We start from the raw sequence: 102757 nt of genomic DNA on the forward strand, positions 1-102757 counted from the left end.
GTATATTTGTGCGACCCGCCGTGGTTGCTCAGTGGCTATGGTGTTGGGCTGCTGAGCACGAGGTCGCGGGATCGAATCCCGGCCACGGCGGCCGCATTTCGATGGGGGCGAAATGCGAAAACACCCGTGTGCTTAGATTTAGGTGCACGTTAAAGAACCCCAGGTGGTCAAAATTTCCGGAGTCCCCCACTACGGCGTGCCTCATAATCAGAAAGTGGTTTTGGCACGTAAAACCCCAAATATTATTATTATTATATTTGTGCAACTCCTGCTAGGGCCCGCTCTGAAGACCTGCAGTATTTCATAAATAAATAAGCTTGCGCATACGTCCCTCGTACCACCGGCAGGAAGCTCTTTGGCGTGATTAGCGCGTGCTTGCCGTACTACAGCACGTCTGAAAGCAGTGGAGTACAAGAGCGTGCGATCACGTGCGGATCTCATGCGTGCACGCTAGTTTTTTTTTTTCGCCATTGACACAAGAATGAATCGGGCGAATGTGAAGCAAAACTCTCCTCTCTTTCGCGTCTTCTCTCTGCAGACATTTCTCCGCACGATTCGTCCCTCAACAAATGTCCATCATCGCCTTCGTCATCGTGACGTTACTGCTTCTACGCAGCTTATGCAAATTGCAGCGTGCATTCGCTTGAAGTGCTGTTTGCATTTCGCCATACAATGTGAACAGGTGCAGTGTGTAACCATAAACATGGCACGGCATTAACGTTGTCAGCTGTGCGGTGCACCAACAAACACATCATGCGATCACATGTTGCATGTAATGGTAAGGGCAACTGTCCCGACTGCATATATTTTATATCATTTCATTAGCAGCCTCAAGAAAATTTCAAGCAACTAACCATCACGCTCCCCTTCGCACGTTCACCTTCACACTCAGCCCAAATGACGTCACCTACAACAAGGCGCGTAGGCCGCGCTTGGCCCGAGACAACATGGGGGCGGAAGTGGTGACGCCTGCAGTGTTCATATGATAGCTTTCGGGATATTACGAAACAAAGATCTGGTAGTGTAACGCGAACTGTAACCCCTGAACTAAGAACACGGGACAGAAAGAGACAGACAAGGCGATCGTTCAGCTATGAACTGACTCTTTTTCCTCCGCATGCGGCTGCATTTATCGTCAGAGCACGCGCAGAAAACCACAAACATATACACTGCATATGTGTCTGCGATACCACAATATGCAATCACAAGTCCCCTGCTGGACAGGTGTGCTCTTTCGCTAGTGCTCAGAGCTATAGAAGTGGTGCTTTTCTTGAAATTCCGACCAGATGAAAATGTGGTAGGCATGCACGGTCTCTGCATTGACACACTAAGTATACACAGTGTACTGTTTCTTTAGTGACAGACCATCCTTTAGTTCTTTTTCTGTACAATTACGGCCGCATGAAACAGCGATGCAATACACGAGAGTTTGTTAGCATTGCTCGTTTTTTCTTCTCCTTCAGTTTGCAGATTCCCCATTCCTTGTCAGTATTCACGTGTCTGGACATGGTCGATGCCTTGTGTGCAGCAAAAAACAGACTTCGAGCTCTATGTGCATGTAATCATTTTAAGACTGACTCACGCCGTGAATACATAGTATGACGGCAGGAGGCTCTCAGACGTCACCGCTGTATCACGTAGTCTTGCTGCGGTTCTTGTATTTCGACTATTGAAGCATCGTCTCGCATATGACACTTAACATTTTCTGGGCATATCCCGACCTGTGGTACCCACCTTTGAAGCTTGCCTCCAAAGACTGTAAAACATGCCATTGTGGCGCGATCATCGTACGGTCAACGATAGAAGAGCAGAACCGAGACATTGCTTCACGGTTTTCGAATGGCTGGATGCATACGAAAGCACATCTATCTTGCAAGGAGTTTCATATATGTGTTAAACGTCCCCGTGTTGAAATGAAACAATCAAATCATGAATTTTTCCTTTTGAAACGTGAAGGATGGAGCAGCCACTAAACGCTACTTTGGGAAGCAACATTAGGATGGAACTGTCCCTATATTGGCCACAAGAAAAGGGACAGAAAAAAATCTACGAACATATACGATTATTGGGCACTTATGAGGAAGATAGCACATTCAGCTTTCTGTGGCAGGCGGAAGAGGTCAATACAGATTTATGATAATTTATTTCACAAGCGCGGAAGTGTGTCATCGATTCCTAGAAATAGTTATTTAGAGGTCTAGGAAGCAATGATCCTTCTGTACTTCGTGTATTACAGACGTAGTGTATTTTTATTTAACATGGACAGGTTAATATTAATGGAAGCATTGTCTTTATTACCTGTAGAGTGTAATTGTGAGAGGTCATAGCTCCTGAGGTTCATAATCTTCATTACTAGGTATGATAGGATGTCTCGCGCATGAGAATATTAAGGAATACTTTTATCATTCGAACTGCTTTCTTCAGAAAACTAATAATATATTATTTTGTTCTAAAGGATGTCCGTTCAGGTAAAACGTATTGATTGTTATGCAATAAAACAATAATTTTGCACAGCTTTCCGTGTTCTTGATCCACGTGTTTGTCCCACGCCCCAGGTTGGGTACTATATGTATAAATGCCTAACAGTTTTCCATAATTCACTTTCCATAGCTTATATGATCCGAGGTAATGTGAGGCAATTTGATAGTCTTTCTTTCAGGTTTGAAGTGGAGTGCCTTTGGCTTTTGCGAGTCGATAGGTAAGAAATGTTGTTTCTCCAAAGAATAAAATTGAGCTAATACGCTAACGCCTAGCAAAAGTAGCAAGTAGTAGTAACAAAAGTAGCAAGTAACTAACTAGAAAAACGAGGTTGAAGTATTTAGTATGTACAATCTACAATGGCATTATATTATACAGAAAGAAAATGTTATGTTAGACCATTCTACTGGAGTAGTTATCTCATGTGACGTCATAGTGAACACATTTCTTAATCTTTCGCAATAATTTGGCTCAATTAAGAACAAAAAGAAGTTCTGCGTTTTCAGAAATCTTTTGTATGTAGATCGTTATCGGTCCAGCCACAACATTTTTTGGTTATTATTGCCCATTACTATAGCTAATGCTAAAAGAATGTAAACAAAATTCACTTCAATAGAAATTTCTATATTACAAGCTCAAAGGTTTGTGTGTATAATGAGCAATCTCACATATATTTATGTGGGGGGCCTTAATGCCTAACTGAGGTCTGAAGGTCGTCAAACTGACTTGTTGCTGAATTCGGGAGTAATATTTTGGAAAGTACTTAATTTCAAAGTCGAACGTGTTTTCTGCCATAAATTATAGCAACGGGGCAAAATATTAAAAATGCATTTCTAGCCTAAACGTTAACGATATTCTTGCAAAGGATTTTTGTAAACAGAACATGTTGTCGCATTTTAACTGGCCCAAAAGTAAGACGGAAAATAAATATATGTGCTCTCCTCTGACGTCGCATGAACAAACGACACCAGTAGAATATTCTAAAATAAGATTTGTGATTGTGAATAGTTTCAAAGTTGATTAAAGAATACTTTGCCTCCAACCAATCTTGCTTCCTTATGGAAACATCATAGTACACTTCGTCGCCAAAAAAAAATATTTACGAGGAAAATACTTTGCTGAAAGCTCATTCCAGAAATCACCTACGAACCAAAATTTGCCCAGGAGAATCGCCGATGGTCACTTTCGGATCTGGGGACGTTTCGTGCGCAATGGCCTCCCCCCTGCCCGCCCCAATCAAACTTGTGTACCCTGAGGTAGACAAACTTTATTACTTCTCAAGTCAAAAGTGAATCCACCTATGAATACATACGGTTCGCTATGTTACATAAAAATTTATTAGGCTGCTTGTTAACAATGCCAGTCACACTGTAAGGATGTTATTTAATAACAAGGATTTTGTGACTCAAATAATCAAATAGTCCTAAAAGACGACATATATCGGGTGTGCCACTTCCCGATTATAAATGTTGCTCAAGATTATTTTTCTGAAGCTACTAAGTCTCTTTCAAAAGAGCAATGCTTGCGATAACTGTGTTGGAATTTTCCAAACATCGTCTGATTCAAGGAAGAAATGAAGCAGCCTTGTGTGTAATGGCTTTTTGCGAAAGATGGAACTACACACGTGACAGCAGCAGTTTCGGCTCACTATTTCTGTAGATAAATGTTTTTGATTGCCTTGCAGGCGAGTGAATTTCCACTTCCTTCTTCTCGGTTTCGGTGATCTATTTCTACCGTGGCTGCTGCTGCAAGTAATATATTCTGAACTGTACAAAGTCTGTCACCACGCCTACGCTCGCTGAACTGACAAAAATTGTTGCCCAGTTGAAGCATGGTTCGAAAGAGCAGAACCGAGACTTTGCTTCACGGTTTTCGAATAGCTGGATGCATACGAAAGCACATCTATCTTGCAAGGAGGTTCATATCTGTGTTAAACGTCCCCGTGTTGAAATCAAACAATCAAATCATGAATTTTTCCTTTTGAAACGAGAAGGATGGAGCAGCCACCAAACGCTACTTTGGCAAGCAACCTTACGATGGAACTGTCCCTATATTGGCCACAAGAAAAGGGACAGAAAAAAATCTACGAACATATACGATCATTGGGCACTTCATCAACAAGCGCTGGTCAAAAAGCAGGTTAGAAGAGCTTGCCCTCAGGCTTGTTCAAAAGTCAGCTCATGAGGCGCTGGCACTGAAGGCTGACATTGCTGACCTCGCGACAGGAGTCGATGCATTGAATGCCATTGTTGAAGTCCGAGCAGAAAATGAAAGTCTGACGTCTGGCATCATCATCATCATCAGCAGCAGCAGCAGCCTGGTTACGCCCACTGCAGGGCAAAGGCCTCTCCCATACTTCTCCAACTACCCCGGTCATGTACTAATTGTGGCCATCTCGTCCCTGCAAACTTCTTAATCCGCCTAACATTCTGCCGCCCCTGCTACACTTCCCTTCCCTTGGAATCTAGTCCGTAACCCTTAATGACAATGGGTTATCTTCCCTCCTCATTACATGTCCTGCCCATGCCCGTTTCTTTTTCTTCATTTCAACTAAGATGTCATTAACTCGCGTTTCTTATCCCTTAACGTTACACCCATCATTCTTTCGATAGCTCGTTGCGTCGTCTTCCATTTAAGTAGAACCCTTTCGTAAGCCTCCAGGTTTCTGCCCCGTAGAAGGTGAGTACTGATGAGTCTCACCGGTGTCTTACCAGGTGAGTACTGGTAAGACACTGCTATTATACACTTTTCTCTTGAGGCATAATGGCAACCTGCTCTTCATGATCTTAGAATGCCTGCCAAACGGACCCAGCCCATTCTTATTCTTCTGATTATTTCCGTCTCATGATCTGGATCCGCGGTCACTTCCTGCACTAAGTAGACGTATTCCCTTCCCACTTGCAGTGCCTCGCTATCTATCGTAAACGGCTGTTCTCTTCCGCGACTGTTAAACATTACTTTAGTTTTCTGCAGATTAATATTTAGACACACTCTTCTGCTTTGCCTCTCCAGGTCAGTGAGCATGCATTGCATTTGGTCCCCTGAGTTACTAAGCAAGGCAATATCATCAGCGAATCGCCAGTAACTAAGGTATTCTCCATTACCTCTTATCCCCAATTCTTCCCAATCCACGTCTCTGAATACCTCCTGTAAACACGCTGTGAATAGCATTGGAGAGATCGTGTCTCCCTGCCTGACGCCTTTCTTTATTGGGATTTTGTTGCTTTCTTTATGGAGGACTACGGTGGCTGTGGAGCCGCTATAGAGATCCTTCAGTATTTTTACATACTGCTCGTCTACACCCTGATTCCGCAATGCCTCCATGACTACTGAGGTTTTGATTGAATCAAACGTTTTCTCGTAATTAATGAAAGGTATATATAAGGGTTGCTTATAATCCGCACATTTCTCTATCACCTGATTGATAGTGTGAAAATGGTCTATTGTTGAGTAGCCTTTACGGAATCCTGCCTGATTCTTTGCTTGACAGAAGTCTAAGGTGTTCCTGATTCTATTTGCGATTACCTTAGTAAATACTTTGTAGGCAACGGACAGCGAGGTGATCGGTCTATAATTTTTCAAATCTTTGGCGCCCACTTTCTTATGTATTAGGATTATGTTAGCGTTCTCCCAAGATTCCGGTACGCTCGAAGTTATAACGCATTGCGTATACAGGGTGGTCAGTTTTTCTAGAACAATCTGCCCACCATCCTTCAACAATTCTCCTGTTACCTGATTCTCCCAAGCTGCCTTTCCCCTTTGCATAGCTCCCAAGGCTTTCTTTACTTCTTCCGGCTGGAAGAAGTCTGGCAACAAGACGCTTAGAAAACAAAATGAGTCCCTGACAAAGCGCCTTTCCGCAATGGTCCAATACTGCCGGTTAAATAATTTAGTTTTGAAAGAGATACCGTGCTCCTAAGGTAAAGTTTGCTCTTCCATCATGAAAACCTCAGGTACTAAAGTAGCATGTCATGTTACCCATGCTGATTTGGATATCGTTCACTCAGTCCTAACTACAGCAGGAGAGCAGAAACACATCATTTCTGTTTGCTGGTCGAGTCAAAAAAGCAGGAATCCCTTAGTAAAGCCCCTGAGGCCAAAGTGAGCCCAACGGATATCGACTTCGCACGGCCACGTACCTATTCAATCAATTCAATCTACTATTCAATCATGTTGCGTCCACGCAACACTCAGAGGCTCACTAAGTTCGCCAACATTAGAGCTCGCAGCATTCTTCAAAAGATAACCGGCCTAGAATCATTTTTACTCAGCACTGAACCTGACTTTGTTGCGCTCATCGAAACATGGCTGTCAAGTGACGTCAGGGACTTCAAGATAACGCCGCCAAATTACTCAATTTTACGTAAAGATAGAACTACGCGTCGGGGAGGCGTAGCCATTCTAAGAAGAAATGATATTGGTTTGACGACACTTAATGATGTGAGCCGTTTTACGGCGCAAGGGCCAGGTATGGCCAAAGAGCGCCATGGCAAATTTAATGTTAACGGTGCATTGTGAATGGTGTAGACAATGAATTCGTTATGGTATATGTGACATGGCTGTAAAAAGGCCTAAAATCTGTCGCTGTGGATGGCGTTAAATATATTATTGCTAAAATAATGACACTAAGCAGTGCTGTGGGCTATAGCAATGGGGCTTCGTTAAAAGCATGATGCAATAAAACATAACGTTGACACTTTAGCTTCAAGAAATTCTTTGAGTACAGGGGCTGTTATACGTGCGCTAAAATTCCCTGGCCAAATGATTTTAGAGTGTCTGTTTCAGCTAAAAATTCTGAGACTATATTCGAATTAAAAAGCGGTTCACTGCTAAGAAAAAATTGCGGGTGAAGAGGTATATTTTCGCGACATGCAGAAATGAAATATTTTTTCCTCTGTGGTTCTATTGCAGGGCGTTGAATAAGAACGTGCAGCACTATGAGATTTTGGCCGCACTTACTACAAGTCGGACGATACCCCCCAATAAAGAAGTAAGAGTGAGTGCCGTAAGTGTGTCCCATTCTTAATCGGCAAAGGAGCACTTCGTTATATAGTGATTTTCTCTCCGATACCCAATATCCTAATTTGGGTTTTATCAAGTGCATTTTATTTGATATCTGAGCATTGCACTGTTGCTTCCAGTGGACTTTCAGCTTGTGACGCAAGTACGCTTTAAGATCTGTAGCTGGGATGGATACGTTTATGTCCGTGTCACTAAAAGCTACCGAAGTAGCTTTCTCGTCAGCAGCTTCGTTGCCTTTTATGCCACAGTGGCCACGTACCCAGCATAGGATGATCGTTTGTTTAGCACTATAAGCTGAGCATAGCAACGTTTACGATTGATTAAAGACAGTGTTTTTATGTTTACGTATATTCATTAGGGCTAGGACTAGACTCAATGAGTCTGTGAACACAATATCCCTAGTCAGATTCGTTTGCTTCATGTGCTTTACTGCAGAGTGTATTGCATATGCTTCCGCTCTAAAAATACATGTATGTGGGTTCAATGTACCGGATATTAAAGATGCTGGTCCTAGTGCTGCGTAAGCAACACCAGAAGGAGACTTAGAGGCATCTGTGTAAAATTCAGCACAATGGTACTTCTGAAGCTCAAGAAAATGTGAACATATCTGTACCTCAGGCGCTCGTTTTGATATTTCTGCAAACGAGACGTCACATTCGATAGTCTTCCACTCCCAAGGCGGTGGAAGCCGCGTAGTTGCCATTATGACATTCTCTAAGATCGACGCGCCCGTTTCTTCGGACAATGCTTCCAACCAAAGGGACGGAGGAGGTCTAGTGCCTGGGCGGTTACGGAAAAGCCTAGCCGTAGACAGGTCGTTAATAACTGAGTGGCATGGATGATGGAAATCTGATTTCATTTTGAGTGCACAAGAGAGACTTAAATATGTTCTTTGAAGATGTAGAGACCATGCTTTAGATTCAGCATACGGGCTTTCTACGGGGCCAGTCCTGAACGCACCAGTAGCAAGACGGATACCCAGGTGGTGGACGAAATCTGGCACCTTCAAAGCACTAGGCGTGGCAGAGTTACACACAATGGCTCCGTAGTTAAGGCGTGACCGTATAAGGCTATTGTACAAGCTCAAGAGGCATCTTCTGCCACTTCCCCAAGATGTGGGGGACAAGAGCTTCAGTAAATTCATTGTCCTCGAGCACTTCAGTTTCAAATATTTAAAGTGTGGGATAAAAGTTAGTTTGGAGTCTAAAATGAGGCCTAGAAATTTATGTTCATGACTCACAAATAGCCGCTCTCAATTAAGGTCAATAACGGGCTCCGGTATTGCGCCTCTCTTATTGGAGAAGAGAATGCATGTACTTTTTTGAGGGTTTAGTTTCAAGCCATTCTCTTCTGCCCACTTAGACAACTTATTCAGGCCAAGCTGCACTTGTCGCTCGCAGATACTAAGATTACATGAATTGTAACCCATTTCAATATCATCCACGTATACGGAATAAAACATTGTACGTGGTATAATAGTATGGGGCGAATTCATTTTTACAAGGAATAAAGTACAGCTCAGCACTACACCTTGTGGCACACCTGTTTTCTGAGTAAATAGACGAGACAGGACGCTACCAACCCGAACATGAAATGTGCGGTTGCACACATAACTTTGAATCATGTTCAGCAAGTTGCCTCGGACGCCCATTCCAGCTTGATCACGAAGGATTCCGAAACGCCAAGTAGTATCATATGCTTTCTCCATGTCTAAAAATACTGATAAGAACAACTGTTTGTGCCCAAAGGCATCCCGGATATTTGTCTCGATACAGGCAAGTTGATGTGTTGTGGATCTATGTTCGCTGAAGCCGCACTGCAAGGGATCTAATATCTTGCTACTTTCAAGAAAATGCACCAGGCGACGGTTAGTAATTTTCTCAAAAACTTACATAGGCAGCCTGTTAGGATTATAGGCCTATAGCTACTGGCCAAAGACGGTTCCTCGCCCTCTTTCAGAATAGGGATTACGACTGCCTGCCTCCAGGCTGACAGGATGTAGCTGGCAGAGAATATGACGTTAAACAGAAAGAAGAATGTTTTGTGTGCTTCGGGATGTAGGTGTTGAATCATCTCGTAAAGTATTCGATTGGTTCCAGGAGCTGATTTATTACAACTATGTAGTGCAGCCTGACATTCCGCCATATTAAATGAACGGTTGTAGGATTCATTGCTTTTTCCTTTTCGGTCCAGAGGCAGTCGCTCAGCTTGTTGCTGTTATCTAAGGAATGCATCGGAGTAATGCAATGAGCTAGAAATGTTTTCAAAATGTGCCCCTAGAGAGTCAGCTTGGTCCTGAAGAGTATTTCCTTGCGTGTTTACTAATGGTAGAGGATGAGTTTGTCGACCTTTGATTTTATTCACTCTGTTCCAGGCTTTTCGTCCACCAGTATAGGAGTTAATGCTAGAAATATATCTTTGCCAGCTTTCCCTTTAGGCACGGCGCCGCGTTCTTCTACCCTCAGACTTTACTTTCTTTAAAATGATCAAATTCTCCGTAGTTGGAGAGTATCGAAGGTTGCTCCAAGCATTATTTTGATTTCTACGCGCTTTCTTGCAGTCATCGTTCCACCATGGAACACGTCGCTTAAAGGACGATCCATTTGTTACGGGGATACATATTGACGCCGTATCAACCATGAACGCCGTGAAATATGCCACTGCATCTTGGATAGAAAGATTACAGATATCATCATCATCAACATCAGCCTGGTTACGCCCACTGCAGGGCAAAGGCCTCTCCCATACTTCTCCAACAACCCCGGTCATGTACTAATTGTGGCCATGCCGTCCCTGCAAACGTCTTAATATCATCCGCCCACCTAACTTTCTGCCGCCCCCTGCTACGCTTCCCTTCCCTTGGGATCCAGTCCGTAACCCTTAATGACCATCGGTTATCTTCCCTCCTCATTACATGTCCTGCCCATGCCCATTTGTTTTTCTTGATTTGACTTGATCTTGAATGATCAAGTCAAATGTGAATGATCACATTTGGCTTGATCATTCCAAGTCAAATGTGTCAGCTCCCTGTATCGTGTCCAGTCGGCAACATCGACTTTCCACCGGGAGACATGTGGAGAGCACTCATCACCTTTTGTTAGTTTTATGACAATGGGGAAGTGATCGCTCCCGTAGGGATTCTTAATCACGTTCCACTCCAGATGCGGCAAGAGTAAACTCGATGAGATGCTTAAATCGATAGATAAAAATGTTTTGTTGGCGACACTAAAATGTAGGTTCCTTCGCATTTATCAAGAAAGCATCTGTAGTGAAGAGGAAGTTTTCAACTAAGTGTCCTCTGGCATCCCAGCGACGGCTTCCTCAAAGGGTGTTGTGTGCATTAAAATCTCCAACGACAATGTAGGTTTCGGGCAGTTCATAGATAAAGGTGTGCTATTCTGTTTTTGAAATTTGGCAGTTCGGGGGGATATATACAGAGGTAGTTGTGATCAGCTTATTAAACAGTACCGCACGTACTGCAACTGCCTCTAGGAGTGTATTAAGCTGTAGTTGCCGGCAAGCAACACCCTTATCTACAATTATTGCCACACCGCCAGATGAGGCGAGGGCGTGTTGCGTTTCGCCTGCGACACGTGGTTTTGCCGGCGCGACTGCGGCGGGGCGGCAGACATTTTGGCCCGATCGTCGTCGCCGCAACACTCATCGCCAGGTGTTTCCAGGCGCGACTGCGGCGATGCGACCGCCTAGGGATCATCCTCGCATTCCAGTCATTGTGCCCGAAACAGGCGATGCCAAAGCAGGGATCTCATTCCAGTCATTGTGCCCGAAACAGGCGATGCCAAAGCAGGGATCTCGTTCCAGTCATTGTGCCCGAAACAGGCGATGCCAAAGCAGGGACCATCCTCTCATTACAGTCCTTGTGTCCGACCGGCAGCGCCACGACAGGGTGCTACGAGATCGTGCTCGACATGGTGCTACGGCATCGCTACGACAGTGTGCGTCACCATTAGCCCATTGTACATTCACGTGCTCGTCTTTTGAGGGGTTCCTTCTTGCCCTCAACTGCGAGAGTATAAAAACAGCTGCCCCCGGACGCCAAAAGGGAGGGCTCCGATTTCTTCTGTTGAGTGAAGTGCTCTCCCGTCTCTCTACTTCGGTCAAACCTGACCGCCAACTCTTTGCGATGTTAAAATAAACAAGTTGTTTTGTTGTTACCAGTCGACTCATGCTTTGCCGGGACCTTCGAATGCTTCCAGTTGTACCCCAGGCCGCCAGGCCAACGCTACCCTTGGGGCTTGCGACCCAGGTACCACCACGGGCGTCAGCGCCGAGTTCCCAACAGATCGTACCAGCGGTGCGATCCAAACATCTGGTTGGCAGCGGTGAGATCGCCTCCGACGTCAAACAACTGTCTGCCAGCGGTGAGATCGCGACAACGGAGGCCAGCAGCGAAGAGATGCAGTTGACTGTATGCTGAGCAGCTCAACGACGATCCGGGAGCAGTGCAACGAGCCCTGTGTGACGACTGGTTGCCTGCAGCGGAACGACTGCGCGGAATTCCTGCCTGCGAGGTTTGGTGAGTGCGGGACTTTCTTCTTCTGAGCTTTGCCAGGCTTTTTGTTAGTGTCAGAAACAGAGCTGGTAATTGTGGTTGTCGTTGCTGCCGGGTTAGTTGCGGCAAGACAATAATAGGCAGTAGAGAAAGCAGCATTCAGAGCAGCCATGGATTTGAAGTCGTTGCGCAAACCGAAATTGTTGGAGCTTGCAAGAGAGTTGGGTCTGGATGTCTCAGACAAACTAAGAAAACCGGAACTGATAAAGGCTATTCTTGAGTTAGAGGCTGAGGATGACGAGCTGTCGGAATGCCTTGAGACCATTGAAGAGAGAGAGACTGCAAAAAGACAGGAGCGCGAACTTAAAGAGCAAAAAGAAAAAGAAGAGCGCGAACTTAAAGAACAGAAAGAAAAAGAAGAGCGTGAACGTAAAGAACAGAAAGAAAAAGAAGAGCGTGAACGTAAAGAACAGAAAGAGCGAGAGCAACAAGAGCGTGACCGTCAACACGCTTTGGAAATGAAGCGTCTTGAGGTAGAGATGGAACGCGCTCGTAATGGAAGTCAGGCACACGGTGCAGGAGAACGCGTATTGTTCAAAATGACTGACCTGATGCGGCCGTTTAAGCTTGGAGAGGACATTGGTTTGTTCCTGGTTAACTTTGAGCGAACGTGCGAGAAGCAGGGGTTCTCTCGGGAAACGTGGCCACAGCGCTTGCTCACTTTGTTACCCGGCGAGGCGGCCGACGTAGTCGCTCGCTTGGATAGAGAGGAAGCAGAGGATTTCGACAAAGTAAAATCGAGTCTGCTAAAAAAGTACCGGCTGTCTGCGGAGGCGTTCCGTCGGAAGTTTCGGGAAAATGAGAAAGGCAGAAGTGAGTCATATACAGAGTTTGCGTATAGGCTTATGTCGAACATGCAGGAGTGGCTCAAAGAAGAGAAAGCGTTTGGTGACCACGATAAAGTTCTGCAGTGTTTCGGGCTAGAACAGTTTTATAGTCGGTTACCGGAGAACGTGCGATACTGGGTCTTGGATAGGCCAGACGTGAGTACGGTGGCTAGAGCCGCTGAGCTAGCCGAGGAGTTTGTGACGCGTCGAGCTCGCGGAGCTAAGGACGGTCAAAAGGGTGAATTTGGCTCGAAGTTTGAGAGGCCGAAGTTCACGCCCATGAGATTAAAGGGGGACACGCGTAGCGCGGATGCGAGTGAAAGCAGTCCGACCAGACGTAAAGAGACGGCGGCAGCCAAACGCAGAAAGCGGTTCGAGATGACGCGAGCGGGCGTTTGTTATACGTGCCAGAAGCCGGGTCACTTTTCGGCGCAGTGTCCGGAAACAACACCAAAAGTTGTGTTTTTTTCAATAGGCAGCACTGACGAGAACATGAAGCTTCTCGAGCCTTACATGCGAGACCTCCTCGTGAACGAGAAAGAGTGCCGAGTACTTCGCGATTCCGCAGCTACGATGGATGTAGTTCACCCATCTTACGTAGAACCCCATATGTTCACGGGCGAGTGCGCGTGGATCAAGCAAGCCGTGGAAGCTCATAGCGTGTGTCTGCCGGTAGCAAAGGTGCTTATTGAAGGACCTTTCGGAACGCTTGAGACAGAGGCGGCAGTGTCATCTATGCTGCCACCCCAGTACCCGTACCTATTTTCAAACAGGTCCGATCACCTCCTGCGCGAGAAGGGGCTTTTGTTTGGTGAAGCTAGTGTTCAGGCCTTAACCAGATCGAAGGTTCGGGAGCTCGCTGCAAAGGCGGTAGTTGCGGGGCCGACGTTATCAAACAACGAAAAAGGGTCAGAGGCGCAGCAAGCTGATATTCCGAGCACGCCCGAACTGAATAAACTTGAGTCTGTAACGTTAAAGGCGCCAGATACTGGAGAGGAAACGCCCGACGCGGGAAAGTTAGAAGAGCTATCTACTGATTTGCTCATCGCGCCTACGTCAGACGGACTTGATAGGTTGCTAAAAGTCAGCCGGACGGCTTTGATAGCCGAGCAAAAAAAGGATGGCAGCCTGGAAAACGTGCGCTGCAATGTCAAAGAAGGTATCGCCAGGAAAACTGCGCGTTTTGTGGAAAGAGGTGGAGTCCTGTACCGGAAGTATCTAGACCGAAGAGGAGTGGAGTTCGATCAGCTGGTCGTGCCTCAATGCTATCGTCAGGATCTGTTGCGCTTGTCACACGGGGGTTCGTGGTCCGGACACCTAGGAGTTAAGAAAACTAAGGACCGTCTCTTGCAAGAGTACTATTGGCCAGGGTGTTTTCGGGACGCAGACCATTTCGTGAGGACATGTGACACTTGTCAGCGGGTGGGCAAACCAGGGGACAAATCAAGGGCGCCGTTGAAATTGGTACCTATCATAACGGAGCCTTTTAGACGGCTCGTTATTGATACTGTGGGACCTCTGCCGGTAACAGCCACGGGGTACAGACACATTTTGACTGTGATCTGCCCAGCGACAAAGTTCCCTGAAGCAGTGCCGCTTAAAGAACTCAGCTCAGTTGAGATAGTCAATGCACTACTGTCCATATTTGCGCGAGTTGGTTTTCCTGCAGAAATTCAATCAGATCAGGGCACAGTGTTTACTAGCGCTTTGACGACAACTTTTCTCGAAAGGTGTGGGGTAAAGCTGTTACACAGCTCAGTGTACCACCCACAGTCGAATTCCGTTGAGAAGCTCCACTCCGTCATGAAGCGCGTGTTGAGAGCGTTGTGTTTTGAACATCGAACTGACTGGGAGCTGTGTCTGCCTGGGGTGATGTTTGCGTTAAGAACCGCGCCGCATGCGGCTACGGGGTTTTCGCCAGCTGAACTGGTGTACGGTCGCTCGCTTCGATCTCCGCTTCGCATGCTTCGAGAATCATGGGAAGGTAGGGGCGACGACCCAGTCGTGGTGGAGTACGTGCTTAAGCTCCTCGAACGCTTAAGAAGGGCACAGGAGTTGTCAGGTGAAGCAATGACAAAGGCCCAGCAGAGGGCCAAGGTTTATTATGATCGGACAGCCAGGGCCCGTCGTTTTGAGGTTGGCGATGAGGTCATGATATTGCGCACATCGCTAAACAACAAACTAGACGTGCAGTGGGAGGGCCCAGCACGAATTGTTCAGAAACTGTCGGACGTTAACTACGTGGTAAGTCTGCCAGGAAAGCGGAAAGCACAGCAAGTTTACCACTGTAATCTGCTCAAACCTTATAGACAAAGGGAAGCAGTGGTGTGCATGATGGTAAACGTTCCTGAAGAGCTTCCAGTCGAGCTTCCGGGACTAGGCTCAGTGACGAACAGGGAAGACACCGGTCAAGTCATTAGTGACCTTATCAGTAAAGCACCGCTGTCGCCCGAGCAGAAAACCGAACTACACCAGCTATTACAAGAGTTTCAAGGTCTGTTCTCTGAGAGGCCTGGTAGGACTTCTGTACTTACTCATGATATAGAACTTACCTCCACAGAGCCAGTACGATCCAAGGCGTATCGGGTGTCACCCCGCCAGAGCGATATTATGGAGGCTGAGGTAAAGAAGGTGAGAGTGATTATACCTCTCCTTTGATTTTAGTTGAGGTACCGGGCAAGGAACCTCGTCCTTGCGTCGACTACCGCAGGCTTAATTCCATCACTAAGGATCAAATTTATCCGATCCCTAACATCGAGGAGCGCCTTGAGAAAGTTAGTAGCGCTCAGTTTATTTCCACCCTAGATCTTGTCAGGGGTTATTGGCAGGTTCCACTTACAGAAGAGGCTAGTAGGTATGCGGCGTTCATTTCACCAATGGGAACATTCCGTCCTAAAGTGTTGAGTTTTGGTTTGAAGAACGCGCCATACTGTTTTTCAAGTCTCATGGATAAAGTGTTGCGGGGACAGCAAGAATTCGCTTTACCGTATCTAGACGACGTAGCGATATTCTCCGCATCCTGGTCTGAGCATATGACACACTTGCGGGCAGTGCTAACCCGCCTGCGCGAAGCGGGCTTGACAGTCAAGGCTCCTAAGTGCCAGTTAGCACAGGCCGAGGTTGTCTACCTCGGTCACGTGATTGGTCAGGGTCGTCGCCGCCCCTCTGAAATAAAAGTGGCCGCTGTGCGACACTTTCCGCAACCGCGCACCAAGACCGATATTCGGTCGTTCTTGGGTGTCGCCGGCTACTATCAGAGGTACATCCCTAGGTACTCTGATATCGCGGCTCCCCTGACGGATGCTCTAAGAAAGACAGAGCCTCAAACAGTCGTCTGGGACGAGACCAAGGAAAGAGCTTTTAGCGCCCTAAAGAGTGCCCTAACAAGCCAGCCTGTGCTACGATCGCCAGACTATACAAAAGGGTTCATTGTTCAGTGCGATGCTAGTGAGCGAGGCATGGGCGTTGTACTGTGCCAACGGGAAAATGGAGAAGTAGAACACCCCGTCCTGTATGCTAGTCGTAAGCTGACCAGTCGTGAGCAGGCGTATAGCGCCACCGAGAAAGAGTGTGCATGTCTCGTGTGGGCCGTTCAGAAATTGTCATGCTATCTAGCCGGCTCGAGGTTTATCATTGAGACGGATCACTGCCCTCTCCAATGGCTGCAGACCATCTCTCCCAAAAATGGCCGCCTCCTGCGCTGGAGCCTCGCTTTACAACAATATTCCTTTGAGGTGCGTTACAAAAAGGGGAGTCTCAACGGTAACGCCGATGGCTTAAGTCGAAGCCCCTAACGTAGGAATCAGCCTCAAAATTGTTTGTTACTGATGTTTTTCTTCCTGAGGCAGGATTTTTTTTTTAACATATTGCTTTTGTTTAGTGTTTCAAAGTGATGATATGCTTTCTAGTGCAATTTTTCAATTTGTGGACGCGTTCTGAGTGATGCTAGACTACTGTAAGGAACTAGGCAGTGGTATAAAAAGGGGAAAGAGCCTGGCAGGGCTTAGTGAGGGTTGTGCCGTGCTTGCTGACTGAGCGGTTGAGTTTCAGCGTAGTTCTAACGCTTGCCGGGAACGAGAACAAAAATGTGAACTCTCCCGAAGTCACTTTGCAGTGTCCCGTGCGAACCTGAACAAGAGAACGAGGCCTTCTCTGTGCGCTGCGCTCAAGAAACGTCGAGGGACGCCCGACTTCGGTTATGAGCATCATCGAGCGACATCCCTCCGGACAGCGGATGCAGTCCCCTGTCCATCGGGATCTCCTTCCCCCGGCGGGGCGGTCTGTTGCGTTTCGCCTGCGACACGTGGTTTTGCCGGCGCGACTGCGGCGGGGCGGCAGACATTTTGGCCCGATCGTCGTCGCCGCAACACTCATCGCCAGGTGTTTCCAGGCGCGACTGCGGCGATGCGACCGCCTAGGGATCATCCTCGCATTCCAGTCATTGTGCCCGAAACAGGCGATGCCAAAGCAGGGATCTCATTCCAGTCATTGTGCCCGAAACAGGCGATGCCAAAGCAGGGATCTCGTTCCAGTCATTGTGCCCGAAACAGGCGATGCCAAAGCAGGGACCATCCTCTCATTACAGTCCTTGTGTCCGACCGGCAGCGCCACGACAGGGTGCTACGAGATCGTGCTCGACATGGTGCTACGGCATCGCTACGACAGTGTGCGTCACCATTAGCCCATTGTACATTCACGTGCTCGTCTTTTGAGGGGTTCCTTCTTGCCCTCAACTGCGAGAGTATAAAAACAGCTGCCCCCGGACGCCAAAAAGGAGGGCTCCGATTTCTTCTGTTGAGTGAAGTGCTCTCCCGTCTCTCTACTTCGGTCAAACCTGACCGCCAACTCTTTGCGATGTTAAAATAAACAAGTTGTTTTGTTGTTACCAGTCGACTCATGCTTTGCCGGGACCTTCGAATGCTTCCAGTTGTACCCCAGGCCGCCAGGCCAACGCTACCCTTGGGGCTTGCGACCCAGGTACAACCACGGGCGTCAGCGCCGAGTTCCCAACAGATCGTACCAGCGGTCCGATCCCAAACAGGCGTCGTTGCAGTCTTTTCGATAAACGGCATACCGCCGGAGAAAGTTCGTGCGTGAAGGATTATTAAGATGTGTTTCTTGGACACACATCACCTTTGGACTGTACTTATGTAAGAGTTCCTAATGTAGTCTAGGTTGTGGAGTAAACCCGTGACATTCAATTGTATTATCTGTGTATCCATAATATATGTGTTTTGTGCTGTGTGTCTAAGAAATGTAGATTATATCAGCTCACGAGACCTTTGCAGGCCCCATGATACGAGCTCTATCTTTCCTTCCGGCGCGCTCGAGGGAGCTGCGCCGTTCCTTGGGCTTTTGAGACGCCAGATTCGTGCTCGTATCCATCACCTCGTCTGAGGCGGTGGGTACTTCCCGCGGAGCGGGGATTTTCGCGGGAGTGGTGGGCCGATCTGCACGCGCAGCGGCCCTGGGTTCAACAGGCCCGAGGGTCTGCTGTTCCTCCTTTTCGGGGGCTGGAAGAGCGCTGGCTGTTCTGGCCGGGGGTCTGATGGCGAGACCGCCGTGAGACTCCGTGTAACTTGGGCGGCCGCCGAATGATGTAGCGCTGCCCCCCGGCGCACCACATCGGTGTAGGACGTACTAGATTGGTTCATCGAGAAGCGCTTCCGCGCCTCTTGGAAGGAAAGGTTCAGTTTGACTTTGATTTCGATGATTTCTTTTTCTTTTTTCCAGGATAAGCAAGAACGGGAGTACGCGGGTGATCGCCTTCACAGTTAGCTCAGTGAATGGTGGAAGTGCAAGTGTCGGACGAGTGCTCGTTTGATGCACATTTTGCACAAGTAGTGCGCCCTCGGCAGCTTTGCGAACCGTGTCCAAACCGCCGACACTTGGAGCATCGGCATGGGTTAGGAATGCATGGCCTTACACGGAGTTTGCAGTATCCTGTTTCTATTTAGTCTGGTAAGTTGCTAGTTCCAAAAGTGATGATTATGTGCGTACTTGGTAATTCTTTGTCATCTCGCCTTATTTTTATCCATTGTACCTTGACGATGTTCTGTTCTTGCCATTCTTCTAGTAATTCACTTTCGCTAAGTTTCAGAAGGTCATCTTCCGAAATGACACCGCGCACTGTGTTCATCTACACGTGTGGGCCCACAGAAACGGGAATGTCCCCAAACGCTACAAGTTTTGAGAGTTTGTCGTACTGTGACTTGTCGCGAACTTCGAGCAGAAGATCGCCACTTCGCATCTTCGTTATTTTAGAACCGGAGCCTATTGCTTCAGTTGGAGATTTGGCTGCAAGAAATGATGATATCATTCGAACTGTCTTCGTTTCGTGCTGGCTGTGGACAACGTGGTATTTGGGGAGATATACTTTCGGTTGCATAAAGAAGTTGAATTGTTCGTCGGTGCGCCCCCTCTTGAGGGAGCGATCAGGAAATGGGGGAAAAGTTTTTGCCATAAAATTTTGAAAATTCGGCGGCGATGGTGGCCACTCACCGAGCCCAACAAGGGGACGCCACAAGATCGGAAGCCTGCAGACGCCAGCCATGCATCGCCACTATAACCTAATATAAAATACCCAAGTTTGGATAATTACACCAGGTTAACCTTTGCCGCCCAGAATACGGAAGTGAGGAGAAGTGAAGACAGGAAAGATGAGAAAGGCGAGAGAGAAAGACGAAGATTGAAGAGAAGGACAGGAAAAGGCGACTGCCGATTTCCTCCGGGTGGGTCAGTCTGGAGGTGCCCTCTGTGTGAAGAAGAGGCCGAAGAGGAGTGTTGCCTCCGGCGGGGGGCCTCGAAGGTCCAAACACCCAGCATCGGCTCAATCCCCAGGATCCTCCTTTCCCCAGACACGGTTAAGCCGCGCACGGCTACACGCGGCAGGGTCCAACCCTCGTGTGCTCGGGTACGTGGTGTCGCAACACACCAAACGCCTGCTGACGCAGACGCCCCTGCGGGGGGTTTGACGGCACTTCCTGACGTTGAAGGGGTGGATGTCTTTTTTTTAATGCATTTCACTTCCTGTCCAGTTGTTGTTGGCTGCGTCTATCAGAATCTTTCGTGAAACATCGCTTTGCATTGCCTGTATACTTACCTGCACTTTGATGTTGTTACAAGTAGGATTATACTGGTTGCGATTCTTGCCTCCCTGTTATCGACTTGCTCACAATGCATCAGTCACTATGTTCCGATAAAATTTTTGATACTATGCTAACATTTAACCTCTCTCAATTTATTAAGCAAGCCCACCCGTGTACAGGACTGCTCCTCAAATATACATGGCCTGGTGTCTATTAGCGGCGGTTTTCCCCTTCATAAAGCCGGCGTTGAGTTAATAGGCGGTATATCGGACCACAAGATAGTATTGTGTTCAATTCCAGTGCGTGACCGTATGAAGCCCTCCAAATGAGTTTTAATTTTCCTCGGCTTCAAGAATGCTGAAGACATTAGCATAGTCGACCAACTATAGCACAAATTTAATTCGTTTGAGCAGCTCGCTTACCATCCAGATGCTGATATCGAATCATTGCGGCAAAAATCTAAAGATGTTGTAGTACATTCCAGTTCTTCTATATACCAACCAAAACAAAGAAAACAAATAATACATTCCATGAATAAGTCGCGACACTATTCATGCAAAACGCAAAATACAGCGCCTCAGAAAATCTGAACGAACACCCAGCCTTATAAGCAAAAGTAACCTTGCGGATGTTATCAGTTCAATAAGGTCTAAAATAACCGCTGCCAAAAGTCACTACATTTCTTTAAAATTACCTCATTTTTTAAGTGATGCACCACAAAAATTTTGGAAATACTTAAATCCTAAAAATCGCAAAGAGAGTACAATGTTCCCCAAAGAAAGCAGAGACAGAGCTCACTTTCCCTACTGACAACGACATCCCACCGCATGTTGACATTCGTATTACCAACTACATACAACCTCTTCACATAGACGAAGCAGGTATATTAATCTTTTGCTAATAATAAACACGAAAAAACGACCAGGGCCTGATAAAATACCGAATGAGTTTCTCACCCGCTACGCTGAAAGGGTAGCCAAATATCGGCACATAATGTTCATTATATGTGCACATAATGTTCAATAATGTTCAACTTCATGTACCTTGCCCTGTAAGTTGGCAACTGCACAAGTGATACCAATTCACAAGTCGAGCATTGAAGCTGATGTCGCCAACTGTCGCCCATTATCATAATGACCACAATATCCAAATTGCTCGAGCACCTTATTCTTAAACATATCACCACTTACCTTGAAAAAGAACGCCTTTTGTCACTGTCTCAACACGAGTTTCATGAAAGTATTTGCACAGTTACACAATTAATTGAATTAATACACAATATATCTTTGGCCATCGACGAACAAAAGCTGATCGACCTTATCTCACTTGACTTCTGAAAAAGCATTTGACCGGGTATCCACAGCAAGAACTAATAAAAAAAAATTTACAGATGGCATTAGGCAAAGCACCAATTGCAGACTGGATTAGCGCGTACTTACCAACCGAGCACAGTTTCTAAACACGAGTCACTGGAAATACGAAGCAACAGAAGTTACATAAGGACTACCGCAGGGCAGTGTCCTGGCTCCTATCTTATTCCGAACTTTTATTAACGATCAACCCTCATCCATCAGAACTTAAACTTTTCGCTAATGGCTGCATCATTTATAAAGAAATTCTGCTTCCGATCATACTGTCCTCAACAATGCCTTAATAGCAGTATCCCAATGGTGAGCGATACGGCAGATGATTTTAAATTATGATAATCAGCTTTGCTAAGAATGACACGTAAACAAATTATATCAGATTTTTCCTACGCCATTAGTGACTCGCAAGTAACTACTGTCAAGCAACAAAAGTACCTTGAATTAATGATTTCAAGTGACTTTAGATGGGAGGCACACGTAAACTATGTTACATCGTCCGCCTTAAAGAGATTATTATTCCTTAAAAGACGCCTCCGATCTGCACCACCTAAAACAATACACTTAGCCAACAGTACCTCTATCCGACCTATACAAGAATATGCAAATGTAGTTTGGTTCCCGGCCACAATCAGTTTATTTACCATGTTTATTTGCAACGGCAATCTGTTAGGTTTGTCTACAACAATAATAGTCTATTCGATTTACCCGCAAAATTAAATGAAAAAAATTATGGGGTTTTACGTGTCAAAACGACTTTCTGATTATGAGTCACGCCGTAGTGGAGAACTCCGGAAATTTCAACCACCTGGGGTTTAACGAGCGCCTAAATCTAAGTACACGGGTGTTTTCGCATTTGGCCCCCCATCGATATGCGGCCGGCGTGGCCGCGATTCGATCCCACGACCTCGCGCTCAGCAGCCCAACACCATAGCCACTGACCAACCACGGCGGGTGAAATTAATTGAAAGATCTGACTCTTAACATTAACTTATCGCGTTAAATTCGCAGTCCAAAAATATGCTGTTCCAACTCCTACGCAAAAAAATCTTGCCTGCACTATACATTGATAAAGTGATGACATGGTTTGCTTTCAGCAGAACGCTAAGCTCTCCTAAGCTAAAAGGATGATGATGATGATGTTTGCGGTTTAATGGCGCAAGGACCAGGTATGGCCAAACAGCGCCATGCTAGTTGTAATGAATATGTCGTGGTCTGACGGGCTTTGTGAATTTAATGTGACGTGGCTGTAAAGGGGCCTAAAAGAGTTTGTTTAAATTGCATAAAAATTACACGTAATAAAATTATGGCAATAATTAATGACATGTACTATGATCACTAAAATGCTTTAAAAAAGAATGGTGTATTATATGAAATATGCGAGGTGCTAAAATTTTCTAAGAGCACTACTGCCTCGCGAGAGCCCTTGAAACGCAAGGGCCGAGAGGCATGCGCTATACGAAATAGCTTTCACAGCGGCATACTCTGGAGAGAGGAGACGCTATGAACGTATAGGGTTAATCACATGTAACACAACATCTTTCAGGAAGTCTAGGACTGCGTTAGTGTCAAAGAGCGGTTCTGGGGCGAGTAACGTTACAGGATGAAGGGGAATGTGCTGCCGGTATGCTAACGGAAAATGTTTCTTTCTGTCAGATTCGGCTTTCCGACACTCCAGGAGGACATGGAGGACGGTCAGCCTCTCCCCGCATCTAACACAGGTTAGGGGCTCATTTCCAGAGAGTAAAAAATTGTGGGTGTCAAATGTGTGTCCTATTCTTAGACGGCAGAATAGGACATCTGTTCGGCGTGATTTTGTTGCAGAAGGCCAGAACCCTAATTGTGGCTTTATTACGTGCAGTTTATTATTTCCTTCCATGTCCCACGAGCGTTGCCACTAGTTTCGCAGTTTTCTGCGCAAGAAGGGCCTCATATCTGTGGCAGTGGCTGCTGCGGTAGGATTTACACAATACGATGCAATTGATGTGGCCATCTGGTCCGCCAGAACATTGCCTTCGATGCCCCTATGACCCGGCACCCAGCATATGATCACATGTTGGTTAGATATATATGCTTTACATAGTGCGGAGTCATCATCATCATCACCATCAGCCTAGTTACGCCCACTGCAGGGCAAAGGCCTGTCCCATACTTCTCCAACTACCCCGGTCATGTACTAATTGTGGCCATGTTGTCCCTGCAAACGTCTTAATGTCATCCGCCCACCTAACTTTCTGCCGCCCCCTGCTACGCATCCCTTCCCTTGGAATCCAGTCCGTAACCCTTAGTGACCATCGGTTATCTTCCCTCCTCATTACATGTCCGGCCCATGCCCATTTCTTTTTCTTGATTTCAACTAAGATGTCGTTTACCCGCGTTTGTTGCCTCACCCAATCTGCTCTTTTCTTATCCCTTAACGTCACACCCATCATTCTTCTTTCCATAGCTCGTTGCGTCGTCCTCAATTTCAGCAAAACCCTTTTCGTAAGCCTCCAGGTTTCTGCCCCATATGTGAGTACTGGTAACACACAGCTGTTATACACTTTCCTTCTGAGGGATAGTGGCAACCTGCTGTTCATGATTTGAGAATGCCTGCCAAACGCACCCCAGCCCATTCTTATTCTTCTGGTTATTTCAGTCTCATGATCCGGATCCGTGGTCACTACCTGCCCTAAGTAGATGTATTCCCTTACCAGTTCCAGTGCTTCGCTACCTATCGTAAACTGCTGTTCTCTTCCGAGACTGTTAAACAATACTTTGGTTTTCTGCAGATTCATTTTCAGATCCACCCTTGTGCTTTGCCTCTCCAGGTCAGTGAGCATGCATTGCAATTGGTCTCCTGAGTTACTAAGCAAGGCAATATCATCAGCGAATCGCAAGTTGCTAAGGTATTCTCCATCAACTTTTATCCCCAATTCTTCCCACTCCAGGCCTCTGAGTACCTCCTGTAAACATGCTGTGAATAGCATTGGAGATATCGTATCTCCCTGTCTGACGCCTTTCTTTATAGGGATTTTGTTGCTTTCTTTGTGGAGGACTACGGTGGCTGTGGAGCCGCTATAGATATCTTCCAGTATCTTTACATATGGCTCATCTACACCCTGATTCCGTAATGCCTCCATGACTGCTGAGGTTTCGACTGAATCAAACGCTTTCTCGTAATCAATGAAAGCTATATATAAGGGTTGGTTATATTCGGCACACTTCTCTATCACTTGATTGATAGTGTGAATATGGTCTATTGTTGAGTAGCCTTTACGGAATCCTGCCTGGTCCTTTGGTTGACAGAAGTCTAAGGTGTTCCTGATTCTATTTGCGATTACCTTAGTAAATACTTTGTAGGCAACGGACAGTAAGCTGATCGGTCTATAATTTTTCAAGTCTTTGGCGTCCCCTTTCTTATGGATTAGGATTATGTTAGCGTTCTTCCAAGATTCCGGTAGGCTCGAGGTTATGACCCATTGCGTATACAGGGTGGCCAGTTTCTCTAGAACAATCTGACCACCATCCTTCAACAAATCTGCTGTTACCTGATCCTCCCCAGCTGCCTTCCCCCTTTGCATAGCTCCTAAGGCTTTCTTTACTTCTTCTGGCGTTACCTGTGGGATTTCGAATTCCTCTAGGCTATTTTCTCTTCCATTATCTTCGTGGGTGCCACTTGTACTGTATAAATCTCTATTGAACTCTTCAGCCACTTGAACTCCATATCCATATTAGTAATGATATCGCCGGCTTTGTCTCTTAACGCATATATCTGATTCTTACCTATTTCTAGTTTCTTCTTCACTCCTTTAGGCTTCCTCCGTTCCTGAGAGCATGCTCCATTTTCTTCATATTATACTTCCTTATGTCAGCTACCTTACCCTTGTTGATTAACTTGGAAAGTTCTGCCAGTTCTATTCTAGCTGTAGGGTTAGAGGATTTCATACATTGGCGTTTCTTGATCAGATCTTTCGTCTCCTGCGATATCTTACTGGTTTCCCGTCTAACGGCGTTACCACCGACTTCTATTGCGCACTCCTTAATGATGCCCATGAGATAGTCGTTCATTGCTTCAACACTAAGGTCCTCTTCCTGAGTTAAAGCCGAATACCTGTTCTGTAGCTTGATCCGGAATTCCTCTAGTTTCCCTCTTACCGCCAACTCATTGATTGGCTTCTTGTGTACCAGTTTCTTCCGTTCCCTCCTCAAGTCTAGGCTAATTCGAGTTCTTACCATCCTATGGTCACTGCAGCGTACCTTGCCGAGCACGTCTACATCTTGTATGATGCCAGGGTTCGCGCAGAGTATGAAGTCGATTTCATTTCTAGTCTCACCATTCGGGCTCCTCCACGTCCACTTTCGGCTAACCCACTTGCGGAAAAAGGTGTTCATTATCTGCATATTATTCTGTTCTGCAAACTCTACTAATAATTCTCCTCTGCTATTCCTAGAGCCTATGCCATATTCCCGCACTGACTTGTCTCCAGCCTGCTTCTTGCCTACCTTGGCATTGAAGTCGCCCATCAGTATAGTGTATTTTGTTTTGACTTTACCCATCGCCGATTCCACGTCTTCATAAAAGCTTTCGACTTCCTGGTCATCATGACTGCATGTAGGGGCATAGACTTGTACCACCTTCAATTTGTACCTCTTATTTAGTTTCACAACAAGACCTGCCACCCTCTCGTTAATGCTATAGAATTCCTGTATGTTACCAGCTATTTCCTTATTAATCAGGAATCCGACTCCTAGTTCTCGTCTCTCCGCTAAGCCCCGGTAACACAGTACATGCCCGCTTTTTAGCACTGTATATGCTTCTTTTGTCCTCCTAACCTCACTGAGCCCTATTATATCCCATTTAGTACGCTCTAATTCCTCCAATAACACTGCTAGAGGAGGTGTTATTGGAGGAATTAGAGGGTACTAAATGGGATATAACAGGGCTCAGTGAGGTTACAGTTCATTAAATACTGGATTTTTGTGATTACAGAAAGACATCAAGGCCTTCACAACACTGAGGGAGTACGTATATATAACTGATTTCTGGAGTTGTGATTTATTTATAGGCTTTACGGCCGACAGCAGTGCGTAGGCCTCAGCCGTAAGGATACTAGTTTCCGGATGCAGTACGTCGGATTCCGAGAAGGATGGGCCGACGGCTGCATAGGACACCCCCTCGCGTGACTTTGATGCGTCTGTGTAGAACTCCGTGCAGGAGTGTTTGTATTGGAGTTCCCGGAAATGCATTTGTATTTCAATCTCTGGAGCGTGTTTTGTAACTTGCATGAAAGATATATCGCATTGTATCATCTGCCACTCCCAAGGAGGTAGCAGCTTAGCTGGAGGCATTAGGCGATGTTTGAGGATTGGGACATCCATTTTAACACTAAGCTCCCTCACACGCAGCGAGAAAGGTTGTCTTACGGAGGGGCGATTCCGAAAGAGTGTAGAATATGTCATATCGTTAACGGTATTGAAACACGGATGTTGAGGATTAGAGTGTACTTTCAGAAAATATGTTTGGCTGATGTATGTTCTCTGCAGATGAAGTGACCACTCATTTGATTCTACGTATAAGCTTTCAATGGGTCTTGTTCTGAAAGCGCCCGTGGCTAAGCGGATTCCTAGATGGTGGACCGGATCTAGCATCTTTAGCGCGCTCGGGGCAGCAGAATGATAGATCACGGCACCATAATCTAATCGTGATCGAATCAGGCTCTTATAGAGATTCATTAAGCACGTCCTGTCACTACCCCACGTAGTCTGCGATAGAAGTTTCGTTAGGTTCATTGTTTTCAGACATTTTTTCTTTAAGATGTTTAATGTGTGGGATGAAAGTGAGTCTATTGTCAAGTATAACACCTAGAAATTTGTGTTCTTTGTTTACAGGTATCTGTTGTGCACACAGTTCTAAGCAAGGATCCGGAACCAGGCCTCTCTTTCTTGTAAACAGAACACAAGAACTCTTGTGAGGATTGATTTTAAACCCATTTTTCTCTGCCCACTGTGACACCTTGCTCAAAGCATGCTGTACTTGTCTCTCGCAGACCGTGAGGTTGCAGGATTTCAGACCTATTTGTATATCGTCTACGTAGACGGAATAGAAAATAGCTAGTGGTAGAGATGCACGAAGCGTGTTCATCTTTACGACAAAGAGCATGCAGCTGAGTACGCCACCCTGGGGTACCCCAGTTTCCTGTATAAATGCACGCGACAGTGCAGGACCTATTTTCACTCGAAATGTACGGTTCTCTAGGTATTTAACATATTGCCGCGGTTACCTAGCGCGGAAAGATCGCGCAGGATTCCGTACCGCCAGGTTCTGTCGTACGCTTTTTCCATATCCAGAAATACAGATAAGAAAGACTGCTTGTGCACGAAGGCATCGCGAATGTTCCCTTCGATGCGCACAAGATGGTCGGTTGTACATCCCCCTTCCCGAAAACCACATTGAAATGGGTCAAGCATATTACTGGACTCTAGGAGATGTACGAGACGGCAATTGATAATTTTTTTAAATACCTTACAAAGGCAGCTTGTCAAAGCTATGGGGCGGTAACTTGCCACAGAGGAAGGATCTTTGCCTTGTTTAAGACCGGGATCACAATGGCTTTATTCGATGCAGTAGGCAGGTATCCCGCAGCCCAAATGGTGTTGAAAATTGTGACTTTTGTAACTTGTGTCTCTTTATGTAAGTTTTTGATCATTTCATACTTGATTCTGTCAGATCCCGGTGCAGAGCTCTTGCATGCGCTCAAGGCAGTTCTCAACTCGGCAATAATAAAAGGACAGTTGTATGGTTCATTCTGTTGACATTTTCTTATGAGTGGCTTACATTCTTCTATTTGTTTATATTTCAGAAAGGATTGCGAGTAATGGTTGGCACTTGACACGCTCTCAAAGTGCTCCCTAAATGAGTCCGCCTGATCTTGTAGGGTATCGCCTTGTGTGTTTACCAAAGGGAGTGAATATGCTTGTCGCCCCCTTACATTATTGACCCTGTTCCTGGCTTTGGCCTCATCAGTAAACCAGTTGATACGCGATAGAAACTTCTGCCAACTTTCTCGTCTGGCCTGTCGGCGGGTTCGCCTGCCTTGGGATTTTACTTTTTTAAAGTTGCTAAGATTCTCCGCAGTGGGAGAAGCGCGTAGCAACCCCCACGCCCTGTTCTGTTTTTTACGAGCGTTCCTACAATCTTCGTTCCACCAGGGACACGCCGTTTGCAGGCCAAGTCTTTTACTTCTGATATGCATTCAGATGCGACATCTATTATGAAGGCTGTAAAGAACTCGACTGCAGCATCAATTCCTAACGAAGACAGGTCAGCCCATGAGATACTAGTAAGAGATCGAAATTTCTCCCAATCAGCTGTCTCAATCTTCCACCTAGGAGCGTGGGGTGGATATTCGTTTTCTTTAGGTGATCTTAGCAGTATAGGGAAGTGGTCGCCGCCGTAAGGGTTGTCGGTAACTTCCCATTCAAGTTCAGGCAGTACAGACGGGGAGACTATGCTAAGGTCTATGGAAGAATAGGTTCTGTTTCCAAGAGAGTAATATGTGTGTTCCTTTTTATTCAACAGACATGCACCAGAAGAAAAAAGGAACTGTTCGACAAGACGTCCTCGCGCATGTATACGAGGGTCGCCCCACAGGTAGTTATGTGCATTGAAATCGCCATGAACAACATAGGGTTCGGGCAATTCATCCATAAAAGACTGAAATTCATGTTTGCTTAGTTTATAATGTGGGGGTATATAAAGTGAGCAAACAGTGATAAGTTTGTTTAGCAGAATAACTCGAACCGCCACTGCCTCAAGGGCCGTTCGTAGCTGTAAACGTTGACAGGCTATGCTTTTTTGAATTACAATTGCAACACCGCCCGATGATGCGAGAGCATCATCGCGATCTTTTCGAAACGTAACATACGTTCGGAGAAAGTTTGTGTGTTTGGATTTTAAGTGTTTCCTGTAAACACAGCACTTTTGCATTATGTTTTTGGATAAGCTCTTGTACGTCATCAAGGTTCCTAAGAAGACCTCTGACGTTCCATTGAATAATTTGTGTATCCATATTGAATGTAAATAAGTGCTGTGTGTATGGAAACGGAGGTGATGCCTTAGGTTACAGAGCTCTTTCGAGGCCCTGTAAAGGGGGTTCTGCCCTTTCTGGAGCGTTCGAGGGAGCCTCGCCGCTCCTTAGGCGTTTGGTGCACCTTGAGGACAGGTGTAGTGTCATTGCCTCTTGTGAGGCGCCGGACACGTGCTCTTGCGAGCGAGAAGTTACAAGAGAGAGTCCCGCCTTGGAGGGCAAGACCCCTGCGCCCACCAGCCCGGAGGTCGATGGGGCTCCCTGAGGGATTTGGCTGCGGCGGCTGTTGCCAGCGCTGAAAGGGGCCGGGGAGGTTGGGGCAGCCTCAGCTGCGCCCACCTTCGGGGTCGGTGGCCCCGTCTGCTGGGTTGACGGAGCAGCGCTAGCTGCAACCGCCGCGGGGGCAGATGGCGTAACTGCCGACTCACTGCCTGTGGGTCGGACAGCCGCCGGAGGCCGTTGTGACACAGCCCCCTGACGCGCCACTTCGGCAAAGCTGGCCTTAGGAAGGTATGCAACCCGCCTGCGTGCCTCTTTGAATGATATGTTTTCTTTTACTTTGATAGTGACTATTTCTTTTTGTTTCTTCCAAGACGGGCACGACCGCGAGTATGCGGCATGCTCGCCATCACAGTTCACGCAGTGTGGAGCGTTCTCACAAGCTTCAGAGGTGTGTTCTTGAGCACTGCACTTTGCACAAGTTTGGCGGCCTCGGCAGCTCTGCGAGCTGTGACCGAAGCGCTGGCATTTGAAACATCGGAGTGGGTTTGGCACGTACGGCCTAACACGAAGCTTGGTGTACCCGGCCTCGATTGATTCGGGCAAGATACTTGATCCAAAAGTAATTATTAGGTGTTTCGTCTGAACCTCTTTACCATCCCGCCTAATCTTAATTATTCTGACATTGATCACATTTTGTTCGCTGAAGCCCTCCAGGAGTTCCGCTTCAATCAGCTCAAGCAAATCATCATCTGACACAACACCACGGGTGGTGTTCATTGTACGGTGCGGGGTTAGTGTTATGGGGGTCTCCCTAAATGACACTAGTTGCGGTAGTTTCTCATATTGTTTTACATCGCGGAGCTCCAAGAGGAGGTCGCCGCTTGCCATCCTCGACACCTTGTAACCTGGACCAAAAATATCAGTCAGGGACTTTGAAACAAGGAATGGTGAAATGTTTCGGACTAGCTTGTTTAGCTTTTCAGAATGAATAACGTGAAAGCGGGGAAAATTCTGGGTTTGGCGTCCGAAAAACTTGAAGACATCTTCGGTGCGCCCTCGTTTCTGAGGGCGATCAGCAAGGGAGGGGAAAGAAGTTTCCATGAAAAAATGTATGCATTCGGCAACAGCGCCGACCGCCCACCACGGAGCCCAACAAGGGGACGCGGCAGAGCTTGCATACAAGTCTGCACGACGCCAGTCGAACGCCGTCACTATAACCGAATATGGTATACCCAAGGTTGGATAGCCACACAGGGTTAATTAACTCTTGCTGCCAGGAGAAAGGAAGTAAAAAGAAGAGAGAAGGAGACAGGAAAGGTCGAAAAGTGTGAGATAAAGACGAAGATTCGAGGGATTTAAAAGGAAAACATCGCAATACTTAGCGGTTACAGCTTGTGCAAGATCGTTGAACTACTTCACCAAAACTGTCAATGCAGTGTTCACTAAGGACCTCCCTGCGCAGCGCCAAGTACGAAGAGCTCAGCAATACCATGATGAGCTTCGTATTTCTCTCTTTTGTGCCCCACATTATAGGTTGACCTGGCAAAGTTCAAAGCTGTCACGGCTATGACTGCTATGAAAAGATGCAGAGCATGCCCATTGTCCATGTCGTTAAAAGTGCTGGCGACATGCGCATCCTGCTAGGATCACTGGAGTTGCCAAAAACGTGGTGCTTGGGAATTATCGTTTGTTATACCCCTTCTCCAGGTCTGTTTAGTGTTCATGAAAGAGCAGTCATTCCGCAGACCAGCTGCAGGTAAAGTACGTGAGCACACTCATTCACCCGAAACTTCTGATGCCACTGCAGTTTATTATAGGTAGGACTTGGCAAAGAAATGATGAAATTCTTTCGTGTAATTAAATCTAATGATAATCATCAATCTTTTCTAAGGCTCGGAGAACTCCTTGTACAGTTGTAGAGCATGTTGAGTTTCCTAATGTCCGTGTCTGTGAGAAAGTTTTCTTGGATGGCCTTGCCCAGGGTCTCCGGTTGGACTTCCGGCGCCTTGGGCAGCAGCGTGGACCCTGACCCAGGTTTATTAAACGCGTCATGCGGATAGTGCATGACGGACTGGTAGTCGTACGGCTCGCCGAGCGTGTCCGCCTCCGTCTCCTTTTTCCGCCAAAAGCTTTCGTTGGAAGCTGCAGGAGTTTCAAACACGGAAAGCATTTAGAACGCCAGCAAAGTGACATAGTATGTAACGCCTAGAAGTTGAGCAAGTTGGTGGGAATTCACGCTACTGAAAGAAGGTGTGCAAAGATGGACACAAGGAATGAAATGGACAACATAAGCAAATCGCTGAGCGTAAAGAAGAGAGTTGCGGGTATACCTTACACATTAACTCTGTGTCACGTGGACTGAAGAAAGTAGGGAGGCAATACGTGGTCAACGTAGTGCTTATAGCTGGCGATGAGCTCGGACAAATATGTAGCACCGTGAACAGAAAAATCAATTAAGCTGCACGAAAACACCTGACAGGTGTTCGCAGAATGCCCTATCGTTGTAATTTTATAATGTTCCATTTAGCAGCGCTTGCTTCTATGTTTGGCAGACAGTACCAATAATATATTATTGCACCAACAAGACATTAATTAAAATTAAATCCTAGGTTTTTATGCGCCAAAACCATGATCCGATTATGAGGCACGCCATTTTCGACCACCTGAGTTTCCTTAATGTGCACCCAATGCAGGGTACATGGGACTTTTTGCATTTCGCCTCCATCGAAATGCGGCCGCCGCGACGGGGATTTGCTCCACGACTTCGCGCTTAGCAGCGTAACGACAAAGCCTATACACAATCATGGCGGCTCTGAGAGTAACTGAGAATACGTTGGTTCATCGCGAGAACATCGCCTTATCTTTCGTTACACTGTCGCGATTCCAACTGTGCTCTTAAATTTGCAGAAAGTACACAGTTATGTTCAGAGATAAGAACAAATATCACTTTGTGGTTGAGACATGGCATATCATTAGACAGTTTTAGTTGGGCGTTCACAACAGCTCAATGTACAGAGGAAACCCGCATAAGCGACAGTACGCATGCGCAGTGCGCAGGAGCATGCACGGTCGCTTGCATGCGCCTGCGGCTTTTCAAAAGCTGCAGAGCATGCGCAGCGGGCAGTGCTGCATTTGCGGGATATTCTCGCGTGGGCACGAGAGCGCATTTTCGGATATTTCTCCGACCGATGATATGACTCCGGCTTGCGGTTTGACTTCGTGGCAGCTGATATTGGTTACACAGTATCAGAAGCTGGCATATCGAGGTGTTGAGCAGCATACTACCGCCTACTGCGTGCAAGTCAGCAACTTCTGCGTTCGGCACACTATTGCCGTATTGTGCACGCGCTTGCCTACGTACGCACGACCTCAGGCGCTGTCTGGGTGATTCCGGATGCCCAACTAAAACAGCCTATTAATTGACAGTTTTAGATTAGCGTTTGCAACCACACGTAATCGCATTACTTATGTAAAGAAATAGCATTGCAATCACTGCGCATGCTGTGAACGTTATCAGATTTCTGTGGTTTACGAGCGCTATGATAACATACGTTATTTGTCCAGTTTAACGTTCGTGATGTTTACGGACACTTATAAATAGCGCTGTCGAACATGGCCGCACCCACGGCTGCCGCTTCAGCGTGAATTCTCAGAATGGCTACGCTCTCACTTGCCTTGGCCGCCAGTTATTGAAAGAAGTTTTCGATTTCTCTAAGCTCCCCTCAAACCTTGATGAGCGCATAGCGCGTCCAATTTCTGAGATCATTATGCGATTCCGGCGTTCGTAGGCCTGATGAGACGCGTCCGCATAGCAACATTATCGTTGCTGATGGATTGTCTTGGTTTGGATACGTTTTCCACGAGGCAACATGCGGCACCCTGTTTTATAACGTCTTCTTAACGTTTGCGTACCCGCGCAGTAGACTAAAAGTCTTAAAAGGACGCGCACCGTAATGTCCCGCAAAGGTGCTTACATTTACATTACAAACGCTATTCTGAAACTGGCTAATAGAGGTATCGCGTACGTACTCGTTCCTGCATTATCTTTCCACAAGCCCACTTGTAGATACGTTGGCTCCTGCTTTTACCTTGTTCTCGTTTTGCTCATCACATTAAGGAATTGTTGTGGCTAAACAGTTATCTTCAAAGTTGACCTTAAATAACTTTAAATTGTTATCTTTTATAACAGTTATGTTTAAATAGTCATCTTTAATAAAAGGAACAAGTAAAAGTGCACCAAAAGCAGGACTCAATGTACAAATAATATTTTTGTATTAACAATACTTTTGGTTTTTTTCCCTCAAGTAATCTGGGAATGGAACGCACTTGACCAATTTCACTAGAGCAGCCAACACTACAAACGTTTGTAGAGGAAACTGAGAAATGTACACTGTCTGTGCTCCCGCCAAAGTGACAAAATTTTCTGTGCCGTCAATTTTACTGTTTTTTTATTCTATTTTTAATTTTCTTTTAGATAGCGAGTACAATGCTTGTGCCTGCGTATTACCTGTACTGAACACCCACTCCTGCAATAATCCCGTTGATGGGATTGACAGTATCCTAAAATAAAATAAATAAAACGTCGCAGGGGCCACTCAACAGCATTAAAGCTTGGGGAGTTAAGAGTTGTTTTGATTGGTTGGAGAAGGATGTTAGACAAGTCTATTGGCTTCGATGGATATTTCTTTGAAATGAACTAGGTGCTCTGTTCTTAAATAAAAATAATGATTTCTTTATGGTGACAGTCTGTTTTTTTTATCCCTGCGAGTCTCGACTTTCACACAACGACAAAGAACTAAGTAGGAGCACTGTCAAGCTCCATGTAATACGCTTCGCAGCGTAGCGTGGGCTGCATTCTACGCTCCGCTGCTGGTATATGAGCGCTGTGCATACGTGCACCAGTGCTCCTGCCGAGCCGCTCCGTGCAAATTTGTTAGGACACACCGCCTGAACGGAGTGCACCGTAAACGATCAGCTAATAAAAATGTGTAACGAAGGTGCCGCATAAGCTCGCGGTCTTTAGCGGCGCACATTGTCCAAGTTTCCAATTCCTCAAGCTGTTCAACTTGCTTTCACGGCATTTGGAGCAACGGCATCGGCAGATCAATGAGAGAACTCAGCCCACTCACCCTCAATGATGTTGTCCCACACTATGCTGACGTAGCCGTCCCTGTCGGGCCGGCTGTGCTCGTGGAAGAAGCCGAGCGCGTGCAAGAACTCGTGCGCCACGAGACCCGTTTCCATGCATAAGCTCGGGTCTAGCGCCACAGTCTGTTCGCCACACTGCATGCCCACGTTCGAAGCGCAGCGTCCCCTGCGCCGGAGAAAAGCGTCATGGACAGACCACACGAGCACGTTATTTCACGGCTCAGAAGCAGCGCCTTGCAGACCACCTTCGCGTTTCATGCGGGCAGATAAGGGGCCCCGAAGGGCGCCTTCTCGATAGCAGAAAATTAAATTGTGCGGTTTGACATCCAGAGGCTGTACAGTTGGCTATGAGGAACTCTGCAGCGGAGCCCCCTTGAACAACTCGACCGCCTGCGGTTATTGAACTTGAGCATCCAAAGCATGTGTCGGCATACGAGTGACTTTGCATTTCGCACAAATCGGAATGCGGCCGTCGCGGTGGGGATAGCACCCACGTCGTCGCGCTCAGCAGCAGAACGCCCCTGCTACTTCACCACCCTTACGATTGGTAGCAGACGGCCTAGCAACTTTCAGCCGTGGCGTACTGCAGGAATAAATGCAACATTACAGACATAATAAATTGCCCAAACTCTCGTAGGTAGTTAACAGACAGCGATTGTTACCATGCGCATTTTTTTCTGAACTTAGCGATAAGTATGCCTTAGAGTTTAATTATTATGGACTGAATATTGCGTGGGAAACTAAGTTTGCTGTTAATGTAAGAGCAATTATAAAAATTTGGAGGACGCTTAAGCTTTGCCTTTAAGAGTCGAATGCGATGGCATTTAAAGATCTCTGACTGCTCCTCACGGTTCCCGGCAACTGCAGCTTATGTAACTGTTTACCAGGAAACGCTGGCGGCCAACGCTATTCACGAAGGCCAGTAGGTGAGCTTCCTGGTAGAAACGCGCCCTCTTGCGTGGGCCGGGAATGCGCGGAGGTGAGCGCCATCTGGATGGCGTTGTTGCAAGGAACGGAGCACAGCGTGCCGCTTTATGAATCGTAGAAATGTTTGAAAAAGGGTGTGTGTTTGAGTTTCCCCGTAACGGAATTATGATTTATGGTATATTAAAATTACATTCTGACACTATCATGCCTGTGGGTAGTTTAGGTTGTACTTAAAGATTTTTCTGATGCCCGTACTTTGAGGAATTCACTTCGTTCAGTAACGCCTCTGGCCCACGCGGAGGGCCTGCGTGGCTGCGGTTCGGAATGATTTTTCGCTAAACGACGTCCGATGCAAGACGCTGCCCCCGGATTTTATGCGACAACAGGCCCTTAACGCTATCGTGTTGGAAGTGTTTCAGCTTGTCCGTAAACGTGCTAACCCCCACAGTATACTGGATCACTGGAGATGTCAACTGCATCATCAACGCTGGTAGCGACATTGCGTGAAAGTTTGTCCATCTGCGATGCGTTAGACATGATTTCGTGTTGCATCGGTCTTCTTGTTGAATAAGAATGAATAAAGTACTGCAAGTTAACGTTGCATCATTGCCGAAACCATTCACCAACAGCTAAGCATAATAAACTTGTTTACTGCAATAATAGCACGTGTCCCCTCTGCTAAAAATCTTCGCCACCAGGCAGCGCCATTAATTGGGCCGCTCGCGTATACACGTTCTCTTCGTTAACCCGGTATTTCGTAAAGGGCAATGCGCCTACGGACAAGTTAGAACTTCCTATTTGCTCTAACGAAATGTTCAGAGTCAAGCACGCAACACAACTAAACCAGAATGAACTAGGAAAAGTCGGATATGCTTTCTCAAGGTAGCCATTCCGAATCTTTGAAACATCGGTTGGACGGCATTTAGCATGGAATTTTGTCAGATAACGATAATTAGTATAAAAATATGCGCATTTCTTTTATTCGACGTTGTGTGGCCGCTACTTCTGTCCGCAATACTACGGGATACAGACGTGTATGTGTTTGACAGGAAAGCCTTGATGACCAGAGCTGTCGCTTGAAGAAGTATATACAGCCTAAAAGGCGCGCAGTCTTAAAAAGTGTGCTCTCAAACTGTAGTGTCATCGTAGTTATCTGGCCACACTGAATCTTCGCGGAGGCTCAGAGCGTGTTCTCCAGCTTTGCAACTGCTTGAATGGTGATACGGCACACATACTGCGGGAAATAAATGATGCACCGCGCCATCCAACAGACAGGTCAGTGAGTGATGTCTCTTATCAGCAAGGAAGTTTCACTATATCTCCGTTCGGTATAGGTGTCGCATGTCATGCAAGCGAAATATATCGATCCACAACACCTAGCGGCCTTGCTGAAAATTTAACAAATCGTCCCGCAATGTAATATTACGAGATTCAAGTTGCAATAGCCGAAGTCATTGGGCCGAATTACTGCCTAATTACTGCATTATCATTTTCTTTACAACGTCCGCATGTTACGGTTAAACGTGATGACAACACTTCCGTCTTTCTGACTCTTGGAGCGATCCGGGAACATCAGCTGAGATGCGAGGTGCTCCCGTAACAAATATTCTATGGGCCACTCTTGACAGATTCGCACAAAATTCTTTACCTCACGTGCGGCAATGGAACGGTATACGTCAGTAAGCTAAGTGAGCTACGTATAGATAGCTCTTCCCGCTAAACTGCTCGCTCGCTCGTGCTCAAATTTCTGACAGAGCTGATCTGCCGGCTTGGTATTACGTTTGGACACAATGTCAGACGGCACCACCATAGACAGAACTATTTTTATGCCCCACAGGACCGAAGACAACGCGTTTAATTCAGGGCAACGCAGGCAAGTACTGCGACCGAACCTTTCTTCAGATGAACTATTCCATTTGTCAATGTGTGCCCTTTATGCGGGCTTGTTCTGGCAGGATTATCAGTATACGTGCCCTTTTTCGTCTATTCGCACTGCTAAGGACAGACCGTCGTCAAGCGACAGAGGGAGGAAGGATAACCAAAGGTAGTTCCGGTTGGCTACCCTGCATGGAGGGAAAGGGTAGGGGAATAAAAAGAGAAAGAGAGTGGAAGGGGAGACAGAGAGAAAGAGGGACGAGCACAAACTAATCATGCATACTATAGGGCGGGGGGCGGCGTTCTTAAAGTCTATCGTGAAGGCCCGTAGACTGCAAGAATCTTAGTAGCGTTAACAAGGCCTTCTGCACAGAGTTTCTGTGGCAGCACTGGCCTAGAGCTTTCCGTTCTGATAGTGGACTATTGGTCCGGCACTGTGCACGTCACTTGTCTTTCTATTATAGCGTGGGCAGACACAGATAATATGTGCAAGCGTTTCATCACAGCTGTTTGTGTGGCACGTGGGGTCAAAACATGTGCAAGGACATGCGTAGTGCTTGGTCATCCGTGAAATCTGTGTTTCGTGTAACCTGAACAAAACACGTCGTACTTATAGAGAAAACACGTTGCTATATTGATGATGATGATGATGATGATGATGTGTTGTGTTTTATGGCGCAAGGGCCAGGTATGGCCAAAGAGCGCCAAGCCAATGGTAATGAAATCAAAGTGAAGCGTTAAATTACAAGCAATGAATGTTACAGGGCTGTAGAGGGGCCTAAAAGACGGTCATTGCAAAATGCGTAAAAGCTACATGTAATAAAACTATTACTATGATTATGAAGCGTGACAAGGAGGCGAAAGGAGTATTGTAAAAGAATTACATCGTGATAAAATTGGTCATCTCGACAAAAAATTTGAAAAAGCACTGCTGCCCTAACAGACTCCTCGAAGCAGAAGGACCTGAAGGTGTGAGCTATTCAGAACTACTATCACAGCAGCATCCTCTAGAGAGGATGCGCTGCGATAGTATTGTGCTATTAACATGTAAAACCACATCACTCAAGTAACCTAGGACAGCTTTGGTGGTAAAAAGGGGTTCCTTACCAAAAAACGTACCGGGATGGAGAGGGAGACAATACCGGTATGCTAGAGGAAAATGTTTCCTTCTTTCTCTTTCACCTTCCCGACACTCCACGAGGACGTGGAGGACAGTGAGCCTTTCACCACGTCTAGTACAGGTAGGAGGTTCGTTGCCAGTAAGCAGAAAATTGTGAATACCATATGTGTGTCCTTTTCTGAGTCTACAGAATACGACATCGGTCCGTCTTGTTTTTATAACAGGGGGCCAGAAACCTGTCCTTGGCTTAATCAAATGGAGCTTATTATTTGTTTCATTGTCCCACATGCATTGCCAGTAACTTCTCAGTTTCGTTCGCAAAAAAGACTTGAGGTCTGTGGCAGGAATAGCAGTTGTGGTATTACCAGCTTGAGGTGTAACAGATGTGGCCATTTGGTCGGCCAGCACATTACCTTCAATGCATCTATGACCAGGTATCCAGCATATTGTCACATGTCTACGAGACGAATAGATATTGCACAAGAGATAGTAAAACGTGGCTAGATTGTTTCCACAGATGGTGCCGTCTCCATAGAAAAGTTTCTGTTGTATGAGATGCCACCTTACCCATGACGTCGATATAGTAAGTATATAAAGTAAAAAACAAATGTTACTGTGATGGCATTGTTAAGTTTAACTATGGGGTTTCACGTGCCAAAACCACGATCTGATTATGAGGCACGCCATAGTGGGGGACTCCGGAAATTTGGGCCACCTGGTCTTCTTTAACGTACACCTCAATCTAAGTACACTGGTGTTTTCGTATTTCGCCTGCATCGAAATGCGGCCCCCGTGGCCGAGGTTCGATGCCACGACCTCGTGCCCAGCAGCCCAACACCATAGCCACTAAGCAACTGCGGCGGGTGCCACGGCGAGTCCCAACCCTGTACCTGCTAAAAAGTATTTTAAGAAGGTGCTCGAATTTTGCTTCAGGCTACTAGCTTACGGTAGTACAAGTATTTTGTACATACCGTATTTACTTGCATAATGAGCGTGTACCTGAATTTTGTCATCAAAATTCGATTGTTTTCTTTCCCGTGTAATGATCGCACTCCGAACTTGCCGCAGCGATATGTTGCGTGCCAAGTCTAGCTAATGATCGTGATTACCACCTGTCGAATGCTGTCGAATGCTACGTGAACGACTCCTCAAGACATACCGAGCGGTCTGCACGCACCAAACATTATTAAGCAGATACCCCATTTCATTCAGTTCATCACTTTTCCACTTTCATCTCCTTTCTTTATCTTATCTCCTTTATCTTTATCTCCTTAAAAACAAATTAAATCTCCTTAAATTTCCTTAAAAGAAATTGGCACACTTGCCTGCGAACTGCAATGCCTGTCACTGTGCACCTCTTTATTTAAGGAGATAAAAATTCTGGGGAGAAGCCAGGGCCAGACTGCACGCGTACTGATGGATGCTTATCGCATAAAAAGAAAGGCCAAGACTGCGTTAGTCACAATTCCATTAGATTGTTTCAATCGGAACTAGATCTTTTTGATAATTGGTTGCCCCGCTAGGCTGATGAATGTTCTTTTTTCCTGCGTTCTGTGCATGTTCTATTTGTCTATATATGCCCACGGGCTGCCGTAAATAAACCAGATGAAGTTACCGCCCGTGTTGTTTATGTGTTCTCTTCCGCCTGCCCCCGTCTTTATTTGCGGTCAATATGATATGCACAAAGAATGTTATACATAACACCTGGGTACCCTTCTTTCGGAAGCTTTTCTTCCACATTTACAAGCACGTTTTTCTGCTTTTTTCGCTGGCACATGTGCAACGTCCACATCAAAAGAACGAAGTATACGGGCCAAGGCCTCGCTAGTACTGGGGGCGTAGGTCATCGCAGCACGTTTGCTCAATCGCAAATGTGCTGCGATACCTTATGCCAGTTTAAAGGTAGTCTGTGTCATATAGTGCAAATCTACTCATCGAGCTAGATTACTTGATTACTCGAACCTATGTTGCATATGTCCAGAAAGGCAGACCTCCCTTTCTTTCTGAAAATGGCGATTTAGGTGCGAGCCACATCATCTGGTCCTAGTGCAACGTTTTTCAGCACTACTCTGAATTCTAGGACTCTTGTTGCCGGAAGTTTCAGGTCTGGTTAGCTTGCAGGTAACCACGGTTGATGCTGGTAATGTGCTCTGTCTTACGGAGTAGGTAAGGAGGGTCTCCTTGCAGTTCTTTTGACATCAAGATTGATATGTCATAAGGATGCAATCACCTCCTTCAAAAGGTCGCGGAAGCATGATCAGCCACCTCGGCGGGTGTTGGCATTGTTGCCCTATTTCTATACTAGACATATAGTACACCATGATCTCAGCTATTTAAAAATGAAAGGGTTGGCTTATACGCCAGGACCTAAGAGTATAATATACTACACGCACCTCCTGTATGCTATAGAGATGAAGTTCTCCTCGTCGCTGTGGGGCTGAAACCGGATGCACGTTCTTGTTTGGATGAGCTGCATGGCGTCCGCAATAACCGCCTTGGCCGCATCATCTGAAAAGAAAAGGAACATTGAAAAATAATGAAAGATTGCTCATTGTTGGCGCCTTGTTGGTGCCTTTTGTTATGGGAAGACTGGGGTACCGGATGTTGACGGGGCGTTCCGACAAGCAAACTATCAGCCGCTGCATTTTTCATGCACACGCCTTTCTCTCTCTCTTTCCATTTCATGATTTCTAGAAGGCGTACCCCTAAAGACAAGCTTAGGAAACACAACCTAGCATATCATTTTATTATTGTAGTCACATATCGGCGGTATTTTCACGTTATAGTGACTGTGAAGAACGACGCAGTGTCAAAACTGTGAGTTACAAATGTAACCCTTTATTGGGCAAACTTGTGCCCAGCAAAACAAGACTCAAGCACAACGATAGCAACGAGCAAAGTCACCCAACGTCGAAAATCTGATCTGCGGGTCAAATCTAGCGCTTATACATGTCTCGTCGAAGATTCCAGCGTAATCGCTGATGCACGAGCGACTTGCAGAAAGTACTACACAATTCGTGTCACGCATGCAATCAGATTATAGAAGCTTCGGTGTCGATAGACAATGGATAGAACTACCGACAAGATTCGAGAAACTTAGGATACATGCCGGCGTGTCCTGGACCGAGCAATTAGGTTTAATATTTGTTAGCCGATGAAAAGCGGTCACTGGAGAAAGATAAGCAACTACACTTATGCGCCGTGCCAATATTAATGTGGGATAATGTGCTATCGATGACTGCGACGATGGAAATGGCGGAGAAATTAAGCTATGGATGCATAAAAGTGGCAAGTCTCGTGCAGAGAGCGTAATGAGATGACAGTAATGAAGCAGAGCACAAATATCCGGAAATAAAAATAAGGAAACTGGAACTAATGTAAAAGGAGCAACACAGAGGGGACAACAAAACAAATGAAGAGAAGAAAATTGGATGAGTAGTATCTCGATAAGGGAAGGATGGTGGTGACTAGAAGACCGAGCAGGAAAGAAGCCACCCGCTTTCAGTTACTACGTTACTCCCCGAAGGCTCATGATGCTTCTACGACCGTTTGAAGGAGGCTATTCTCTCCTTATGACATTTAAATTTTGATGTCAAAAGAGCTGCAAGAAGAATCTCTTTATCTATTCCCTCAGACAGAGCACATTACCAGAATCGACCGCAGTTAGCTGCGCGCTAACCAGAACTGAAACTTCAGACAAGAGTCCTATAATTCACAGTAGTGCAGAAACATTGCACTAGGTTCAGATGAAGTGACCTCCGCCTTAATCGCCAATTTCAGAAAGAAAGGGAGGTCGGCCTTGCTGTACATATGCAACATAAGTTCGAGTAATCAAATAATCTAACTCGGTCAGTAGATTTGCACAATATACCACAGATTATCTTAAAACTTTCTGTCAATAATAATATAAAAAAAACGAAAAAGACACCTGAACATCTGCACTGTTTTGAGAAGTGTCTCACCGTTATTCTGTGGAACAGAGGTTTGATGTCGATACGGCGAAGCCATTCATTCTTGCATGAAATTGGCCCACGTGCAAAATTCAACAGAGGAGCAGATCTTGCATGACAAGTACATACATTAATGAATGATCCATCGGCTTCAACTGGAACTGGCATATAAAAATAGCTTTCTCTACAGGACATGTTGGTCCACTTCTGAATTATGCTGCGGCCATGAACTTGAGAACGTTTACCACACTGTTCTCAAGTTTGCGGAAAAGCCAGGAAAACTGTACGAGTGTGCCTCTACTACGCACAAAATACTTGTACCACGATAAGCTAGTAGCCTGAAGCGAAATGTAAACACCTTCTTAAAGTACTTTTTAGCAGATACAAGGTTGGGACCTGCCGCGGCACCCGCCGCGGTTGCTTAGTGGCTATGGTGTTGGGCGGCTAAACGCGAGGTCGCGAGATTGAATCCCGGGATCGAAACCCGACCATGGTTGCTGCATTTCAATGGGGACGAAATGCGAAAACACCCGTGGTACTTAGATTTAGTTTCACGTTAAATATCACCAAGTGGTCCAAATTATACTGGCGTTGCCTACTACGGCGTGCCTCAAAATCAAATCGTGGTCCTGGCACGTAAAACCGCACAATTTTATTTATGCGCCATGGTGGTGTAGTGGCTTTGGCGTTACGTTGGTAAGCTCGAGGGTGCGGAATCGAATTCCGGCCAAGGCATCAGCAGTTCCATGGGGGAGAAATGTAAAAACGCCCATATACCGTGTATTGGGTGCACTATAAAGAACCCCAGGCGGTCAATGTTAAGCCCGACCCACCCACTATGTCGTGCCTCCTAATCTAATCTTGGTTTTGGCATGTAAAATCCCATAATTGAATAATTTAATTTAACAACACAGGGTTTGGCCAGTGTTTCTGATGAATGGGGAGGTAGAGTGATAAATGAAGTTATGCTTGCTACATGTACTATGAATAGACTGCGTTTTTGAAGAGACTGCTGTGTTTGGAACTGCCATCCATGTTAGTGCACGGAAGACTTCTGCACCAACGGTTAAAGACTGCCAAGTGCATTCCGCATTTCGGCAGTGGTAGGGATGTAAGTGAAATGTAGATTAAGCTCTCCGTCGGCGCCACGCTTTTGATATTGAATAGTAGCTTTATTATCACTTTTCATTTGAAGCGCATTTTAAATGGTAAGTTATTTGTTCATTTTTCTTGCAGAATAGATATAGAGTAGCTGAAGTACTTTCTACCTGTATTTCTTCACAACAAGCGATCCATCACAAAACAGAAGCAGCATCATTGCATTACTTTTAGAGGAGAGATATATTTACGCTGTAACGTGGCCGGCCCTACTTGCGGAAACACCTCAAGCTGCTTACCCACTCACAATGATGGCTGAAACTACTCAGCTATGGTACTATCCTCTCGAGCAATCTTTTTCTGTCTAGAAGTCAAATCAACGAAGCCCAATTCCACGCATAGAAGCACTACTCAAATTAATTCCGTACTTTAAGTCGCCTTTCGTAATGTGAAGATAAGGAAACGTAACTTTAACAAGAATTACACAGTGCACTACTTCAAAAGATAACTATATTCGCGTAGGAGCATTGATACATTTAATTTTAGTTTATTTCCTTTTTGACAGATGTTATATGGCAACCCGTTTAGCACATCTGTTTATTGCCACGTGGGTTTATTTCGGCTTCACCGTTCACACGTGTTGGCACTTGTCTGTCTACGCGCAGACACGCGCGCAGCGTCTTGGACGCGTCTCGAATATGCCGCGACACAAGGTATAAATACGGGACCACCACTTGCGCGAGACGCAACCTACGCCCGGCGTTCTTCGGACGTGCCTTGCATGGGCTCCGCGATTTCTTCTCCTGGCTTTGGCATCTCGACCGGGATATCCTCCAGTTTCTGCTACCGAGCGCGCGAAGGTGTAAGGACCTTCCTGACACCTCATTTGCCCGGACCCGGTGACCACCGTTTCACCAGAGCATCATCTTTGACCAACCACGGGGCCAACGAGCTAACCCCAACGCTCGGCGCAACGCCACCTCGCCCGCAGCGCGCAGCTGCTTCTAGCGTCGCACCGGCGTCCGCTGCGCCGGCACTCGCTCCCGTTGCCTCGAAGCCGCCGATATGAAAAGTATAGTCGACGGTACACTCATCTCCCAACAAGAATTTGATGACGACCCTCGCTGGACCCGAATGCTACAAGCCCACCGAGTGGCCCATCCAAAGGAAGCCGTTTCAGCCACGAACGCCCACCTCAAGAACGCCATGGCAATCCCACCATCAATGAAGACTCACCGCCTACGCCGCCACGTCCCGCTGCCTCGACTCCCAGCGGAAGACTACAAGATCGTCTTCCGCCCTGGAGGTGGCCTCGACCTCCGTACAACCACCAATGGGGCCCTCCTTGCCTCACTCTGTTCTAGCGCCAGTGTAGAGTATGCCGCCGCCCGTGGTGATGACCGCGTACGCATAAACCCATACAACAACTCTTTCACCGTCAGTACGCCCTCGGAACAACGCACCCGGCAGTACGTGCATACCTCTGAGTTGCGTCTCGCCTAACAGCTGTACCCACTGCGCGCTTATGTGGCCGCACCTGACAACGCCCTCCGCGGCATTATCTACAACGCCGTGGACAATCAAAACCAAGAGGAGATAATCGAGGACCTGCAGGCTATGAATCCCAGCAGCACTTACGCCATCGCCGATGCAAGGCAGATGGGTCGCACCCGGTCCATCCTGATCACTTTCGTCGGCACGAAAGAACTCCCTCGCACCGTGGTGTTCAACTGCGGCATGTTCATCTGTCACCCCTTCCGCCACAAGACTGAAGCTTGTGTCAATTGTTGGAGCCATGGTCACCGCTCCGACGTGTGTACCAAGCCCAGGTCCGGACGCTGCCCACGCTGCGGAGCTGTGCACGCGGCTCGGGACCCACCTGACTGCACTCCTAAATGCATCTTGTGCAGCGGCACACATGTCACGGGATCCCGCCCGTGTAAGCTCCGCTTCGAACGGGGAGGTCCCTCTCCACTCACATCCAGTACCAAGTCAACGTCATCCAACTCAGCGCAGTCAGCACCATCCGCCAAGGACTCCCGTTCATCCGGTCCCCGTCAACGATCCAGCTCCCGATTAAGCCAGGACCGCAGCTACGCCGCCGCTCCGTCTCATTTCCACCGCTACCGGGGCAAGACACCCCATCAACTGCTTCCCAGGTGAGCTGGCGATCGCAGCCTCCCACACTCGACCCCGAAAAAGAGGAGCTCAAAGCTCAAATCGCAGCCCAGAGCAACGAGATTGCCCTACTAAATGAACAGCTGCAAGCGCTGCTCGCGCGCCCCCACATCCCCACCTCTTCCCTTCAGCAAACCTCACACTCTATCGCTCTCCCGCCCCCACCGCCACCTCCTCCCGCCCCTATGTCCGCCTCCTCTTCGGCCGCGTCTTCTCGTGCCGCCTCCCCCTCCCGCAGCCCTCCACATAAGAGGCGCTCCTCTACCGAACCTGCCCCCACCCCGGAGATGGAGGTTGTCATCCGCCACACGGCCTCGTTCCTCGAGGCACATGAACGACGCCTCATGGCCGCCATTACAGCTCTGCGTACGGACACGCAGACATGGATGGCTCAAATTAACAACCGCGTGGCCAAAATTGAGGCCCGCCAGAGTTCCCTCGAGGCCGATCTTGCCCAGATGACCGTTAATGTCGCATCCCTCCTCCCCTCATCCTCATCTCCCAAGCACCCTGCACCTGCAGGGGCACCCCGGCCTCAAGATGGCCAGACACCCCCCACGCCTTAATTTCTGGCAGTGGAACTGCCGCGGCTTCCGTGCAAAGCGGAACACGCTGCAGCTCCACCTCCAGAACATCCCTCCCTCCGACCTCCCCGCTATCATCGCCCTTCAAGAAACCTTCTCCCCAGTAAAACTGCGTGACTACACAGCTTTCCACCCTGCTTCCCCTTCCCCTCCGAACGTTGCCACGTTAGTTCATCGCGCCTACATGGCAATCGAGCATCCGCTCGACGTTCCGCAGTGCACACACCTCTTCTAGGAACTCCTTCCCCGGCGGCGGCAAGATGCCAGCCTTTTTGTCCTTAATGTATACAGCCCTCCCCGCACAACTGCAGCTCCCCTCCTCCTCCTTCTCCGCAACGCCATCTCACGGGTGAGCCGGAACGCGCTCCTAATTCTTGGGGATTTCAACGCTCATCACGTGAGTTGGGGCTACCCCAAGAACTGCAGGAAGGGCCTGGTGCTATGGACCTTCGTGCAGAACGAACAGTTAACAGTCCTTAACGATTTCTCGGAACCCACCCGCATTGGCTCCAGCGTACAATGGAACACTAATCCGGATCTTTCCATCTGCAAAAATATCCCGGACGCGGTGTGGCCGAACACCCGGGTCTCTCTCGGTAGCGACCACTATATCCTGTCCGTCTCTTTCTCCTTTCCCAGCCTATCTTCCTCCCGCAAGCGCCTGGTGCAGGTGGTGGACTGGGATCGCTTCCGCCACTCGCGGCAGCAGGCTTCCACCTCCATCTCGGACCTTTCTCAGTGGACCACCACCTTGCTTCAGGATCTTTCCTCTGCCACCTCCACCGTCCCCACCCCTCCTCACTCCTACACGGCTGATAGTCGCCTCCTGCACCTCTGGGAGGCGTATCACTCCCTGCACCGCCGTTGGCTTTCCCAGAAACACAACCGCTCGCTGCGACTCCGCCTTGCTCGCCTTGCAATGGACATGGAGGAGCACTGCTCTTCTCTCACCAGACAGCAGTGGGGCCAGACCTGCGAGTGAATGGCTGGTAGCCTCGGGCTGAAGGATACGTGGGCTCTCCCGCGTGTCCTCCTTGACCCGTCGCACTCCAAGGCCACATACCGCAGGGACGTGACACGCCTCCTTCACTCGTCTCCACTCTCTGATTCCGACTTTCTTCTTGCTCTTCGTGATCGCTATCTCTCCACCAACCCCCCTTCCTCTCTCCCTTCCTACACTGGCAACCCTAATTCTACGCTCGACGCAGATATCACCCTCGGCGAGGTTCGTGCCGCGCTACATAAGATCCGTACCACTTCCACACCGGGGGCCGACCAAATCTCTAACAAGGCCCTCCGTAATCTGGATACCCCGTCCCTCGAGGCCATCACTGACCTCTTTAATAAACATTGGCATGAAAGCACTCTGCCTTCCAAGTGGACCCACGCTAAGGTAACTTTCATCCCCAAACCTGGCACACCAATAGACACCCAAAATCTCCGCCCCATTTCCCTCACCTCTTGTCTCGGTAAGCTCTTGGAGCACGTTGTTCTCGACCGCTTGCAGAACTTTCTAGACGACAACCACCTTTTCCCCGATTCTATGTTCGGCTTTCGCCCCTCCCTCTCTACCCATGACGTCATGCTCGAGCTCTCCGAAGAGGTTCTTCACCCTCTTCACGCCAAGCGCACTCGTGCGGTCTTGGCACTGGACATGACGAAAGCATTTGACAACGTCCTCCATTCCGCCATCCTAGATGCTCTTTCCACCCTTAACGTTGGTCCTCGTATCCACGGTTATATCACGGCTTTCCTTGCCTGTCGCACGGCTGAGATCTCATTCGGCCCTCTCTCCTCTTCAAATTTCACTCTCGGAAATCGGGGCACCCCCCAGGGTTCTGTCCTCTCCCTCCTTCTCTTCAACATCACTCTTTTCCCCATGGTACGCGCTCTCGCTACCATTCCTAACCTGTTCCATGCTTTCTACGCCGATGATATCACCCTCTGGGTGACCACGGGAAATATTGGAGAGATAAAGGCCGTCCTCCAGGCGGGCGCGGACGCGGTTGCCGGTCATGCTCGCGCAGTCGGGTTGGCCTGCTCCCCGTCAAAGTCGGAGCTTCTGCTCCTACCGGCTCGAGGCTTCGCCGCCTCCTCATCTCCCACCCTTAGCATCATTATTGACGCGCACCCCGTCCCTTCTGTCTCCTGCCTCCGCGTACTGGGTCTCCTTCTCCAATCCAATGGCAAACACACTGCCGTCCTTTCCCGCCTAACTACCACTGTCCACCAGACCGTCCGACTTATTCGACGTGTCGCTAACCGGCACCACGGCATGCGTGAGCACGACCTCCGCCGTCTTATCCAGGCCTTCGTTCTTAGCCGCTTTGTCTACTCCCTCCTCTATCTCTTTATCTCTCGCACCGAGGAAAACAAGGTGAGCTGTCTCATCCGCGAAGCTTACAAGTCAGCCCTTGCGCTCCCCACCTACACCCCCACTTCTCGTCTGCTGGCTATGGGCGTCCACAATACTCTTTCAGAGCTTGTGGAGGCCCATCGCACGGCACAACTCGACCGCCTTTCTCGCACCCCCTCTGGTAGAGCCCTTCTCTCTTCCCTCCGCTTGACCCCTGTGTCCCCTGCCTGTGTAACCCACCCCTTACCCTCCTCTGTATCTTCCATGCTCACTGTGAACCCTCTTCCGAGGAACATGCACCCTGAACATCACGCCGCCCGCCGCTCTGCCCGCGCCTCCACCCTCTGGCGCCAGTATGGCTCACAGTCTAATGCGGTGTATGTCGATGCGGCGCCATACAATGCCCACCCTGCCTACGCCCTTGCAGCCACTTCCCATACACTTGCTCCCCTGACCGTTGCCACTATACCTGCCCCCACCTCCACTGCCGCCGAGGAAGCAGCTATTGCGCTCGCCATTGCCACTACCCCGGCCCGTTTCATATTCAGCGACTCCAAAGCTGCAGTCCACAACTTTGCGAAGGGTCGCATCTCCTCCTCTGCGCTCAGCATCCTTGAGCACTCCCCTCCCCCTTCTCGTCGTATCCAACTCATCTGGGTTCCGGCTCACGCGGGGCACCCTGGCAACGAGGCGGCAAATTCCATCGCTCGCGAGATGACAAACCGAGCTGGCCCCCTCCACTCCGGGATGGACACGCGTGACTCCCTCCTCACCTTCCATGACATTACCCTTCATTACCGCAACTCTCGACTAGCCCTCCCTCCCCCTCATAAATCCCTCTCTAAGCTTCAACAGAGCACGTGGCGCCATTTGCAGGCCCACACTTTCCTCTCTCCTACCCGACTTGCCCTTATTCACCCCGGGGCCTTCTCACCCGAATGCGCGTTCTGCAGACACCCACGAGCAGACTATGCTCATATTCTCTATTCATGCCCGAAACACTCTCCCCCTGCCTCTTGGCATGTATCTAGTCCGCAGCTGTGGGAGGCTGCTTTGTCCAGATCGGAGCCGGATGTCCAGCTACGGCTAACGATCTGGGCAGCGGAAGTCGCCGCCAGGCATGATCTGGTGGCCACGACCGGCAGCCTGAAGGAAACCCACGGAACGGCGGCATCTTAATTTTCTTTTCTTTTTTGGCCTTCATTAAATAAAGTTTATACCACCACCACCACTACTGCGCTGGCCGAGTCCGACGAACGCTGTACGCGTGCTTGCTATTTTTTCCATCACCGAGTTGTTCATTCGCTTGCTTTTGGGCACAATTTCGTCGAATAAACTCTCTAAGTTTGTTGCCAACGTAGTGTTCCTTTCTGTCTGCCGGGCGTGCCAGCCAGCTCACCGTCGCCTACGTGACAATATTTTGCTTGCATATAGCGCACTGCGCCAGTAATTACTTCACGCGCACTGGGCCGCCGTACTTGGCGGGAGCCTTGATGCAACAATAATACCAGAAAAGGTCGCGCGAGAGTAACCAGCCCGTACAGTGAGGACGAACTACAAAATATGGCACGTGCACGGCGTAAACCTCAGGTGAAGATCACAGGCGTTGATCCTGATGTCCCGGCGTGCAACATCGTGGCGCAGGTCAACGCGCGCAATCCCGATGTGAAACTCGACCCTTCGACTTCTGAAGTGCGAGTTTCTTTTCGGGAGCGGTCAGGCAACTTCACTCATGTGCTTGCGGTAAACCCCGCGGCGTTCCGGGCGCTCACGAGCCGCGGCCGCGTAACAGTGGGATTGACGTCTGCCACCGTGGTGGAGGACCTGCACGTCCCCACGTGCACGTTCTGTGCCTCGTACGGCCATCCCCGACGTGCGTGTCCTCTGCGTGACCAACCGGAGCGCGCGGTTTGCACCCGATGCGCCGGCCAACATCTCGGCGAGCAGTGCGCCGTGCGCGTGGGTGACGCGTCGGTGTGCTGCAGCGAGTGCCGTCGGGCGGGGCGGCCGAGCTCGCACCCGACGGGCGATAGGGGGTGCCCTCTTTTGGTGGCTCGCGTAGCCCACCTGCAGTTGCGAACCGATTATGGCTAGCTTCTATCTGATGGCCCGTCTGTTGCAGCGCGGCGGCTCCGCCTTGTCCGCGGAAGTCGGCGGCTTTTGCGTGCGCGGGAGACAGCGTACGTCGCCGGCAGGGGCGGAGCCGCCGTGCCTTCGTCACTCTGATATTGCCTCCCCGTTTCATCGTCTTCCTTTCGTCCCTCCACTTGAACCTGTATCCTGCGTTTTACTCCACGTTTTCGCGTCCCCATTTCGTTTATGTTCCTGTCTCTATTGTTCTGCACCCTTCTTTCTCCCACATCGTCACCTTTTCGGCAGCATTCTCTGTCGGATGGTTGCAGGATCAGGGCGGCATTGTCCGCTTCGTCGGTTTTGGGCCACTCCCTCTTGGCTGTGGGTCCTACCCTTGTTCGGTGGGTCGCGACTATTGACGGCCTTGGCTTCGTGCCCGTGGTTTTGGTGCCATCGCTGGCGCTCTTCCTGGCTCCTGTTGAGTGCGCGTAATCATCTTGATTTCGCCCCAGTGCTCACCCGCCATGGATAGCGACACACCTATCAAGTTTCTCCAGGCTAATCTTGCCGGTACGCGCGATGCCACCAAGCTGCTTGTGGAGCGCATGATCGTGGGGGACTTCAGTTTTGCGCTAGTGTCCGCCCCGCACATGCGCGACAACCGCATGCCAAATCTGCCCCGGCCCATCGTTTAATATCACGCTTCAGAACGGCCGCGTGTCGTCTTGCTGGCGCGGGCACCTGACTTTGACATCTTTCCTGTACACTGCTCCCAGTTAGTCGTTGCGATCTGCTGCGAACGTGCTGGGAAGGCTTTCATTGTCGTCGCGGTCTATGCGCCACCTCATCGCCCGTTGGACCCCGTTCTGGATGAGCTGCGCCAGGTCGTTTCCCCACATATCACACATAGCTTTATTCTGGGCAGCGATTTTAACGCGAAACACGCGCTGTGGGGTCCCGAGGCGTGCGATGTGCGCGGCGCTCAACTTATGCAGTTCGCGTGCGGAAACGCTTTGCAAATTTTAAACCATTGTGACTCTCTCCCCACCTTTGAAGCCCCTTACGCTCGGTCATGGATCGATGTCTCGTTAGCTTCATTCTCCTTGACAGAGCAGGGCTATAGCTGGTCGGTATGCGAGGAGGAGACGCTGTCCGACCACCGCTATATTGCCTTCACTCTTTTTGCGGCCACGACGACACCGGTCCGTCGTCTTACCAACTTCGCACGCGGCCAGGTCTTAGAATGTCTGCGGGACCACACCTGGTTCCGCGGCGTCTCCAATTGCCAATATTCCACATCCACTATGCTCGACATCGTGTTGGAGGGGTTCTACACCACTTACAACACCCTCTGTAGACGCTACATGCGAAGGGTTCGTCCGCGCAGCGGCGGGGCAAAGCCTTGGTGGTCGCCTCTATTGCAGGAGGAGCGTGCCAGGGTGCGCGCGATGAGACGCCGTTTTCAGCGCGCGCGTGACCCTGCCATGCGTGCGACCTTTCGTGCCAAATATGCTGCCGCCTACGCTGTCTATAAGCGTAATCTCCGGCAATCGAAGGCTGCGGCTGATCGGGCGGCATGCCAAGATCTTACGGCACGGGCGCTCTTTGGTGTGCCTTTCCGGACCGCTTTTGACAAAACTCCACCTCTCATCTCTCTTCCTCCGCTACAGGGCTTGGACGGTACTTTCACCACGTCCGTCTTAGACTCGGCGGCCCTCCTATTACGGACGCATGTCGCTTTGGATGACCCCTCCGTTGACAGCGACTATCATAGTCGCATCCGGACTGTGGTACAGAGCCCGTATCCTGCGGTGCCGGATGACTATCCCTTTATTGAGGCCGAGATTGAACGAGCGGTTTATCGGGGCAATCCGCAGTCGGCGCCGGGGCTAGACGGGCTTTCTGCCATGTTCATCCGCACCCTATACCGGCTACATCCGCATTTCTTCTTTGACATCTTCAATGCCTCTCTCCGTTTGGGCCACTTCCCCTTCTGCTTATCGGCCAATAGTAATGAACTCTATATTCGGCAAGATATTGGAACGGTTGCTAAATTCTCGCCTCTATTATTTTCTCCACGCACACAACCTCCTTCATGCTCAACAATTCGGTTTTACACATGCGCGGAGCGCCCCTCTGGCTCTGTATGCCCTACGCCGTCGCCTCAGTGCGTTGAAGGCTGATAAGATCCCAGCTGTGTTGATCTCCTTAGATTTCACAGGCGCGTTTGACAGCGTGTGGCATGATTCGGTGTTGTTTTTTCTGCGCCACCACCGCTGCCCAGCCAATCTTTACCTCCTCCTGAAATCCTTTCTGACGGACCGCCAAGTAGTTTTCCGGGCAAACGCGGGAGACGCGTCGGCGCGTCCGTCTATTGGAAGTCCTCAGGGCTCACCAATTAGCCCCTTACTGTGGAATTTAGTCATATACTCCTTATTAGACCTTCCACTTCCACAGTGGGTACACATCCAGGCTTATGCCGATGATACCATTATACTCGTTTCCGGTCAGTCGCGCTTGCAGTTGCAGGCTCTTGCAGAATCTGTGCTCACCTTGGTTTGCAATTGGGCTAGGCAAAACAAGGTCAAAATTAGTCACAAAAAGTCATATTTCGTCTTTTTCAACAATGGGCACATTGGCACCTCTAAGCGGCGTCCTTCCATTAAGTTGGACGGCACTTATCTAAAAACCAAAGACCACATTAAAATTCTTGGCGTGGTCTTTGACGACAACATTAATTTCCACGCCCATGTTGATTTTCTAAAGACCAAGGCCGAGGTATTGGTTGCGCGATCTCTTAAATTTTTACGCGTGCATTTTTCGTTGCGTCCCGTGCTTATACGCCGTCTATATAAACAGGTTCTGCTTCCTGCGATTGCTTACGCGTCTCCGGTGTGGTGGCCGGCTTTTCCATCATCATTCCTAACCACCCGAGTTTTGTCGGTCCAGCGCTCTCTTCTCGTGGCCCTGACCGGTGCATACCATACTACGCGCACCACGGCCCTGCATATCCTGGCCAACTGTCCACCTTTGAATGTGGAGTTGGACAGGTTGGGGGCGGAGTTTTCCGTCCTCACTCTCCGCCAAATCACGCACTATGGCCAGGTCACGTTCCACCCGACCTGCATAGCGCGTCCATTCGACGACTGGTCGCATCACCCGCGCACGGCCTGTCGCTTTTCGTTCACTCGTCTGACACCCTCCCAGGCAGCCCTACTCTCTTCCTTGCCGGCTTATCACGTCTACACGGACGGCGCCTTCACGACCGTTGCGGCAGGCGCGGCGTACGTGGTGTTCGACCCGCGCGGCCGCCTTCTTGCGGTGCGCAAGTACAAGATTCAGAATGCCACTAGCGCATATAGCGCTGAGGCCATTGCTTTTGAAGAGGCCCTCCTGTTTATAATGAACGTGCGTGGCGCTCGCATGATCCACATATACACTGACTGCTTGTCTCTTTTGAGGGCGATTTCCAGCCTTCATCATACGGATGAACGCGTCTGGAAATTTCAGCAAGTGCTCCGCCAGCTCGAACTCGTGGGTCGCACCGTCCACCTATTTCACGTCCCTGGCCACCGAGGCCTAGTGGGTAACGAACTCGCAGACGCGGCCGCGTCATCGGCGCTACGCAGTGGTTTACTTCGTTCCTGCCCCACCTCAGTCCGGTCGGTCAAAAAGACACTCTTTGCCGCTGCATTACAGCAATGGCACTTGTACTGGCAGCGCGAGGGAAAGGGTACCAGCCTTTAAAGATGGGTCGGGAGTGTCTATGCCATTCCCTCTTGGTTCCCTCCGCCTCGTCTCTTCACGCATTTCTTCACCGGCCACGGCCACTTTCCATACTACCTTCATCGTTTCCGCCTTATTGCCTCTGATCGGTGCGCGTGTGGTACCTCTCATGTAGATGACATTCATTACTGGACCTCATGCCCGCGCACTGCACTTGTTGCTTCGCGGTTGCGCCGACTTCATAACATCGCTGCCCTTTCTTCCGACATGTACCCCGCACTCATCAAAACCGCACGATCCCGCGCCCTGCTCCTGCAACTAATCCGTCTTGTAACCCTCTCCGTTCCTTCTTCTTCGGTTCCTGTCCCTCCTTTACTTCCCGATGCCTACTAATTCCCTCCTCCTGATGCCTCTCGGTTCACCATTTCATATTGCTTTCGCATGACTGTTCGTGGCCATCCACACTGCATAAGCCAACTATGGCGGGGATTCCCCGTGTCGGATGGTCCTAACTGCATGCTCCATTCCCATTTTTCTCCTTTTCATCTTTCCCATTTTCCCCTCCCCATTTGTCTCTTCTTATAACTATTGTGCAGCTATCCAGCCAGCAAACCGTTGCGTCTCCGTCGAGATGACCTCTCTCCGGACCATTCAAGTCGCCTCGACGTGACAAGCCCACGCGCCAAGGCCATGACCACGACGCACACATTTTGGTTCTTATCTACAATAAACCACCTGCGCGTCACTGCGTGGGCATTGTTGGGTTGCCCTGAGGACGGGGTGGGTTTGGGAGCGTGCGCAGCTTGCAGACCCTTGGAGGCAGTTTTACTTTACTGCTCCCCTCTTTTCTCTCCGTGTCTTTGTTTATTCCACTACTTGGCCTCATTCTAAGCTTGCCTCCGCCTCGTTTCTTTTATCTATTGGCTTTTTCTCTCCAAAACTGATTTGGGCTGCCTTGCCGGCCCCTCTTCATTTATTTTCTATTCGGTTTTATACCCGTTATACCTTAACGGTGGTGCGGGTTTGCCCCTACTTTCTTTTTCCATTCTTTTTCGACCACGGGGCAACAGAAAGCCATGGACGTGCACCAAACCACTGCCATTCTTTCTTTCTGTCTCGTCCTCGTGTGCGCTATACGGAGAGACTCGTGAATCACCAACTCCACCAGGCCTCCACTCTAGCATGCAGTATAGTTTCGTTTTCTTTATTGCGTCGCCGACCCAAGTGTGCATCAACGCTGGACTTTCTCTTATCTTTCTATTTTCTTCCCCTTACCGCTGTGCAAAGTCAACCAGGCTCAGTCCTGGTTGACTTCTCCGACTGTCCTCCGATGCAGAAGCTAGTGTTGCAGTGAAACCGCTGCGAGGTTCGCACAGCCTAGCTGTGTCGCAAAGATCATCCAACGAATGAAAACTAGCTATGCAGCTTCGCCTGCTGTACGGCTAGCCCATCTGAACTTATAGAAAAGGTTTCACAGACCGCAGCAAAGGCTTTCTATCAGACCACGCGTCCCTTCCAGCAGCTACATATACGGGAAGACATGTGCGATGCTGTCACTTACCGAAAGCCTCATCCTCATCTTCAATATCAGCCTCGTATTTGTAGAACACAACTCCGTCAGGCCACGTAAGGGCCCTGTCCTTTACAACGGTAAGGGGAGTGCATCGATACTTCTGAAAAGATAGTGGAACATAGTTAGTTAGTTAAATGTGGGTTTAATGGCGCAAAAGCGGCTAAGGCTATGCTGCGCCAAACACGAGGTGTTCTAAAAAACAGTTTATAAAGTGAAAGACTATGTTAATAATCTATATTTTACGTAAAAATCCAGTGTCGTCTAAAAATTTACGCACGTCACCTAATGGGACTAGTGGATCATCGCCTAAAATTAGAGCAGGGTGTAAAGGTATGTGTAGTTGATATAATTTGTGCAAAAGTGCTCGTCTGTGTGTTTCAATCTGCGTACATGTGAGTAATATGTGTATAACTGTTAGTGGCTGTTGACATTTCTCGCATGTTGGTGTGTCTTCTTTCCTAAGTAAGTAATTGTGTGTGATGTGTGTGTGTCCAATGCGTAGTCGGCATAAAACTACTTCGATGAACCGCTCCTGATGATAGCATGACTTCCACTCCCCAACTATGGGTTTCGTGAGATGTAGCTTGTTGTCGGAACAGCGGTCCCATTCGCGTTGCCATTTTACCGTTAAGGCTTTTCTAATTGCGCGGATGCTATCTTTATATGGGAGTGTTGTGTTTGTAATGTCTTTGTGTGCTGCCATCAATGCATATGTATCAGCTGCTTCGTTACCCGGTATCCCAACATGGCTTGGGACCCAGCAGAAACGAATTGTCCTCCCGTATTCGTTAAAAGCCACCATGTTTAAAATGTCTCCAATCAGGGGTTCACACTCAGATTTCAGATGTAGTGCCTTCAGTGTGCTTAAAGAATCTGTGTATATGACTGCATTTTTGTGTTTATCAGCGATAATTTTTTTCACAACAACCCATATAGCGAAAACTTCGGCCGTGAAAACAGAGGCGTGTTGTGGCAATCGGATACTTTTTTCCCAATTTTCCGTTATGACCCCCACACCCACGTGTTCTTTCGTTTTGGAGCCATCAGTGTAATATTGCACGTCATTTTGATATTTGTCCTGAAGTTCACGGAATTCTTGTGTAATGTGTTCGCGTGGGGTGTCTTTCTTCTTTAAATGTGTCAATGTCCAGTCACATAACGGTTCAAAATCGTACCATGGGGGCAAACGCTGTGGCTTTCTGGCAACCTCGAGGACTTCGCAAGGAATGTCATAATCCCGGACGTATTCCTCATATCGCAGGACAAGCGGTTTGATCATGTTCGGTTTATTTGTATAGTGTAGGCGTGAGTTGCATTGTGTGAGGATGTTGTAGCATATGTGTTGTGGTGACGACTGAATTCTTAGTACGTAGGAAAAAGTGAGTAATGCTCTGCGCTGGTGTAAGGAGGGTTCATTACACTCAACATATAAACTTTGAATAGGTGAAGTTTTGTAGGCACCACTTGCCAGTCGCAATCCAAGGTTATGTACTGGATCAAGTCGTTGGATGTAGGACTGTCTGGCTGAGCCGTAAACAATAGAGCCGTAGTCTAAAAGGCTGCGAACAAGAGAGCGGTAAATACGTAAAAGACACGTTCGGTCGGAACCCCAGTGCTTATGAGATAAAACTTTCAGGATATTCAATGCTTTATTAGCCTTAATCTTTAGTGTTTTAATGTGGGATAGGAAGTTTAGTTTTTTGTCAAAGATTACTCCCAAGAATTTATATTCTTGTTTTACCGGCAGCGCGACATCATTCAATTTTACATCCGGGTCTAAGTACAACCCTCGTTTTTGCGAAAAAAGCACTGTAACAGTTTTCTGAGTAGAGAAGCGGAAGCCATTTTGCTCAGCCCATTCCATTAGTTTATTTATTGTTATCTGGAGCTGTCTTTCACATGTTCGTAAGTTTGAGGCGCGGCATGCTATTTGCAGATCATCGACATATATGGAGTGCATAACGGAGGTGGGAATAACTTTGTTGACAGAGTTCATTTTTACTATAAAGAGTGTTGTGCTCAGTACGCAACCTTGTGGCACGCCGTTTTCTTGGATAAATGTGCGCGAGAGCACAGTGCCTAGACGGATTTGGAAAGTTCTGTTGGACATAAAATCAGCGAGACAGTTTAGCATTTTGCCACGGATTCCTAACGCGGCGAGATCACGTAAGATACCAAATCTCCACGTGGTGTCGTACGCTTTTTCAAGGTCGAAGAACACTGCCAGGCAGTGCTGTTTTTGTAGAAATGCTTCACGTATTTCGTGTTCAAGTCGGGCGAGGTGGTCTGTCGTTGAACACCCTTTTTTATAGCCGCACTGGTGAAAATCGATGGAGTTACGTGTATCAAGCGTGAAAGTTAATCTCGCATTTACGACACTTTCGTATGATTTCGCCAAACAGCTTGTGAGGGCAATGGGTCGAAAGCTGCTTGGGGATGTGGGGGATTTACCTGTTTTTAAAAAAGGCACAACTATTGCGTTTTTCCAACTTGTTGGCATGCTTCCCGATTCAAATACTCTGTTAAAAAATTAAGGAGAGCATTTACGGATGCTGGGGACAGGTGTGCAAGCATGGAATAATGAATCCGGTCAGGACCTACTGCAGTTTTCTTGCCAGCAGAGAGAACCCTGTTAAGCTCTTGTAGCGTAAATGGAGCGCTGTTTTCGTCCCTTGACATACACGCAGTTGGTAGCTTCTCTTTTTCTGCCGACAGTTTGTATTTTAAGAACCTGTTTGAATAATTAGCCGAGCTAGAGATGTTATAGAAATGTTCCCCAAGTATATTCGCTTGTTCTTGTAGTGTTGTCTGAGTGCCTGAAGGTGTAAGTATGGGTATCGTGTATGGTGAGTAGTCCCCCTTAAACTTTCTGACCCGGTCCCACATCCTTTTGGATGTAACGGTGCTATTAATTGTAGATACATATTTTTGCCAAGAACATTTTTCTGCCTGTCTCGGGATATATCGAGCTTTCGCTTTGGCTTGTTTAAAATTTAGAAGGTTGTTATGTGTTGGGTACCTGCGTAAGATTCCCCAGGCCTTATTTTGCTGCTTTTTTGCTATGGTGCATTCATGTGTCCACCAAGGATTAAGCTTTTTCGGAACAACGCCAGAAGATTGCGGAATGGCTTTTTCGGCTGCAGAAATAATACAGTTAGTAAATTGTTCATTAATTTCGTCAATGCTTAAATCTGTTAAAGTAAGCTCCTCCAGCCTGGCACTTTCTGTGAAAACAGACCAGTCTGCCATTTGTAGTTTCCAACGGCGCGGTTTGTGAGATATAATGGGTAGTGTTGATGTGAGGTTGATTATAGCAGGTAGATGATCACTGCCATATGATTTCTTCAGTACATCCCATTTAAAATCGGTAAAAATGTCGGGAGAGCAGAATGCTAAATCAATGCAGCTAAATGTACGTGAACTGGGTGAAAAATGAGTTGGCGCACCTGAATTTAAAAGACAGATGTTATTAGTCAAAATAAAATCTTCGATAAGTTGTCCTCTTTGGTCATTCTTATCGCTACCCCAAAGAGTGCAGTGAGCATTAAAATCACCAACTAAAACAAAAGGCTCCGGCAGCTGGTCAATTAAATCTTCCGAATCTCGAGTTGTGAAATGGCTATGGGGAGGAATGTATAATGAACAGATGGTTACAGTCTTAAATGACAAAACGGTGACAGCTACTGCCTCGTGCGGAGTATTTAATGAAACGTTCCGTGTAGGGATGCTGCCTTGAACGACAATAGCGACACCTCCTGATAGCCGACTGGAGTGTTCGCGGTCCTTTCTTATAACTGTAAAGCCTTTAAGGAAATTTGTATGCTTTGGTCCTAAATACGCTTCTTGAAGGCAGAATGCCACTGGTGATAACTTATTTATGATATCTTTGATGTCACCTAGATTGTGAATTAGGCCTCTGCAAGTTCCAATGAATGATAAAAGCCATCTTATTGGAATCGGGAAAAAAAATACTTATGTGTGTGAGCTTACAAATTGTAGGTGGCATCTATTTAAAACCTGGTTACTCTTATGAAGGGCGGTAACCACTCAGGTTACCTTTCCCTTTCTCACAGAAGTTAAAATATGTTTCTCCTTCTGTGTGCGCTCCAAGGAGCGCGGGTCTTTTGGCGGGTCTTTTGGCGTCAATGACGCCGGGATTTTTGGATCGACGTCCATCGCCTTTTCCGAGGCACTGGACGATCGAGAGCCAGGCGCCGAGACGCGCGTCTCGGGCCGTGGGGTACGCTTCAACTTCGGACCCTGCGGCACTGTTGTCTGCGGGCCCGTATTCGTTGCTGGTGGAGCAGTACTGGCTGCAGCCACCACGGGGGCGGTTGGGGTTTCTACAGGGGTACCGGAAGTGGACCCTGTAGATTCCTGAGACCGGTGTGGCGCTGCCCCCTGCCGCGTCACACTAGCATAGCTTACTTGAGGTAAGTGCGCTAACCTTTTCCTCGCTTCATAAAATGAAATCTTTTCCTTTACAGTTATTGCAATTATTTCTTTTTCTCTTTTCCAGCAAGGGCAGCTCCGCGAGTAAGCTGGATGGTCGCCCTTGCAATTGACACATTGTGCGGGAGCATTGCAGTTGTCAGATGGATGGTCGTTGGCGCTACACTTTGCACATGTCTCCTTTCCTCTGCATGATTGTGATGCATGTCCGAACCTTTGGCACTTGAAGCACCGCCTCGGGTTCGGTATGTATGGTCGGACGTTGATTTTCAGGTACCCTGCGTCGAGTGAACTTGGCACAGTACTGGAGCCAAATGTAAGTATTACGTGTTTTGTGGGGATCTGTTGGTCGTTTCGTCGAAGTGTTATCCTTTGTACCTTGATTACATGTTGCTCCTGGAATCCCTCAAGGAGCTCTTCGTCACTGAGGTTCATGAAATCTTCTTCTGATATTACTCCTCTGCTGGTGTTGAGCGAGCGATGTGGGGAAATTGTGACATTAGTGTCACCGATGCTATTGAGTTCACTGATTTTTTCGACTTGTTCTTTCTTTGTCAGTTCGAGGAGGAGGTCTCCACTTGCCATCTTTGATGCTTTGTAGCCTGATCCGATCGCGTTTGATAGGCATTTGGATACTATGAAAGGTGATAGTTTTCTAATAGTTGTGTCGCCTTCACTGTGAAGGACATGGAACTTTGGGAAGGTGTCATAGTTTGGTTTTAATAGGGACTGAAAAGTTGCTTCGGTGCGCCCTCGTTTTGGAGGGCGATCTTGGAGGGGGGGAAAAGTGTTTGCCATGTAAACACTGGAAAATTCGGCGGCGATGGTGGCCACCCACCACCGAGCCCAACAAGGGGACGCTACAAGGTTAGAAGAGAAGCTGCAGACGCCAGCCGTGCATCGCCGCTATAACCTAATATATATACCCAAGGCAGGATATATTACACACGGTTAACCCTTGCCGCCAGGAAATACGGAAGTAATTAGAAGTGAAGAGAAGACAGGAAAGATGTAAAAGTAGGAGATCAAGACGAAGATTCGAGAGGAAGAGATAGGAAGAGGCGACTGCCGATGTCCTCCAGGTGGGTCAGTCTGGAGGTGCCGTCTATGTGAAGCAGAGGCCAAAGAGGCGTGTTGCCTCCGCCGGGGGGCCTTAAAGGTCCAAACACCCGGCATCGGCTCAACCTCCAGGATCCCCCTTTCCCCGGACACGGCTAAGCCGCGCACGGCTACACGCGGGAGGGTCCAAGCCTCGTGTGCTCGGGTACGTGATAGTGGAACATACTTTTTTTTCGTCAACACTTAGATATGTACAATTAACGCGAGATTACTGGCGTGGCAGTTTGGGCAAGTTCGTATTCCGTGGCGTATCCTTAACACTAGCACAATTCACAATATTTAAAGGGGAAAACCAGGAAGAAATTTTGTCTCCACTTGTTCCTTCACTCATTGTCAATTACGCTCAGTATTGTTAAGGATATGGCCTATATCAACGGCCCTATGAAGTTATATATTTCATATGCAGCTAGGTATGGAGGAGCGGGTGCAGATTCCAAAGAGCTGCATTTCCAGGCTACTACTCTATCGCGGGCATGAATAGGAAGGACACGTAACATGATCATCTTTTATGTAGATATGCTCTGCATTGGCCAGCACAGGTACACTACACGGAAGCAACGCCACAAACAGGCACAGAATGCAAGAAAAAAAATAAAATAAACATTGTAGCGCACTACAACTTATAACAAACTTATCAGCTTAACAAACATGCAACTTATAACAAAAACTACCAATTTCTACGAAACTTCTGAGTTGAGACGCCATCTTTAACATGTATGGGTTCGAGAATACAAGGATAAAAAATGTCCTCACTACAAGAAACGCCCTCCTTTCAAGACCTGGAGAAAGCCACGACCCAGCGATATTCTCTAAGAAAAAGAAGCGGCTGTCCCGCCTTGCACCTTTGTCACGGAGCTCCCATCCTTCCTGGGTTATAAAGTTGGCAGGCTGGCATTACATTACAGGTGCTTTCCTCGGACTCATTATGCGTGCTCCACAAGGAATCGCGTTCAGTAAGCAACATTCAAAACAAAGGTTACTGCAGGCTACATTTAGGCGAAGGTGGACGAAGCCGGCTGGTGAAGCATTTTATTTTAAACTTCCAGGCACGCTCACGCCCGATGTGAGCAAATGGCAGAGGTATTTGTAAAAACAGCACATAGCTAGGAGTGCGAACATTTTGTAAAGAGAATTGAACGGCATCGTTCTCGATTCGGCCCTCGAGTCAAATAGCTGATCTAGATAACTGGGTTTCAGCGTATCGCGCATATCAACTAACCCAACATTTTCATTATTTTTTCAATAGATTCTGTAACTTGCACTGAGATAGGGACGAGAGACCAGAGGATTTGAAAGAATAGGCGTCAATTCTTGCCCAAAGGCGAATTGGTGGAAGCGCTACCCACTCGATCCTCAAGCATGCCGACTGTCACAATGCGCCCACTGGTCTTCTCAAAGGCGTCCGAGCAAAGATGCAGCAAACTAATTGAAGAAGACATTCCCGCTATGTAGGGCCAGGATCCTGGCACGGGAAGACACTTGTGGCCATTTTATAGCGGTGGGAGGCAGATAAAGCCAGTGACCAAATCCAGTAAAACCTAGTTATTACGAACTCGGGTCATTCGAAATCCCGTATAATTCAAAGGTCTTCTGCGGTCCCGTATCTCCAAATGTAAATTTGACCTGATAATACGAACCGGCGCCCTAGGCCAACCCGGTTAATTCGAAGATTTATGGTGCTATGCGGCAATTCCTGATCCCCATTTGACCGCAAACACGACGAAACGACGGCCCTTCGGAGCCACGAGGCGACGCCACGTAGCAATCGCGATTATTTATGGACGAAGCGCCGGACCTTTAGTACTCCTAGCAGAAAAATAATTCCACGATACGCTTCGCGCACCGCCGAAACGCGCGCCTGCAGAGGAAAAGACGTGCTTCACTGCAACGCAGCGGACATACCGATTGCATGCTGTCGTCCCCCACTCCGCACGGTCCTCGCAGTCGCAGCAGTCACAGCGTCAGCGCGTGTTCCTTGCCGCTGCTACTGGTTGCCTTTCGCCCATTCTCTCTCCGCGCCTGCGGCAACGTGTGCGCACGCGACGCCGGTCTGCGCCGTTTCTTTGTGTGCGTTGGTTAGCGGTGTTGCAGCTAGCGTGGTGTTCTTTTTATTTTCTGAACTGTGCTAGAACTGTGCATCTTCGCTAGTGAGCGAAGATGCGAAAGTATAACACTTTCACGCTGCAGCAAAAGTTCTGCTTGACCCAAGAAGCGGGTAAGAACACGTGTTGCAAGACCGAGTTGGCTGAAAGACAGCGTGCCCCTCTCGACGTTGTCCACAATATTGAAGAACAAGTCGAAGGTACTGGAGGCCTACAGCAAGACACATTCTTCGAAGGGGTCGTGAGTACGGGATCCCACGTACCAAGATGTGGAATCAGCTTTACTTCGCTGGCTGCAGAATGCAAATGCAGCCCACCTTCCCATCACTAGAACGATACTGCGGGACAAGACCAACGACTTGGCTCTACAACTTGAGCACGAAGAGTGCAAGTGTAGCAATGGATGGTTCAGCCATTTTAAAGAGCGCAGTAATTTGACCCTCGTAGCCGTCTGTGGCAAGAGCGGCAGCGCAGACGATAGCGCCATCGACGACTGGAAGAAACACGCGTTGGCTCCGTTGCTTAGCGAGTGCGATGCCGACCATGCGTACAAACAACCTTGACAAGGCAGCCCTTTTTTACAATATGCTGCCCACAAAAACGTTCGCAGCGAAGGACACCGCGCTCAAGGGTCGAAAGCACGGCAAGGAAAGAATTACCTGTTCTGTTCGGCGCGGACATGTGCGGTAAACACAAGCTGCCGCTACTCGTAGTTGAAAAGAGTGGGAAGCCTCGCTGCTGTAAACATGCAAGGCTGCTGCCAATGGATAAGCCTATCTAGCGGCACAACAAGAAAGCCTGGGTCACAGGCGCAATATTTGAAGATTACCTTCGGCAGCTTAACCGCAAGTTCGCGGCCACAGGCAGGAATCTACTCTTCGTTGTTGATAATTGCCCGGCGCATGGTGCCATCTCATACCTGAAAGCAATCAGGATAGTATTTCTCACTCTGAACACCACGTCGATCTCGCAGCCAACGGATCAAGGCGTCATTCACCACAAGAGGAAGATTTACCGCCGCCACCAGCTCAAGCACATGCTCCTTTGCTACGACAACGGCATCCTCGGGGCCATAAGTCTTATTTGTACGCATGGAAGCACATGGAAGCCACTTTGATCATGCGGTGTTTTGAACACGATGGCTTTTTGAAGGAAATCACCATCGATGCTGATGCTGGCTGTTCTTGTGCACTGCATGAAGAAGGAGCCGAGTATTGTGACCGCATCAATGTCCTCTGCGCAGAGGATAGCGAATCCGGTGCTGTCGGTTTCGCCGAGTATCTGAACTTTGAAAATGATCAACGAACGTGCTACTCAGACTTGGAGAGGGAAGCTACTGCTGATGCGACCATGTGCGACGGCAGCGACGACGACGACGCTAACAAGCCCTCCCGAGCACCCGCTCTCGGGGAACTTATCGGATCGCTGAACGTTATCCACAGTTTTGTAGAGTGCCACGGTGGAAATTCTAGAACGCTGCATGTAGTTGGCCAACTATAAAACATGACCCTTGGAGCCTCGAACTACAGGGCGCGGCAAACCAGCATCTCTGATTACTTTAAGTAACCCAAAGATCGCCGACTAAAGGTAGCGCATTCCTGTAGCGAAATTTTTTGCCCGGGTAGCATTTTTAAAGTTCGGTTAATGCGAAAACCCGCTTAATTCGAATATTTCTTGCGGTGCTGATGACATCGACCTAACGAAGTTTTGCCATATATATATATATATATATATATATATATATATATATATATATTCACAGGGTGTTTCAGCGAACACGTTTAAAAATCTGTATAAATGTTGCCTGTGGCAGGTGTCACAATTCTATCTGATTAGCTGTCTACTCGAGCCGGCGGACAATACTTGCACAACAAGTTCAGATACAAGATCGACACATTAATAAAAATTTGCTAATTAAGTTTTAACTAATTACAGTATGGCCCATATCGCAATTTACAAATTATAGCCATGGAGTTCGCAATGCGGATCCACTTTGAAAGAATGTTCAAGATGACACTAGTTTCGAGATATAAATTCCCGAACTTTGCGGAGAAATGCATTGGCGTTCCAGTTCATTTGTTCACAAAACGTCGTTTCATGCGCTGAAGCCCACAAGTAACTGGAACGCCAACGCATTTCTCCGCAAAGTTCGGGAATTTATATCTCGAAACTGGTGTCGTCCTGAGAATTCGTTCCAAGTGGATCCGCCTTGCGAAGTGCACTGCTACAGTTTGTAAATTGCAATATGGGTCATGAGATAGTTAGCTAGAAAGTTAATTACTGAATTCTTGTTAATTAGTGAGTTTGTATTTTCATTTTTTGTGCGCGTAGTGTCCGCCGCTTCGAGTAGACCGGCTCATAAAGTAGAATTGAGCTATCTGCCATAGGCGACCTTTAAAGTATATTGAAAGTTTTCACTGAAACACTCTGTATATATATATATATATATATATATATATATATATATATATATATATATCGTAAAGTACAGGCGGCTCACGCAAATATCTTAGAAAATGTCTACAGAGATTCCACAGCTACCTTAATTCTCTACAAGTAGAAAGATACCTATAAGGAAAGGGGTCAGGCAAGGAGACTCTATGTCTCCAATGCTATTCACTGCATGCTTGGAAGATGTATTCAAGGTATTAAACTGGGAAGGCTTAGAAGTGAGAATTAACGGCGAATATCTCAACAACCGTTGGTTTGCATATGACACTGTCCTGTTCAGCAACACTGGGGACAAGATACAACACATGATTGAGGACCTTAAAAGAGAAAGTGTAAGAGTGGGGTTAGAGATGAATATGCACAAGGCAAAGATAACGCTCGATAGCCTGGCAAGGGAACAAGAGTTGAGGATCAACAATGAGCCTCTAGAGTCTGTTACAAAATATGTTTACCAAGGTCAAATAATCAGAGGGGACCCTGATCATGAGAATGTAACTTACAGAAGAATAAAAATGGGCTGGAGCGCATACGGCAGACCATTGTCAGATCCTTACTAGAAGCTTACCAGTATCGTTGAAACGAAAGGTGTACAATCAATGCATTATACCAGTGCTAAGATATAGGGCAGAAATTTGGAGATTGACAAAGAAGCTTGAGAACAAGTCAAAGAACGCGCAATGAGCGATGGAACTGGTACGTATGCGGTCTGGCCCTATTCTTGAAAGGAATGTGCATCGGTTGGGGGCAGAAAACAAACTAACTTTATATTCTACAAAACACGCACGGGAGAGTCGCATGTGTTTGAGGCACAATTTCTGGGTTCCAGTTCGGGAGGTTGGGGGCGGCGGAGGTTTCTCGGAACTAAACTCGGGGTGCAGTCGTTTCCTCTTTCTTCCGCGCTGGTGCCTCGTCCAGCCAAGGAGCCGTGGTGCGTCGCTTGTACAGAACACTTACCTCCCTTCTCACATGGAATCGCCGTAGCAATCCGGAGGGCGCCGTTGCCGCTGCAATCGTGACTCTCCAGGCGTGTTCGGCTATTTCCAAAATTGTGACATCAGGGTTAGTGCCGATCTCTAGTGCGGTCGCTATTGATTGCGAATATTCTGGTATTCCTGAAAGAGTAGACTCCGACAACGTGGGGTTACCTGCTTGTATCCCAACCATAAATGGGAGAAGAAGGCTGCTCGCAGTTAGCATACAGCCGTTATTCTGTGTCGCTTAATCTTCTATGATGATGATGATGATATGTAGTGTTTAATGGCGCAAGGGCCAGGTTTGGCCAAAGAGCGCCATGACAAGTGGTGATGTTGACGATGTATTATGGAGATGTGGCTTGGCTGTAAAGTGGCCTAAAAATTGTCGCTGTAAAGTGCGTAAAATCTACGTGCTATAAAATTATGGCGATGACTAATGACGATTACTATGAACATTAAAATCCATCGTAGAAGAATGATGCAAAATCAAAAATATGTAGGATGTTAAAATTACGTGGAGCACTGCTGCCTCGCCAGAGCCCTTGAAAGACAAGGGCCTAGAGGCATGTGCTATACTAAAGAGATATCGCAGCGGCATCCTCTGAAGAGAGGACCCGCTACGAACATGTGGGGCTAAAAACATGCAGGACGACATCTTTCAGGAAATTTAGTACTGTGTTGGTGTCAAATAAAGGTTCTGGGCCGAGTAGCATTACGGGATGTAGGGGGATGTGCTGCCGGTATGCTAGGGAAAAATGTTTCCTTCTTTCAGATTCGGCTGCCCGACACTCCAGGAGGACGTGGAGGACGGTCAGCCTCTCCCCGCATCTACCACAGGTTGGAGGATCATTTCCAGTGAGCAGAAAGTTATGCGTGCCAAACGTGTGTCCTATTCTGAGGCGACAGAATAGGACATCTGTTCGCCGTGATTTTGTTACGGAGGGCCAAGAAACTAACTGTGGCTTTATTACGTGCAGTTTATTATTTACTTCTGCGTCCCACATACGTTGCCAGTGGTTTCGCAGTTTTCTTCTTAAGAAAGGCTTCAGGTCTGTGACAGGGACCGATGCAGTAGGACTAACTGCATGCAATGAAATGGATGTGGCCATCTGGTCCGCTAGTACGTTTCCCTCAATGCCCCTATGCCCAGGCACCCAGCATACAATCACATGTTGGTTGGATATATATGCTTTACACAGTACGGAGTAGAGTTCGTTAATTACCGGATTTTTGTGGTTACAGAATGACATCAAGGCCTTCACAACACTAAGGGAGTCCGTATATATAATTGATTTCTGGAGGTTTGATTTCTTTATATGCTTTACAACCGACAAGAGTGCGTAGGCCTCAGCCGTAAAGATACTGGTTTCCGGATGTAGTACGTCGGATTCCGAGAAGGATGGACCGACGGCTGCATAGGACACCCCCTCGCGTGACTTCGATGCATCTGTGTAGAACTCCGTGAAGGAATATTTGTACTGGAGTTCCCGGAAATGCATTTGGATTTCTATCTCAGGAGCATGCTTTGTCACTTGCACAAAAGATATATCGCATTGTATGAGCTGCCACTCCCAAGGAGGTAGCAGCTTCGCTGGATGCATTAGGCGGAGCTCGAGGAGTGGGACATGCATTTGATCACTAAGCTCCCTCACACGCAGCGAGAAAGGCTGTCTTACGGAGGGACGATTATGAAAGAGTGTAGCATATGTCATATCGTTAACGGTATTGAAACATGGATGTTGAGGGTTAGAGTGGACTTTCAGGAAATATGTTTGGCTGATGTATGTTCTCTGCAGATGTAGTGACCACTCATTTGATTCTGCATATAAACTTTCGATGGGACTTGTTCTGAAAGCTCCAGTGGCCAGTCGGATTCCTAGATGGTGGACCGGATCTAGCATCTTTAGCGCGCTCGGGGCTGCAGAATGATAGATCACGGCACCATAGTCCAACCGTGATCGAATGAGGCTCTTGTAAAGGTTCATTAGACATTTCCTGTCGCTGCCCCATGTTGTGTGGGATAGCACTTTAAGTAAGTTCATTGTTTTTAAGCATTTGACCTTGAGGTACTTTATGTGTGGAATAAAGGTTAATTTCGAATCAAGTATGATGCCTAAGAACTTGTGTTCTTTGTTCACAGGAATTTGCTGGCCATACATTACGATACTGGGTTCTGCAGTAAGCCCTCTCTTTCTTGTGAAAAGCACACAAGAACTTTTTTTGGGGTTAACTTTAAATCCGTTTTCTTCTGCCCATTTGGACACTTTGTTCAAGCCCTGTTGAACTTGCCTCTCACATACAGTAAGGTTGCAGGATTTGAAACCTATCTGTATGTCGTCTACGTAAACAGAATAAAAAATGGCTGGCGGTAATGAAGCACGAAGGGTGTTCATTTTCACGATGAAGAGAGTGCAGCTGAGTACACCTCCTTGAGGTACACCAGTTTCCTGTATAAAAGGTCGCGACAATACATTGCCGACTTTCACGCGGAATGTACGGTCGGACAAATAGCTTTCTATTAGCACGAGCATATTGCCACGGATGCCAATTCCCGACAAGTCTCTCAAGATTCCATAGCGCCACGTAGTGTCGAACGCCTTCTCCATATCGAGGAATACGGATAGGAAATATTGTTTATGTAGAAAGGCGTCGCGAATGTTTCCCTCAATGCGCACAAGGTGATCGGTTGTGGACCGCCCTTCTCTGAAGCCACACTGAAAGGGATCGAGGATATTGTTGAGTTCAAGGAAATGTACTAGTCTGCGGTTAACCATTTTTTCAAAAAGCTTACAAAGACAATTTGTAAGAGCTATCGGACGGTAGCTTGCCGCCAAGGAAGGGTCTTTACCGTGCTTAAGAACAGGGACCACAATCGCTTCTTTCCATGTGGATGGGAGGTTTCCCGCAGCCCAAATAGCGTTGAAAAGCGTGAGTAGTGTAAGTTTGGTGTCAGCGTGTAAGTTTCTGATCATTTCGTACATGACCCTATCAGGTCCCGGCGCAGAGCCCCTGCATGTGGTCAAGGCAGCTCTCAACTCAGCAATATTGAAAGGCCGGTTATAAGGTTCATTCTGCCTGGATTTTCGTATTATGGGCTTACATTCTTCTATTTGTTTGTATTTCAAAAATGATTGCGAATAATGGTTTGAACTCGACACGCTCTCGAAGTGTTCCCCAAGTGAATCTGCCTGATCTTTTATTGTTTCACCTTGTGTGTTTACCAAAGGAAGTGAATATGTTTGGCGCCTTTTTATCCTATTAAACCGGTTCCAGACTTTGGCCTCATCTGTATACGAGTTGATACCGGATAAAAACGTCTGCCAACTCTCCCTTCTAGCCTGTCGGCGTGTTCGCCTGCCTTGCGATTTCACTTTCTTAAAGTTAAACAGATTCTCCGCAGTGGGAGAGGCGCGTAGCAATCCCCACGCTTTGTTCTGTTTCTTACGAGCGATCCTACAGTCCTCGTTCCACCACGGGACACGCCGTTTGCATGCCCAGCCATTTCCTTGTAATATACATTTAGTTGCGGCATCTATTAAAAAGGCTGTAAAGTATTCCACGGCAGCATCAATTCCTAACGAGGACATCTCATCCCATGAAATATTACTGAGAGTTCGGAATTTCTCCCAGTCAGCTGTATCAATCTTCCACTTGGGAGCCTGTGGTGGATATTCGTTTTCTTTAGGTGTTCTTAATAGTATGGGGAAGTGGTCGCTTCCGTAAGGATTGTTTATAACTTCCCATGCGAGTTCAGGAAAAATAGAAGGAGAAACTATGCTGAGATCAATTGAAGAAAAGGTTTTGTTGGCAAGACAGTAATATGTGGGTGCCTTCTTATTAAGCAGACACGCACCGGAAGACAAAAGGAGCTGTTCAACGAGACGACCTCGCGCATCGATACGAGAGTCGCCCCATAGGGAGTTGTGCGCATTGAAATCGCCAAGAACAACATAAGGTTCTGGCAATTGATCTATAAAGGATTGGAATTCATGTTTCGTTAATTTGTAATGTGGGGGTATATAAGGAGAGCTAATGGTGATGAGTTTGTTTAGGAGAACAGCTCGAACCGCCACTGCTTCGAGAGGCGTTCGTAGCTGTAAAAGTTGACACGCAATGCTCTTATGGATAACAATGGCGACACCGCCCGATGATGCGACAGCATCATCGCGATCTTTGCGAAAAGTTATGTACTGTCGGAGAAAATTTGTGTGTTTAGATTTTAAATGTGTTTCCTGTAAACACAGCACTTTTGGATTGTGTTGGTGGATCAGTTCTTGTACATCATCAAGGTTTCTAAGGAGACCTCTGACGTTCCATTGTATGATTTGTGTATCCATATTTAATGTAAATTAGTGCTGTGTGTACGGAAACGGAAAGATGCCTTAGATTACAGAGCCCTTTCGAGGCCCTGTAATTGGTGTTTTGTTCTTTTTGAAGCGTTCGAGTGATTCTCGACGCTCCTTAGGCGCCTGGTGCGCCTTGAGGATAGGTGTGGTGTCCATTGCCTCTTGTGAGGCGCCGGACACGTGCTCTTGAGAGCGGGAAGTTTTCAGAGGGAGTCCCGCCTTGGAGGGCAAGACCCCTGCGCCCACCAGCCCGGAGGTCGATGGGGCTCCCAGAGGGATTTGGCTGCGCTGGCCGTTGCCAGCGCTGGAAGGGGCCTCGGAGGCTGGGGCAGCCTCGGCTGCACCCACCTTCGGGGTGGATGGTCCCTTCTCCTCGGTTGACGGAGCAGCGCTAGCTGCAACCGCCGCGGGGGCAGATGGCGTGACTGCCGACTCACTGCTTGTGGGTCGGACAGCCGCCGGAGGCCGTTGTGACGCTGCCCCCTGACGCGCCACTTCGGCAAAGCTGGCCTTAGGAAGGTATGCAACCCGCCTGCGTGCCTCTTTGAATGATATGTTTTCTTTTACTTTGATAGTGACTATTTCTTTTTCTTTTTTCCAAGACGGGCATGACCGCGAGTATGCGGCATGCTCGCCATCACAGTTCACGCAGTGTGGAGCGTTTTCGCACGTTTCAGAGGCATGGTCACGGGAACTACATTTTGCACATGTCTGGCGGCCTCGGCAGTTCTGTGAGCTGTGGCCGAATCGCTGGCACTTAAAGCATCGTAGGGGATTCGGAATGTACGGTCTCACTCGGATTTTCACATAGCCTGTCTCGATAGTGTCTGGTAGGTTGCTTGAGCCAAATGTAAGTATTAGGTGCATGGTATTGATTTCTTTTCCGTCACGTCTTATTTTAATTCTCTTAACATTGATCACGTTCTGATCATTCCAACCATCTAGAAGTTCAGCTTCAGACAATTCAAGCAGATCAGCATCCGATACAACGCCACGGGTAGTATTCATGGTACGGTGTGGGGTCACTGTGACTGGAACACCCCCAAAAGATACAAGTTTGGACAGTTTTTCAAATTGTTTCTGATCGCGGAGCTCTAGGAGAAGATCACCGCTAGCCATTTTCGATGCTTTGTATCCGGGACCAAAAACTTCTGTCAGAGATTTCGAGACAATGAAAGGTGAGATCATTCTTACAGTCTTCTCAGGCTTATCGGAGTGGATGACATGAAAGCGGGGAAAGTTCTGTGTACGATTGCCAAAAAACTTAAAGACATCTTCGGTGCGCCCTCGCTTCTGAGGGCGATCAGGAAGTTTGGGGAAACCAGTTTCCATGAAGATATATAAAAATTCGGCAACAGCGCCGACCGCCCACCACGGAGCCCAACGCGGGGACGCGGCAGAGCTTGCATACAAGTCTGCACGACGCCAGTCGTACGCCGCCACTATAACCAAATATGGTGTACCCAAGGTTGGATAGCCACACAGGGTTAACCCTTGCCACCAAGAAGAAGGAAGTAAATAGAAGAGAGAAGGAGACAGGAAAGGTGGAAAGTAAGGGAAAGACGAAGGTTGTAGGAAGAGAGAGACAGGAAAAGGCGACTGCCGATTTCCCCCGGGTGGGTCAGTCCGGGGGTGCCGTCTACGTGAAGCAGAGGCCAAAGAGGTGTGTTGCCTCCGCCGGGGGGCCTTAAAGGTCCGAACACCCGGCATCGGCTCAACCTCCAGGATCCCCCTTTCCCCGGACACGGCTAAGCCGCGCACGGCTACACGCGGGAGGGTCCAACCCTCGTGTGCTCGGGTACGTGGTGGCGCAACACACAATCTTCTATGTTGGGTCTCAAAGCGCCAGGCCTAATGTGATCGTAATATCGTTGTACTAACCTGTATACGCAATGCCTCATGACTTCGAGCGTACCGGATTCTTGGAAGAACGCTAATATAATCCTAATCCATAAGAAAGGGGACGCCAAAGACTTGAAAAATTATAGACCGATCAGCTTACTGTCCGTTGCCTACAAAGTATTTACTAAGGTAATTTCAAATAGAATCAGGAACACCTTAGACTTCTGTCAACCAAAGGACCAGGCAGGATTCCGTAAAGGCTACTCAACAATAGACCATATTCACACTATCAATCAAGTGATAGAGAAATGTGCAGAATATAACCAACCCTTATATATAGCTTTCATTGATTACGAGAAAGCGTTTGATTCAGTCGAAACCTCAGCAGTCATAGAGGCATTACGGAATCAGGGTGTAGATGAGCCATATGTAAAAATACTGGAAGATATCTATAGCGGCTCCACAGCCACCGTAGTCCTCCATAAAGCAAGCAACAAAATCTCAATAAAGAAAGGCGTCAGGCAGGGAGATACGATATCTCCAATGCTATTCACAGCATGTTTACAGGAGGTATTCAGAGACCTGGATTGGGAAGAATTGGGGATAAAAGTTAATGGAGAATACCTTAGTAACTTGCGACTCGCTGATGATATTGCCTTGCTTAGTAACTCAGGGGACCAATTGCAATGCATGCTCACTGACCTGGAGAGGCAAAGCAAAAGAGTGGGTCTAAAAATTAATATGCAGAAAACTAAAGTAATGCTTAACAGTCTCGGGAGAGAACAGCAATTTACAATAGGCAGCGAGGCACTGGAAGTCGTAAGGGAATACATCTACTTAGGGCAGGTAGTGACGGCGGATCCGGATCATGAGACGGAAATAATCATAAGAATAAGAATTGGCTGGAGTGCTTTTGGCAGGCATTCCCAAATCATGAACAGCAGGTTGCCGTTATCCCTCAAGAGAAAAGTATATAATAGCTGTGTCTTACCAGTACTCACCTACGGGGCAGAAACCTGGAGGCTTACGAAAAGGGTTCTACTCAAATTGAGGACGACACAACGAGCTATGGAAAGAAGAATGATAGGTGTAACGTTAAGGGATAAGAAAAGAGCAGATTGGGTGAGGGAACAAACGCGAGTTAATGACATCTTAGTTGAAATCAAGAAAAAGAAATGGGCATGGGCAGGACATGTAATGAGGAGGGAAGATAACCGATGGTCATTAAGGGTTACGGACTGGATCCCAAGGGAAGGGAAGCGTAGCAGGGGGCGGCAGAAAGTCAGGTGGGCGGATGAGACTAAGAAGCTTGCAGGGACGGCATGGCCACAATTAGTACGTGACCGGGGTTGTTGGAGAAGTATGGGAGAGGCCTTTGCCCTGCAGTGGGCGTAACCAGGCTGATGATGATGATGATGATGAACCTGTTAGGGCCTCCAATACGCCATGACCTGTGCCCTAGCTTTTCCAAGACCGCTCCCTGTGTCCAGATCGATTTCCCTCCGAAGTTTTGAAAAGAAGACTGCTTGTCCGACAGCGAGTGCAGCCGACACTGTGTCCCTGTTGCAGGTGGTATTGGTTTTGTTCGCTTTTGCTTGGGGCTGAATGCACGTGAGTGCTGTATCCAGCTTACGCCCGAAAATAAGTGCAGCTGGCATTTTGCCCGTTGATTTGGAGACGGTGGTGTGTTTCTTTAGCAAGAACCGGGCCAGCCTTCAGGCAAATGTTCCGTCCTTGTTTTTGGCTAATGCTTGTTTCATTTCAAAAACCATCCTTTCTGCTTGGCCATTCGTTGTAGGATAAGGTGCGCTTGTTAGGTGGGTCACACCATTCTTCTTTAGGATGCTCTGAACTTCCACTGAAACGAAGGATGGTCCATTATCATTGGAATATAACCTAAACAGCGCGACAAAGGACGAACGAGTAAAGAGCACAGAATAGAGCGCTGTCCTGTGCTCTTTACTCGCTCGTCCTGCGTCGAGTTGCTTCTGTTTTATTTCAATGATAAACGAACCAGCCCCTCTGAACGCACTGCTAACATCCATTATCAGTCACTAGCGTTTTGGGGAGCCCAGAAGCTGCGAAAACATTCCGGAGTTCATCAATCAATTTGGCAGACTGTGTGTAGCGCATGGAGCGCACTTCCAACCGTTTGCTGTATGCGTAAACAACAATTAACAGCATTCTGTCTTCTACAGGACGAGCGAAGTCTGCGTGAACTGTGTCCCAAGGCGTTGTTGCGCGTTCCCATTCGGGGACCCGTGAACTGGCTGGTGCCCTTTGGTGTTGACAAAGTTGCACAGATTTTAGTGAGCCTTTCGACATCTGTGTCAACGCCTGCCCACCAAAAGTAACTTCATGCATATGCCTTAATGGCCAGAATTCTGAGGTGGTTCGCATATGCGAGTTCAAGAAGGTCATTTCTCGCCTTTGTTGGAATTACTAGCCAGGAGCCTCTAACAAGGCACTCCACTGGCTCTGAAAGCTGTCTGCAGTTTCCTTTACGATAGAAACTTTTCCTTTGGCAGTTTACGAACTTGATCGTTCGAGACAGCCTCCAGCACTCGGTACAAAACCGAATACCCTTGGGTCATTCGTTTTTTATCATGTATATCGTACAGGTGCATATCACCTTTTTTTTCAATCCTGCACGCTGATGACCTTGAGGTCCTGGCTTCCGCACTGGCGTCGCGCACACTACCGTGAGCATTAGCAGCAGAGTTCCAAGACATCCATTTCCGCTTCTTGAACAACCGCCGCAGTCTTCTGTCGCTTTCTTGTGAAGCTACCCGTCTCGCAAAGGGCTTCGCACGTTCTAAGTATTGTTGATGGACTAAGGCTTCCACCGCAATGCCACATCCGGAATAGCTTGGCTGCTTTCCTCTTGTCACAGCGCACGGCCCCCAGTACCAGGATAATTTTAGCCTGCTTATTATTCGTGAAGGGCATGACTGTCTTCTTGAAGAGCAGGTCACTAGCGTGGTACCGTTGAGATCTGGCGTTATTGTGCACGCACTGACCCGTCAAGCAAAAATGAATTACGTAATCGACAACACCATATGCTGGCTGTACAGATCCGCCAAAACGCATTAGATGAGGACAGCCTGCGCAAGGTTTGAAATATTGCTAAAGGGAACAAAGGGAACACACGTTGCGGGCGCTCCTGTCTGCAGAACAAGATCAGTGCGCGAAATTATAGTCCCAAGTGTGCCGTCACGGTTTGACGGCTTCAAAATCTCCCCCCCCCCCCCTCTGCCCTACGGCTCCGCTACGCTTATCAATGCGTCAGCAGCGTGTTTCTCATGATGCCGCAACCATCACATAGCGTGAAGCCCTGTATCGAGTTGCCGGTGCTAGTAAAGCCGTGTATGCATCTTCGGCTATTCGTTTGGAAGCGCTTGAGTAGTGGCGGGCGAGCGCGTGTCTATTTCGTATTTTGGATGTTTCGCAAACTTCTTTTTTCTCAGAAAAAACAACGAGACAAAGCTGAACACGAAGAAAATGCTTGATTCGGAGATTATTTCAGGTGCCCTACAGCGTTATAATTAATCTGTTTGCGATTCAAGCAATAATTGAGAAGTTCACTAATTAAAAGCAATGAACACTTCGTGATGAAAAATACTGGCTCTAAGTACACACGACTACGGTTACTATGCAGTCAATACGCTTTCTCTAGAGCTCCTGGGTTTTTTTCTTTAAATCTTGGTTCAAGATAACTGGGACACCTGGTATAAGCATGGAGAACTCCGCCATTTTCTGCCATTCGTGATTACCACTGTAAATAATCTCCTCCATAGTTTAGTAATTTTCTTACTAAGTCATATTGCACACGAATAAATTGGCAAATACATTTCTTATAGTGTATATTGTCTTAATTTGTTTCTTAGTTTTCTTTCTTTTTTTGGCTATGTAAACCGCTTGGCTTGTACAGGGAGACGAGAATAGTCAAGCGGTGGTTAAAACATATTTTTTTTATCGTCACCCTCACATAATTTCTACTCTTAAACTACAATGAAAGATAAACTGAACTGAGTGCCGTATAACTGCTTTGTTCGATCGCTTGAGAGATTAGAGCAGCTGTGCTACTACATCCTGATCCTGTGTTGTGGCGGATGCCCAATCTCTCGTCGCGATAGATATTTTTGTCGCGTGTCGGAATTCCTTGGAAAGCCGCACTGCAACGCCGTCCATCATAATGGCCACGAAACGCGCAATCAAGCAAACAATGGTCATGGTCTTATTTTGTATGCGCGCGTATTACAGGTACGGTTTTCTTTCAGCATTGCTGTAGAACTGAATTGGGTCGAGGCTTGAACTGAATTCGTTTCTGAATCGAACTGAGTCCTGTTGCGCCTGCAGCTTTGGCGCAACATGACTAACTGTGCAGAGATGTTGCCGTAACCATGACCAAAGCGTTTTCGGGAAAATTAACACGTTCACTCAATGGCTGTTTACAGTGCTTGAAATGCATGCAAGCATACGCATGCATACGCAAACACACACAAGCGCGCGAGCACACGCACACACGCGCGCGCGCCAACGAACGAGGTCATCAGCAAAGGATAACAACAGCCGATTCTGTAGAGGTTCATTCATATGCGTCGTTTGAACGCTTCGCGGTGTAATGTAGGGAGGCAACAAAGCCTCTGACTATAAATGAAGCCGTTATACACTATGCAGGGTGTTTGTTTAAGACAATACAGATTATTTATAAAACGTAAGGAGTGCAGAGAACGTGGCGTTTCTGTATATGAGTGCCTAGGCCAGGTGGGCATACCTTGCCGTTAGTACCGCGAACTTTGGAAGAGTAATTATCGAATATTCATTATTTAATTTTTCATTAACCCTTTGGGAAGGTTGTATAAATGGCAAACTTGGAGGCAGTGAAGTTATATTGCCCATGGATTTTTTCAAATGTTGAAAATCATCTTACAAACATATTCATCTGCAAATTCCAAAACCCAATCGAAGCAATATCGACACTGAGCGCGGCCCGCTGCGCATCAGACGGCAACGCCGAATAAAGAATTGTGGGCGAAATTTGAACCTATAGCATCGCGCGACAAATCCTGGACAAACACACCGCCGCACATGCTTTCGAGGCATAGCGTGCCGTATATCAGTGCCTGGCGCGACTGGCCCAGACGTTCGGTTTCTAACTTCCTGAATCTTGTCACGCGGCGTTTAGGTCTGATATGATAGCGGGGCCGCCTTTTTAGCGCAGCAGTGGCGCTCGGTTTCGATATCATATCGGCTGCATTTACCGATGAAATTCGATGATAAATACCTCTAATTTGGTGCGAACTGAATTCTCGAGTTTTACGAATGAAAACCACGATTTGATTATGAGGCACGCCGTAGCGCGAGACGCTGGATTCATTTTGACCATCAGGGGATCTTTAACGTGCACACCAATGTACAACACACGAAGGTTTTTGCATTTCACCCCCATCGAAATATGTTCACCACGGCAGGGATTTGATCCTGAGACCTACTCAGCAGCACAAAGCAAAAGACGCTGAGCCACCGCGGCAGATAAAGTAAGACTCTCAAGGTTAAAAAAAATGTGAACGCATTAAAATGCGGCTGCCTTCAAATTCGCCATTTCAGCAACTGTCTAAGGCACTAATAAAATATTAATTATAAATGTTCTTTAATTGTTCTGCTGAAGCTAGCATTATCAGCTGCCAATTATGTCCGGCTCGCCTAGGAACTCGCTTGTAAGAGCGCCACATTTGCTGCGCCTACAGCCTTTTATATATATAAAGAATCATGTACTGTCTAAAAAATGTCGCAGTTTCGCCCGAAAGGTGAAATATTGATTGCGATAGCAAATTAGTTGACAGCTATATGAAGTAAGGATAGTAAATTTATTGGGCTTATGAACTTGTAAAAAATCACTTACTAACTAAATTAACAAGCATGGTGTCAAGCGCGCACAAGCAAACGTGAGCACACTTCACTCGATGAACGCGGAAACTGGTTGTCAAAATGCTGGAGTGAGAAGTGGCCTTCGTGCTGCCTCTCGCTTCAACGCGAACTAAGCGGCGAAAACACAGCGCACACGAAGCTATCAGCACATGGCGCACTACGTCCTCATGGCATATCTCTCACAAGATAGCACCCGCGCGCGGCCACGCAATATATAGCGTACGGTGTGCGGCTACAATGTTATCGCCCTTGGACTTTATACGGAACGTCACGGCGACGGCATAAATGCGCCCGGAATGTCAATACGATTCCTATCGCAATAAAAACACTCTGCATAATCATCACGGGTGAATGAAGTTCCCCTTCCCACGTGCTTTATCATGGGCTATTCACGGACATGGGCAAGTTTTCCTTCGAGTGCTTCTTGGTAATGCACTGAAGTGTGGCCGGCCCTCGCTTTCCTAAATTTACCTTCACACTGCGGATTTCCGCAGCAATTCAAATTGTTAAATAAAATCAACAAAGACATACGTAAACGTCCACATTTGGCCCCCAGAACTGAAGAAATTAACTTGTCATTGTACTTACCTTATGAGGTATGATGTCTCCCTCGAGAAGATCTGCAACAAATTGTTAAAAACTCGGTTAAGCATACCACTGTCTCAAATAGGCTGGGGGTGGAACAAATATTCCTACGATGTCCAAGTGCACCAATCATATACACAAGTGGTGCGAAAAGTAATTGCAAAAGAAGAAAAGTAGGGGAGGCGGTCGTTCTATAGTTCACCAAATAGCGCCACCAACGACACAGTACATCCCATGCCAGCGCGGAAACGAGTAAGCGACCTCAATCCAAAACTAGTTATACAGACTTTTAGGCCGATAGCGTCAAGAGGCCCATGTGGCAGAAAATCCGGCGTCTGCGTCCAGCGTCCAGCGTCGACAATCTTGTGAGCGACTGATCATTCCAAACCACGCATACTATAATGGTTGGGATCGGCCATGAAATAGATGGTAGCTTGCCCATGCCGTCGTCCAACTTATTCACGCTGAAGACGTTCTTGAAGGGAAAGACTTGTTCTCATCGAGAACGAGGAATATGGGATTTATTTGCAGTATCTACATGAGAATGAGGCACGCGCTCAGGGCCCCTTTGATGAGCGGGGGCAGCACGACCTCCTTTCACTACAACCTGGTTATTTCTCCTCGTCCATTTGTGGGTGTAAAGAAAAAATGGCCCCGTGAGGCTGATACGAAATGAATCGGTGAATGACGTCGCTTATCGCCCAAGGACAGGGTCGCATTTCCGCGAAAATCGATGATCAGCCTTGAAACATTGACGGAAGGGCGAGCTGCGGAGAAAGCAGCCTGGGTGCCACTTCCCATCACCAAGAAACGCACGAGATTCTCAATGATGGCCGCAGTGAGCAGATTTTCATGTCGAAGGGTAACTAAAGTGGCCAAGCGACAAGGACGAGAACACTGAGTGACAGGACTTGCGCCAATGGTACCAACTAGATTATTCAAGAAAAACATTGGCGTTTTAGAGCAGCCTATTATCACACAATCAAAAACACACACAAGGGAAAAGAACCTCAAAAGAAATCAACGACGGCAGCATTTTTGACTTTCCTTGATCAGGTTTCTCCGCAATGGCAAGCGAAAAAAAAAATCCGAGGAGACCTAAGCGCTTCTTACGAGTTGTGAACGCGAAAGCATCAATGTCCAATTGAACGCCGCTGAGCGCTCCTTTGCGCTATGAACTCCTCGCAGGCAAGCGAGTGCGTTGACGTGCTTGGGGCGTTTTAATTTGGCCTTACCGAGGCGCAGTTAGAACGCAGGCGGGAGCTTGCGCGGACAAGGAACGCGCCGATAACGCAGCTGTCCGAACGCGAGGGTGACGAGGCATTGCGGTGGTGGCCTCTCCCTTCACGGAACACCCGGTGCGCTATCGAGGCAGGGGGTCTACCCCTCTTACGCCAATCTGCCCCGTCGAGGCGCGCTCGTGGTGTGGCGTCGCTGCCAATGGGAATTTACCCACCGTTTCGATGCTACAGACGACAGACGACATATAGTTTTTTTTTTTTTTTTTGCGCAATGGGCCATCTCAAGCTTTCAAATCGATAGAGGAATTCCCCACTGATTTACGCGTTAGAATACTCAGCAATGGGGTATCGGGCATGCTTCTGGACTGAGGGCTATGAGAGATGCAGCAGTGCTTGGGAACGTTGTGTGTCAGTCTTTTTCTGTCATCGGTATTTAACGTGTACTTCGGGTTTCGCACAATCCGACTGCGGTAGCCACAGCTAACATTCTACCCCGCGGCTTTGTATTGAGCAGCCGAGTGCCACAGCTGCTGAGCTAATACATAAGGTAGTACACAAATGATTACTGTCATCCACGGGTACGCTAATGTTCTGATCTTGACCTAAATCGCGGACCTTTGAATACAACTGAAAAGTTTTATTGAAGCGGTTTTTTCGAGGGTGCAGTTTCATATGACGCCATATGCGGCTTACCAATGATTTGTGAAGCGTCCATGCCATACAAAGGTTCGCGCATCTGGTGAGAGCCTGCTTAGCAGCCTGAATTGATCTGCTTGGTCCGCTACTTTTACGCGAGAGATTTCACAGCGGTAAAAAGAAGGACATTGCAAACATTGCATCATGGTGCGCTGAAAAGAAGCTGGTCATAAATGCATCAAAAACGAAACCTCAATAGCACGACTTTATTTTCCTGCAGCGTTAAAGACGTTCGCCTGCCAAGAGCTCATGGAACGAAGGACCTTGGAGTGTACTTGGATAGTTCTCCATGTTTGTCCGCCCGCGCTCCACAGACGAGGCAGCGTGCACTTCAAGTGCTCGGTACGTTATGTCGGGTGACGACAGCCTTCAAACAACCTGGGCTTTTTGTACCTTTATATAAGAGAGTATGCCTTCCAGTTCTCGAGCACGCCTCCGTAGTTTGGGGCGGCACTTTGAGGTCGAATTGTTAACTTCTCAAAAGTGTGCACAAAAATTTCACGTCTATATTTAAACTTCGATTCTGTCAAAAGTGTTCCATCTCCCTAGCGCTAACACTCACTCGTGTTATCTACCCTCACCTGTAGACGCAACAGATCGAATTTTCGTTTTCTCCACACATTATTACATAAAAAAAGAACATCCTCGAATTCGCTTTCTAACGTGCGCTTTTACATTCCGCATTAGGGCACAAGGAAACAGTGCGCCCTTTAGATTTAAGATTTTTGTTCAGGAGACATAAACGCCCATTCAGAATGCCACAGATATCTTTATGCCCAATTTTAATCTTTTCCTGAAAGGAGCTGCAGAAGAATTTCAATAACTGAAGAAGAATTCTTATATCTGTTTTGCGTTCGGTCATTCTGTAATCCTTTTTCTGTTTCTCCACTTTTGCTTTGTATTGTCTTCGTGTACACATTTTATGTTCTGTTAAAATCTGTATTCGCGAAATTATTTTTTATTTGTGTTTGTGCGTGCACTTTTTTCCTGTGCATTGTCTTGCCGAGTGCGCTAGCACCAAGACCCTCGAGGTTATTCCTGGGTAGTTTAATAAACATCTTTGATTGATTGTTAATTATTTGGTTTGCTAACATGCTTGTAAATGAGAGAGAGAAAAAGATTAAACGAGGGCAGGGAGGACCTAGTATCGCGCTAGTGCTCCTCCAGCCACCACGGTAATGACATCGGCTGGGTTCTGCTGATGGACAGCGCAGTGCACGATGTGATTGCTGCTGAGTGAATACCCTCGGCCGTCACTGAGGGAGTCACAGTTTTGTTAACAGCCCTATCTGACACGTTACGCACAAAATGTGTCACTATAGAGACGTCGCGCATGCTGCAACATGACGCGCAGATGAAGCTCTTCGAGTTTTTTGCTACTTCAGCCTGTAGGTATTCTTGCAGTATAGAAACCCCTAACAACGGCGCCACCAGAGCACTGTAACACTGCTGTGTGAAGGAATTTATAAGAATGGAGTGAATATAAAATGAGGCCCAACGCGCTGAAAGAAAAAAAAACAGGAAACTACAGAAAATTAAAATTAAATTTCGGTGTTCTCACGAGCCAAGATTTTATAATGCCGCAAGCCTTAGTGGGGGACTCCCGAGTGATTTTTGTCACCTGGAGTTCTTTAATGTGCACCCATTGTAAGACACACGGGCGTTTTTGCATTTGACACTCATCAAAATTTGACCGCTGTGACGGGAACTCGATGCCGCAGCTTCGGCCTTTGCAGCGAAACGCCATAGCTGCCATCACACAACGGCAGGTAAAAAGACAAAAAAGATGAAAGATGGCGCACTGGGACTTTGAGTGAGTGATAATAGTTAGCAAGAACTTGACCCTGGAGCGTAGTGTGACCAAAAAGAAAATGAAGGTGCTCTTCCGAGGCTATTATCCTGAGTTACGTTGGCTAACACTCTCAAGGCTGGGTTTGCCACATGTACACTGACACCGAAAATGCTAAACGGCTCATTTGTTAAAGCATTGTCTGTATCATTCAAATCTTGTCCGTTCGGCTCCCACCCACAGCAGGTTGGCCTTTCTTAGACTTTGTTTTCCCTTCGCCTTTATTATGACAATAAAGCTTATCGCTAATTTTACACTCATTCATACGTATTCGTGCTTGTTTAGTTTAAAATGCTGCTAATTTTCTCTATACTGTCCGTGGCTTCACTTTGTGTAGATTCATACTGTTCAATCCTTTCGTGGTAACTTCGAGCACAAGAGTGAAAGTTCACTCTGTGCAGCTATACCACAGCTGTTATCTAAATGAACTGATTATACCTCATTTCGCCGACCAAATAACTGCAGAAGCCTGTTTAATTTTTCATTACGCTTCATGTTCATAAGAAAGGAATCGAAAGTGAGTGAATAAGACATTTTTTCCGCTAGAGAGGCCAAACACAGAAACTGCCAACTCCAGAAGCTGCGCAGGAAACAAGGATAGCTGAGCCTTCCACACGACTGACTCAGGTACAGCGGCGCTCCGCATGAACCATTGTCTCACGTCCGAAATGTTATGCAAAGTTGCACTTGTCAACTTTACTATTCGCCATCGACGATAATCAGGTGCACTCCAAATAGGGCAAAGCTTATGTCACATGCACATAAGCACTTTGAAATAAAATGCCGGCATCGCTGCCTTACCCGCCCAATCGCGGTGGGCCTTGAGCTGTAGATAAAACGAAAAAAAAAACGAAAATACAGCACTGATTGCCGAAGTAGGGAAAAAAGCAACAAGAAGACTGTATTGTAGATTTAATAAACGAGGGGACATATATTTTTATTGATATATTTTTCAAACTTTCAAGGCCAGATGCACTATAGAAGGGAGTGGTACAATATAGCGAACAAGATATCGTACATTGTAAACAACGAATGCAGTGGCAAAACACGAGGAAAAGAAAAAAAGGACAATGTGAAATACAAAGGTTTCTTGCTACATGATGTTATGTGTGTAATAAAGAAGCAAACAGCGAAAATATGCAAGTTTCTAATAGTTATACAATGTTGGCTACTGTTTTACAAAAGAGAGGGTTATCATTAATAGCCACAATATTAGCATGGAGATGGTTCTAATCTGCAGACGTACGAGGCAAAAAAAAAAAGGCTGAGAAAAATGCTCTGTGTGACATATCAATCCTAAGTTTATGGCAGTGATCAGTACTATGGCATACATACATGATTTTGTCTAGTAAAAAGCCGTACATAAAATGTAAAAGGATGACAAAGCCTGTGAAAAAGTGCTAAACTTGCAATCTTACCGCGAAAAGACAGCAAAGGAAGGCCAAGTTTAGAATTTATTGATGTAATGCTCGCGGTTATGCTATAGTTAGAAAGAACAAAATGAACAGCGTTATTTTCGACACGGCCTAAGGAAGTAATCACGTTATCATGTCCTGGGTCCAGGACGGATGTAGCATGCGCTAATTTAGGCCGTATCAAAGTTTTATGCACTAGGTATTTAAGATGAGATGGAGCTGTAGATGACTTATGATGCCGATGCCTTAACATGTTCATCATAAAATATAAAGATGCCAAATGAATGGACACGCATAAGAGAAGAGAATGGGACAGGGCGCCACTCGCAACTGTTGCGATTGGCGCCCTGTCCAGTTCTCTTCTCTTGTGCGCGTCCGTTTATTTGGCGTCTTTATATTTTTATAATGAACAGCTACCAACTAGCCCAACAGGAAGCGCTTCTAAGTCTTAACATGGTGGTTAGCGTTGTTAATAACGAATTCGGTGTAATTTCAATATGACGGGTTAGTCGTTACATGGCCATCAAAATAGTTCTTAGTTACCTGTTCCTAGAGAAACGTTATTTAGGCAGGAAACGTTTTGGTGGCGATCTACCCGCGACACATGTAGTACTTTACACTTGTTAATAATCAGTGCCGTTTGCCAACAGTTACGCCATTTACGTCGCATTTACGTCGGTAAACATCGGATTCTTCGGTTATTTCGCAAAATATCCCACAGTCATCAGCAAACAAATGTATGTTAGAGGGCACTGCAGCCGGAAGGCCGAAAATACTAATGAGAAATTGGTGAGGGCCCAGCACCGGACCTTGCGGCACGTCAGAATGAACGTCACTGAAGGAAGAACTGTATCTATTAGCTACAACAAAATGAGTGCAATTTGTTAAAAGCGCTCAACCCAGGTGAGGGGCTTAGGATCCAGATTTAGATTACTTTGAGCAAGCCTTGTCAAACGCCTTAGAGAAATTTAAGAAAATGCAGTCGGCATAAGACGACTGGTTTAAGATTCAATATAACTTATCAAGTGGCGTTTCACGGAAAAAAATATATAGAAGGCCATGCTGTGGAGTGAAGAATGAATTAGACTCAAATAAAGTGTAAATGCTAGAAAAACTTATACAATACAGTAGTTTACAACAAGTACTAGTGATGGAAATGGTACGGTACTTAATGTGCGGGTTTTTATTACCTGACTTATATAGAGGACCCAGCTTCCAGATCGTCCTTCGTTAGACAATGTGGATGTGTGTTGTAACTGCTGAAAGAGCTTTCAACATATATTTGAACTAACAACACTATCACTTTATGAACACTTTTACAAGTGCTTGAAAAGTTTTTCACAAATGGTCGGTTTAAAACAGTAGCACACTGGTCGCGAGGAGTCATCCCATATAATGTGATCCTAAATGATGGGTTGAAGATTTTACAAAACATTTTAACATTACTTGTTAGTAGCGATGGAAGAATGCTAGCTATAAGATGGTTCTTAGGAAGCTTGCGTGTAGTTACATAAGCATCAAATGCTGTTATGCAAGTAGCTTATGCTGATTCAGCAGGTGAGTTCATAGGCAAACGAAAAAGAAAAAACGTTTCTTTCGGTTAGCAAGGCGCCTGATCTGAGGACCATACCAGGCTGCTTGATAGTTTAAAAGACAAGTCCCTGTTAATTACATTGAACGGAATGATTCTCGAAATCTCGTACTAATACTTTAAGAAATAAAGGTCAGTTCACTGTTAGTCGCATCAAAATGAGCCCTTTTATAGTCGCGTATATTCTTCCGTGGTTAACGAGTTTAAGACTAAGCGAGTTAAAAGTGAGATGAAGGCGGCAACGCCAGGTAAATGTGTGATTCGAGTTTCTAGGTGGGAATGCGATGTTAAAATTTGGTCGAGGATATTCGCTATATTACCACAGGATTTCGTAGCATCAGTTACCAGTTATGAAAGAGAAAAGGAAGAGCACGTATATAAAAATTCCTTGGTTTCTTGCGGAAAGCTGTTAACGAGTGTGGGTCAATGTTCCATGCAATGTTTGGAAAGTTGGAGTTGCCAATGAACACTATGGACGATGAAGAAAAGCGGTTCCGAACATGGCAAATAGTATCATGGTATTCATTAGTAAATGAGCATGGCATACAGAGAAGACGGTAGGACGTACCTATAGTAATGTTTTTATGAACAAGGGTAATGGAAGCCCAGACTGTATCAAGGTCACTAACAACACCGATCGGAGATGAAAGTAAGTATTTAGATTTTGCTAGGAGATACACTACGCAGGTAAGTCTTTAGATATTGATTTATGCGTAGCGCGATTGCAACGGTATACAGTGAAATTTTGCGCACCATGGAAAGGTTATGAAAAAGTTCGTCGACATTGACATTTCTAAGAGAATTAGAAGTATAGTGTTTTTATGCTAGTTTTAGGTGTCTGTAAATTCATCCCACTGATTTTTTTATTGATTGGCTGGCTGTTTGATTGATCTCCACTTGGAAGCGCAGCACCTGGGCGATGAGAGCCAAATCAGAGCAGCTGGGCCAAAGATATAATTTTCATCACCTCCAAGAGTTATTTTTGCACCAGAAAAACTGTAATGAGTGTTTTTTGCATCCCGCTCCCATCAAAATGCGGCCGCTGAATGCCTGGAATCAAGCTTGTAACGCCGTGGTCAGCACCAGAACGTCGTAGTCATTGACACAACGCGGGGGATAAACTCAACATAAACTCCGTGCCCCGGTTCAAAGCGCTTCGTACTGGTACCAGCCTGCATCATATTTAAGTGTCGGTATCCTCCCAGCAAAACTGAAATCGATTGACTCCTGCAAAGCCTACAGTAGAAAGATACATCGACCAACCGGTGACCTGTCAGCCAGTGCAGCTCACGGCTTCCACCTCACTGAACGAGTGAAAGCGAGTGTGAAAGACAGACGAACTTCACACCGCTGTCTTCCACACGCTGTGGTGCGTGCAGTGAGTGCGAGACAGCCGGCAAAAGAAAAGGACACGAGTGGCGCCCCCACCTGTGTTGTTGGGGTTGTGGACGAAGAAAGGTCGCCTGGTGCGCACGGCCTGCGCGGAGGCGACGCGCACCAGCAGCAGCAGCACCGCGGCGCACCGGAGAACGTGCGACGTGAGAGCGGCCATCGGTGCGAGTACTGCTGAGCACGCTGATGCGAAGAACAATGTCGGTTGCCCGGCAGCGAGCTTATATTCAAGCCCAAGCGTAGTGCTCGACCGCTGCGCCGCCATGCGCCGCCCGCACGTACCACATTTCTAGGTACTTTTTCACCGAAGCGCCGCGGCACGCGCCCTAGAATCTTCTAGGTATTTGGTTCTGCATGCCTAGCTGTGCCTGGGCGCGCAGTCTGCTCGGGCCAGCCCGCATTCGCAGAGTTTAGGTGATGTAGGTAAGCGTGAGCATTTGTATGCTTTCCCAACGGGAAAACCGTCCCTTCATCCGTCCCGTAATAAGACGACCGCTTTCGAGATTGTGCGCGCAGCGGCAAGTGAATTTGCCTTTGCGCTGCCTCCCGTTTCAACGCCAACGAAGTGGCGAAAATCCAATGCTGACGGTGCTCTCGGCAAACGCCTCACTATGCCACTTTCGCAGCTCGCTTTAAGTTACGGGAACGCGCGCCTCTTCACACGTAAGCGGCAGGAAGATAGCGCGCGAAGCTATGAGCAGTCGGCAGTCATTGTGGGCATCGCAGTTCACTTTCAAGCTGCGGCCCGTGCGGCAGTGCCATAAGAAGCCGCTGGCTAAGTACGTTCGCGGTTCAATAATGGTTCGACGCGGATGGTTAAAGTGCTAAAAAGCGATAACGGCTTACAATGATCGCAACGTCATCAGCGCACCTGGCGCGTCTTCCTGCAGTACTTTGATTGCGTCATCAATGCTCTTTCATCAATGCACCTGTTCGTGTCGCCACTGAACTGTCGTTAGTACTCGCCTAATCAAGTTTCTCAACATTAGTAATGACACCAGGAGGCGTGGAGATGAGCAAGTGGCATAATGCTTACGCATACTTAGTCTAACTTCCAGAGGAATTTCTGCGTGATAGTATTATTTACTTTTTTCCCGGAACGTCGCGCGATAGTTCGTTTAATATGCGTGTGTGTGGCGGCAGTGTCTTGCTATTTCGCCTGGAAGAGAGATAGTGATGTCAAGAAGCAAAGGACGCTTGAGCGCAGCGATGATGTGGCTCGTGGTGCTTCGGCCTCCGCGGCCCCAACCGACGGGCTACCCTGCTTCCACCTTGGATCCCCCGGCTACCCCTTGGGTGACCCGGAGATCCTGCGCCGCCTGCTTTGTTATAACCTCGGGTGCTCCCCTGAGGCCTCCGTTTGCCGGTTGTACAAAAAATGCAATATATCGTCGCGACAAAAAAAGCGACCCGCGACTTATACGACACCATTCAGAACTTTGCCTCTTCAGACACAGCGATCACCAAATGGGACGTCCGTGCCCACTGCCTCGCCGCGCGGGCAGCTAGCGGCGGAGCGTAAACAAACTCGACTGCACTCCGCAATGCCGGCATGTCTAGTGGACAAACGCAGACAACGCGCCCTAAGAAACCTCCTCCGTAATGCGTAGGCAGAGCCACATATTTAAGGAGGAAAGGGCCCCAGATTTTCTCTCTCGCACCCTCACTTACTCGCGCCTGCGCACAAACGTCCAGCGCTGTGTGACACGCCACGCCCGCAGTACCTACTGGCAAATGCACGGAGTTTCCTTCCTCCATGGGCAAACATAAAAATGCTGCCCGGCACAGTGCTGCCGTCATCTGTCAGCCCCAATCGAGAAGAGCCTGTAGCGTCGCTCAGCGTCAGAAATCTGCACGACCGCTTGACGTCTAACGCGAGAGCGAGAGGAGGGAGAGGCCCGCGGTAGGGCCCCGCGATATCGGAAACGGACTCGGCATGCGCGCGCGTTTTTGTTACGGCTGAGGACGCACCGCGTTGTGCAATTACCTTCAGATTGCGTTTCACATTACCCTTATTGCCGTAGTAACTGAAGCGCAAGCAAACAAACGAACAAGTTGAAAGGGCTTGTCACGCGCTTCTCTCATTCACTGGGGCTATCGATCAACTCGCTCGTTACGCAAGTGACGGCAAAAACAATATCGAACTGAGAAAGCGTCACCTATGCGGCACGGAGAATGAATTTCAGGCACTAGAGGCTGGTTCAATAGGCCATACCATTTGGGAGGATTGTTGTCACATTAGCCGTCGCGCTCGATATATCAAACCGTCGGCTCTCGCGATTCGCTGAACAGTGCCTTCGTGGCCTATGCGTATTCAAGAAGCTGTTTGTACTCTAGGCCCATCTAGAACAGTACGCATTAACATACTGCGGCCCATAATATAACGGCGAACATATTATTAGCGACGAGTGCCGACAAATTTGAACCAATTCTTACGAGTGAAACCTTTCGTGAATGCGGGAGAACCATTTACAAAACAGTTCATGCGTTCGGCCTGCTTGCAAAACCTGTTTTCTGTCAGTAGTATAGTGGCGAAAATAATAGCGATACGAGCCGGCCCTTCAGGCAGAGCTCTTATAAGAGCTAAAATCTTTGAATTCGTCCTCTTAGGTGGAGTACGCAGAGATTTTCGTTCATAAACACTGTTCGTCACTTTCACTGGCTGCGGGTGTTCGTTAATGTCATTAACATTTGCTGCTGTTTGTTTTTACGTATCGTTCTATAGCGCACGCGCTGCTTTGTAAATATATGCCTATGGGGCGAATCCTGTTTTCGCTCAGACCTATGTGTGATTAGCCGGCGCCTTTACTGCCGTCGCACACTGCAATGGGCGAAAGACCCTTGTCCCGTGCTATACAGGCGGATGCGTGAATCACGGTCGAGACGCACCACGGAAGATCACATAACTTGTATTGCGTAACGCATGTCTGCGAATGGCGACCACCTCAGAGATATTCTCGTTCGCTATAGTTGGATATCACATCGTTGGACTTGCAACGTCGTACGTCAGTACGAAGGTTAATACGAACGGGCCAATCACCAGTGGTGTTAAGAAATAATACAATAGCTTTAAAACGTTACTTCAAGTGGAGCGCTCTGAGAATTTGGCCCGAAGAAACCGACTAAAGGTTTCTAATTGCCGCAGAACGCAGCAATATGGCAAAGATTGCGGCAGCGAATCTTATTAAAGACGTTTTCTAAAAAGATGGGGCCGGTATTCACAAAAAAGTAATTACGCCAAGACTGTTCGCAAGAGCACATGCCTACCAGTCTACATGCTGCACACATAATTGCTGAACGTGGATGGCAAACCACACTTTGAATGACATCAGGTTTCATAACATTTCAGGCTGATCAAGTGTGGAGATGCACCTTGAGAAAATGTTTACAGAGGATGCAGAACTTGTCCCGAAATTCGCCTAAGCGATTGGAATATTTGATTCAAACAAGCTTTTGAAAAGAGCGTTTCGTTTGACTGAAAGTTACACTTCACGCCTTGTCTGTCGATGAATGTATTTGGAGATGAATGAACGCATTTAAAGGAAGGGGGAAACAAGTGTTCACGAACCGGTCCTTCTCGTTGACTGCGCACTGTATGTCCTAAACTGTGATGATTCTATTCTTGGGCGGTTTTCTTTTTCATTCATTTATTTATTTATTTATTTATTTTGCTTTTGGTGGAAGAAATGCGTGACAATCAGCGGGTCGGCATATCTGCCGACCCGCTTATAAGGTACTGAATTGGGGCGGCTTGCACGAACATTTATTAACGAAAATTATAACGAACTTAAGAACGCGTTCTTCAATGTTCCCTAGACAACGCCTAGTCCATACATCTGCTGGGGACAAGCAAAAAAAAAAATTGCAGGACTTGGGGGAAATCTAGGCACAGTTAGAACCAAACCAGTCATTTCGACATAGCTGGCCGAGCTGGAGTGCGCGCAGCTCGGCTGCGTCAATTGTACACCGTATGGGTGCTTTTCCGACAGCGCATGTTTCGCGATCGAACAAACCCTTTGGATGACGTTCTGGGTGAGGGCCAGCTGCGCCAGCGATACCGCTTCGGACGTGGCGGTATCATGCGTGTCACAGAAGAGCTGCGTGAGGACTTGGAGCCTCGGACGCGTCGAAGCATGGCTTTGCCGCCACTGCGTCAAGTCGTCGTGGCGCTGCGATTTTTTGCAACTGGAAACTTGATTACAGCAGACGATGCTATCTTACGATTCACTTGAGAGCACATGCTGAAATGGCGGGATGGAAGCGCGTATCCAGCTTTTCTGGACACGAACGATTAGTTTGCGTGAGTGCCACCACGTGGCGTATTGACCTTAAACATTTAAAACTTCCCGCGGTGAAGCGTGATGACGTCAACAAAAGGAAAATAACATAATGAAAAGCTATCCCTGCGCATTGAACTTTGCCACATTGCTTGTCCCGCCGGCGTTATCAATGTTCTTGATAAAGTGTAGCCGCTCGTCGCCTGGAAATGTCTTATCATACAAAAAGCGCTTAGTCGCGACGACCAATGATGGATTCTGGGCTTTTGATACGGTTCTTCTTTTTTCTTTTTGATGCTACCAAGTAAACAAGCTAGGCTAACCGTCAGAAGCACTCCGTGGCAGCCTTTCTTCAGTCGACACACATTGTTAACGTCCCAACATCGCACAGCGTCTACGAAAGACGCCGTCGTGGACGGCTTTTGATTTTGACCTATCGATTTTGTTAAGGTGCCCCCAATTACTTCGCTAGCGACTTTGGTATCCGCACTCACGGGCTACCGCCACAACTGCAAATCGAGATGTGCTTAAGTATTAAGACATATACATGGATATGTTTGTTTTGCCCCTTGGCGCAAAAGTCACGGCACAAGAATTGAGCAAACTGTCTCTGTGTCGTCGTCTGTTAGCATGCAATGGCCGAAGCTCTGCTCGCAATATTACGTCACACTTACAGTGCCCGCATTTTTGTCGGCCTCTGTTCATATTTTGGAGGATTTTTAATGGACGTTGAAACCATTGCATGGCCCCTGACCATGCTGCTCAAAAAGTCATTTTATTTCCCTGAGGTCTTGTGCAAGCTTCTGTCTTATTGCCGTTCATCAACCTCCGGGTTTCCCTGTCACTTGTATCCCATTTTGACGATTACAATCCCACTGAAGTTGGCAACGATATAATGTCCATGCCATTAAAGCCCTTTAAATCAATTCTACCGTGGAGACGACAGCCGCTTTTGCTCATGGTGAATGCAAATATTACTTTTATGAGCGCCATTCTTGAGCATATAAATTGATAGTCTAAAAAATTATGCGGATCTCACGTATGTGCGAATTCAATTAAACGAAGCTTTCTGTGTTCTTTGTTGTCATTGCCGTACGTAATCTCCACAGAGTAGTCAGGCACCCTCTAATGAAGTGCTGTCAATCTTTGCCTTATTACGCCCGCCATTGTGATGCAAATAAATGTAACTTCTACTCATTTTCTCAGAAATAAATACTGAATGAAACGCTGACGTCCTCCTCAACAAGACCATCAAGAGCTGTAGTGCTCGATCTTATGATGCCCCTATTGTCAAGGTTATTTTCGTGTGTTTTTTTTGGGGGGGGAGGGGAGGGGGGGGCGATGTTTCTTGTACCGCAGAAACGTCCCTCAGACGTCTCTAACGCGCTCGTTTTTATTCTCAAGCACCCAATGAAAACAGTCATCGCTGCAACTCAAGATGTCCTGGCACCCGCCGTGGTTGCTCCGTGGCTATGGTAATAGGCTGTTGAGCACGAAGTCGCGGGATCGAATCCCGACCGCGGCGGCCGCATTTACATGGGGGCGAAATGCGAAAACACCCGTGGTACTTAGATTTAAGTGCACGTTAAAGAACCCCAGATGGTCAACATTTCCAGAGTCCTCCACTACGGCTTGCAGAAAGTAGATTCCGCACGTAAAACCCCATAATTTAATTAAGATGTCCTGGTGGCAGGCCATTATGGCGTGTCGCACAAGTATGACCACGCTGATTCATTTGGGTTGGCATATAATATTTTATGCGCCATACTTCGCCACATTCATTTTTCAAACTATGCCAGAGCTCGAAAAGGCCGGCCAACTCACTATGTCCCTTTGCTCTATTTACTTCCGCAAAGTGTGCATCTATCGCTGTGGTTACCAAATATGATCAAGCCTTTCTGGAGACCTGAGCAACTGAAGTCGCAGGTTTTTTTTCAACCGGCGTCGACGTTCAATATGGCTATCGTCAAGTACTTTTCGCGGAATCCGCCTCACCACCTTCTCTCCAGTGTCATCTCTTACACTACTCGCTCCTGCTAGACACAACACAAACACGCAACGACCTCACTGAAGTATCAATTACACGCTAGCTGACATGCTGTCGATGCGCCTTTCCGCTGAGCACCGGCATTGGAGTATGGTTTTGTCTATGGGGATATTATCGGTCTACAGCCTCGCTCAACAACACTGCTCGATACTCATCACTTTTTTTCTCGACAGCAGCATACTGTATTTCCTCTGAATATACTTTCGGCTTTAGGTGTGACCTTGCACGCCCGCTTATTCTGTTACGTTGACGGCGACCGTTGTCGTCGGGCTGCCGCCTCATTCTGAGCTTCGCTCTCACCAGAGAGCACAGAAAGTCGCTTTCACAAACAAACCACCGGGATTCGAGCCCATGTATTCGCAGCATCCTCTATTTTGGAGCTGGGCGCGCTAACCATTACGCTACTACCTCCCTCCACAATTGTCTGTTTATCTGCCTTCCCACTTCTCATTTTCGTCGCAGACGCAGGCAGAACGGCCGCAGAAACGAACAAAAAAGTAAAGGTTGCTTGAGCCGCCAGCTGACACATGACCTTAACTTTGGCAGGTTACTCTCATTCGAGCGCATGTGCTTGCGGCTAAGTGCAGATCGTGGGTCGCCTTAGCTTTATTGTAAATTTGCTTTCACCGACTCTTTTCGGATAAAACTGAAACGCCGGAGACCTACCGTTGTATATTTTTCTAGTTTTCTAAATTTAAACCAAAAACATTCATTCGCACAAACAGTGATTCTTTAAAGAAATAGCATAGGATGATATATTTCGAGGCCATGTCGCTGGCAATACGGGCCAGCACCACGTATCGATGAAAGGGCATCACACTACCGATGCATGCGGCAGGTTACTGAATGATCTAATTAGACACAGAACACCAGGCACCCAGCACCATGACATTTTTTTTTTGACAACAGCGACACACAACGGCGGGCTGATATACTTCTTAAAGGGGTTTAATTTTATTTTTCCTCTCAGAACATTAAGCACAGGGAGCGCCGCGCCGTATACCGCGGCCAAGTACTCTAGCCGCCCTCCCTTTCCTCTAACAATATGGCCGCCGCCGGCTTCACGCGCTTCCGCAGGCGGCGAATTGGACTGTCACTTCAGAAGCTTAAATATATAATACCTTTGCATAAAAACGACCGCATGATTGCTAATATATTATTGGCTCGGATATCTTTGGCACGAGGCCCAAGACGGCACCCTGTCTTCTAACGCGTTCTTATGTTTGCGTTCGCGTCTCTGTCTTGAAGGGACGCGCACCGTAACATGCTGCAATGGTGCTTGTGTTGAGCGTATGTAAGGCGAGAAACGCTGTTCTAAAATGTCTATTCTCTAACTTGTGCGACAAACCCATATTTATAGTATTCCCGCAACAGCAAGAGTCCCGAGTATAGCAAGCGTAACCGCAAGCGTCAAGTTACAGTAGTAACTTGAAGCGATAGCGTAGATGTAATCAACAGACCCTGCCAGTAAGGAATGAGCGGTGAGGCAGGGCTGATGAATAAGTAATTGCCGAGATTGGTTTTCAGTAAGCGTTTGTTACTAAGAACGGCGGGTGCTTATACCACCACAAAGGACGGATGCTGGGCGGTGACTCCAATCATTTAGTCGCTACATCACACATCTACACTGGAATTCAACTGTTTTTACCAATTCTAGCTTATATTCTCTCGACCCTCAACTGCGACTTCGCTGGCAACCCGGGCTCCAGTTTTACCTCTCTTTGTGCCTCGCTTCTTTCCCAATGTGCCGAGACCTGCTTTCATTGATGCTTGCTGCTCCTTTTTCTCAATAAATGAAGGCATTCGTTAATTCATTCTTAAGTTGCTGCAGAAAATAGCGTGTCTTCATCTCCGTAACTACACTGTGATGATGATGATATGTGGTTTATAATGGCGCAAGGGCCACTTATGGCCAAAGAGCGCCATGACAAACGGTAATTTAAAGGATTTATTGGGAATGGCGTGGACTGTGAATTTATTATGGTAGATGTGACATGGCTGTAGAACGGCCTAAAAATTTTCGCTGTAAATGGCGTAAATATATAGTTACTAAAATAATGACACTGATAAGTTATGGACGTGGACGATGGCAATATTGTATTGACAAAGAACCCACAAAGATGAAACAACAGTTACACTAGAGAGTCAAGACAGCCGTGGTAATCACTGTTCAATCACTGGGCTGGTAATCACGTGTTAGAATTTCCTGGACAAATTATTTTCAGAGTGTCGGTTTCGGCTAAGAAATCTAGGACTATTTGCAGTTTAAAAAGTGGTTCATCACTAAGAAAAAATGCAGGATGAAGAGGTATATTTTCCCGATATGCAGAAAGGAAATACTTTTTCCTCTCTGTTTCTATTGCAGGGCACTGGATAAGAACATGGAGGACTGTCAAACTATCCCCGCACCTACTACAAGTAGGAGAGTCCCCGCCAGTCAACAAGTAGGAGTGAGTACTGTAAGTGTGTCCTATTCTTAATCGGCAAAGAAGTACTTCCTTGTACCGTGCTGTTTTGTCAATTATCCAATTACGCAATCTTGGTTTTATAATGTGTAACTTATTCAATGTTTCTGCATCCCACTCTGCTTGCCAATGATTTCTTAAGTTACGGCGCAGGAAGGGCTTTAGGTCTGTGGCAGGAATGGGGATATTTCCATCTGTGTCGCTAAAACTCACTGACGTAGCGTTTTCGTCAGCAGCTACGTTCCCTTTTATACCTTTATGGCCAGGTACCCAGCATAGTATAATCACTTGGTTGCACATATATGCGGAGCACAGCAAGCTATACAGCTCATTCAGAACGGGATTCTTATGCTTTCGTAAGCTAATTAGCGCTCTTACGACACTTAATGAGTCTGTAAAGACGACAGCCTTTGCGACATTTCTACGCCTTATGTGTTTAATAGCCGAAAGTATAGCGTATGCTTCTGCCGTAAAGATACTGGTGTGTGGGTTTAGTGCCCCAGCTATTGAAAATGAGGGTCCGAGAGCTGCATAAGCAACACCAGCAGGAGACTTCGAAGCATCTGTGTAAAATTCGTCACAGGAATACTTCTCTTTAAGTTCAAGAAAATGTGATTGTATGTGAGCCTCAGGTGCTTGTTTCGATAATTCTAAGAAAGAGATGTCACATTTGATAGTTTGCCACTCCCAAGGCGGTGGAAGCCGAGTGGGGGCCATTAAGACATTCTCTAAAAGAGGGACCCTTGTTTTTTCTGAGAGTGCTTCCAACCGGAGGGACAGAGGAGGCCTAGTAGCTGGGCGGTTACGAAATAGCCTAGCAGTGGACAAGTCGCATATAGCAGAATGACAAGGATGTTTAACATCTGATTTAACTTTCAGGGCGTAGGAGAAAGTTAAGTATGTCCTTTCGTAGTGCAATGACCATTCGTTTGATTCAGCGTAGAGGCTTTGCACAGGGCTTGTCCTAAAGGCGCCTGTTGCAAGGCGGATGCCTAAGTGGTGAATAGGATCTAGCATTTTCAGAGCACTAGGTCCAGCAGAATTGTAGACTACTGCTCCGTAGTCAAGCCGTGTTAATATTAGACTTTTGTAAATCTTTAAAAGGCATCTCCTGTCGCTTCCCCAAGATGTACATGACAACAGCTTCAGCAGATTCATAGTCTTGAGGCACTTTGCCTTAAGATACTTTAGGTGTGGTACAAAGGTTAGCTTGCTGTCTAAAAGGATACCTAGAAATTTATGTTCATGGCTCACACTTAGCCGTTCTCTATTTAGATCTATTGCTGGGTCCGCCAGTATGCCTCTCTTGTTAAAGAACAGGACGCATGTACTTTTTTGAGGGTTTAGCTTAAAACCATTTTCGTCAGCCCACTTAGACAGTTTATTTATGCAAAGCTGTACTTGTCGCTCACACATACTTAGATTGCATGATTTGAAACCTATCTGGATGTCATCCACATATACAGAATAAAACATAGTACGTGGTATGACAGTCTGGATCGAGTTCATTTTGACAATAAAAAGAGTGCAGCTCAGCACACCACCTTGTGGAACACCGGCCGCTTGTGCAAATGGGCGAGACAGAACATTACCAACTCTAACACGGAACGTCCGATTGGCGAGGTAACTCTGTATCACGTTCAACAAGTTGCCTCGAACTCCCATTTCAGACAGGTCACGGAGGATTCCAAAGCGCCAGGTTGTGTCGTATGCCTTTTCCATATCTAAAAATACCGATAGAAAAAATTGTTTGTGGACAAAGGCATCTCGGATATTTGTCTCTATGCGGACAAGGTGATCTGTTGTGGATCTACCCTCCCTAAAACCGCACTGTAAGGGATCGAGCATCTTGTTGCTTTCCAGAAAATGGATGAGGCGACGGTTAATCATTTTCTCAAACAGTTTGCATAGACAACTTGTCAGAGCTATAGGCCTATAACTGTCGGGTGAGGAAGGGTCCTTGCCCTCTTTGAGACTGGGGATTACGATTGCTTCTTTCCAGGCAAACGGAATGTAGCCTGCAGAGAACATAGAATTGAAGAGTGACAGTAGTGTTTCTTGGGTTTCAGGGTGTAGGTGTCTGATCTCATACATTATTCTGTCACTTCCTGGGGCGGACTTGTTGCAACAGTTCAGTGAGGCCTGGAACCCAGCCATTACAAATGGACGATTGTATACTTCATTGGATGAGCTGTTCCGACCCAAATTCATCTGTTCTGCTAGTCGCTGGTATTTTAGAAATGTATCTGTGTAATGCGATGTACTGGAAATGTGCTCAAAATGTGATCCTAGACAATCTGCCTGATCCTCAAGAGTGTCTCCTTGTGTATTTAATAAAGGTAAGGGATGAGTTTCGCGGCCTTTTATTTTGTTCACCTTGTTCCAGGCTTTTCGTTCGTCTGTGCATGAATTGATGCTGCTTATGTAGTTTTCCCAACTTTGGCGTTTAGCGCCGTGGCGCGTTCTTCTACCTTGCGACTTGATCGCTTTGAAATTAATCAGATTCTCTGTGGTTGGGGAGTTACGGAGGAGGTTCCAAGCCTTGTTTTGCTTTTTCCTGGCTTCCCTACACGCGTCATTCCACCATGGAATACGTCGTTTCGAGGGCGACCCATTTGTTTGGGGAATGCATACTGATGCAGCCTCAATAATGAACGCGGTTATGTATGCTACTGCGTCGTCTAAGCTAAGTTCAGAGATATCATTCCATGACAGCTGTGTTAGTTCGCGAAACTTTGTCCAGTCGGCTGAGTCAACTTTCCATCGAGGAAGATGTGCATGACACTCACTTTGTTTTTTAAGGTTTAGAACAATGGGGAAGTGATCACTTCCATAAGGGTTATTAATGACATCCCACTCCAGATATAGCACAATTTTACTAGACGCTATGCTTAGATCTATCGAAGAAAATGTTTTGTGTGTGGAGCTGTAAAATGTTGGCTTTTTCTTGTTCAGCAAGCAGGAACTTGAAGAGAACAGAATGTTTTCTACAAGCCGTCCTCTCGCATCACAGCGAGAGTCGCCCCACAGTGGGCTATGCGCGTTTAGATCCCCGACGACTATGTAAGGGTGATTCAGCTCATCAATAAAGCTTTGAAATGTTGTGCTAGAGAGTGGATAACTTGGGGGGATGTATACGGACGTGATAGTAACTAGTTTATTGAATAGCACTGCTTGGATAGCAACTGCCTGAAGAAGAATTCGGAGTTGCAGTTGCCGACAGGCAACGCCTCTGTCTACTATTATTGCTACCCCGCCGGACGATGCAACGGCATCATCTCGGTCCTTCCGGAAAATAGCGTATTGCCTAAGAAAGTTTGTTTGAGTAGGTTTAAGATGTGTCTCCTGAACACACAGCACCTTTGGATTGTATTTGTGTAAGAGTTCTTTGATATCATCGAGGTTGTGGATCAGACCTCTCACGTTCCAGTGTAATATTTGTGTATCCATATTGTTTGTGTTTATGTGCTGTGTGTCAAGAGAAGTCAAGTTAGAAGAATGACTCACGGAGCCGTTTCAGGCCCCGTGATTATGGTACGGGTTTTGTCTTTTTTTGGAGTGGTCGTTAGACTCGCGCCGCTCCCGAGGCGCTGGATGCGCCTTCTGGCTCGGGGTTGTGTCCATCGACTCTTGGGAGCCGCTGAACTTCCGCTCACACAAGCGGGGTGTTTTCACCTTAGGCCTTGCCTCGAAAAGCAGGGCCTTGGAGGCCACCAACCCAGAGGTCGATGGACCCTCCTACAGAGATGGCGTAGCAGAGCCGGCTGCTGTCGCCTGGGGGGCTGGTGGCTCTGCCGCGGCCACATTCTTTGTGGTCCGGGCCGAAACCGGAGTCTGTTGCGGCGTTGCCCCCTTACGCGCCGCAGCAGCATACCCTGCGGTATGAAGAAAGGAAATGCGCTTTCGCGCTTCCTGGAAGGAAATGTTCTCTTTTACTTTGAGGGTAATTATTTCTTTTTCTTTCTGCCATGTAGGGCAAGCCCTAGAGAAAGCTGCATGTCCGCCGCCACAGTTGGGACAGTGGAGTGCGCCATTACAATTATCTGAAAGGTGACCCTGGACACCGCAATTTGCGCAGGTTTGTCGACCCCGGCAACTTTGTGAGCCGTGGCCATACCTCTGGCACTTGAAACATCTCCGAGGGTTCGGGATGTATGGTCGGACTCGAACTTTAGTATAGCCTGTTTCTAATGTTTCTGGCAGCACACCGGACGCAAAGGTAACGATCAGATGTTTAGTTGGAATTTCTTTGTTTTCCCGTTTGATTATAATTCTCTTTACTGTGGTGACGTTCTGTTCCTTCCAACTTTCTAGAAGTTCTTCCTCGCTCAGATACAACAGGTCTTCGTCGAAAATTACTCCTTTGCTTGTATTCATGGATCGATGTGGAGTCACTGTTACGTTTACATTACCGAAGGAGACCAGATTTGGGAGCTTGTCATGCTGTTGTTTGTCACGGACCTCAAGCAGGAGGTCACCGCTAGCCATTTTTGTGACTTTGTAGCCTGGGCCAACTGAGTCAGTGAGACATTTCGCAACCGTGAACGGCGATATCATTCTAACTGTCTTTTCAGGATTTTCACTATGAATAACGTGAAATCGTGCGAACGTTTGCTTAGGTTGACAAGAAAATAGCAACTTTTCTTCGGTGCGTCCCCTTTTCTTAGGAGGCCGATCAGACAGACGGGGGAAGGATGATAAATCCATACATGTTTATTTAATTTCGGCAGCCATGCCAGCCACCCACCATCGAGCCCAACAAGGGGACGCTACAGGACCCGAAGGAAACGCAGACGCCAGCTGTACATAGCCGCTATAACCTAATATAATAGACCCAAGGTTGGATAAACTACACCAGGTTAACCCTTGCCGCCAGGAAATACGGAAGTAATAAGAAGTGAAGACAGAAAAGATAAAAAAGGTGAGAGAGAAAGACGAAGATGGAGAGAAGGACAGGAAAAGGCGACTGCCGATTTCCCCCGGGTGGGTCAGTCCGGGGGTGTCGTCTGCGTGAAGCAGAGGCCAAAGAGGTGTGTTGCCTCCACCGGGGGGCCTTAAAGGTCCAAACACCCGGCATCGGCTCAACCCCCAGGATCTCCCTTTCCCGGGACACGGCTAAGCCGCGCACGGCTAAACGCGGGAGGGTCCAACCCTCGTGTGCTCGGGTACGTGGTGTCGCAACGCACCAAACGCATGCTTACGCAGACGCCCCTGCGGGGGTAACTACACTGTCGCTCACCTGGAGTCTCCCATATATGGAAATTATATGTGCAACGTAATTAATTGTGCTGAACTAGAAAGAAAGTCCTTTGTCAGGCCCTTCGGCAGTAAGGTGTCGCCCCTCTTTCAGTAAAGAAAAAATATTAAAAAACCTATAAAAGATAAAATACTAGAACCAAAAGGAGTTGCGCTACCTTGGAAACACAGCAGAAGGCACATTAAGGAAATTCACGAGAAAACAGGACACTTCGCAACATTAAAGCATGTGAACTAAAATACACGCACACAGGTGATTTTGACACTTGCCATGTTAATTAATATTGGCGATGTCATTAGCACTAGCATTAGCATGTTGAAATTTAATGGCAGGCGTCAGTGCGGATGGATGACCGTCAAGCGTTTTGCCAAAGGTTGTTTCCTCAAGGTATAGCTTGAAGCTGAACTCGTTATGCCCATTCCAAGATGTATTGGACATGACCTACTATCGTTCACGTACTTATGAAGCAGGCAT

At 47.4% G+C, this 102757-nt stretch overlaps 1 protein-coding gene across 1 annotated transcript; it reads right to left on the reverse strand.

Annotated features, from left to right (window-relative positions):
- Positions 1–31421: 31421 nt before the first annotated feature.
- LOC142574195 (hatching enzyme 1.2-like) lies at positions 31422–88436 on the reverse strand. The gene is made up of 6 exons (XM_075683343.1): positions 88274–88436; positions 80057–80088; positions 56240–56351; positions 41107–41221; positions 34773–34957; positions 31422–31785 (listed from the first exon to the last, which is right to left on the reverse strand). Exons 1-6 carry the CDS (start codon positions 88395–88397, stop codon positions 31520–31522), a joined length of 834 nt encoding a protein of 277 aa, XP_075539458.1. The 5' UTR covers positions 88398–88436; the 3' UTR covers positions 31422–31519.
- Positions 88437–102757: the final 14321 nt, after the last annotated feature.

This window comes from Dermacentor variabilis, chromosome 3 (genome assembly GCF_050947875.1).
Source record: "Dermacentor variabilis isolate Ectoservices chromosome 3, ASM5094787v1, whole genome shotgun sequence".
Taxonomy (NCBI): Eukaryota; Metazoa; Arthropoda; class Arachnida; order Ixodida; family Ixodidae; genus Dermacentor; species Dermacentor variabilis.

Excerpts from the sequence above, each read along its gene's own strand:
- LOC142574195 (XM_075683343.1), bottom strand. The coding sequence starts at position 88,397 with ATGGCCGCTCTCACGTCGCACGTTCTCCGGTGCGCCGCGGTGCTGCTG. Across the intron at positions 56,352-80,056 it reads GAGACATCATACCTCATAAG|AAGTATCGATGCACTCCCCT; the intron begins GTAAGTACAATG and ends CTATCTTTTCAG. Across the intron at positions 41,222-56,239 it reads AGATGAGGATGAGGCTTTCG|ATGATGCGGCCAAGGCGGTT; the intron begins GTAAGTGACAGC and ends TTTTCTTTTCAG.